Source organism: Ptychodera flava, chromosome 7, assembly GCF_041260155.1.
Source record: "Ptychodera flava strain L36383 chromosome 7, AS_Pfla_20210202, whole genome shotgun sequence".
Classification (NCBI taxonomy): domain Eukaryota; kingdom Metazoa; phylum Hemichordata; class Enteropneusta; family Ptychoderidae; genus Ptychodera; species Ptychodera flava.
Window position 1 is genome coordinate 15,392,356 of NC_091934.1, and position 144,179 is coordinate 15,536,534.

At 37.7% G+C, this 144,179-nt stretch overlaps 5 protein-coding genes across 5 annotated transcripts; all 5 read right to left on the minus strand.

Moving 5' to 3' along the window:
* Window positions 1-5,293: 5,293 nt before the first annotated feature.
* LOC139136855 (nonsense-mediated mRNA decay factor SMG8-like) lies at window positions 5,294-98,195 on the minus strand. Its single transcript, XM_070704692.1, has 21 exons — window positions 98,092-98,195; window positions 95,349-95,463; window positions 94,671-94,724; window positions 92,200-92,406; window positions 91,190-91,369; window positions 90,528-90,593; window positions 89,960-90,048; window positions 89,001-89,134; window positions 88,202-88,422; window positions 87,463-87,602; window positions 86,793-86,880; window positions 85,760-85,915; window positions 84,643-84,801; window positions 83,739-83,931; window positions 83,141-83,296; window positions 81,712-81,858; window positions 78,575-78,733; window positions 78,080-78,260; window positions 75,585-75,770; window positions 71,801-71,943; window positions 5,294-6,876 (listed from the first exon to the last, which is right to left on the minus strand). Exons 1-20 carry the CDS (start codon window positions 98,148-98,150, stop codon window positions 71,814-71,816), a joined length of 2,820 nt encoding a protein of 939 aa, XP_070560793.1. The 5' UTR covers window positions 98,151-98,195; the 3' UTR covers window positions 5,294-6,876; window positions 71,801-71,813.
* Window positions 98,196-111,964: 13,769 nt separating this feature from the next.
* On the minus strand, window positions 111,965-113,539 carry LOC139136295 (tripartite motif-containing protein 2-like). The gene has a single exon (XM_070704022.1). It carries the CDS (start codon window positions 113,537-113,539, stop codon window positions 111,965-111,967), a length of 1,575 nt encoding a protein of 524 aa, XP_070560123.1.
* A 50-nt stretch (window positions 113,540-113,589) lies between these two features.
* LOC139136296 (E3 ubiquitin-protein ligase TRIM56-like) lies at window positions 113,590-114,177 on the minus strand. Its single transcript, XM_070704023.1, has one exon. It carries the CDS (start codon window positions 114,175-114,177, stop codon window positions 113,590-113,592), a length of 588 nt encoding a protein of 195 aa, XP_070560124.1.
* A 9,101-nt stretch (window positions 114,178-123,278) lies between these two features.
* LOC139136297 (tripartite motif-containing protein 2-like) lies at window positions 123,279-125,495 on the minus strand. Its single transcript, XM_070704024.1, has one exon. It carries the CDS (start codon window positions 125,493-125,495, stop codon window positions 123,279-123,281), a length of 2,217 nt encoding a protein of 738 aa, XP_070560125.1.
* Window positions 125,496-137,826: 12,331 nt separating this feature from the next.
* Window positions 137,827-138,564, minus strand: LOC139136299 (tripartite motif-containing protein 2-like). The gene has a single exon (XM_070704025.1). It carries the CDS (start codon window positions 138,562-138,564, stop codon window positions 137,827-137,829), a length of 738 nt encoding a protein of 245 aa, XP_070560126.1.
* Window positions 138,565-144,179: the final 5,615 nt, after the last annotated feature.

Consider the following 144,179-nt stretch of genomic DNA (forward strand, 5'->3'; position numbering starts at 1 on the left):
CCGTGGGGACTAAAAATGATAGAGAAAACAGTGTGAAAATCTCAGTAATACTTTATGGGTTGCCTGTGCCAGTGTGAAAATCTCAGTAATACTTTATGGGTTGCCTGTGCTTATACATGGGAGTCTATGGACTGCCTTATACATGGGGGTCTATGGAGGTGAAAACTAAAAAGTTCTCTAACACGGCCAAATTTGATCGCATTGTAAAACAAATCAAAGTGCATCTGTATGAGGTAGGGTACTATCCTTGAACCAAGTTTGAAAAAAAATCGCTCCAGGCGTCTCTGAGATATCTGGGTGAACGGACGGACGGACGGACGACGCACGCACGCACACACGGACGGACGCACGGACATGACCAAACCTATAAGTCCCCCCGGACGGTGTCCGTGGGGAAGAAAAATACCATCAATGACACTGGGCTCACATTTATTTTGATGTAGCTGGCAAGAGTGAGCACACTAACTAAGTTTATCCCTGAGAACATGAATACAAAGTTTCAAAGCAATTGGACGAGTGATTTCAGAGAAAATTATTTTTTGACAAAAAATGGGAAAAATTGCCCTAAAAATACAAATATCAAAATTTCACTACAATTTGAACAAGTCTGACAGAAGCCAACCCTAGGATCATGCACACCAAATTTCAAGGCAATGGGATGAGCGTTTTCAGAGAACACGATTTTTTGACAGAAAACGGGAAAAATTGCCCCAAAAATACAACTTTCAGAATTTCACCACAAATATAACTAAAGTCACCATAAAGAACCTGCATACCAAGTTTCAACCAAATCTTGCAAGTGGTTACAGAGTTTTAGCGATTTGCAGGATTTTTTCTTTTTTTACCTCATTTGCATATTTTTGACACTGACATTATCAAATTTGAACAAATTCACATCTCCACCCATGGGTGCACCTGTACACCAAATACTAATATAGTAGGTGTTACAGTTGTGGAGTTTTGATGTGGATGGACATACATCTGCACATACTAACATACAGTTTACTAATTAAAGCATAAATGTTACATAACCGCACACACAAACACACATTTACATAAAAACTATCATATCAGTGTTTCAGTTACACCACTAGAGGGACCATGTTACACCAACTGGTAATTCCAATTGGACAAAAGCTAATGCTGGCCGTGGTAAAAATACTATTTTACCGATGAAAAATAGACTCCTCAAGCAGCATAGAAGCTTAATACAGAGGCAGTATGTACATGTTGCTGTAAACACTATTGCTACATTTAATACTGTATGTACCACAGACAGTGGAGTGTCTTCCCTCCATTATCTCTATGTACCGTATATACATAATATAGCACAAGAAAATGGGAACTAAAAATCAATTACAGTAGACATATCTTAAGGCAGTGCAGAGAAGCATGTACATATTTGGAATTCATTACAATTTCGAATCATGCAAGAAATGGCACTTGGAAGCCCCGTACCAGGTACACTGAAAGCCGGCAGACATTAAAGTTTGTACTTTGACGATCAATATCACGTTGATTGATGACATGAAACTCATATAAGAGGCCACAGAGAAAAATCTGCAGCTTGGTGACTGATGTATGAGGGATCTGGGGGCAATTGCCAAGGACTCAAATCTTTTAAGCCCCATTGAGTTCATTGGCATTTGCACGACATCATTCGGCAGTACTTATCACAGCAAAATCTGTTCCAATTGTATGAAAGTATTTGGTGCAATATTGTATGCATGTCATACAAAAACTGGGTATTTATAAATTTGAAATTTTTGAAAAATTTGGAAATATGTATATCACTGCATCTTACTTGACAGGACTTTGCATGCAAGACCATGCATACGTTGCTGAGCTGATTGTAAATCTTTGATGAAGAAAGCAGATAGAGAAAGACTGCATCACTTGTCAGTCTTGGAGGAATTCTCTTGAGTAACTTTATTACTGCGGATTGATAGAACTCTAATTCATAGTCAAAAGCTTGCTTGCTATAGCGCTGATTGTGATAGTAGGTTTGTTACTAAATATGGCAACGTGCACAACATTTGCTGCTGCTGATGGCAATTTGGCCAAATTTTGTCTCATTCCACCTGTCCTTATTACCACTGCATGAAGTCGTATCTTTCTGTATGCTACTATTATTATAGGTGGTATCAAAATACCATCGTTCACTGTTCTTGTAAATTAGTTTCATAAAGTCTCGTCAAAGTTTTCGAACAAATACTTATTTTTACGTTATTTTATAAAGGAACTCTGACGTCATCAAGCATGAGCCATATTGTGTACACGCAATTCGGAAAACCAACACCTGATAAGATCACCGTTTCTCAATGTCCACTGTAAGTATGGTATACATATCCTTATCACAATTTTGGTCACAAATACCCTTATCCACCCCAAAAAAAGTTGAAAATAGATATTACAATTCAAGACAGAGCAATTTAAAGTGTAAATTAACTGCTTAAAAATCATCATGCATGAATATTGCAAACTATAGAACTGCATAACTCAACATCATTTACATTATAAGGTCGTACATGCCTACAAATTGAAAGTCTAACTTTGCTCACACTTCTGAAGGAAACTTATATAAATCATTCCTTTTTAGAATCAAGATTAAAAATTGGGGTCACCATGCAAATTTTGGTACTAGAGAAATAAAATACCCAATATTTACACTCTCTTGAAATTCAAAATGGCTGCCATCCCTGTGGTTAATTCTATGGGGAAAATTACAATCGTGTCAATTTTCATAAAACTAAGCTGGTGAAAATTTTATCACTGCATAAGCTTCAACATGAGCCTACATAAGTGGTGGGCCACAACAGTGTTGTAAAAGTATGAAAGTTCTAATGCTGATATACATCTACTCTTTCAAGTAATAATACATTATGAACAGATTGCCAGACACATCAATGAGATTTACTTTTGCCTCTGTCACTGTCAAGCTGTTTGCTTTTACTCAGACTGTTCATTGCATTTTTTTCTTTGAAGTTAAAGGCTGTCACTTCACAGGCTTTTCCACTTTTCTTAATCACATTAGACTTGTACTTTGGTTACTCAATGATATAATTACATCCATTATTATACATCCATTATTATACCACTGCTTCTGAAACCTACGGAGCCCCATAAGTAAGGTTAAGTATCAGTGGGACACGGAATCTTTTGGTGTTATTGGATGCTCTGACCTTTGACCTCACACCTGCCATATACAGACACCAGGAAAACCTGACTCCTCGTTACTCCGACATCTCATGATCACACACAATGTCACAATAAATTTGAATAATGTGCAAAATAATTCAGCAGATATTGATTTTTTTTAACTGTACATCACACTCTCCAATATCGTCCTCAACGCCTATGCTTCTTGGAAACCATACTTCCACTGTACGATCCACTCAGACATGAACCCCTGTGAAACCATACATTATGCATGTTGGCTGTTATCTCTTTCATCAAGGGCAGTTGCCATGGGAAAAGATAGCAGCCACTTAATTTGTCAACTAAAGTTTCTAATTTCCTATATCAGTCACTCCCTGACACAATGAGTCACCGTTCTCAGTTTCCAAAATTTTATGTGCACTATCAGAATGCTAAGTTTGATTTGTTGATAAGTAGAGTCGGAGGAGGGTGACCCTCCTGTGGACTTCAAGGAGTCTGCATCCCTCCTTTCTGAACTGTAGTGGGTCGGGGAGAGTGGAGGTACTGGGTTGGTTTACTAAGAAAGGAGGTAATACACATCGGTACTGTAAAATGGCTGACCAGGTTGAAGTCAATCTGATACTCAAAAGCAATCACACTTTAGAATTATACTTGGTAAATGCACGCCTGTACACACTTTTGGTTAGAACTGAGCTGTAAGTACCTGCCTGTGGATTTTTTTTACGTGGATAATAACTTTCACGACTGAAGCAATTTCATCGCCTTAATGGCCCAGTCAGTCATCAATATTGCAACACCATAAGAGTGTCAACACTCGGAAGGGATTATCCCCTGGTGGTGTAAAGCCTACACTGACAGCTTATCTGTTCTGCAGAGAATTTTTCTTTTATCAGCAACATCCATTATCGATAGGAACTCAATACAAACACATCCATTTACACAAACAGATATCACACATACTGGTGTGCGGCGTACACTGAGGAAATTTCCTGGAGAGGCTGTTATTCTAAGATTTGATAAATGATATACGGTTTATGGTTTTTCATCGATGCAATGTCATTTAGAAACAATTGTTTCTATTTCAAACAGTATAAAAGTCACTCTGTATAACAACATAGGGCAGGGGAATCTTTCCCTTACACACAAAGCATGTCTGAACACATACCAGTACTGTATGCACATACCCAGTTCTGATTCTGGACTCATAAATTAATTGCCATCAAATGAGAAAAACTGCCACACAGATGACACATACACATATCAATTTACTCAGATCACAGCAAAAGTATGAAAATCTCAACTAGCGATGCACACACCCTGTACTTCTTATAGTACTATAGATTTCCAAAAATAAAATATTAAAGTTGCCTTACCTAGTCTTCAAAGTTTCAGCGACAACACCAGCATTTCTTCACATCCACATGCACGCACCGCTGACTCTATTTATCCAACTTGCGCATCAGGAGAAGAAAGAAAATTTCCCAGTTTACACAACAGTCGATTTATATCTCTGGTGTCAATGTTCAGTCTCCACTGAATCCGGGAAAACTAATTTTTGTTATTCCCTAGCTTGCTCACCTAAAAAATATTGATGGATGATGACACAGCAATTGTGTCAGAGCTAGCTGCCGATACACAGAGAACCAAGTGCCGTGGTACACAACTACTGCGATGGAATGTCTCCCTTGGTGATAGCCACAGTTGAGGAGCAGCGTGACTGCTTAATAATGTATCAGCTTCCAGGTATGCCTGGACAACAAATGAGCATATAATCTTTTCCAGTCTTTCCAAGTTGAGGGAGTGCGTCCTCGGTGGGTACGGATTGACAGGACTCTGCAAGGGTATTTCACAGTGGCGCTGATGATGATAATGGATTGTTCTTGCTTCACTTAGTTATTTGGAGTCCGCTGGGCACATAAGTGGCAAATTCTGGCAGTTTTTTTTTCCTGTTACGTTTTCTTGAATCCCCCTTAAGCCATCCTTCAGCGCGCCATCAAAATGTTACCATAGAGACCAGCTATTTGCCAATGAGCGCAGGAAATTTCCGGGATATGAGTGGCTTGGTGTTGTGGACTGGGTTTAGTTAGTACATGTGACACCTCTATCAGTAACACATTACTCCCCACAAAAACTCGGCAAAGAAATATCATCCATATATTCTGAATTTATTTAAAGATCAGACTTGCCTTGTAAGATTGTCTATACATTCAATTTTCCACAATGCGTTCCAGCAAATCTCACTGAAGTAGTGCTTACAAACAATTGCTTCTCGATCAGTTTTGCGACTTGACGAATACAGTATTGCCTTAAAATTCTGAGCATCAATTTTCTAAGTCGGGAAATCATGAATGATTGCAACTAATTAATATTTCACAGTACTTCAATTAGTTCCCACAGTTGAAGATTATGATCAAATTAAAATTTCAGATGATCTGAAGATACTTGCTTCTTGAACAAGACCAATGACTCTCCTAATCTTGTTTTCTTATTCTCAATTTGTCAGTCTGTCTTTTCAATCTTGAAGATTTGACTCACAATTCTTTCACTTTACTGCCGTTTTTTTTCTTCAAAACAACTGGTCACTTGTATAAATAATTGATCACATCATAACTCATCCACTTTGTGTTAAATATGGCAGATAATGTGGTATCGTTTTTTCATAAAATGTACACACATACTTCTACATCTCACTAAAATTTCCCAGCAGGAAAAAAACCCTGATGCTTTGTGCAGATTTTCCAAACCCAGACACAGTCTATTTCACAAGACTTTGCCAAGAATTATGTTAAAACCAGCGTCAAGGGGTGTATACCATTGGGGGACTAGAATTCATGTAGTTTACATGACTGCACCAACCTGTATAAGAATTTTATTTTTTTCGCCGTGAAAACTCGGATTTTTCAGACGAAAAAAAGCGACTCACATGGATCTGATCTTTGAGATCAATATCCAAGATAACTACTCCGGCTCCCACAAGAGACTTAAAAGAAGTCACCGGGGACGCAGCATAATTTCAAAACAGGTGAAGCTGACAGTCCAATAATACGATGTATGTGCATACATGCCTTATCGGAATTCTAGTATTGTTTTTTTTTTCTTTCTTTTCGCACGGCTATCTTCAAATCAACTCACATTGAGGAATCCATGATTGGACAATGAAGTCCTGAACTAACATGTGTCGTGCATTCACGACGAAGAAAGCGACACAAATTTCTTTTCAAGGACTGGGTGACTAGTGCATGAGAACATCAATTTCCGACCCTACCGTGTATGTTGGAGAGCCTAAAATGCTGTTTGTCCCGAAAGATTACGACACCGAGTGATCATCAGTGCGCAAAGGAGTTATTCAGCTCTGATTAACACACAGATTTCTCATTCTATCCAAGGTGTCAATGGTTGGTGTGATTTACATGCCACGATAACAGGTTTCCTTGCCTCCTGAAGAATTCCCAACCTTGATTAAGTCTGCTTGCTGATATTCCTGAACAACAAATCCAATGAATATTTGCTTGGTGTATGCCACAGCTCACTTGAAAATCTCCACATCATACAGCGGGCACTGCCAATTAGTGTAGCTCGATGGACAGCAGCATCATCACGGAAGACTGAAGCAAAAGATCATCAGATGCTGAAAATTTTTTTAGGAGTTACTGAAGCAGATCTGATGCCACAATCTGGATATACAGTGGACTTGCCTGGACACTGAAAAACTGGAATCTACGGAAAGAAAGAAAAAGACAGTAAACATTACATTCAAATGGCTTCATTTGATGTGACTACACGGATCATGCTGATGGAAGCTGTGGTAAAAACGTTATCAAAAATAAATATTTGTCGGAAAATTTTAGCAAGATTACAGAAAGTATTGCACACAGCAATTGAAAAATTAATATTAAACTACCCATTATATGATTGAGAGCATACGAATCAAATGTCATAGGACTCCACTGCAAGCTGTAATGATAAAGACTGACACAAAAATAGATTAAAAAGTTTGATCGAATTTCTGTCAGCAGAGTTCAATGAGACACAAATCTACAGTACAATCACTGTCAGTGCCGGTACGGAACTGAAAGGTTGGAGCAGTATAACTTGGAATCATTTTCTATTTTCATTTAAATCACACATCTGAGGGACAGCATTCAAAAAGTCAATCAGTTCCATACAGGAAACCATGCAATGACAATTTCCGTTATTGCAGATGCAGATTTTATTTTTCAACCTTCTGGGATTTCCATGATATTAGCATAATTCTAATAATTCATTGCACTAGATACATACATGTTGTACATGCATCATGACACTGGGAATCAAAATTGGGAAATTCCCAATATAAATATTGTCAGGAAATTTTTCTGCAAGTTTTCAGTGTTGATTTCCTTTACTCAATCAAAAAATATCAGATTGCCCTTTTTGAATGTGAAAATAATATGGCATACTGGAAACTATTGCAAAGTCTTGTGACGTATTTGACCTGACAAGATTTGGGGCAATTCTTGATTTTAGTTTTTCATTTTAGGTCAAAGTGCAAAGTTCAAGAAAGAAATGTATTACAGGGGCCCTTCTCGAAAAAGACACGTTTCACTAAAAATTCTCTTAAATGGCAAGTATGGCCGTTTACCACATTATGTCGTGTCAGTAATTAAAGTACAAATCAGAAAAATGAAATGCTAGTCACTGCAAGGACTCCCCCTTAAGGGGCAATACATGTAGATGCAACATATCATAATATTTTCACTATAATTTTATAATTCTACTATAAAGCGCAGTATAGTCTCAATTGTTTTGGTAAAATATTCTAAAATTCATGGTATGACCGTCGCAAACTAAATGCAGTTTTTACAATACATGTATGTACAATATTACTGATGGAAAATAAAACCAAGTCTGTACTAAAATTCAGCTTTCAACAACAATATACATAAAAAGGAACTGTGTGACAGGGACACAAGGAGTTTTGACATGTTTTGGGAGTAGAACAAGGATGTTACTAACATATCAGATACAGAATGCATATACATCATAATTTCTGCGTAGAATTTAACACACAGAACAGATATAGTAAAAATACTCCAAAACTTAAAATCTTACAGAGTTATAACAACCTGTCGTCGCATGAGACTTTGTTCCCTGGCAATTATGATGCATAAAACACTGACAAAACAATCCAAAGCTCCAATGATTTCTGTTGCGACAGTTTCCCTGACAGATGGCGATCAGGCTGAAATTTCATGCGGCTGTGAAACAGACATCAGCTGCCTGACTGCCACTGGGAGCCAATTCACATGTTCTTACAACTGTACGTGTTGCAGCATGGACTCTGTACAAGAGTGACGAAATCTAACGCAGGTGGAGTCTTTTAACATGAGGCCAGCTGTCATAACCACAGTGGGAAGATACACAAGAGATTTATAACCATCTGATCCCACTGTACCTGGTATTGATACCCTATACCCTCACAGTGACAGAATTGAACCTAAAGCTGAGCACATTATGTGTCCGTAACTTCCCCTGTTACAACTGTCACTTTTAGTTTTGACTTAAAAGCCTGGGTTGACAGGATACATTGGTTAATGTACGGTACAGTGTAGAAGTATGAAACAAGGATCAGCACTGGTTTCTGGTAACTTTTTACAGTATGATAAAACATCTGTAGACATTCATGACAATGCCATTACAGATGGTGGAAAGATTCTCCAGGTGAATCTTTAGTTGTAATGGTAAGCATGGATATTTGGACACTGATATTCCGGATAAGGTATACATGGATTGGGATAAATAGCGTACTTGGTGGAACATAAACTTTCAGTAAGACAAAGTGAGTACATACACTAATGTGTTAATTTTCATGTATATGAGGTTTTCAAACTTTAAGACCTACCATATACATGTACCTCAGTGCACTCATTAACCTCATTACATCATGAAAGGATACGATAACAGTTACAGTTGTTATTTCAAAGGAGAGTATGGGATACTTCATGCAGGTTTAAGGGCCTTTCAAAGTGGAGTATAGGATAATTCATGCACATTTAGGGTCCACTCTTTGAGAATTATGCCTGCAAGTGCCCGTGAAAATGGAATACCATCTGACTTTGGCAATTCAACATACTCCGTCTAATACATCAAGCCCTGACCAAATTAGCTTCACTTTTCGTAGACAAACATGGCTGGACAATGTCGTACATGATCTAATTTCCAAATTTAATAGTCGGGCATCTGTCTCTTGATGAGATCAGGATAGTTAGAGATTGCCTTGATTGTTGCTGAGCATGTAAGAAAATAAAAAATAATGATTTTGCGCTGGATGGGCAGTAAATGAAGCTTTTCAACTGTACAAGTACCGTATGCCATCTGCATTTCAGTTGATCATCAGCAGATAATTTAAATTTTTCATCAACTGCACAGGCTTTGGAGGAGAGAAAATTAGCAGGAACTGAATGAAACATTTGCAATCTTGAACATCATTTAAGGTAATATGCACCTCGAAAGTGAAAGACTTAAACTTTTGCTCTAACTTTCCTCAAGGAATCTTTCAATCATTCTCTTTCAAAATCAAGAATAAAAATAGGGGGTCACCGTGCAAATTTTGGTTCTAGAGAAACAAATAACCCAAGATTTACTGATATTAGAAATTCAAAATGGCCGCCATCCCTGTGTTAACTCTATGGCGAAAAATAAAAAATTTCGAATTTCAAAAAACTAAGCCGGTGAAAAGTTTTCTTTCACAAAGAGCTTTAAAATGAACCCCCACATGTGGTATATCAGAAGAGAACTGTAAAAGTTTGAGAGTCCGAATGTCTGTCCCCGAGGTGCGTTCTACCTTAAATACTGAATCAGGCAGTTGCAAGAAAGAACAAATATACAAGGCGCTTTAAGACTACTTTTGTGCAGAATGGAATTTTCACATACTTGCACATTTACTATGGAAACCAATACCTTCAAGAAACATATACTATACTGTTTGGTGTCAGAAGTGCATGTAGGGAAACCAACCTCCCTCGAAAAACGAACTCTGTTTGCATATCACCCGAAGGGATTTGTGAAAAATAGTATTACAAGATTGATATGAGCCCATTTATCATGAAACTGTACACACAGACAGTATCAACTTACAGACAAGATAACAAATTTCATTTCCGAACAAGTGGTAAGCTGCTCAATTTTCACTGCATTTGTATCTTTTAAGACAGATCTGTTGTTTTTTTCAGTTTGTAGATAAACTCTGGCAAGGCTAGAAATATTCTGTACTCGAGGGCGCGGCACATTTCAGATTTCTTTGTGCTACACGTACACAGCTCTACCGATACAAACTAGCATACACTGCACCATTGCAAGTCAAGTTATTAAAGAGCTCACTTGAAAGTCTTGTCACTTCCAATACCCCATAATTTACAACAATGGAGCTCAAGCTTCAGGTTTGATTGTCTATCTTAATAGAGCCTGACAGTTGCATGCCATAATCATAAGTATGTAAGATTTACACTTTATTGATATACAGTTTACAGATACAAGTAGTCACCATTCTATCCATTGTCACAATAACAATCTAGGAGTTTTGCACTTAAACATACATGTATGTATGTATCATTTAATGATATACTGTAACTTTACACTCAGAGTATTGTATCTGTCCACCACAATATGTCTCTCTTACAGGAACTCGCAACATTTTGCTTTTATTTGTAAAACTCACACGGGCTGAGCCATACATATGTTCCTGGGCGTTCAGAGCATTGCTACTATAGCCAACATCTCCAGGTAATTTCTATGTATGACAAGGTTTGAAAACAGTATTCTGGCACTGTCTCCTGCCAACTGACACACTATTGTCCTTCAAAGTGGTACTGAGCCACTAGGAAAGTGCCGCAGAACTCCGACTGATATCTGCCAAGATACTTAGAGTCCTCTCACAAAGACGCTTGTAAAAACGATTCTAAGAACATCTTTAAAATCTAGAAAATGGGATATATATACAGCCTTCTGTAATAGTCATGTGGATATGTGACTGTCAATGTGTACTCAGCATTTGAGGATACGCAGGTGCCATTACATCGGTAGGAATCTCTCTAAGTAGGGATATACATGTACAACGTGGCTAATGAAGCAAGGATATGCATGCCTCTGTGTTAACTTAATACCTAATACCTGGCACTCATGGAGATGTGTCTGTTACTCAGTCTGACATATGTTGTGATGACACGAAACCCTCCCTGTACATTTTGGAACACATTTACACATACATGTGAAAATATCCCTGATCCTGCAAAGTTCATATTTCACAATTAGGTCAAGTTGGTTAAACATAGTGAAGCACATCATGGCGGATTTTAACAGAATATTGAACATTTGAACGCCACCGACAACATAAATACTATAAACACAATTTTCACAAAAGCTTCTGTAAGAAATCAAGTCAAATGAGTGATAATACGCATGGTTTTGGCTCAATACTGTTTTTTGCTCGGCAGATGGGGAAATTATCCTGCCTGACAAGAAAAGAGAGAATCTTCTAAACATCTTGTAGGGTTATCAGTGCATTCTGTTAATATATGTTTTTGCACTTGGTGGAACCGTCATATGTGGAAAAATTTTGCAATTAAGGTCAGCTGGGTTTCAAATGAGGGATTTAATGGGGTTTCGATGAGCAGCCTATTGATGAAAATATCATGCTTTACACAGTAAAGATAAATTGTTTTAGTCACTGGCTGATTAATGACCCCTTAACCGTTTGAGTGCTGTAATTTTTTTCCACAAAATTTTAGGGCAACATTTTACCAATTTTTGTGAATTTTTCTGTATTTGTTTTGATAATTTTGGAGCAAATGGACATCATATTTAATTAGCTACAGTTTTTTATCAAATTGGCGCAAAAATCTGAAAAAAATTGACTGGAGAATATTTTCTGAAGGCGACAAAAATTGACTTTGGCACTCAAAGGGTTAAAAAGCTGAAAACTGGGAAGAATACAGATTTATCAGTCATTTTAAAATACTAAAATTCAAAAAAAAACCTATAAAGTTTGTGACTGGAACCCTATTATATGGTACAAGGTATTGATGTGTATACAGCAGAAGTGCACAGTGGCTGTATACTCAGCTGACTACCACAGACAGTATTGACAACCAAAGTTAAACAGCTTTCTGCCGCTCAGGCTGAGGATTCCAAGCCTAAGAAAAGCATTCAGTTTTGTTTCCCAAACCTTGTCAAGGTGGATCAAACCAACTGCAAACATTGCAGCCATGCGTAAAGACACAATCAGTTACTTAATGGACAGAAATTTACTTGATTTTCTGAATTTCCCAAATCCCTGGGCAATTAAACAAATATCTTAGTATAATTCTTTTTAGTTTAAGTCCTGATACTATCTGTGTACATCCACGGCGTCTTTCTTGTTCAAAGAAACAAACAAAATACCTGAGCTAATTAAGTTTACACAACTTACAATGCAACCGAAAATACCCGGCAGTGTAGTCCTATAAACAATTCTACTTTCCTCCATACAAAACACATCACAAATGCCCAAAGGAGGATCTTCGCACAATTCCCAGACAGCGCACTCAGGTAAACATGCATGTATCGAGTGGAGTTGTGGTAACTCCATCCCACATGGGTTTCATGTTCAAATGTTTTCTCTTGAGACTGGTGCTCAACTTGCTTGAGGATACCGTCAAGTATCATTGACAGGAAGACGTTGTAGGATGTTCAGTAACTTTACAGTTCAGTCATTGTTACACTGCAAAGCATGCAGGTTGTTAATAATTTGAAAATTGTGGATTTGTGTGTGTGTGTGTGTGTGTGTGTGTGTGTGTGTGAGAGAGAGAGAGAGAGAGAGAGAGAGAGAGAGAGAGAGAGAGAGAGAGAGAGAGAGAGAGAGGGGAGAGAGATACACACAGACAGACGGATACACAGATGGAGAGAGCGTTAGAGGGAGAGTGTACATACCTGGACACAGGCAGACTTATGCACTCTGAGTTATCCCATGTCATAATTACCGTATATTATTATTACAATATATTATCATATAAGTTCAAAAAACAGACGTTTACTCATTCTATAAAGTGAGGAGAGAGCTTTCTTTTCAATTCTGATTCTTGCGAGGCATATTACTGTCATTCAGTTCTATAAAACTTGACTTTGTACTTCGATACAATCAAAAGGAAGGTCAAAATAATCCAGATATTGAAGCTTTACATATCATCTTGCCAAAAGCAAACTGTATTTTCAACAATACACCTCTAAATTTATATTTGATAAATTTAATGTTGAAAGTTTCGGGCACAAAAGTCACAAAGAATGAATTAAAATCAAGGAGAAGATTCCAGCGGCAAGGCCATGGTTTCCATAGTAACAGGATTCTCAGGAAGCGGGCCCCAAAGACCCAAGAATGTTATAAGAACTCTCCAAAGGGATATCTTGTCACAAACCATTCTGATTGATCGGTGAGAATGAAAGTGTCTGGTCTTGGGGGCAGTACAGAAACTTCTAATGCTTAGATAAGAGTGGTTTGATTTCCATGCTGTCAACACCTAATACTCCATGTCCTTTCCCTGTTTTCATGGCAACATTTGTGGATGGGAGTACAGGTACATTAAAAAACGTAAAATTAGCTTTCTGAAATGGTAGCTGGAGGCCATCAATAAAGTGTGAGCCAAGCCTTCAAAACGAGATGGCTTCGTGCCAACCAGGTGTGAACAGTTTCTTGAGCTAGCAACTGTACAGTACAGTTACATCTGAGTTGCTTTCCTGTTGTTTTGAAACTTTCTGTAATATTACTTGGTTGTGTATTACGTAGTTATCGGCCCACTATGATTCAGATGTTTGCAACGGGCTAGTCCCAATCTGAAGAACATAATTATTCTAATTATCTCCTGATTTGCAGACACAAACAATACTCATAATACAATTGGCATAAATAAATAAGTACTGATATGTTGAGCTTGGAGATCAAGTTAGGCTGGGCTAGCTGAGGGTTCTCAACATGGCGATTTTTAGGGATGGGCAGCCCTCTGGCTTTTGGAGCAATCTATTCATATGGTAATAACTGTAGAAGAGAATATGCAAATGATGCATTGATATGTAAATTGCACCCCTGTTTTTTCCAAGCTGAGGCAAAAACTGATGAGGTACCTGTAATGTCTGCTAGTTTTACCAAACTGAAACCTTGCAGTACAGTAGGGTACTTGACACATATCATATCATTCATCAAAATATTGGATTTTGATTTGTTTTACTAAGTCACCGTTTTTTTTTCCTTTAAGAAAACAAGGCTATGACATGGTTTGGCTCCAACACCACTTAATTCAATCTTTTTTCCTCCCCAGGAATATTGCAGATCAGGGTTAAAAGATTGATTTTAGTTTGAAGTATGATCAATTTTCTATGTCCTTGCATTCGCTGTTTGATTGGATAAGTGATTTTTCAGTGCCAATTGATAGTCCAAATACACTTTCTCAATTGTCAAAATTAATCTCAATAACTTTGTTGGCTGTTTTTCAACTTGTTTTTTCATGTATATATTTAAAGAGATGTCTTTGGCAAAAAAAGAAAGATGATTAACAAAATGCAACTTGGTTAAAAGAAGTATAAACATATTCATCCCAATTCCCTATGAAGAGGTCTACAATCTCCATTGATAAGATTTGGGCTTGGGCTGAACCATGGTGAGAAATTGATCACATACTATCTACGGTATATGTTGAAACGGTTCTGAAAGATGGTTGAGAACTGACCTAATCCTAAAAACACATGAACGTATACTCACTACTGTCAATGCCACTTTTAACATCATATGTCATCACAGACAGAATCAGATAGTGATGACACATTGCACTCAGAGCGGAGATATGGACAGTGTATCAAGCAGTATACGCTGTCTGCATGTACTTCAACCAGTTCATTTGACAAGCTCTATGCAACCACCAATCTGACAGAGTTTGATTGATGGTTCTTGCATGACAGCGGCTAATGTAATGGTACAACTCTGTTTGGAAGTACTTACAGAGTGAGTATTAGAATGTGTCCTGTCACAACTCTATTATTACGAGATGTTCAAACAACTCTCACGTCAGGGAATTTTCATATCAGAAAATTCTTTTCAATTTTTCCATACTGACCACATTGTTTGCTATTGCCAAAAAGTCTGGAATGATGGTTTAATTGATTTATATTAAACTTGAATATATTTTTCACTGACATAGTTTTGCATTATCAAGTGGGAAAGAGAAAAAGACCCTTGTTCACAAACTTACACCTGTACTTTTCAACAGATCAAAAATTTACTACTAAATTACAAGGTAGGGGGTCCCTAGAATACCCTCAAGCTGGCATATCCTTTCTAGAATATATCAATAATTGTTAATAAAAAAGTTACAATTTTTTGTAGAGCTATGATTTCTCAGATGCAATGCAAAGTGTTTGCAATTTTATTTTTACTGAACCATGTGAATGAGAATGTGTAACGAAATTGGAAAATTTACTGTCAGATACAAAGAAAACAGTCAAATTTGTATCATAAATCCACACCAAACATGCCTTCATTACTCACAGTAAATGAATCAAAGTATATCAGTACATATAATTAATAATTACTGGAAGGATCATAATTTTTTTTATTATTTGTCTTCTAACATTATCAGTGTGAGATATATGCTAATTGTATTCACAGGTTTCTTGCTAAATATAGCTGCTTGTGTGTGTCATCAGACACTGCTGCCTGCAATGACAGCTGTTGCTGCATCTTGCCGTCTTTCAGTGTTCTTTTTATCTTTGGTAGTTGCCTATTTTGTTGTTCTTGCATGTGCAATTTCCAGAAAGGTAATTTCAATTTGTGGACAAATATTTATTTTTGCACTTTGAAGGAAAATCACCGATGTCAGTGGCAACCAACCCTATTTGATAATGGATACTTGTAGTTTTGTTTCAATTTCTGTATGACAAAGTTATACTTGTCTTATAAAGTTTTGTAATAAAAAGCTCTTTTCTTCAACTTCAATTACTAACTGAGAATGTATTTTGGCTAGCCAATGTAATTATTTTGAAGGTTCGGGGAAAGCCAGGTTCAAGTCATGACAGCTATTAATTTCATCATTTCAAATATAATTTCCTAGAGCACATATTAATAAATAACAAATGCATTTATAACCCCATCGCATGCATCAAATAATTATAGAGTACCTTTTTGATAAGACTTATCGAAAAGTTTGACAGACGACAGGACTTATAATTGAGTTGTGTGAAATCTGTGCGCACATGAAGGAGACTGGCATGAAACAAATAATGATAGTGCTTCATAAAATTGACAAACCTACATTAGAGAGAAAGATTTTTCATGTTGCGTGATATAACAGAATGGTTACTGATTTCCCCAGTGTATGGTATTGTCTCTTGATACACGATTACGTATTTTGTCGCCGCATCACACTTTATCATGATGACCCTTTCTTGTTTCTGCCTCAGTGGCCAATACCGTCATCACACCATAGACTAGACGATGACGCGTGTAAAGGCGATAAATCCATGCCTTCAAAAGCCATCTTCCACTGGCATATTCATCATACTTTGAAACATGTACACCACGATTGCAGATAAAACTTCAAATGATTTGAATATCCAATTTCACTGTTTTGACAGCATCATTTCTATTTTAACAACACTCCATAGAGACTAATCGGACAGACGGCAACTGATACCCCTGAACCGTTCTGCAAAACATTTTCAAAGTTCCAAGACACGTGGACAGACAGAGGACAAATTTCTTTCGTGACTCCAGAGCAACATGCCCTGTATACTTCAAAGGCACATAAAATTCCATCCATGTTCTCACAAATTCATGCAAGTGTCTTGGCATTTTCTTGTACGGAAAGATATTCCATGCCTGTAATAATGGAACACTTCAATTGAAAGATCTGAGCATTATTTTCTTGGCTCACTGACTTGAGATTCTGTTCATTGTCCTCAAGCTAACCTCCAATGTTGATCCTTCTAATTTTACAATCAGCATTTTTATGTTATGACCCTTGCATGACCTTTCACTTAAAAACATATTGTTTTTGGAGCAATCTGTTTATATGTTAACAGTGTTTTCCACAGCGTGCAAAAACAGAGGGGTGGCCAATTTTTATATCAGTGCATAATTAATATTATATCACATATTATTTTGTTGTGAAAATATATTCTTTTGTACAGTTATTAACATATGAATAGATTGCTTCAAAAAAATAGAGGGGTGGCTTTCCGCACCTAAAATTTGTCTTGTGGCACACCCTGATTAATTACAATACAAAAGAATATATTTTCATGACACAATATTATGCCAAAATAAAAATATGTGCTGTTCCGATTACCCGACCTACCCCAATTTTATCCCCCCGACCCTAGACTTTTTAGAGCTTCGTAAACCCGGAAGTAAAAATAATGATATGAAAAAACTTGAAACGCATGAAATTACGGCTAGTTTTCAATCGGGTTCGAACTCACAACATGCAGCATCCGTCGCCTAGCATGAAACTAATTTTAGTTCGATTTTGATACTTTTTGATCTACTTCAATAAAATGTTGTTGAAACAATACCACGCGTAAATTTCCGTTCGCTGATTTTGCATATGAAAGCCTATCAGCAAGTTGAGAGTTACGTTCACAAAAGTTCGTTGCCCTAGCCCGATAAGGTTTCTGTGTCACATCATCTCTGCACGATCGAGAAAAGGAGACAAACTGAAGGTTTTATGCATATGAATGTCCTTAACATTGAAATAATTCTGATAGCAAAATTGACACGAAACATTGGACTTAACATTGGACTTTACTGGTACAGAACGTGCTCAGTGCAGCTGAACAAGCATTGAAGCAAGCTGTGGTGTCAATGGGCACATGGGTCCGTTTTGAATTCAGTGAACAGACACTGACACTGCATGAAAACGCAATAATACAGATAAATTCACATTAATGAGTTGCCTGTATTATAGAAAAATACCGTCAATGACGCTGTACCTTCTCTACTGTGTGGCCAGGTCAGGTAATTGTTGTTGGCATGGAGTTGTTGGTAAATAGTTGATGATGTAGGGGCATGAGGTGGGATATGGACCCAAAGAACCCAAAGATGATTAAATACATCAATCAAAAAAATTCTAAGCTACAGTATAAACTGCCTAAAGATAGTTCAATGTGGAAAAAAGTTAAACAATTCAGAAATAAGAATAACAGTCCAAAATAGTAATGATGCACTTCCTTACTGACCTGAGTGCATGTGAAATACACACACTGGCATCTGTAAATTAAATGTATACCAAGTGATCATTTCCAGTCACTTTTAACTGTTTTTAATGGATTTTCCAAAGAGTCCTGTGGAAATGATGAAAAACGCTTATCTGGTCTTGTGTTTGTATAACCTCATGGCTGATAATTGTCATAGTATTGAAAAAAAATTGAAAGTGAAGAAATTACTGTTTTTAATAGGTATATTTTCCTTGAAATACATGACCGTGTAAAGAATATATGCTAAAAGTGTTTAAGAGTAAATTTCTTTTCAAAAATAATTTAATTTGTGACCAAAGGATTTTTATTCTTTGAGTTTACAAATTCAAACATTGCAATTTGTTCAATCATCTTGTGCAGTGCAAAATTTATAAAATGACTGAAAAAAACAAACAAAATTGGCAGAATTACAGTCTTTGTGATGTAAAATTATGGGTTGACATCACGATAACTGTTAATCTGTTTGAAGTACTAATATACTATAATTTAAAAAAGAAAAATTCATGCAGAAACGGTAAAATATATTGTCAGCAATGTAGTGTTAATTTTGACTTTACATCAAAATATGCCTTTGCTGGATACCAAATATATAGGGCGAAATATCAGCCATGTTCAGCAAAATCCACACAACAGCATTGATCCTTTTCTAATTTGATTTGATTTGCTTATGTTATCCTTGTATGACAGTCAGTACAATATGGAACTTGAACACAACACAGTGAATAAGTATGCTGTAAATGAAATGGTGTGGCTGCATCCACATGCAGCAATAGGTGTGCCTTTGTCTCTCACCCCTCATTTCCAACCTGTCCCATCCCTGAAAAAATAGTTTGGTCTTATATTTATAATGTTAATAATTTCTGTATTTGTTAAAATGTGCGCATCTCAAAAACTTTTGATCATAAACATTTTCATTGTTTTTTATAGCTGACCAATCAGTTAACCTGTTTATTTTGAATATTTGCGCATTTTTCCTCAGTATTTGACATTTTCTGAATACCTTTTTATTCAGTTTGTCATTTTCTAAAAGTTTAAATGCTCCATTGTGTGGTCAAGCTTTCCACAAGCATCAAATGTGGTACTTCATATAGGAGGGTCTGCCTCTAGAGGGCGGGCATCATGAACACTCCTGTGTTTGTTGGTTAATTCCTCCACGTAAACTTCTGATTGTACTGTAAACATTGAACATGGCCGACGTCCGATTTTCCTGTCTAAAACTTTCACTCATTTTCGTTCATATGACTCTGAAACTCCAGGAAACGATTGGGAAGAAAGGGTTATCTTGAAATATTGAGGTACTCGCCGATATTTTGCAAAATTAAATGAGAAAAAATGCAAGGAAAATGCCGACAGGCTTACACAATGACAGTTTTCAGACTCGGAGGCATATGATCATCTCTGCAGATTATGCAACAGGCCCAGATCACGTGAGGCCATGAGGGGATATCCACGCAACTCAGTACCAAACACTAGCGCTCACAGAGTAAGCAAACACAAAGTGAGTACCCCTAACGTCAGCTCAGTAGTCTGTAATAGATTGTAGTCAACTAAGAAACCTTGGAGAAAGGCTTAACACTGTGCCGCTAAGTCCCTTTTGATTTTGTCATAGCTCAAAATCGTTCTCCCATACCTCAACCTGAGCCATGAACACCCCCACCAGTTTATGATATGAACCATCACAATGGCATGACGTCAACGGATCTTGACAGACAGAGAGCCTTGACAGACGGAAGTTCTTGACAGCAGCATATTGGTTTTCAACTCTAATACCTTCTCTGTCTATAAATAGACACGAGAAGGTAATAATACACGTGAATTTACATTAATCCACATGAATACAGGCTTTCTGAATACAAGCAATGGATTATTAACTGTATTCACCTGTATATGCACTATTCAGCTAAAATACAGGCAATAATTCATGCTAATACAGTAAGTATTATAGCATTTTTATGCAGTGTGACTCATTTTTCAGTGCAAATAAACCCTAAAATTAACTGTCGGTGACAACCAACCTTTCTGTTTGTTATTTTCCCCATTCTAAAATGACTGAAAAAAGCAACTGGAGCAAATCTGACATCGGGAAAACTCAACTCTGCATTCAATTCAAAACAAGGGATCTGACCCTCTAAGTTGTTCGTTTTAGCTCTACTGAGTCTGCGCACAAAACTACAAGACCAGCAAGGTCACTACAAAACACAGCTCACTGGTTTGCAAAGGGCAATGTTGATCCAAACTTACAGTAATGAGGGATGATATACGCACAGTAAAAACGTGACAAACAGGCACATTATTTTTTCAGAAGCTACAAAACATTCTTTTATAGCTACAATAGATTTTTTCTTGGCTTGTGTAGTGCAGACTGCAGTAAAAAATGAAAAATCCTTTGAAGGTACAATGGGAATGGCTGGCTGTTGTTAATTTTGATGTTTGAATGTACATTAAGCCCTAGGAAAGCAAACTTACAGAAAATATGCAAACAGACATACAGAATATTTAAGCATGAGGGAATATGCTACAATTTTTAGGGATATTAAAACTTATGAATATTAATGAGCCGTCCGCCACTCTTGGAAGCCCTATACATTCACAACAGTGACACCAAAATTTGTTGACTTTGAAAAATCTTATAGAGGATGGTGTTTGGAGCCAGCAGCTTGGATTGTGTAAGCAAGTGATTTATGGCTTGTAGCATGTATATCACAAGTGACATCACTGCAACATTAAAACTTACATAAGATGTCCTCAAATGTTTCAGTTAAATCCCCCCAAAATTTTAAAATCCCCCTGAAAAATTCCAGGACAGGGGGACCAATCCCCCCTGGTATAGTATCCTAGATGAAACACTGCATTGATGACCGTAATTATTGTGTTGTGTCAGTTCTTACAAGTCAGACTTACCTGTGGATAAAGAGTTCACTTTCCTGTCAAAGAATTGTAATTTAGCCATATCAATTTCCGTGGCAGTCTAATAAACCACAAATTTCAATTCTACTGATGAATATTTTATTTTAATAAATTGGTATTCAATTTGAGTGCGTTTCATGAGGAAATTGTTCACTGTTAGTTTGTTTGAACGCGTACAAAATGCACATTGAGAAATAAAAAAACATAGGGCCAATGTCCCTGAAGCTACTATAGACATGGATACAAAAATAAGTATTTCCTGACTGTATGAAATTATCTCACTTAGGTCATCCTAGGGACTTGTAAACCAATGTCTGACCAGCAGTTTTGAAAGAACAAGCAACTCAACAGTTGACAGAGCTCTGCTGTGTTATGTAGAGAATAACCTTTTGTTGACACATGTTTTGATGAAGAAGGTGGATATCTTTGATTAACATTGTAAGTGAGTTCTAGTGAATAAGTTGAGACTGTACATACTCAGAGAAAGCACACTGAAGATACAAATGTTTGAAACTTAAGAAGTTCAAGGTCATCAAAAGCATTATAAGGAATCTGTAACTTTCACTGCACTGTTTACATAGATTGCATAATTGCTATAAATAGCACATGAGGAATCTTACAGCCGAGCTTTACCATAAAACCCCTATCACTTTGACCACTCTTTTAATTGACCACTCTATTTTTTTCCTCAAAATGTAATTTTATTTTATCCTTACCAAGTCAACCATAAATGGAAATTAGAACTTTCTCTATCTCTATCTCTATCTCTATTGACTATTTTGAGCAATTTCTTTTAGACAGGGCACAATAAATGACGGTTCAGAATATGTCAAAGTTGGGATTCAAGAAAGTTGCCTTTACATGTTTTAATCCTCCAAGATGGTAAGCATTTCACTATGAACTGTCAAAAAAAGTTGATCTTTCTGATAATTCTACACTAAAATCATTTTGGCTTTGATGATTTCCTAATTAATTCAATTATTTAAAATCATATTAATTATTTTTTTCTGGGTGAATTGATAGGGTTTATACAGTACAAGAATTACATACAATGTAAGTCAAATTTTGATCAAAAATGACAAAAAAAATTCCTTAAAAATACAGATTTGCATATTTCATCACAATTTGAACAAATCCAAGTTTGGTTGTCCCTGGGGACCTGTATATCAAATAACAAAGCTGTCTGACCAGTGGTTATGAAGAAGAAGATTTTTACCAAAAACGCCTTTTTTGGCATTAATTTGCCTATTTTCAACAATATCAAAAAATTAAAAAAAAACAGTTTCTCAAAATCGAATTTTTCATCTACACAACAAATATCAAATCAGTAAGTACTGCGGTTCTCAAGATATTTGAGTGGACGGACGCCTCACAAACGGACATACATACATACATACATACATACATACATACAGACTGACGACGGACGCCGGACGGATACCCATCCCAATAGCTTCTATAGACTACAGTCTATAGTAGCTAAAAATGAAAAAAAAAAAAATTTCCCTACCTACCTACCCTATTTTTGAAAACCATGTAATCGGAACAGCACAATTTTTTTTTTTTGGCCTTACGCAAATTTTATATTGTTATGTAAATCGCCTCCCTTCTGTTTTTCCAAGCTGAGGAGAACAGTGGGGAAGTCTGCATGATGTTTTTTCCCCTTGATGCACTGCTACAGATGACAAGAAAAGGAAACTATTGAATGAAAACACAAAATTACTCAAATTGCTCAAATATCTCTGGGACATTCTTCTGCAGGTAATAAGCATTTTGTCCACGCACATTTAAAGTTGTTTGAGCAAAAACATCCCTCTACCACAAGCTTTTCCGGAGAAAGCTTATATCATGTAACTAAATACAGTACTTGTACATGTATAAGTCTCTTTGACTCTTGAGGACTTTTTGAGAATTTTTCGGTAACTCAAAATCAGATGTTCACTTGATCGATTCTTTTTCGCAAGAATGTACAGGTCGCAAAGGCACCCGCCCTATCTTGAGAAACACTCAGACTTAAAACTAGATTCCTACCCTATGAAGCACTATACTTTTGAAGAGAGTTTAACGTTTACCTTGCTTGGGTCAGCATTATATGATACTCCTTTGGAGATATTTCCTTTGGAGTGGATATAGAGCATCAGCCGATCGATTGACACGCATCGGAAAAATTTGTTTGTTTCTGAAGAAATTACCCTGACAGCTGTTGAGCAACTCACTTAAAAGGTCATTTGTGTTTGCGTGGAGAAATTCGCCGACGAGCCACGCCCACTAGTACGATAAACACAAATTGGGGGCAATTTGCTTTTTGATTACCACAAAACTGTGAGATTTCAATAATTTAAACCATACAACGTGTGCATTTATTGAGCTGTTTTTGCCATTCTGTACACGAGAAGCTTTCGCTTGAACTGATGGGTTACGCATTCAGCTGAAGACATCTTCATGTCAGGTTTACAGGGACATTATCTTGTACTAGCAATACAACATGTGATAGTGGCAGGTGCTTGAATATGAAATGCATATGTACTGATCGAGCGGGCAAGCTGTTCTGTGTAGAGCATGCTTAGCCACTCTAGCAAGTGTTTGGAACTTGTTGAAAAGAATACTTGTAGCTAATACTGCTGTGAAAGCAAACCCTATTTTCATTACCAGTGAAGGTTACTTGATACAAATTTTTGGACATAAAATGAAACGACTTTTCTGGGGAGTTCCAGTTAATATCTGCCACTAACCCTTACCCCAGAGACTCCCTAGGTTACTAATGATTGATACAAAACACTGTTTGTGCCCAGTAATCTTTACCCTGGTACCATCTCCACACTCTCTGACATCGCATGGGAGGATTTTTTTTTAAACGGTTGAGCACAGTCCCTCTATCCACCGGTCTGGAAATGCCTATTGTAAAAGGTGTCAATCACCTAGACCGCACAGCCGAACCGCGATACGAGGGCCAGTCACGTGATAATGCGTAGCTTGGGTTTGTCCTGCATGCCACAGTCCCCGATTGTGTGTACGCTTTTCTCGAATTTTCACTGTTTTTGGCTCTATTAAGTGTTCTCTGCGTCTATCTACAACACGAAGACAGAAATTATCATATCCTGAAACCGGTGTGTGTTTTCGTGATCCTTATCCCATCGTAAATGATGATAGTGTGCGATAATTTCTGGGGTTGACCGCTGCGAGTGTGTTGACGTAGCACAAGCAACGGCTGGAATCACACCGGAAAATTTGTCGTCCCTTTCTCTTGCAATGCTAGTAGTCAGTGTCTCCAAATATGATCTAAATATGTTTTCTGTGTAATATTCTGTGAAATCATGTCTGTTAACTGAACAGAATAGGAAAGACAACTGCAGAAATGCATGTAGATTTTAGTTGTGTGGTCGCACATTTTCCCATGCAGCGTCAATATGGCGAACTCTCGATACGTACGCTCGCTCAGGCATGGCTGGAAACACACCGGAAAATTTGTCGTCCCTTTCTCTTGCAATGCTAGTAGTCAGTGCCTCCAAATATGATCTAAATATGTTTTCTGTGTAATATTCTGTGAAATCATGTCTGTTAACTGAGCAGAATAGGAACGACAACTGCAGAAATGCACATAGATTTTATTCGCATATTTTCCCATGTAGCGTCAATATGGCGAACTCTCGATACGTACGCTCGCGCTCAGGCACAGTAAATACCTTTTACAAAATGCTATCATGTCAACACAATAACAAGTTTGGTAATGAACTACTCAGCTGTCAATGTTAATATTCAGCTGATTTTGCCTGTCTTCTTGATTTCGGGCAATAGTCCATGACACTTGCGAACAGTGCGTGGCCGTTTTGTTTTTCGATCGTCATCATAATGCAACCATAATGTGTGGTCCCTTTCAAGCTTTATCTAGAGGGGCAACGTTACCAATTTAATGAAAAAATATATTGTTTAGTGTTTCTTAAGGGAGCAAGTTGTAATATTTGTGATATTCTGAAAATAACAACCCACAAACGTCACGTTTTTGAACGATCACATTGTGGTTGTCATAGGATCGTGGGGTAGCGACATTGATATAACGGCCAGTTGAACATTGTCAGTGTCCTTTGTTTAAGGTGTGAATCGTGTGTTTGTTCATATCACAGAGTGTCACAAAGAAACCAGCCACGTTTCCAGACCGGTGGATAGAGGGACTGTGGGTTGAGTAATAACCAAAGTTTCCAATACATGCAATAGTAAGGGTTCAGTGTACTGACCAATATACACATGCACATGTAAGTCTAGCTTATCTCTGCAAAGAATAAACCATCAACACGTGTACTGCACCGATAATTCTCCTGTACATGTGCCATGGATGTGCACTCCTGTGCTGTCTACCGTACTTTTCAACAGAGGTATACATTGCTAGTGTATGTTACATCTTTATAAAGCATACTATGTGAAACAACACACAGAACCAACAAAATTTTGATGACAATTTCACTCTGGAGTAGCACATCACCTTTTGATCAAATAATCCACAGTTTTTTTGTGAAATAATCATCATAATCACACTCAAAAACATCATTGCAAAAACTTTATCATTTACCCAGAAAATGCCCTCTCAACCATACCAAGCATTCAGTATTTAATTTCAACCCAAAACAGTCCCTGTCGTCATCCCAGCGTGAGCTTTGCAGACCAAAAGCTGGGTCAAGGTAGGAACAAGGCTACAACATAGCCACAGGATTTGAACACAGCGAATGGCCAAAGAATTGATTGATTAAAAAACAGAATGAGATGTGCTCTAGGGGCTATGCAATGTCTTTGAAGCTGACTGCATTAAGTGCTCTATACATCTTGACGTATAGTAATACATTTCAGTTGATTGCAATACTGCATACATGTATGTACTGAGAAAGTTTGATGTATTTTCCTAAGCTGATCCACAGTTTCTGATCATAGCCATTTCTGAACCTTACATTCTGTTTCCATTCATTTAGACGTTTTTTCCCATCAGGAATTTCCATCCATTATATTACCTGAAAATGTTGGCTACTCAATAATTCTTTAGATGACGATAACATCAGTCCCCACTCAACATTGAAACAAAAGCCTGTTTTTCCGCGAGGCAAATTGGATTAATACCTATTAATTGATCCCAAGTTACGGCACCTAAGAGCTTTCCGAGTTTACCTGCAGACAGGCAGGTGTCCTGTTATCGATGCTGCATCAATAAAATTCTTATCTGTGGGGAGAAGCATTAATCTAAAGCTGAGGTACAAAATTTTGCCCAGTTATCAAACATATTGTAATTTTATACATGATTGGTCTATGTTTGGGAACAGGTGTGGATTTGTATCAGAGTCTGCTCATAGTAATTTAAAGTATAGGAGAGTCTACCTGAGTTGCATCAACACAGATTCAAATTCTGGCCATTTCTTCCACATAACTGAGCTAATTCATATGTCAGCCTTGACCCTTAAACCACCATGGTTTGGCCTAAACCCATTGTTATCAATGGCAATTGTGGACCTGTTTACAGGGAATTAGGGGTGGACAGGTTACATGTAAGTGTTATCATCAGATGCTAACCCAAAATGTGTAATCTGTCAAAATTCTTAACCCTTTGAGCACTGTAAAAATGTCCGTGCAACATTTCACCACAATTTGTGAATTTTTCTGCAAGTTTTCACATGATTTTGGACCAAATAGACAAAAATGTTCATGGGCTACACTTTTCGACCAAAATTTTGAGGAAAATCTGAAAAAATTGTCTAGATTTGAGAGAAATTATGTTGGCATTACATTGTATAAAGGCAACAGAAATTGACTTTGGCACTCAAAGGCTTAATATCATAACAATAATACAATTTACTGTATGCGTCCCTATCATTGCTGATAGTCTGAGTGTACGTGTCATAATCACTGCTAACAACAGAATAATTTCCAGAGTTATGGAGATTTCAAAGTCACCTTTCTGAAAATTCAATTCATCAGAGAGTTGCTTTAACAAAAGATATTTGATGTGCTGTACATCATGTGAGTAACAAATCATTGATAAATATTATGCCATGGATGACTTAATTCACCCCAGGCATCTAAATAGGCTACAATTGATCATAAATGAGTGTCCACAGTTACCATAAGTTTGTAATTTGCCTTGCACAGATACATTTTACCTTTCGTAATTCCCATACTTAATAGCTTGACTATTTTTCACTTTGAACGCACGAAAACCTGACAAGCTGAATTATTTCATTCTTTTGCAAGCTGTACCACATTAAACATCACTTGACTGATAGAAGCTCATTAATAGGTAGTCACATGATGTTTGCATGGCGTGGTATGACAGGTGAGAGTAAACGACATAATGATATAAGTAGATGGTATAAGTACTTGCTGTGGATACACTGGGCTATATAGCAATTGTATGTATGTATGTGTGTGTGTGTGTGTGTGTGTGTGTATATGTATGTATGTATGTATGTATATTATATCAAAGTATATCATATAAATGGAAAAAGTTAATATATTATTGTAATTACATTATATATAATTATATATATGTATATATATATATATATTATATATATATATATATATATATATATATATATATATATATATATATATACAATTGCAGCAATATATTATAATATTTGCAATTGCTATATAGCAATGGATAGTTTACCCAAATTAACGCATATTACAGTTTGCATCATGCAAATTGTGATATTCTTAGCCAAGCAGGAATTTACTAAAATCCCCTGTGATAACAAGCTGATGAGTGATCAGTCCCCCTCTCCCATGCACCTACAATGTCCTTATGTATCATATTTCAGACCTTGTTCACTTTATCACAACGGCAAAAAGCTGACAATTTTCAGAAATGTATCACATAATTTCTCCCAGTGGAAATTCTACTAAGTACATGTACATACAATAAATGCATGCATAATATCAGGCAGGATTCCATTTCACACAATATCTTATCCCTCACCATCTATTAGCAGGAAATCAACATCATTAAGGTATGAAGGTGACAACTCTACATCAACACAAAATTTCACAGAATTGAATCTCTACACACTTTTAAGGTAGAACTGCCTTGGGGACAGAAATTCCACTCTAAAACTTTCACAATTCTTTTCTGATATACCACTTGTGGGGGTTCATTATAAAGCTCTTGGTGTAAGAAATCTTTGACCGGGTTAGCTTTTCGAAATCCAAAAATTTTATTTTTCTTCATAGAGTTAACATAGGGCTGGCAGCCATTTTGAATTTTAAATATTGGTAAATATTGTGTTATTTATTTCCCTACTACCAAATTTTGTATAGTAACCCCCAGTTTTATTCTTGATTTTGAAAGAGAATGGTTGACATATTCCTTGAGGACAGTTTGAGCAAAAGTTTAAGTCTTTCACTTTCGAGGCGCATACTACATGTACCTTAAAATGTCAAAAAAAAATTTCAACTATTAGGATGTACACAAGTACCTTTGAGAACAACATGATGAGATATGAAGTCTTCATTTATTTCAAGCTATATACAACTTGGAATTTTGATAATATTGTGCATTCTCCCTCGATAAGGTTTCGAGAGGGTGTGCAACTTGAGATACGCCTGATTGCCTCACAGCTGGGTCCATTCATGTATATGCTAATTTATTGAGGTACGTCACAACGTACAATGAATGTTGGTGGCAACTGTGCCACCAACGGGCGCTAAACTCGAAACGCGGAAGTAAAATCTACGCTGAGATCGCACATTTCGCCCTGAGTTATCGTTTCAAAAACGAAATGAATGAGACTTAACCTGCATAAAACATGAAATTTCACTGCGAGAGCAGTCGGAGACACTGCGCAATTAGTGCGCAAATAAGCCTTAGTGGGAACACTGTGCATTCTCCCTCCCCTTTCTCCAATATCTCCCCCTCCTCCCTTACTCTTTCTTTCTCAACCTACCTCTCCGGAACACAGGATGTGCTGAACTTGATCTTTTTCAATTCCTAAAATCACGATATCAGTAGAAACCATGACACACAAGACCGAAAGGCACATAAAAATGCACAGCCAAGAATATCAATAACACACTGCACATATTTTGGCTGATTTTTGTTCAATTTTTCTTGTCTCCAGGCATTTCTTTACAATATCGGCAAAAATTACAAGTATTAAGCCAACATGTTACATAACATTTCTAAGATCTGACAGTAGTTCTTCCTTGCATTCGTTGTGGAATTTTCTGACAATTTTCCGGGCTTTGCAAAGAATTTAAAAGTCAAATACTTGATACTATATTCACCAGTTCAAATGTACATTCTCAACACAATGTCAATCTCAGCAAAATTGACGTGCAATGATAAAGACATGAAGTAATGATTGTAGGTGTAACAGATGCCGTTAAGCTGTCCAATATCATCTTCATCAAGATTCAATTGCAGAGAGCACGGAAACATCCACATTGCAACACTCAGTGATCTACTACACTCAATAATTCACAAATGCCATCCTATTTGACAGATTTATTGATTCAAACCAAGATGGGCTACTTCCCGGGGCAAATTGTCAGTCCATTTCCTGAACTTTCATGTACATCGTATGACTCATTCACGGTCATTGTCTGCAAATAGCTCCTCATAAAGTATGAAGGTTTCATCTCATATTTTATGACTTTACAGATGTCTTTGCGATGTTCAAGAACTGATAGGTCTACGTGTTTCTTCTCATAGTAAGAGTGGGAATTCAGACTCTAGACAATGGCAAATGACACCATTAACAGTAATACTGGAATGACAGTTTTCTGTTAGGGTAGTATACAGTCACCTGTAATCTAAATATGCCCATATGTGGTCAAAGGGGCGTTCCTTGGTATTCAAAATTCCCGTGTGAGGGCGCTGTTTTTAAAAAGCGGCCACCCGCTTAAACCTGTGATTGGTTGATTTTCTCTTTCCATAGTAACTGTGGCAAAATTGGAACAGGTGACTGTATACCTTTAAGGTAGTATGCGCCTCGGGACAGATATTCAGACTCTCAAACTTTTACAATTCTCCTCTGATGTACCACATGGGGGGGGGGCTCATTTTAAAGCTCTTAGTACAAGAAAGCTTTTTACTGGCTTAGTTTTTCGAAATTTGACAATTTTACTTTTCTCCATAGAGTTAACACATGGATGGCGGCCATTTTGAATTTTAAATATTGTTAAATCTTGGATTATTTGTTTCTCCATATCAAAATTTGCACCATGACCCTGATTTTTATTCTTGATTTTGAAAGAGAACAGTTGAAAGATTCCTTAAGGAAAGTTTGAGTAAAAGTTTAAGTCTTTCACTTCAGGGGCGCATACTATCTCAACATTCAACAGAATGACTTTTTCCACATCTTTCATACATTTGATGGAATCATATCTTACAACCACTGATCAAATTTCTGAGACAAACATCTGATCCATCAATGATATCCCAACTTATCCTTATGACAAGTGTACGATTAGAGTATGATGTCCATACAGCTGACAAAATCATACTTTTCTGTACGTGTTTGTCTTTCCTGACGGCCAAGTCATTGAATTTCTATGACAGATATCATCACCCTTACTCTTCTGCTCAAGCTATTGCTATACTGAACTCTAAAAGTTGTAAAAAATTTTGCTTATGCCTTGGCTCATGGAAAATTGCCTACACTCTTTCATTAACAAGAATATATGAAGTCGAGGGTCAACTTTTGGGAATCAACAAACAAATTCAACTTTTCCTGATATTACATTGAAATCAAAACAGCTGCCACTCCTGTCTTAACTCTATGGAGAAAAAAATTATAAAAAGAGGGTGTGACAATTTACTTTCTGCATACACTGTAGGCTTCAAAATGACCACACACTAGCAGCAAAGCATTGTTAAAAATTTTCACATTTTTTTCCTTCCCTTGTCAGTATCATCTTCATCATAAAAGATCTCAACCTATTCACCACCCTGGTTTAGCCCAACCTCCACCATTTCCAGTGGTGGGTGTGGAGCTGTATACAAGTAATTGGGGAGGGGAGGGGGTTTAACAAGTTAAATAGTACCAGATAATCCTTTTCAAGTTTCTCTAGAAATGAAACAACAGCATACAGACAATGAATAATGAATGAATCACACATCACTTGCAGATTTACAGGAACAAGATATCATTGGAAGACGCCAGAGGGTAAACAACAGAGCACTCACTTTGACATGTCAAGTATCATGGCTAATGGTAAGCTGCCCTGTGTGGTCCAAGATCGAAGCCATCACATCGACTGTCATCATGAGAAAAAATTAAATCCCCGTGGGTTTCAATCCAAGGCCAAACCTATAGTTCATGCCGATTATTCAAACCGCCCTCTTGATTATGGAGATTTCTTAACGACTGAATCGGAGATGTGAAGATTGCCCCGCTTTGCAAGCATCTCCCCGGAGGAGAACAAAACCTTGATTCCTCTTGCACGCACTTCATTTATTCCAACAAAGTTCGTCTTTCACAAGAATTTCAAACAATCTCTCTTAATACGGTAGCAGGACTTGACTAAACGTCAGTTATTTGCTGTTAAAGGCAGAGCAAGGGTGCCTATTACTGAAGATGTAGCAGACACAAAGACATCAACTGACCATACAGATATAAGGGATATTGTGACATTGTACGGAGAGCTGCTGGCAATTAGTATCAAGCTTTATACTGTAACTTGTTCTGATACACCAATTTTCCCTTTCATTTCAGCGATTTGGAATTCAACCTTCTTCTCCCCAGGGGGGTTAGGATATAAAATTAGCACACTGACTTTGGGTGAAAAGATACTTAATTTCCAATGAACATGAAAATTGAATCAAACAATCTTTTCTTAACTTCTATTTGATTTAATAAGGGTATTTATTTGTTCACAATTGCTCTGTGGATAATCAATATATGCTATGTGCACTGTGGAGATTCTGTATATTACAGAAATATGCTACTGTCCAGTCAAAAGCTACATCAAGTGATCATAAACTGTCCAAAACTCTCCCCTTGCTCCTGCTGGATTCTAATTAAAAACAGGGCAGAATAAATTTTATTTACAAGGTAATAATATCGCAATTCCATGTACAGAGACCTGTTTGTATCATATATTTATTTCAATGTCATAAGCCATGATTATGTTTGTTATATAATCTGTCACGGTCCAACCATCTCGTAATCACAGCTGCTCTATAAATGGAGGTAATACTGTGTGTGAATTACGCTGAAAATTATTCTCCCATAACAATTTGTTAGTTTTATGTATTTACTGGTAAATACGAATTGAAAGCTCGGGTCGATCTGTCAAAGCAAACTGAATGTTTGACCATTACTGTTTTGAGGAAGGGCAGCCTACATAAAACACACGTCGTGACATTTTTCGTAAAATTAACAAGTCATCGTTGATGACACAGTCCCCGCTTGTCCATTTTGTTATAATCTTTGGTGTCTAGGTAGCTGTAGTCTAGGTAGCTGTGGAATGACATTGATGCCACGGGTGCATCAGGCCTGTGACTTGCATAGTAAAGTAATCTGAGGAACGTTCAATAAATGACTCATCTCTGCCGGTAATGACCACTCAAGGAACTTTTGATTACATCACACATAACGATGCCCTTACTGCCTCCAGTGTCGTGATTGGCACATACTATACACATGGTTTGGTGGAATTTTCGAAATGGTATGGGATCGGGTATGTTGTTGTAATCAGCCATTTCGGATCATATAATGAAACAATTTAATGTGCACAAGAATGCAGCCATAGTACTTTATCTTCGTATCACGTTTGAACAAAATCAGTCCATCGAGGGACAGTGACCTATGTTTATGTTTCAAAGACATAAAGAAATCACACCAAAATTTAAATCAAATGGCTGTTTATTGACCATATGGATCATAGCACAAAATTAGTAGACATGCATATGTATGCCATAGCACTTTATCTTTGTACCAAGTCTCAACAACATTGGGTAAAGAATATTTGCATATGATTAAGCCTCAAAGACATGAAAAAATCCAAAAATGACCATCTGACAGCGATATTGGAAAAAAAATGACAATCTGGCAGCCATATTGGAACATGTCACGAAGTAAATTGACATGTGCGATCTTTGTGCCAAGTTTGGACAAAATGGGTGTAATGACCTTTGAATTATGATTCAAAGACATGCAAAATTCCAACAAAATGGCAGTTCTGCAGCCATATTGGATCCTATCCCAAGCTTAATTGATACATGCATATGTATGCCATAGTGCTCTGCCTTTGTGCCAAGTTTGAACCAAATCGGTTCAAGGATGTTTGAGTTATGGTTCAAAGACATGAAAAAATCGCAAAAAAATGGCCGCCTGTTGGCCATATTGGATCATATCACGAAATAAATTGGTGTTCATATGAAGGGCATAATGTTTTGCTTTTGTGCCAAATTTGAACAGAATCGGTTCAAGGATGTCTGAGTTATGGTTCAAAGACATAAAAAATCGCAACAAAATGGCCACCTCACGCCCATATTGGATCGTATCGCAATATAATTCGACATGCATATGTAGGACATAGTGTTATGCCTTTGTGTCAAGTTTGAACAGAATCAGTTCAAGGATCTTTGAGTTATGGTTCAAAGACACGAAAAATCGCACACAAAATGGCCGCCTCGTGGCCATATTGGATTGTATCACAAAATATTTGACATGCATATGTACCGGTAGGCCATAGTGTTATACCTTTGTGGCAAGTTTGAACAGAATCTGTTCAAGGATGTCTGAGTTATGGTCCAAAGACATGAAAAATCGCAACAAAATGGCCGCCACATGCCCATATTGAAACATATCGCGAAATAATTTGACATGGATATGAAAGCCATAGTGTAATACCTTTGTGCCATGTTTGAGCAGAATGTGCTCAAGGATGTCTGAGTTATGGTCCAAAGACATGAAAAATCGCAACAAAATGGCCGCCACGCGCCCATATTGAAACATATCGCGAATTAATTTGACATGGATATGAAAGCCATAATGTTATGCCTTTGTGCCCAGTTTGAGCAGAATATGCTCAAGGATGTCTGAGTTATGGTCCAAAGACATGAAAAATCGCAATAAAATGGCCGCCTCGCGCCCATATTGGATCGTATCACAAAATAAATCGACGTGCATCTGTAGGTCATAGTGCTATGCCTTTGTGCCAAGTTTGAACAAAATCAGTTGAGCAGTGTCTGAGAAACTGTTGATGACGGACGGACGGACGGACGGACGGACGGACACACGGACGGGACCCAATCTATAAGTCCCCGCCGGACTTCGTCCGCGGGGACTAACAACCGTTTACTTCCCCAGGCAATCAGTCAGATAACGTCAGATGCTCTCATAAGATATATGTCTCTGAAACATCAAACACATCCCAAAACATACACTTGATACAGATAGGATTCAATATTAGACACCCACAATTCCCACTTAAACATAATAAGTACATTCAAGTTTATGAACTTACTAAGCATACATCTGGTATCCTACAGTACTGCATGTGTGCAACATGGCAAAAATGGAATGAAAATGTTTTATTTTTCGCCCAAAACATATGAACGGAAAAAATCAATATCTAAGGTGGACACCCCCTACTTCGTATAAAGGATGGAAAATTGACCAAAAAATGTAAAATTGAAATCTGAAATTAAACAGTACTTCATGTAAGAAATTAATTGGCATTGCCATACTAGTCTGTGTGTTACCAATAAATGATAATGACAAATAAACAAACCACTATGCTGTGAATGAAATTGATTTTTGCTGAGACATCATGGCAAAACCCTGCTGGTTAGTTGAAACACAGCTGTGCAACTGAACCAGAGCAAAAGCTGCCGTGGGTGTCCACGCAACCTTAGGGTTTCCACAGAAAAAATCTATTTTCCAATAGCGGGCTTAACTTTTTTAATAAAACTCGCTGACACTAAGGTCAAGTTTTCAATTACACATGGAAAATGTGCAGGTACCTGTGATATGCTAGTTATGTGCAGAGAAATCAGTGAAGGGTTCAGCGCTTGTAGGAAAGAGAGACTGTATGATGCTGTCAAACTCAGCATGACCATATACCATGACACAATATAACAATGGCACCAAACATGATCGGAATCAATATAATATATATATATATATAATATATATATATATATATATATATATATATATATATATATATATATATATATATATATATATATATATATATATATATATATATATATATATATATATATATTATATATATATATATATAATATTTATATATATAACACAATTTACTTCAAGTACAAAGTAATAATATCTGTTACTTAAGTTTCATCATGCATCATGTAATCTTCTTGGGTACGCTGTGGTCTAATGTGGAAATCTGCATGGCAAAATTGTTGACGCAACTTTTGCAACCAAGCTGTTCTGTCTGAAGATTGCAGATGCATGAAACTGAAAGTTACAGATATTTTCACTTTGTACTTGAAATAACTTGTGTTATTATCTTTAACACTCTGCTTTTAGCATCAAGCACTGTAATTTCCCACGAGGTCATCTGTATATGTACTTCGATGTGGGTGTGTGTGTTTGTGTGAAATACTGCTAATAGTGCTAATATGTGTATTATTGCACATAGATTTACAATCACTCTTTTTGTACCATATATTTAATGGTATAAAAATTTATGTAAAAATCTAATCAGTACCACTCATTATTCCGGCAAACATATATAGTTTTGAACAGTTCAGAGTAATTGTTTCTCAAATTCTAGCCTTCATTCAGCTCTACAATTACTGTCCTGACCCTGCGCCATTCTAATCGATATCAAGTGACTAATTTAATTAGGACATGCTCACAGAAAGTGACATTCACACTCGTTGAGGCCTTGAATTCATTGATTGTATTGGCTGAAACTGTAGCACTCTAGAATGGCTAAACATAATATTCAAATTTATTCAATAGAAGGCAAGTGCATCATAAACAAACAGGGAATTATATGTTCAATGTTATATTCAAGGATTTTAATTATTTGAGGTGCAAATTTTCTATGGCGATAGCATTAACATTTGTCTTGACAGACCTTCAATTTCACACTCTTTCATCGCTGCATATATTATTATTTAAAGGTCTACATGTATGCATTGGAAGCTGTTTCCAATGATTCAAACAAAACATATCGCTAACATGGCTAATTCACTGATAAAACTATTGAATAATGTTTTGTGTGATTCTGATATTTCAAAACTCCATTTTGATAAGATTACAGAGAATGATATTAATGGAACATTGAGTTTAAACAGCAGGTATGTTCATTATCAACGTATTGAATATTGGTATTAAATATTGGGAAGGCTACTGTCAAACATCGAAAGAAAATGTGTATAGCAAAATTGTTGACACAATTTTCACAGCCAGGCAAATTTTTGGAAAAAATATCAAGGTAAAGTGACATGAAAAAAAGTTTGTAAATTTGCAGAAATAATAGAGAAAATGATTTGTCAAATTTCGGTACAAAAATAATTTACATCTTCAAATTCTGATACCCTCCCCCGGAGCCAATCAAATGGAATCCCTTGGGAGACAGATTAACATTCGCATCTTTGAAGTCACCGGAAATGAAGACTACAAAACTGATAAACACTGTAAAATGTAATCCGAGCATGATTTAGCCAGCTGAAGAACATTCTCAGCTGGAGTTAAATGTCGCAGCTGGGAGCTGTGCCAGAAAAAAAAACCCGAGATGATGAAAAGGAAAGCATTTGTATACACAACACAGTTAATCCAATTCATGTTAGACGTGGTATGCCGCCAGCATGGGAAATGAATGCCGCCTGCACACAGCATTTATGAAGACTGTAAAGAAATACTGTGTATTACCTGACACTCTGCTTATATTGCTCCCTTGGCACTTTACAAACAAACCATAAAATGCACGGCACTTTGGAAACATGTTTGTGAAGTAATTGTCAAGTCCAGCAGATCGTGCGCATTACCTGTACGTAAGCTCTCTGGGGCTTGCATCCATCTGTAATTCTTTTCGTTTAGCCTCGTAAGTTTTTTTGAAATTTGACTCCTTGAATCAACTCTATTAATATGCGACACTATGGAAGCACTGAAAACACAGGGTTAGGAAATGCAAAGAAAAATAAAAATTGATGTGTCGACATTGTGCAAGCAAGTCCTTCTATTCATCAAATTTGCCTCAATTGCAAAAAAAAAAAGATTCTTAAATAAGTACCTTTCTAGTGTTTCTATATACTGAGAATTCATTTTCACTTATCTCTGACAAACAAACCAGTTCCATGAACATGTTCTTTGACAATTTCACTGCAATGCATTCCATTTTCCCAACCCTATACGTGTCAGTTTCGTGAAATTATGTCCTACTGTATCATATGTACCAATGATTGCATTTTTTAGACAAATTTTTTAACAATCTGGTAGGTGCATATCAACTACCTTGGCAATTAGTAACAAATTTTACATGCTATTCAGAGTAGATATGATGCGCCAAGAGATTTATTGTGATTTTTACAAATGGGTCGATAGCAGCCCAATTTAGCCGACATCTCTTTGAGGCCCAGTAACTGCAACTCTTGACAATTTTTTTCAGTTTTTATTTGTTTCCTGTGTCACCTGCCATTTCTGAGAGTACTTATTACCCACACTGATACACCCCACTGACAAATCCTGGATATTTCAAAATTTTTTTAACCCTTTCACCACCATGGTTTGTCCCAAATCCATTGTTTTCTATGGTAAAGTTGGACCTGTATACAGGGAACTAGGGGTGAAAGGGTTAAGGGGGCAGGTTCTTAATCAGCTTTATCCCTGAGCAAAGGAAGGAGAACAAAGGACTAAATCATTAAACAGTCAATGTCAACAACCACTAACCCTTTTCCTGCAAGACAGTATCACTTCCCCATCAGCCAAGTCAGTAAAAAGTGGTATTGAGCCAAAACATGATGTATTTTCACCCACTTGGCTTGGTATATTATAGCATCTTTAGTAAAAAAAAAATCAAGTTTACAGTATTTATGTTTTCAACAGCCTTCAAATGTACAGTATTATGTTAAAATACACCATATGGAATACGTTGTGTTTCATTAATTTTAACCGTCTTGACCTGGTGGTGAAATATGGACTTGGCAGGAAAAGGGCTAATGCAAGAACCAGGCATTGAGAACTGCCCCTATTAAACAAATAAATTATGGTTGATACCTGGCACAGAAATACTGAAAAAATTGTCCGAATTACAGTTACTGTACCTTTAAAATGCTGTAAAAAAATTACCACAAATATTAAAGCCCCAGTATTGTAACTTTTAACCTTTTTTTATGTTCGAAATTACATATTATTCTCTTACATCCATCGTAAAATGTTGTTCAGTAAAGAAATAAGCCAAATTTGTGCTCCTGTAGTGACATACAACGCTAGATATTGCCCGATCGAGTTGGATTGCCGCGCGGGTTTGTTGACAATTTGTAGGCTGTGCACGTGATCGAGAACGCCGATACTGATGACATCATCGAGCCTGCAACATTCCTGGGGCCTTGCCATGCCACGCTACCCGGGTAATCGCCCATGGTCGCCGGCTGAATGACCTGCGAATGGTTTTATTTTGTTCTTCTCCGTTCAAATACGTACTGCTACTGTGTTTCAGAGGATACAGAACTTTGGCAGAGGAGGCTAACATTCTATTCTGGTACCGTGTGCGTTATATACGGATTATTCAAACTGCAGTCGGCAGTGCACCGATGCGCACCCTGCAGTTGGTCACTTAGAACTCCGGGTACCGATGTAAAATCAAGACGACACTATATACACTTGGCTCACTTCTGTAGGCAAACAGCTATCAAAATTGAGTAACTTGAAGTAATAAATTTTAGCTGATTGTCGCTTTAGCGGCAAGGTGATTGCGAAATCGAAGCAACATAGTTTGGCAATGTATGGTAGGCTGTCGAATGCAGTGAACGCGATGGCCTTTGGCGGCAAGTAAGGGAACCGTCAGTATTTACGACCTGGGGGTCATTCAAAAATTGAAAGTTTTAAGGGGGTGCTCAAAATGTTTTTTCTTCGTCTTACTCTGTCCTCAATGACATAATGATTAGTTGATTATATATATTTTACTCTGATACATATTAAATAAAAGAAAATAAATACTCTAACAGTACAAATAAATATCAACTAGATGAAGCAAGGCAAAAAACTACAAGTAGGTGCTACTACTAGCAATACTTATTATGAAAGAGAAGATAGTGACGATGAGAATGATAGCGTTGTTCATGTACGCAATGGCACCAGCGACATTAAAGATGAGGATCAACAGTGGTGATGATGATGTCACACAGTAGTTTTCTGCAGTCGTTACCAGGGTTGGAAGGAGAGGCTGGGTCATGGAGAAATGTTCTCGAACAGATATCACTATAAGTGCACAGGATCTAGGACAAAACTGAACTGTTGTGAATTCATCGTTTATATTATCATAGAAATGTATATTTTATTTGACTTGAGTTCAACAACCATTTGGACATTTAACCATACCATAATGACTTGCTACCCATCCAAATTTAACAATACTATATGGTCGGAGACTGCTTATTAGGTGAGCTTTTATATCTACATATTATTACATGGGCTCAGGTAAGCCAAACTTTCTGTTGGGGGGGGGGGTTACTCAAAGTCATCATGGTTGGCTGGGGTGCGACTCAAAATTTCGGAGTTTCTAATGTAATTCCTACGCCCCCAGATCGTAAATAATGACGGCTCCCTAAACAGCTGTGAACGCCTGAGTCAGAACGATCGGGACCAGTATACGCACTGCTGTATCTCAGCGAAAATTTAGAAAAAAACAATGGAGCTACTGCTAAGAAATTTACAGACTCTTGGCTCTCGATGCATCAGTTACTGATCTTTTATACTGGTAAATAGGCATTCTGAATACAGCGGTAAATTTCCTCCCAAACGACAAAGGATAACACACGGGCATTCTGCAATAGACGCTGTCAATTTTACCTTGCTGCAGGCCCCACACCAATCTCGGCCGGCCCCGCTGCACTTGTGCAGTCTACTACCTCCATGTAGTACAGCCTTACAGGTCTAGTAGCTGGCCAAACACACAAAAAACAACGTCGCAGTTAAATTCCGTAGGTCAGAACCGTTGATCATAAATTTTCAGAACCAGTGATGTTTAAAAGTTTTGTATTGATCACTTCATTTAGGTTTATGTGAATGACTTTCTCATCGAGCTGCGTCTATAATTGTCCCGGGCATTGTCCATGCAAATTTGGGGCCTGCCTTAGCTCCCTCCGATCGTCTGTAGACTACGTACAGCCTGAGCAAATTGTACAGTTGTGAAAGTCAGATATGTATCATGAATTTTATACAAAAATATAAACAACAGAATCAAACCAAGAGGTTAGTTTGCTGTCGGGCCGGGTGCGCAGGGGACGACTTTGCAGTGAGGCCGGGATCTCTCTTGTGTTTGAACGGGGTTTGAACTTCCATCGCATCGCAGCTAGCCGATACTTGTTGTACTACTGTAGTCCTTGTGAGGATTATATACCCGTTACGTTCGATATTATTTTGAAATACTTTTAAATTTAATAAGTAAGACTTTTGTACTGCATTCAAGATATAATTTTTCCTTTCTGAGCGTTTTCAATTACGCCGTACGGCAACGATATGCGAAGTTGATAGGCTGTGTTGCCTGCAGCGTAGCCGGCCTGGCCGTACACAAAACTTCGTAAATTTGAGTAGACGGAGCAGAATCAGTCCCGCCATTTATTTTCAACGAAATTTTCATTATACTCCATAATGGAAGAAACGACTAGTTCAATGATTACAATGGTGAAGTGCTGAATTTTTATTCATATATGTTTTTCTCTCTCAATTCATTCAGCAAACTTGATCTCCGTACCATCGGTCACAACGTGCAGTGCCTTGCATGAAGCTTACAATCGACTGCCTCCGTCGTTATAGTGTAGCTGTTCAAGACGTTTGTTTGCACGGCTCATTATAGTCGGAACAATCTGTAAACACTTACATATTTATATCTTTCCGGTATTTCACCCAACTTTCGCGCGTTTTTAGCTGAGTCTCCAGTTTCGATGGACCAGACCTTTTCGAAGAGCGTATGGTTTCTACGGACGCCACAGTAAAACTTGCGTGAATGTGGTTGAGCATGCGCGGTGGTGTGATTACGTTTCGTTTCGTGTGTCAACAAAGCTGACTTCTGGTCCGACAAGAAGTCATCTTTCACTGCTTTTACTGTTAATCGTGAGGCGGGCTGGGCATGCAAACCATGCGATTCAGTATTAATTATGGTCTACTTTCACATACTGAGGATGTCATTTAATCAAAAATATGAAAAAAATTGTTAAAAGTTACAAATACTGGGGCTTTAATTTTTGTGCCTTGATTATGAAGGTATGATATATTTACAAATTGGCTTTATCATAGATGTTCAAAAAAGGTAGATAAACCTGTAAGAATGTCAATCTACAGCAAGAGACATTAAAGTCAAACATATTACCACACACACTCACGGATAACTTTGTGAAAGTCCAAGTCTTCATTGAACCAACCACAATGCCTGCTTGCAGTTCGGAACTTACAGAATGAAAAAAGGATTTTTCCGTACGTGGCTAGACTACTCATCAGTGACGGTAATCTGACTCTGAATGCGCGTCTGATTGCGACAACAAACTTCGTTTGTATTCATTCTCACCTGTGGAATGACGTTACGGAATCAGCAAAACAGATCAAGACTCAGCAAGCCCCCTGTACACTTGAAACAGTCGCCAAGCAGTCGCCCGCGATCACAGCTCCGAGACAATACCTCTGCACGCAACCTCAAAGATGTGCAATCAAGGAGAACAGCCCTTACTCTTTTTTTAACAAAGAGGGAGTTACTGCAATTACATGATGGATCAAAACAACGTGTAGCTCTTGTACATTCTTTACATTGTTCCAAAAAACCACAGCACGCACGTCTGAAAGATTTTTTTTTCCCTCATCTGGGGACAATGATTCCCAGATGTTTTGTCTTGACATTCTGCCAGCTATATCTATACCACTGTAGGGGGCAGCGGAGTATAAGAATACATAGCTTGTGTTTCACTGAACCCTCGGCAAACTGAAATCCAACATTTGACATAGTGTAGCAAGTGCAAAAAACACAAAAATGCTCTGTATTTCTTGTTGAAGGGTGCCGCATCGAACTGCCGATCACGAGCGCTGTAAATGAAATACATGTACCTCAATAATTAAAATGTTGTGTCCCAAATTTTGGTGAAATATTTTGGCAATGCCAGTGCTTTCAAGTATTTGGTGGTCAGACAAATTTTGACATTACTTGGTTTATGCTACCATTTTTTAAATAATTGTTTCAGAACCTTTTCCTGCAGATGGAGGAAGACACCAAATACGGTAGTTCTCATCCATTTTATCTGACAGCTACAGCAAGCTAAGGTCTGCAAACAACATGCACATTTCCCAATCTCAGATTTTCCTTTCTCTCGTTGAAGTTCTCTCAAGCTTTACAAAAATTTTCTGTCATTTCCAGTAAAACATTTTATTCTTTATTACTGCTAACAATTAAAACACTTTATAATGTACTTTTTGAACAAAGAAGAAATCAAATTGTGAAACATCCTGCCTTGTCAATTCTGCACAAAGATAATACTTTTTTAATGCATTGAAAAACGGAGAGCAAATATTCAACTCCAGGACACTAAACTAAATCATCAGTGTACAGACTGTGGATTAAAATACTACTGCTACTGAGCATGCTCAGCAAAAGTAGCGGTTCACACCTACACTGCATCAAGCATCCCTGTAAAATTTTTATGAACATAAATTTCCACTTTGCGCTGCCTTACATAACGCGTAGACAGACTCGATTATGCGATTGCCTTGGAAATAACATTGGTGCATGCAATTTTAACGCTTGAAACTAGTGTAGAGGCCAAGCACCAGACACATGGATAATAGCAGCCCGCAGTCATGGACTCGAGTGAGTGCTTTTACCGTCTGAAATGTGTGAAAAAGCACCTCTTTACATAGGCACACTCGCAACACCAGACACTCTCAAGACTTCTACGCAGGCAGCTTTTCACCAGGAAACACTGTGAAATGTTCTCTACATGTATGCAACACAGATTCACAAAGACGTCGCAAACAATGATTTTCACAATGCCATTAAAATAAGCCTGTCCAGCTCAGTGGACCTCCACATAAAAAAAGTACAAAGCCAAAATATTTCTGTTCAGGGAATTACCTTCTCTCCCTCTTACACTCATGGGAATGGCCCTACATGAACAGCAAAGCACCTGGGACTGTACCATTGACTATTGGATAATAGGGCTGGCCGACTCCACTCAAAGGAGACATTTTAGGAAATTGATTTATCATTTCTGCCCAGCAGCAGAGCATACCTCGCCACACTATCCACATATCTGAAATATCTAAACTGTGCACAGTACAATTACCCCCCAAAGCATAACACAGACAATATCCCTGATTATGTTTCACAGTAGAGGAGACAACTTACACTTCATCATTTAATTCCAATTTTATTTGCAATAACTCTTTCATCAAATTGTCCCTCGCAAAATAATTATTAAGTTTCACATTAAAAGCCTGTTGCAATGTCCAAAGTGAATTCCATTAAACCTCTTACACAAATACCATGTATTAACATGATTTTATTAAAAAGAGAAAAGCCTTTTTTTCTTAATCAGGTTTTTGTACGGAACGATTTTTGTCGAAATATTTACTAAGCAGTCTGAATGCACTTCAGGTCATGGATATTAAAACCGCTGTATGTACAATATGTAAAAATCCCTAAACTTTTTGTCAGCTGGTATTAATTTAAGGCAAGTGGCATGGACTGCTTGGCTTTTGGAAAACCCAATTTTAAATTGCACTGCGATGAAAATATGTGCCAGTGTAAGTTATGTCAGTGCCTTTAAAAACATCACAGCATTTTATTGTGGGTTAAATGCGGATTTTCCTATCATACTTAGTTACGATAGACACCCATATCAAGTAGCAACACTATATTTTGCTCAATATCGTCACAAGATGGAAAGTGCTATCAGTCACGGCACCATCCAGTATCTATAGCTTCCATAAAAACTCAAACAAGTATTACATAGTTTTTCAATTTGAATCAGAAATGACATCCAGACTAGTCACGTATATGACATCAACATTTACTGACTGGTGGACTTGTAGCATACATTCACAGTATACAATGGAACAATTACTGTGTGACTGAAGATAAAACATGGGAAAAACATCTCAATTAGCCATACATTTTCAAAACTAACTGCCAAAAACCAAATGCTGCCACACTCAAATGCAAAGCCTCACCTTCCAATGAGGAGGAATTGTCGTACGTGGCTTCATGTTTGTTAATACCATGGATGTTACATCCATGCTAATACCAAAGCTGGCTTAACATTTTCACCCGTTTGCGCCGACATAAAAACCCCTAATTGCCGTAATCAACACACCCTTGGCTTAATTAACTTGTCGCCACTAATTGCACACAGTAAGAGATGTCTATATCAACACAGCCCGTAAAGACTCTCTCATCTGCATGCATAATCAGGCAGTCGCTTTGCCGTCTCATTAGCAAGTCAATCTGTAAGCACACACTTTCCATGCCTAAAGATGAAATCACATCGTCACTTGACCTCATTCTTTGGGACAGTTTGAAAATGAACAGGTTTGTTTCAACCATGGTCAATACAAGTATTTGCTCGATCTTGTGATTTTCTTTTTCAGCCAAAAATGTACAATGTAAATACATCTATTTTTCAAGTTATCATGAATTTGTATTGCAAACACTACACAAGTACAGGCATACTATCGGCTACACATCAATGCTGAGATCTAGAGGCTGGAAATCTTTTACCAATAATGATTAACCAGCATGACAAACTTGTAGCATTCTGAGTGCATCTTATACAGCATTCAGATGATTTACACCACTCTAAGTGTTAAAGGGTAGCCCTCTGATGAAAGTTAATCAAACAAAACTCATGTTAATAGCGTAATAAAACCTGTAACAGCACAAAGGTAAATATTACAAAGGTTCTCTGCTGTGAATAAGCTCATTAAACCCTTCCTGTGATTGCTGTAGCTAAATTGAACTTTTATAGGCGACCATTCAGACATGGCTTGTCATTTTCCATGTGAAATAAATCTTTCTTGCCGATTCAGTTACTGCAAGGAATTGACTGAAATACCTTGTTTTTTTACGGAATATTGATATTTGCGGAGGCCAGTGTGAAAGTTACCACATGGTAGCAATGCGACCTTATAATTGACCACCCCATGACAAACATCTTTCATGTCAACAAACTTTAGATTCAACTGGGCTTTATCCCCGAGCAACCTTGAGTCTGGGGTCACAAATTGTCTCATCATTGTCTCCTGCGAACTCTGCAGTCAACTGCCACTCAAATAAACAAACACAGTTCTCAGACACACCGCCAAGCTTTCAAATACTTGACCACTATATCCTTATACTCCCCCACGTGACACATGTAATTTCAGAACCTTCCATTATTCACCGCCCTAATTATTTTAACAGCCCACTTTTGGCCATGGGAGAAAGTTGTTTTTCAGACACTGTTGGCCATGTAATGATACCTCCATCTCCATAATAAATGTATCACATGTAACTTATTATGCACTCATCAAGATTTAAGTCTATTTGCAATCAATATTCATAAGTCTTACATCAATATTTGAACCTGTAAAAGCATTAAATATTCACTGGCTGAGAGAGAGAGAGAGAGAGAGAGAGAGAGAGAGAGAGAGAGAGAGAGAGAGAGAGAGAGAGAGAGAGAGAGAGAGAGAGAGAGAGAGACGGGGGGAGAAGAGCGAGAGAGGGGGGAAGGAAGAGAGAGAGAGAGAGAGAGAGGAGAGAGAGAGAGAGAGAGAGAGAGAGACGGGGGGGGAGGAAGAGCGAGAGAGGGGGGGAGAGAGAGAGAGAGAGAGAGAGAGAGAGAGAGAGAAAGATTCGTTCAAAGTTGCCACTGACAGATCGCAGACACCTTCACGCACCGCACAGTTTGTAAATATAGTTCTATTTTTAGCGGAGCACCCTATTTGAAACCTGATACCTTTTTTTGTAGTTTAGCGGCACAAAAGCCTTGGGGGTTATACTGGGCAAGTGTCATTGGACAACTAATCTCTCTCAGTAATTCATTACCGTTGCACAAGCAGAAAGGATTTATGCCTAGTATGGTCAGCGCGAGGTCAAAGCCAGAAAAATTTTCCAGCTTTTAGCTCTTGCCAGTTCAAAGTAGCCGCCAAGAGTAGGCCACTCTCTTTTACATGTCTCTTGACGATGACAGTTTAGCCATTGATTCTTTAGAAGGGACAGAATTACTGTTACAATTCTTTTGAAGGACATAGCTGTGGCCCATAAATCAGCCCCCCCCCCTTCTAGTCTATATTGCACATCTTCCAAGGCCCTGGCTCACAAATGGGTAAAGTGTCACTAGCCCTCTACAACTACAATGGCCAGGCAGATCAAAGCAAAATATCACAGTAGCTTCTCTTGTCCGAGATCCACGGCATATTGTGGTTGACCACTGTAGCGATCAGAAATCACCATAACAATTTCGACCAGTGTGAATGAGCGGTAACACAGAGATACATGATTCTTATCAATGACAAGTCCTGCTGACAGCAGCATGGCCAGTGATTTTCACAATATTCGAATATAGAGGGCTAGATTTTTGGAACACTGATTAAAATGAGAAGTAGACACTGGACCTAACGGCAGGGGAGTCACATCAGAGTTGTGTAGCAGCACGGACTGTACAAAAATTTGCCACTGTACCTCAATACTGTACATAAACAGCCGGTTGACAAACCTGGTTAAAAGTACCTCAAACATCTACACTTAAAAAAAGTTTCTCACCTGTTTCTCAGATGACACTACATCCAGAAAAAAAAGAAATCGAGTCACTTTAGGCAGTGTGCCTGTGTGTGGCGAAACAGCACATATGAATGGTGTCAGTGACAAGGTACGACTTCCCTGCAAACGGCTCTACACAATTTCTTATGCGTGCTAGGGTAATTGTCAATTCAAAGAGATCAATAGCAGCAGGAATCCTCCACACGCTAATGTATTCACTGCACTCTCAGCGAGAGCTTCAGCTGTGAATGGGAGCTCTCACACTCAGCCTCCACTCAAGCATAGGCTGGCAGTCTCTCTTATTTGCATAACCATAGGCCCAAGTTGGCTGGCATTGACCAATCACGAGGGGGCCAAGACAAGGGGGTAGATTTGCATCACAATAGCAGACACTCTTTTTTTATTGTGGGAAAAGTGAAGGCGACAGTTGTGTTGACTTTTTTTAGCACATGCTTCACTAATGGCTTGACAAGAAACAGCACACAATGGTGAATGTGAGTAACCACACTACCAAGACAATGAAACCGCTCAATATCTCACAATTCTGAAAAGTCAGAATTATGTAAAGACAGATCACAACAACTCAAACACAGACACATACTTATTAACAAATGTTTTCACTGCCCTTGTAACTGGTTTAGATCTTCAAGAATTCACTCAATGAATTTGTGCATTCCTTTATTTCACTGGATCAGTATGATTCACATGTGCGGGTATTTCAAGGACAATAGCTCAATTTCCCAAAACACTGCATATTGCTCACTGAAAGAATTTGGCCACCATGTCTTCTTTTTGTCTTCAGTTCATGAAGTGTTTGACCGAACAAAGAAACCATGCTGTGAGATTTGAAACCATTGCAATTTAGAAATCAGGACACCAGATTAAGAAGCAATATCTAGTTCTGGCAATCTATTGTACTACAGTTCAGTTGAAGATGTCACCACCTCATGACGATACTAGGTGACTGGGTGCTGTATGCACAGTAAGTGAGGCTACCCACAATTCCCCTTGATTTGTTCACTCAGACATTTTTTGCTAAAGGCTTTTTCAATTGTATCAGTTTCTTAACAATTTTTAATTTAAAAATTAAATTCAGGATTATTTGTTAACACTATGTTCCAAAATTATTGATTATGTTTAAATTTCAAGAGTAAATTGAATGAGAAGTCGATGTTTGGAGGTGCTAAAAATTGCACACTTGTCAAGATAAAGTTATCAGCAACTAAGATGGTCTCATCATACCACCTGTCAGACATGCAAATTTCCTTTGTTACGAACATTAAAAAAAATCAATACCCTTTCTTTTGCCAACACAGATGCAACTTATTCCCTTAGTTTCCTTGAAAATATTGTGTATGGCTGTCAAAAATCTATGTCGACAAAATTCCAAAATTGCTATCTCCTCCGCGGAAAAGGGGTTGATCTTCTCATTATTCACAGTGAGAAATCAGAAAATTATGATTACCAGAACTATGTTGCCAGAATTTTGAAATATGGACCGAGTTGTTCTGTGTACAGAAGAAATTTGCTTCAGTTCAGTGAGTGATCTCCGTGTGTACAGATCATGGAGAATTGTGGGTAGCCTCACTTACTGTGGTACGTTGTGTTTGAATCTGATCGAGAATTCACTGACTTTACAACTTGAACTATCAGTAATATTTGTTCTTGTGCCGTGCTAAAACACACAAATTTCAAATTTATCTGAAGAAGGGAAAACTTGTCTGTCATATACAGTAAAGATCAAGGAGGAAAGGCGACACTATACAGCAAGCACACAAGAATCTGACAGTTCACAAGCTAGGTGCATGCATATGGACTGTTAACCATTGCTAATTGAAATTCAAGAGAACTTGTTCATTGCGTGTTACTGACATGAAAAAAGGTATATTTATCATGGGATTTCCTTGTACGTAACACACTCAGAGGCAACTGTCTCATGTGATTTAAAATATTTGAGTGAGTAAATTGGAAATTATCACAGGAAGGACAGCTACTGAACGCAATTACAGCTTTAGAAAAAGAATTGTGGAAACACCACAGACAGGCCTTTGATTTAATTTCTAAAAGCCGTCTGATACGCGTTCTGCTGGCACAGATACCTTTCATTTAGAATTGCCTGTAGGAGGGCTATCACTGATTAAAACAGCCAGCACAGTGGAGTTCGCCACACAATATTTCTTGTTGAAGTCAAATGGCAGAATCTTACCGCCCTTTCTACATGGTAAATAGTAACATGGACATGTTCATCTTTTTACCCTTTCACTACAGTGGTTGAGTCCAAACCCATTTATTATTAATGTGAAAGCAGACCTGTTTACAGGTAATTCAGGATGAACAGGCTAAGTGTATTATGGAAGACCTACTGTGATTAATCAGAAGAGAACACTCAGTCTTTATGGCAATAAAATGTTCTCTTCTTTTTAAGAAAGATATATTTTTGTCAACCTTCAATTCATCAGATGATAACCTGTCATATGGAAAACAGGCCTGAGCAAAGATATTGGTGGGATGACTATCACATAATGTAACAGCCACACTTGAAGTAATCGCATCCTGCAAATGAAAGGTTTAGAAATGACAATGACAGATTTGTCAAGCTGTGATTTCTAATTTGATATTTCGTCTATAATTTACCAGAGCAAATCATTGTCTCTCAAGAGGTAATGGTGACGGCTCCACTGCTGTAACTTTTTATGACTCTTCCATTTTTTTCGTTGGATCAGTAAAATGCAGATTCTTGTTTCTGCTCCCATAAATTCATGTTGAAATGTTCAATGTTCACTTTGCCAACATACTCTGTATGTGTGTGTTATATTAGGCCAAGAAAAATAAAAAGTTTGTTTCTTATCCTAGACATATTGCAAAGATGATGTGGGTTTTTTCTTCTCAATTTTTTTATTCTTCAGCCAACACGAACATGCAAAAGAGATGAAAACAACATAGGAATGCACGCAGAGATAAATGCACAGCAGTATTGCTTCAGTATTTTTGTATAGCAACAGTTCTGTGGTTGACTTTTAGTGCAGCAATGTACAGTTTTGACAGCTTAATATAACAGTGACATGTGTACAGTTCTAAATGGAATGTTAGTGTAGTTATATTGTTTACATTTGTGTTTTATACAGCACTGTGTTATGTACTATCGTCACATATTTTTCTGTTTACTTTTTTTCATTTTATTTCCTCATGAGCAGTAAAAAAAGATTGATGCAGCAGGTCTGAATTGACGCCCACCAGGATGAGAAACAAGCTTTTTATTTTTCTTGGCCTTTATCGTTAAACAACTGGATTCCAGGCCACACCGGAATCATTTGTTGACAGTTACATTTATATTGCAATCAAAGCAAATGTTTGCACAGTGAAAATATTGCAACTTTTGAAAGATGAAGAATTTTTATTTGTTTTTAACAAATATAATAAAAATATCATCGAATGTGAAAACTATTCTCTTTTCAAGCATACAATCTCTGGTTGATATGACAGTTATAGCTCAGCAATTCTTCAAAAGTATTATGTGGAGATGCAGCTACTTCTCTCAGATCTTGTCTTAGTTCAACATTCTTACAGGGCAAGTAGCTGTAATTTGTGATGATTTTTTTCAACTATTTATGTTAAACATGTCAAGTGAAAGTTCATGTTGAAACACCACCCGCCATCCAGCTGGCAACACAATCTCTATTACATGTAGAATGCACTGCAGGGCTCGAAATTAATTTTTTTCCCTGGTGGTCCACTTGGGCTACCACTTTCTGAAGTTGGTAGCCCAGTGACAATGGCTGGTAGTCCATGAATATTTTAGTTTAGGGATACTCTACTCGCCCGAGTATAAGGCCCGGTTCAGCAACACAAAATGGCAGTAAAACTAGAAACCCAATGTTATGTGTCACGAACGCTTAATTTATGCTAATTTGTACATTTTAACACTTTCTATCACTTTCAAAATCGGCTTACACATCCAAAGAAATTGTAACTTGAGTAAAGAAAAACAGAAAAAAAATATTCTCATGATCTTTATGAACTTGCATGCCTTGTAACACCCGAGTCTCTCAATACAGAACGTAATACATTGATACTGATCGACACCCATAGATAAAAGACAGCGAAAATTAACTGACACAGTGTTTTATATTACTGTTTCAAATCAAACTGATTACACAATCGCTTAAGACAGAAGTGATAGTTTTGTGAAATTTCAGCTTCAGAACCCCAAAACTTGACAGAAGTACGTCTTGTATGCTGCCTATCTACAGCATAGTGTGAACTGGCATGCAAAGACTGCACACTGAAAAGCAACGCAACATTCTAGTATCAAACGCCCTGCATCTTGTGAAAACAACAACATAGCAGTGAAAATTGTAATAGTCATCAGAAAAAAATCTTCACAGATGAAAGGATAATTGCTTCAAACAAATGAAACTGCATGTTGACTGCATTTAGCTCGTCCGAAAGTGACGGACATCGCACGCCAAGTATTTCATGTCCCAGGCTTTGGTAGTCCGTGTGGGCTACCATTTCATAGACTTTGGTAGCCCCAGGGAAAAGTTGGTAGTCTGTGGACGCGGGACTACCGCTAATTTCGAGCCCTGACTGTTATTGTTTATATTTGAATTCTAGTCCGGACCAGAATTCACTTGTCAACAATAACAATGCAGTCTTCACACGTACAGGGTGAGTTGACAAGCTGAATACTGTGTATCTTAACATGTTTTGGGTATTAGAACAAGAAATTATTGTCAACATTTAAAACAAAAAACGTGAAAAAAATCATCAAAAGTTAAAGCCACTACCACCTACCATGAATCTCCACAGTGCGATACATTATAGAGGGTCAGTAATTTGCATAACAACGGATGTTTTGCATATAGATATTGCAAAGGAGTAAAATGTCTTCAAGCCTGTTGACCTTAAAGCAGTATGTTTTTAGCATGGTATAGCTAGTTCTGTGGGTGAGCATGTCTACTTTATATTTATAAAGTTCAGTTTTCATGGGAATTTTAAAATCCTTTGAAAAAAAGTGACTCTCTGTGTACTCTGTCAAAGTATGTATCTTTGGGTATTCTAATCACTTAAAATTTCTCTGATATGGTAAGAAATTTGCAAACTCAAAATGTTTTCAAGGGTTCTTTGACCTAAAAACAGAGTTAAGTTTTCATTTTGTTCTTCTAGAATTCATATTGTCACAACACACTGTAAGGTATTCTTTCATTTTTGGCATTATTCATGAATGACTAATTGTGAAATTATTCAGCTACAGGAAGATTCCTTGACACCTGCAAAGTCATCCTCTTCATGAATGAAACACTTTATTCCTATTACAGTTTCCGGCAGACATGTTACTAAAACCTCATATTTTCTTGTTTTCACCATTTTTGTTGCTGTCTACGATACCTGTGGAATGATTCAGCTATGGGTTGGTTCACGCCTGCATATTCTCCCTGTACATTTACAAAACACTTTATTCCCATGGCTCTCTTTGCGTCATCCATGCCCATGTCCGAAGCTGACATGCATCGCAGCGATCTACAAGCCAGGATAACACGATATGGCTTGCCGCAAGAGTTATGAACATGGCAGCTTTGCCGCATGCATCTGGGACGAGACTAATGGTCTTTGGGCTTTATACAGCATGTGAAATTACCCACATTTCAGGTTATTTGTGTGTCTAAAAATTCATCGCATAAAAATATTGAACCAATTTCTGTCTAGTTTCAAGCTTAAATTGACATTCCACAAGTATGGGTCACAGGAATGTTGAATTTTGGCAGGAAAGTGATTAGATTCCCTAATTTCCAGCAAAATGTTTCATAAGTTGCACAATTTTCTACTTAAAATTCTGCAAAATTTGTTCGTTAATCATGCAGAGATTACTAATTTTAGCAAGTTACTAAAATGCCTTATTTCTCTGAGTTAGTGCCCACGTTCTGGAGCATGTAATTTTCTTCAGACATTGGGTGAGTACAGATAACTGACTGATATTATGCAAATAATGTGTATTCTTGGCTTGTCAACACTCATACATGACAAATTTCCTTTTTGCAACTGTCATCCTATATATTTTTTTTATCTCAATGTGAAGTATGGAAAATAAAAGGCATTACAGCTACAATCTTCATATACATTAACCCTTTGAGTGCTGTAATTTTTCCTAACAAAATATTACTGCCACATTTTGCCAATTTTTATGAATTTTTCTGAAATTTTTTGATAATGTTGGACCAAACGGACATCATATTTCATAGGCTACATTTTTTAGCAAAAATCTGGCAAAAATCTGAGAAAAATTTACTAGGGTATATTTTGTAAAGGGGAGAAAAATTGACGTTGGCGCTCAAAAGGTTATAAAGCTTTTCATTTCCAATCCCTTAAAAACATATGGAAAATCTGTGTGGGTAAGTACTAAAAATATTACCTAGATTTGAAACTTTTTTTCAAAGTTTTGAGCAGTACTTGCTCAAGCATGGGTGCTGACATGGAGAAATGCGGTTTGCCATGCACGGTGATATGAGTCAAAACAATATCTTGGCCAATAAATAAATAATATCTCCATGATGACATCCTGTGTACCTCTATACTGAAGAGGACACATCAAAGTTTGGTCTTTGTGTGTACTGATCAGACTGAATCGTGGGATATCTGGGAATGTCTCTCACAGATTTCGAAGACAAGGAATGAATGACGTTGAAGTGCCATCATAGCTGTTTTTTTCATTGCATTTTTTCAGAAAAGATAGTTTGAAATCAAAAGCAACTAATATGTAAAATGCTTATAGCGCTGTTCACAGTTACAGGTTTGTTACTAAATATAGCTGTACGCGCGCGACATTGGACACGCAGCTTGAAATGCGGACAAATTTTATCAATGTTGCATGCGTGGCTGTTTTTGCAGCTTGTACTCTGAGTCGTTAATATGTTTTTTAGTATTCATTGTTACACTAGCAGTCACCCACTGAGATGTATTTTCGACGTTCTTGTATGCGTAATTTTCGAAAGCGTAATCTAAAAATGCGGACAAATATTTATTTTTGCATATTAATGAGAGAACAGTGACGTAAACTGTGAACAGTCCTATTTCAGTGTGAACACAGAATATTTTTCAAACATTGGCAACAAATTTACACCTTTACTGCAGATTCCAAACTGAATTATCTTTCAATTTCAATTTTCCTAAAAAACTGTACAATTGACCAAATCCATTGCCAAGGATTGAAATAGTGATATTCTCAACGACAAAGTCTTACGAACAGGAAACAAAAAAACATTCCTCCAATGATTGGACAGTATTTTTTCATCAGCAAAATGCAAAACAATACAGCTAACAGGGCTTAATTTAAGACTCACACATGCCTTATAGGGCACAGTTGCCAAAATGCAACTGGAGAAATCTGAGACACACATGTCACGAATACTATCTAACACTATCGATGAGATGTTGTTGTTTTAGGCACTATCTTTTATCTAATGAAATTCAACAGACAAGGGCATGATGAGGACATGTACGGGAAAGTCCCTTCAGAAAAAAGATTAAAATATGACAACAAAATATACAAAAATATCTTGAATTTCACTGCCACGGGGATACAATTAAGGTAATGCATGTTATGGCACTGATTTTAATGCTAACATCCATAAAAAGAAGTTTTTTCTCAATATAGTTTCCAGATAAAGATAAATAATTGAAAACACATGACCATCACTTTATAGAACAACTGTGATTCCCTAAATGACTGGATTGTAACAGCACCATTGGAACAGCACCTGGCATAGACAAATTAAGCCATGAAATTTGACTTCTAAGTTAACTTGATATAAAAATGCAGACATATAACTTAACATTTACCCCTTCATAACTGTTTTTTTGCATATTCCTAGGCCATGGTGGACAGTCTCTATGTTTGGCCAATTCAAATTTCAATAGGATATAATGCTGTAATTTTTCCCACCAAATCTTTAGTACAACATTTTACCAATTTTTATGAATTTTTTGCAAATTTTTTCATAAATTTTGACCAAATGGACATCACATTTCATTGACTACATTTTCTTACCAAAATTTTGGTTAAAAAATCTGAAGAAAATTGACTGGTAAATTTTGTAAAGGCAGCAAAAATTGACTTTGGTGCTCACAGGGTTCACTTGGTATGTGCCTATCACTGGTATTATAAGACCAAAGTCATTCATATAGGAACATTTGTTGACCATGAGTGAGTTTACAATAACAGCTAAATCTTTCAATATTATTCAGATTTTAACTGTAAATTACATTAACTTCTTCATTCATGTGCCATCAACAACATAAGACATTGTGTGTGCTAAAGACAAAGCACACAAGGCCTGTTCCAAATCTTGGACTGTAGCATCAAGCAAGAAATGAGGTAACCCTTGGAAAGATAGGGAAATTATTGTCAAAAGTTCCAGCTACTTATATTGTTTAATTATTTCCAAGAGTTGATGAAATGAAAACCTTTCCACTCTGAATTGCAAAAACCAAACTTTCACAAGCATTCTGCTGGAACTGCCATTCGTTGTGTTGATTCTGTGAATAATTGTAAAAAAATTATCTTTCAGCTAAGCTAGGAGTTTAGTTAAAGTTCTGGTCCATGAAACTTTCTATCTATGATAAATTCTCTTTATTACTATTATATATAGCAATTTTTTTCATCTTACACACAGCAGAAAGTTACAGTTGCGGTATCTGTTTGTTCTGCTGCCTTCAGGACAATGGATTTATAATACAGCTAACATCTACTTGTACAGTGATGGTGAGATAATAAACTGTAAATTTCTCATTATAGGGCTACCAATGTGTATAGAGTTTTCACTAACTCTTTTCACCAACAGCACAACACTGTACATATCTCTCAATTAGTCCGTACCAGATACACAATCAAAAACTACACTGCATATTGCAAACAATGTGGGGTTTTTTTTGGTTTTTTGTTTGTTTTGTTTTGTTTTTGGCTTTGTGTTTCCTTACACTATAGAATGGAGGCTGGCAGTTATACAGTGAAGACATAACTACATGTAGGTGACAGTGCAGCATTTGTGATTAAACCTTTCAGCTGACACAACAAACATACATCTTCTTCCTCAATATCAATCCATGGGTTACTTATTTTCCAAAATCTAATCATTTCAGCAGGATCCATTCTGTTCCAATACATTCTATACACACTATGATTTCATCCAGTTCATTAAATATCATGGAATGCACATGATTGCACAGAGCAGCGGCACATTCGAATACTACTAACATCCATAAAGCTGTCAATTATCCATGTTTATCCAAGTAACTCGCATTCAGAAGAAACATATGCAAGAGCCGCATCAATCTGATTGGGATCCAATAAAATCTGAGTGGACGGTATAAATCATTTAATCAAACTTACGAAAAATGATTTGTGGAGCCTCCAAAGACGCACAATTCACCGCTGCAATATCCTTTCTAGCTGCTCACAATCAATATATAATGATTTGGAATGAATCCCATCTTAACAAGACAATTTGTTTTCATGTCCGGACATTTCCAAATGAAAGCATTTTCTTCATTACCCAAGATAGCATTGATTCATCGAAGCCATCCATTATATAAATCACTAATATGACAAATTTATACAATGATGGATGCATTCATCATTTGTTCATGTGTAGCGTTTTCCATGATGTACGTCCTTCACACGGTGAACAACTTTGCATCACGAAGTCTTGAGGAAGTTAGTGCATAAGGTCTTGCTTTTCAATATTTTAAATATAAATTCATGGAAAGTTTATCTGCTTTAAATTTTCTCAAAGCACTGTTTGTATATTGCATGAGACAATATCATCTTTCCTAACCTAGTTATTCGGCCTGGCTCTGTACCATGTGCACGTAGATATATTTATGACATCAGTCAATAAACATCATTTAACCCTGTAATTTTTCCCACCAAAATTTTAGTGCAACATTTTACCAATTTCTATGAATTTTTCTGCAATTTTTTTGATATTTTGAACCAAATGGTCATCGCATTTTATCGGCTACAGTTTCTTATCAAAATTTTGGCAAAATCTTTAAAAATTTGACTGGGATATATTTTTTAAAGGTGACAAAAATTGACGTTGGCGCTCAAAGGGTTACAATTAATTAAAACCATGATGATGCATGCCACTAACATATACCCGTAGATGCCAGGTTGACTGGTTAAATACTGGGTATTTTGGCAAAATATATAAAGTAGACTCACAGAGAGTTGATGGTACACAGGATAGCTGTCAAAAGAAACAGCTACTATCTTGAAAGCAAGATGAGAATATCTCAGAGTTTCAAGAAACTTTCCAGTTTAGCTATACCTGAAGATTTCCAGCACTGTCATCCGTGCCACACTCCCTAAAAGTACTACATTATGCTACCTTTGATTTGATAGAAATATGGATTGTTTGCGTTGTCATTGTGAAATGTCCAAAGCATAGTGAAACACTGAATTTTTCTTTTTCAATTTTAGGTATATTGAAAGAAATACGATTAGACTCAGCATTAGAGGGCCAGTAGCTGTAACTTTGGGTAATTTTTCCAGCATTTTTGGAATTTTTTATGCCAACGCCAGTTTCTTGTTCTACTCACCAAAGCATGTTGAGATACACAGTATTCAGCTTGTAAACTCAGCCTGTACATGTGTAGACTGCATCAGTATTGTTGACAAGTGAATTCTGGTCCGGAAAAGAATTCAAATGTAAACAATACCAGTGTTTTTGGGTAGTAGCGCAGGAACTTCCAGTTGGTATACAAGACACAAATTGGACTAAAATCATCACAGTTAGTTACAACTACTGTCCCTTCAACAGACATCAAACACCAAGGAACGAGGCTATCACACAAATATCATGAAAGCTACAGCATATAACACTGTATGAAGAATTGAAAAAGTAGGTCTATCAGACTCTTATAGGTAACTGTCCTCAAGACAGATGACGTTATGAATAATGAACTTTAATAATTGTCATAGTTTTATGGAGATTATTGAAGTCATAATGTATCATCAATGACTTTGAAATTGATTATGTGTATAGTAGATCACTTTATCCCGGAGCCTAATTGTCTGTTACTTTAATAGCCAAAAACAGGCAAATCTATTTATCATTACTAGTATATGTAATTACGGCAATACTTAAGTACAATCTTTCCCATTACAACAGATTAGGTAAAACAGATTTTATCCTTGATAGGCTATTAAATCTAAGCTTCCATGGCCAGGAACAATTGTCATACTAATTCAGCCAAAAATATGGTTTATCCCTAAGGCCATCTGCAAGAAAATGATGAGATGTGAATTAAATTTCAGTTTGGCAAAGATGACTTATTATGCCCAGATGATGGCTGCTTCTGGTGCTTGACAAAGATTTAACAAAGATGATATACACACATGCACTTTTATTTTCAGATGATTGGTGTTTAAATCTTCCTGTGAGGTGTACGTGATGTAACAGTATGAAAGACAGTGTCAGCGACTGCTCACGCTCACAAAGTCTGGAAAGTGGGGTGATACACTTGAAGCTGCTTAAAATTCAAGGACTTTTTTCAGCAATTTTTAAAGACTTTTTGAGGTCCAAAATACCATTTTCCAGGTTTCAGTTTTATGATATAAGGACCATCTTTACACATCACTTTTCATGTCATTTTTCATTATCATGGCTGACCATTTCATTATTTTTTTAACAATTTTGGATAGGTTATGTATTTCCAGGATTTTCCTAGACTCAATTTCATTTCCATGACTTTTCAAGGACTTTCCCTGACTTTTCCAAGAGCATTGAAAGCAACCATTTTGTATGGCAGATTTGCCAAATGTGTTGCATATACCCAACAGCATTTGAACATGAACTTTCATTGGTTATAACTGGTTTTTTTCTGTGGTCTATTGCTTGTTTAGTGACAAATGTGATACTGAGTACAGAACTCAGTTATCATACACATGCAAACTATTGTGCTGCAGACAAGAATCAGATTGAAAGTGTAGTATTGAGTTTCCTCTATTGTAATACAAGATATATGACTAGCCATGAAACTTACAATTTTGATTACCACTCGGACGATCATTTGCCTTGCACAATTTCTCTTTAATTTTTCAATGTGATGAACACACAGTTCTTGTTCAAAAAAATCCCACTTTTCTTAAACCGAGATCTTTTACAGTGATAATCTAAATATTTTCTTTTCAAATTTCTCTCCTTTTCAAAGCAGCAAGCGGACTTCCGTACCGTGTTATCAATTGAGCTGTCACGCAACAGATCACCTGCACACTAACTGCCTCAGGAAATGTTGCACAAATTGACTAAACAACATTTCTTCCTGACAATATCACCGCTGAAAATAGCCAGCGTGAATCTTGAACATCCCATTGTGGCAAACGTTGAGTCTGAAGAAAAAAAACAACACGGATAAACAGCCTTGCACATAAGATTCAGTTGTGCCGACTTAGGCTGTGAGAAATTATAGTAAGTGACACGTGTTTATGTAAAACGACAGCACTATATGAGAATTTATACACAGAGCATCACTGTGGCGCATGGTCAACACAGATCACAATTTCCATTTGCCATCCTATTACATCACGGCTATAAAACTCCATCTTCCGCAAAGCCCAATGAGAGGGATCGAAAGCTAACGACTTCCAATATAAATGCACTCTACTGCTAATTGAAATTAAGAACCCCTGCGCTCTTAAACAATGAGAAATCTCTGGGCGTAAAAGGCCATGATGCAGGATAAACCCTCGCATTCAAATAACAAACTTTCACTATATTACATTAAGGCCCTATGCATGATGCATTTCTTGTGAATTCCTGAGGCTAGTTTTCAGGGAAATCAATGCCTTCACTTTTTAAACAAGACGCGTTTCAGTCTGTTATTGATCACAAGAAACGCTAACACACCGCAACGCTGGTGGAGATAAACTGTAAACAACTCACATTTCTTGAAAATGTGTTGGAAAAAATGATATTTGCGGCAAAAAATTGGCTGATTTTCTACCTCTGGCTTTTAAAAAAACTTATAACGCCTTGTTTTTTATAAAGCATACATTTTTATCAACTTGATAATCAACATCAAAAGTTCAATAGCACTGAAAATGAGCTGTGAAAACCAAAGTTGCAGAAAAGTTGTAAATATTCATCAACACTGCTGATTAATACACTAGTGGTATGCCTGTGACACAACAAAGTTTAAAGCTTAGCCCTAATCATGTCTTGAATACACAATAGTGTCAGCATACTGTGGCTGTGTGCCGTAGGAGAAAAATCCTTTACCTGGTCAAACAGGAAATTAAAGTGCAGACATGTTTATTTCCCTCACTAAAATCCTAATTAAGTCAACGTAAACGTTATATGTCTCTCTGATTACCCAAGACTTGTTTGGAAAGTCACTTTATGTGAGAGTGCGCCGATTAAGAGTTTTAAGGAGAAACTGAAAAAGTACTCTCCATATTCAAGTTATGCTTTTTTTCTAGTGCTGGTAGGTGCCGCGCACGATTTATGAATGTGCAAGACTTGCCGGTAGGAGTGGATAAACACATCTTCACAGATGGAAATGACTTGAGCATGAAGAGGTAATGATGGATTTCACCTCAGAGCCGAGCCGGAAGGCTGAAAATTTGGCACATCTATACAAACAGCAGAATCATTTGATGTCGAGAACTGTCGGCTGAATCAAACATGAATTCCCTTTAGCATCCTGGACGTGACAGGAATTCATAATGCTTGATCCAATGTGGCCTGTTCAACTCTTAAAAGTAGCATACACCTTAAAACTTTAAAGTCTTAAAAGTCTGCTCTGATTTTCCATTTTCTTTCAAAATCAAGTATGAAAATTGAGGGTCAGTGTGCAACTTTTGACATTAGAGAAACACATTACCAAATATTTACCGAATCCTTTAAATTCAAAATGGCTGCTAACTCAATCTATAGGAAAAAAGAAAATTTTAGATTTTGACAAAAGTAAGTCAGTGAAAGCTTATTCACTTCAAGATCTTCAGAATGATTCAACACAAGTGGCAGACCAAAATGACATTGCAAAAGTTTGAGAGTCCAAATATCTGTGTCTGTCTGCATTCTACCTTAAGTTAGTATGCACCTCGAAAGTGAAAGACTTAAACTTTTGCTCAAACTTTCCTCAGTGAATCTTTTAACCATTCTCTTACCAAAGCAAGAATAAAAATCAGGGGTCACCATGCAAACTTTGGTACTGGAGAGACAAATAACTTGCGATTTCTCGATATTTGAAATTCAAAATGGCCGCCATTCCTGTGTTAACTCTATGGGAAAAAAGTAAATTTTCGATTTTCGAAAACTAAGACGGTGAAAACTTTTCTTTCGCCAAGAGCTTCAAAATGAGCCCCCACAAGTGGTAGGTCAGATAAAATTGATAAAATTTGAAGGCCCGAATTTCTGTCCCCGAGGTGCGTTCTACCTTAATTAAAGTCATGTCAAGCGGGAGCTTTCCAAACGCTTTGATGGGAAATTGATTATGATATGTCCAAGATTTTATTTGGAATTGTCCGTTGTACAATACAGAAAGCTTACCATATATGGCTGTTCTTTATTGGTGGATGATTTCAAGAATATTTCTACATGGTGTACAAATAGCAGAAAACAATGGAGTATGGGTGGGATGGTGCACTGCAGTGGCTGTAAAGTGTCAGATGGGGGCAGAATTGTAGTACATTGCTTCAAAAATCCCTAGGGGGCTGGACTTCAAAAATTTTCATCTCATGACAGCTTCAGAGGCAAGGTAACTTTAAACAGATCAATGAGTCGATATCAAGGACTACTTGTAAATTACCTGCTTGCATATCTTCATTTCTTCTGACTAGAGTTAAACAACATAACAATCACTGTACAAGGCAAGTTACATGTATAAATCACAACACTAAGGTTTGACATAGTGAAATCAAGCTTTGTACCGGTATGTGGGATTGCTCTCTCAGTAGCTGCTCCTAATGGATGGACTTGATGACTATTCATTGATGGCGCCTGTGGACTTGACATTGGTTTACAATTGAATCATTTCCTCTAACAATCAATAGAGAGTGTGCACTCTCTGACTTCCATACATAATTTGTCATTAATTCTGCTTTTATGAACGGGTGAAGGGTGATGACAAAATCAATATCATTTGAATTCCATACAAACCGCCACAGTGGTGGAATGACACTGCTTGCAATTGCAGACACCACACAATACTTTAACTACATGCACTGTCTGGTGTTTTTACAAGCAACAAACACAGTTACACGAAGTTATCAATTCCACCCCAGGATATTCCTGTGGACTACGTGATTGAAGGTATCTCAAGCCGTGTGCCACAATACTCAATTCAAATGTAATTCTTTCTTCTTTCGTAAATCCATTTATTCCTTGATTGATTGATTAATCAGTCTGCCTGATCTGAATAGGTGGGCTGGATTGCCAGAGTCTGAAACCGATCCCTCATTACCTTGTTATACACTTTCACAGGTTATCAGGTACAGCAACCATCCAAGCTTGTACATCTACGGTACATGTTCACAGATATATCTCCATCAACTAGCTTTTGATACACACTTGTAAAACGAAAAATATTTGGTCATAATCTTGCTTCAATACACACTTTTCATACAAGTTCAGCAACGCGATGGGACTTCAGCTTGCAAAATTTTCAATTTTGAACTACCTTCAAATAAACCTTGAATTTTTTTGTTGCTTGTAACAGGTACTCTCAGCTGTACAGCCATATAAATTTGGCTGTTAAAGTACTGTCTGTCTGGTGGGACCACTACTCAAAAGCTGAAATTACACACATCACCTGTGACATTGAACTCTACATGGAATGATAGCCTGGCCTTACGTATGCCTTTTAAACTTTGACAGGAAGGACGTGATGACTGGCAGACTTATATGGTCGCATCCTGGCTGGATATTGTCATCACTTATCCTTAATTTTATCAATGCCTTGCTGTGGAATGCTCCAGATGACAATGAGCTGTCATGTCAATGCGGCATGACAATCCTGAGAACGGAATGAAATGACACTGACAAGCACTGAGTAGCTTCAGAATCGCGAAAACTTTACAGTAACCTGTTCAACCCTATTTTCCTGTGAATAGGTTGGTATTCAGCATTGACAACCATTGGTTTGGGCAAAACCATGGAAGTGAAATGGTTTTAATTAAATGATGCTAATAAAAACAAGCAGTCAGTGTTCCACAAGTATCAAAAACAGTCAGATGCATAACAACTGTAATAGTGTTACAGATGACAAAATGGAGGAGAATTGATGATCCTAATATCCCAGGTCAACATCAAGTTTGACATTATTCCTGCTAATGGCATGGCTATAAGTACGTGATTGAGAGTTTTTCATTAACTTTCTCGGACAGTTGCATTTCCAAGGTGAGAGGGTGAGTGTCATCCTTGACCCCTACACAGCTATGGGTTAGCATATCACACTCATCATGGGTGGACCCACCGGCACTTTTCTCTCATGGTCATTTTTTTCAACAAAAAAGTCATGAATACTAAACTTGACATCACCTCCACTGGGACTTCTGAAGAAAGTTGTTCTCAACATGTTACAGCACACTGAGAGCTAAACATCAATATACGTGTAGTAATAATGTTATCATGATTTTACCCTAACTCCCCAAACACAATTACTGACCAGGTTTACAAACTGAAAAACCGATTCAAACACTGCCGTGTATATTCACACCTGCACCTCATAGTCACACTGCTACCGGTATGTGATTGAGGTGTGTTTTTAGTTACTTTATATACTGGAAAGCTTAGCTTCCTGAGAAACCGACGAGATGCACTCAGTTTGCGAAGTGTACAAGATCTCACCCCTGATTCCTACTCTGCACTATGATATATCAGCTACCCATGTAACCCATACAACAGCAATTCACATATAGAGACAGATACAGAGATACAGATATAGATATAGATATAAAAAATATATACTATGTATGTGTGTGTGTGTACCGGTATATACACATTCTCGTAAGAAGATTGCAAGATGAATGAACTTCAGGAACATATTTATTACTTTGTACTTGAAGTAATTTGTGTTATTATATATAATATATATATATATATATTATATATATATATATAGAGAGAGAGAGAGAGAGAGAGAGAGAGAGAGAGAGAGAGAGAGAGAGAGAGAGACACACACATGCACAAGTGGCAGAGTATGGTACAGGTTAAACACTGTGAATGAGATACATCTGAAAGATTCTTCTAATCTGCGATTGAAAAAGTCTCTGTATCAGAAAGCAAACAAACAGTCACTCGTACAGAGCAAAAGCACTTACTATTTAAGACTGGTGCATTCAATATTTCACACTGCAGTTTGCTCACTCTAATGGCTGTACAAACTGACAAGTGAACGGGATTAGAATCACATTAAAGTCATCTTGACCTGTTTGGTACTGTCTAATAAACTCATCCATAATGTCATTCCCGACAGCACACATTCTGATTCAGAAAATTCCCCTCAAGCTGTCTCCATTCAATTTGAACACAGGACTTTGAAAGCCGGAGAGAATCAGATACAACTCTCTGAGATGACAGCAAAGTCTTTCATTACAATTCCGGAGACCATCTTGAGGTAGTTTGCACCTAGAAATTGACAAACTTTATACTTTTTGAAATCGTGAATAAAATCCAGGGTCCCCATGCAAAATGTGGTACTTGAGATATCTGAAGTATATTACCAAATATTTACAGACACTTGAAATTCAAAATGGCCGCCATCCCTGTGTACCGTATACCGGTACTCTATGAGGAAAAACAAAAGTTTTGAAAAATTAAGAAAATCTGTCTTACTCCAAGAGTGCCAAAATGAGCCCCCACAAGTGGTAGACCAAAAAATTATTGTAAAATTTTGAGAGTTGGAATATGTCTCAGAGGTGATTCTACCTATAGGTGACAAGCACCTCAGACAAAAATTTTAAACATTTGCTCAAATTCTCTTCAAAAACATTCTGTAATGAACAATCATCACTAAAAAATCTGAAGTGACCATGTAAATTTAGCATGAGAGACAAAAACAACCTAAGTACACAATATAACTTGAAATTTAAAATAGAACTGCCATACGCCACATGTATGTGAACTCTATACAGAAAAGTTAAATTTTCCATTTTTGCAAAAACAAGATAATGAATTTGAAACTTTGTTTACTCCTAAGGCTTAAAAAATTGGTAAACACAAGCAGCAGATCAGAAAAGCATTTTCAAAATTTGAGAGTCCGGATACCTGGCCCTAACAAGATATTATTTTCCGACCAAACACACACCAGCTGCTATTACAATGAAGTGCAGGAACAGGATCAATTCATATTGGGAATAAGTATGTATGAATTTTCTTTATGTCTTCAGGTAGTGAAAGAAATATCTCGGGTTGAACATCTGTGGTTGTCATGGTAACAATTCTGCGCGGTCCTTTCACAGCAACAATTATACTTCAAGCATGAACGCAACTACTCCAAAGTAATTTCCTTGTCGCAGGAGGAAAAGGCGTATAAATAATTTTCCTTCACAAAAGAGCTAAATTACGACAGCCTCAAAGATGTATGAATTACTGTTATTTGTTGGGGGAATACACACTCTGAAATGTCTTAATTTTGGATTTCGTACGCAGTGAATTAATGGTTCGGAATTGCACAATATATGTCGCAAAGAATCAGCGCGTCCTGTGCACAGCAGTAACACCGCACACAGGGTTGAGTTATTTCACAACTATCAATAAGTGCCGATATGTCAGAGAGAGTGTGCAATTTTCACCTCACAAGGTAAATGCTCCGGAGATTTCAGAGCAAAATTGTTCATTTTACGGATGGCGTCCCATCATAAATGATCCAGGACTTGGAAAACATCCGCCGGTCCCCATGGATACAACACAACTTGCATTTCTTTCATGGTATCTTCCATAAATATTGAAAGATGGATTGACACAGTGTTGAATGTGTGGAAACAATCACGATGGAAAACTTGGCTGTTCAAAGTTTACGACTCGAGAGTTACTCAATAACTCTTTTGTATTATCTTATAGAGATGCTGTTTTCATTGGTCAATATTTACTTACAATTATCCACAGACCATACAAAATTAAAAGTTGATGGCATTTTTGGAGAAGTGAATTTTTTCAGTTTCAATGCTCAATGTTCATCACTGGCACTTTTGTAGACTGAGCTAGGGAGTACAGATGCTTTGGAAAACTTAGTAAGAATACAATATAGTGTGGCGACACACCTGGCATCTTGTGGACTCCCCAGACTAGTGTAAATTTATACAAAATCAAACTTTGGAGAGTGTTCACTCAAAATCAGACACAGTGAAACATCAGATTCTGATACTTGCACACACAAATTATTGTTTTTTTTCTTGATTCTGTCCTTTTTACGTGCGATTGGATAAGTGAACATCAACTGTTAGCTTTTAGAGAAAAAGATCTTTAGAATATGTGATAAAATGAAAAATTTGGTATGCATGTGCGTGGACATACTTCAAAACAGGTCTGTAGTTATTCCTTTGTAAGAAATCATTTTTTACACGAAAATATCTGCAGTAGATGATTACATAATGAAATTTTGCCTGACAGGAATAAAATCAAGATAATGAACAGTGACTGGTAAACTTTCAGATTTACTAAAATGGTGCATGATTACCATATATACAGATGTGACATTGTTTTGAACCTTAATTGACAAGTTAATCTGCCGTGCGACAATCTTGTTTTTTTCACGTCAGCTTCTTAGTTCCTTCTTCTGTGTGTATGAGCCAGTGTATACGACAAAATGGCAATGAAAAGGCAAGACATGACAGCATATGATAACATATACAGTGGTGCCTGTGGTAATACGAGTGTGGACACTAAATTTCCTCTGAGCAAAATAATCATATTAAAATGTAAACTAGAACGTGATCTACGAGAGTTAAATAAATGTACCATATAGCTTAGTCAGAATATTGCTTCGCTGTATAAATGGGCAGATATTAAATCCTCGTCAAGAAAACCCCTGGCAAAATATTAATCCCAGTAGGTACAAATAAATGTGTCCAACAGGTTTAGCTGAAAATGTAATTAATCAGACAGAAGCCTAGCATTTTACAAGAGCCTGCTCCATAGGCGGGTGTTACAATCAAACTTCCATACTGCAGGATGCCAGTGGCTGTTTGAATGATTGCTTGGATGTTTGGCAACAATAATAGGCACAATATAAAAATTCAATGATACAGATTCAATAAATGTTACCAAAGTCTTTGCAATGGACATAAAAGATAAATCGTACTCTAGAAATCTGAGATAACTTTTCAAGCACACGCTTGAAATGTCGATAACCTCAATCTTTTGGATTGCTTTAACCATCACAGCAACGAAATGTAGCACCATTATACGAATATAACAGGAGAAAAAAAATTTGTGAAAACCTTTTTCTGTTTGCGCTGCCAGTATTCAATGACTATGAAGGATAAATGCAGATATATGCAATTGTCTGGTGGAAAATATTATTGCAATAACCGGTAGACAACACAGTGAAATGTATCGGTATGTTTACAAGGAAGTCTTTATACACACTGAAAGACAAGGTAAATGCCAAAATCTGAGGAAAATCTTTGAGACTATTTTGAAGAAGAGATAGTCTCCATGGCAATGACATCCGACTGTAGCATGAATCAAACATCAGAAAAAATATTCGAAAACGTGTTCAGCAGTTGAGAGCTGAAGCCGGATAGATGTAGTGGTTATACCGGTAGAGCAAAGTCAAATGGTGTTGCATTATGGTGTTTATATTACTATGCTATCCGTAAATGCTAAGAATCTGTACGGTGCTGCTGAAATCCTGGCTGTCGTAAATCTCTGTGCCTCGACTCAGAGATGTGATTAATGATTCATAATAGCCAGGAGAAATTTCCAAAATCAAATAAGTAAAGATCTCACAAAAAAATTGAAAAAAAAATATCTTTAAAGGAAATTCTAGGTGCCTTGAAGAGTAAATTACATGGCTGCTGTGACGGTTTTGCCGCTGATCGCTGATCATTAACTGAGAGCTCAGAAACGAATCAAGTGTTCGGAGATATCCCCTCGCTGAGACGGGATGACAAGATTGATGGTATGTGATTAAGCAATAGAGTCATGAAAAGCAAATTCTACTGCTCGACACAGAGAAGGCAATCCGAGCCATGAACACGTAATTTCAGTGTTATACAAGGCAAATCGCAGTCCAATTATTTCTGACTCGGAATATTTTTGGATTTTTATTCGCTAGGGTAATAAATTGCTTATGACCTTTTGCTCAATCCATCATGTACGACTTGCTGTCAAACTATTTGTATTGCGTTACCATCCCTCCTTGACACATTGCCCTTTTCTAGAAAAATTTTGTATCTCAACATCTCCAGGTTCTGTAAACATGGCTTTCTATTTATGCTATCTCCTACCTCTCACATCTTTAACCTTTACACATTTAAGGTAGAACGAGCCTCGGGAACAGAAATTCTGCCTTTCCAATTTTATCAGTTCTCTTCTGATCTACCACTTGTGGGGGCTCATTTTAAAGCTCTTGGTGAAAGAAAAGTTTTCACAATCTTAGTTTTTCAAAAATCAAATTTTATTTTTCCCCATAGAGTTAACATAGGGATGGCGGCCATTTTGAATTTCAAATATCAGGAAATCTCAGGTAATTTGTCTCTCTAGAACCAAAGTTTGCATGGTGACCCTAGATTTTTATTCTTGCTGTGGCAAGAGAATGGTCGAAAGTTTCATTGAGGAAAGTTTGAGCAAAAGTTTACGTCTTTCACTTTCGAAATGTATACTACTTTAAACGACGCACCAGACATCAAGTCTGCATTTTTCTTCACACACAGTCATCACACATTCAATATATTGAATATGGAACATGTTTTCCCAAACCTTGAAAATGTTTTCAGTAACGTGTATTATTCACAGAAGTATTGTGTTTCCTGAAAAAATTTTTTTTAAATGACAAGATAAAATTACACAGCCACTCAACAGAAATATTCACTTTGGTGTGGTTACAGGCGTTGCAATGATCACCACCAAAAGTTGATAAAATCCAAACAATCTCAGGGCTGAGAAGTTCAGACACTTTTTGAAATATTGCTTTTCCGTCTGTAATTTAAGATTTGTTGTCGTGACTTCCTGTTTGACATATAAGACATACCAGAAAAGATATGTTACTAATTCTAAGGAAATACCATAAAAACCCTATCAATTTCACCACTGTTGTCATTTGACCACCCTGTTTTTTCCTCAAAACGTAATTTTACTTTACTCCTTATCAATTCTACCACAGATGGAAATTGGGACTTTCTCAATCTGTATTAATTCGACCAACCTATCATGACAAACTATTTTGGACAATTTATTTTTGATAATATTCACAGAACAATACAATGTACAATACAGAATATGTCTAAGCTGGGACTTCAGGAAAGTCACCTTTATATGTTTTAATCATCCAAGATGGTAAGCATATCACTTATGAACTGTCAAAAAAGTGAAAACTTGTAATAATCCGACACTAAAATTATTTCAGCTTTGTTGATTTCCTAATAATTAAATTATTTAAAATCATTACTATTTTTTTCTGGTCGAACTGATAGGGTTTTTACAGTATCTATTGTGAATTTTAATACTGATATGTATGTTAGAGTACACCACTTCAGATCATATTTCAGCATATCAAACCAGACTAGAAGATTTCCCATGCTAATTTTGTACGCTTGTTACTATTGATCTCCTGGTCTCATATTTCTCCATATTCAACCCTGGGTGTCACCAATCATGTGGTTAAACTTTTACAGCCACTCAATGATGACACTGCAATAACATCTGGGTGTACTCAAGTGTTTTTATAACATTGAAGGCTTTTTGCACCGGCCATTAACTGTCGCAATTATTACATCTTTCATGTGTTAAGTTAGATGTCACTCTCCGACTGAGATGAATGAGTATTTATAGCTAGCATTTGGTACATGGCAAAATCTGAGTTGGACCTTGCAACAAGACGACAAAGTGATCTGTCAAAAGTAACAACAAAATGAACTGGGGTACGGATGAATAGTTTACACAATAAGCTGCAAACTTGAAATATGAAATGGAAGGTGGCCGAACTATATTTGTATCACAACATACTCTTCTTCTTGTGGTAATTTTGAAGGTCGTCAACTTGAGATTTATGAACCTGATGTTTTAATATCATACATACATTATTTAAGCATCATTTTGCAAGTTTAGGTTCTTATCTAGTATGTGGTATCTTCTGTTGCTGGACAATAACCTTTTCATTAGCTTTGAAATATCCCCACTGGTTTCAATATGGCTAGCAAAACTAGTTATAGGAAATGGGGATTAAATGGCTAAAGTTTGAAACACATAATGATTTTATATAATTCATGCTGTTTCAGTTGTTTTTGTTAACCTGATCATCCCCAATGTCTAGTGAACAGGTCCACAATCACCACTGATAACAAAAGGTCTGGGCCAAACCATAATGGTAAAAGGGTTATATATCAGACAAAAAGTGATGAGTTGAGCAATTTAAGCTCAATACGACTGCAGCATTCAGTTCCTGTAAATTTTATGTGTTGTTGAATATCTTGAAAAAAGTGATTTACATGTTTCGTGGCCTGATTTTACCTATTGTCCTAATGTTTTCCGTTACCTTGGCGACGTGAAAACAAGGAAGATCAATCCAATTACATGAAGTGAATCATCAACACTATGACTAAATTCTGAAATTTTTACTGACGAAAACAAACCACAGAAGACAGTGTCAAGTTCTAAATCTACTGATTATATTCATGGTATCAGGATAGACACCCCCTGCACAATTCCCACCGGTACAGTTTCCACCGACCAGTCGGGACAAGCGTTAGGTTGAATGTCTGGGGGCTTGACATCCTGAGGGTACCTGTCCTAGAACGCAATCAGCTAACTCCAATCCCTCATATAATATGATGACGGTTTATACCACCCAGAAATTAGCCATCTCGACATAACTGGGGTTGGAGTTAGAAATAGGGTTAAGGTACTGGTACTGTCTGGTGGGTTAATGTCCATAGAGTGATTGTTCTAAAAACCCTATACTCAATGAAGTCAATATCCTATTTACCTCCAGACATCACCATGCGAATTTTACACTCACTGGATATACATGTTTCTGACTTAATCATTTGCGACTTGGATAATTCGACTGTTGACAGTCCCTTGTGCTGTTCGTCTGTCAGTGTCGTATCCAATGTCACTGCCACTGATCTAAGCTGAGAAAGTGCCTTAAGTGCGGTACAGATATGTCTGTGGTGGACTTTTCCCAAAAATGAGTGCCAAGCTTGCATTCTCTGTGAATTTTACTGCCTAGATCAGCAAAATTAAAGGCCTGAATCCTTCGATATTGCCTTAAAGGCCTGAATAGCTATAGCCAAAGGGGACATCAGCAGGGAGTGGTTTAATGCATGTATCTATCAACAAGTTTGGCATACACCAGTATCACTGAAACAAATCACGAAAAATTTATCTGCAAGATTATGATTACCTACCTTCAAATAAGAGCTACTTTTTCTGCGTTCCTGCTGTACTGGCAGACTTGATGGTGAAGAGCCCCTTCAGCAGTTTAGCAGAGAACGGAACCTGCGGGTCCGCGGGCGGCAAGATCGGGCCATTGTCACCGACGTAAACGTAGCTGCAGTTTGCACAGTTAAGGTGGTTTTTCAGTGGCAAGATACAACACAGCCCTGGGAAACTCATGAAACGATGATGGAGAGGCTATTGGAAATTCTCTTTTTCAAAAAAGGTTCATGAATTTAGCATGAAGCTGTCAAGACTTGAGATATCATTGAGAGAAAGTCTATCTATTGTACTGCATGCATAATTAACTTAGCAGTCTTTCTTATTTATTTATTCATTTATTTATTTATTATCTACAATATGTACCTTGTACGATTGCACTAAATAAATTCTGAGTAAGGGTTTTTATTTCCATGGGAAATAATCGGGATAATCCTGTTGTTGATCCACAGCACGGATTAATACAATCTGATCTATGGATTTTAGGTATGCATGACTGTGCTGTAAATGAGGACATGAGGGTCATACAGTTCACTATGACATCCATGATGAAAGCAGTGAATAGGTACATGTGAGAAATTAGTCTGTGGTACTTGTTAGTAGTGGGGTACACATAGCGGTAAACAAGCTGAATAAAGATGGTATAGTGTGTGCATTGAGAGAGAGAGAGAGAGAGAGAGAGAGAGAGAGAGAGAGAGAGAGAGAGAGAGAGAGAGAGAGAGAGAGAGAGGCGGACAGAGAGCGAGACAAGACAGACAGACAGACAGACAGACAGACAGACAGAGGTGGACACAGAGCGAGACAAGACAGACAGGCAGAGCGAGACAGACAGACAGAGATAGAGACAGACAGAGACAGACAGACAGACAGACAGACAGACAAGAGAAAGAGAAGGAAAGAGAGGGGACCTACACATAATATGTAAAGTAAAAAGGCATATTAACACACTGATATCTAGGGCGGTGTTTAGTATTGGGCCATGCGCCAAAAGTTTGAGAGATAAAATGATGGACAAAAAAAGTCTGGCAGAGGTGTGTGCGTGTCTAAATACACTAAAAACTATGTGCACAGGCAAACACCCAGATTTGGTTGTCCCCCCTTTTGACAGATACTTGACAGATGGGCCAAAAATGGTTGAGGGTGGTCACATACACTGGCAGGTATAAAGAAAAACACCTATAGAACAAAGAGGACAATTGACATGGATGGACAGAGAGCACAAATGTGGACAGATGGGGGAGGTGCGTACAGGTGTGTCGCTCAGAAGAATTTTACGTGGCTTGTTGTAAAACTGACAGCCAAGGAAACAGAAACGGACACTTTCCTGAAATGCTGAGAAGCCTACACACAGACACACAGAGAGGGCATAAAAAAATTCACCTCAGATGTTCAGGAAGTCTGAGAGACAGACAGACAGACAGACTAGGGAATGCTGTAAACAGTGAGTAATACCCCAACTGACCACAATCTCACCACAGCTTAATTGATAGCTTATGGCTGAACTACACATTGCATCCGAGGTGTAAACTGATGAAATTGATGAGCTGCTACTAAACACAACTTGGCAAAACATCTCAGTCATCTCACACCATAAAAAACAATGAAATATTGCCTTGGTATAGACCCAATGCCATTAGAGATGACATGACATGAATGTGAAACTTCACACATTTCATGGGAGATTTGTCGGGTCAGGATACCTGAATTTTTTATCATGGTTATCACAAACAACCTTTCATGAAGTCTACCTGCCACTGTGACCTATTGCAACATGAAAGCTAACATCAAAGTAAAAATTTTATTTTTACCACACTCAAAGACATCTAGCATGAATCCTATCGGCATAAAAACAACTTTCTGTAATAGGGAGGGGTCAAATGTATCCGACTTCAGAAACATCATTTCTCAAATACAGTGACTGTAGTTAAACACGGGACAAATCAATGTTGCAGTTCTTTACTCATTTTGGCGTGCTATTTTCACCACTGCCACCAAAGTGAATATATCAGTGTGGAACTCCCCACCTGGATGTCTGTCAGCCTCAATATACAGTCTCTTTGAATAAAATAAAATAAACTCTCTGTACATTTGGTCACTTACAACGTTTTAAAAACCTCCTTAAGTATTGGGCAGTCACCTTTATCCACTTTTGTTGTCACAGTGGCAACTTCCTGGTAATTTTTGATGGATATATGAAATCTGTGCAGGGAATGTGGAAGACTCCAGCTGATTTTAAAACCATTGAAAGCTTTCCACCATTTCTATTAGAAGTTTTCAAAATGTGAGTGTGACCACTCAGGTGAATGCTATGATTGTTGTTGGAATGGTTTGAAAGGGAAAAATGTAACATGAAATCCAAATGTCCAAAATTTAGGTAGTTTTTGAACATGTTCTTGCCTCATTTATTAACAAAGCTGAGAGTGAAATTGCTAATATATGATATTTGTTTAATCATCATGCCTTGGGGTTCATTTACTAAACTGCCATTCTTGTTCAGTAAGTTCTGGAAAACACCACTGTCTGACACCTTTAAACTCAGTGGTGAAACGCTTGAGACTTTCCGTCAAGACTTCAGTCGATATGATTATTGCTGATAAAGATGGATAAAAAACTGATCCAGATCCTTTGATTCTGGTCGCCCATTGATACAAAAAAAATCCTGATAACTCATCACTGGGCAGGAAATGAGGGCTGCACCTCATTGGCTGGGTTTGACTTTTCCTGTCTCAGCTGGCATTGTAGGCATCCCATGTGATAAAGGAATTCTGACAAGTCTCAGAGGAGTATTGACTCTAGAGGGCAGTGCTCATGTCCTGCTGATTAAACACACATTTCTTTGGGGAAATAGTCCAATCATCTAGGGGATGAATGGCAGCCTTTTCCTGAATGCAGCAGTTCATCAATTTCAAATGCTTTAGAGAATTCACTTCACGGTCAGTGACACTGGAATGGTCTAGAACTGCGTCTACCCAACTGGGAAGTTGTTCAACACTTCAAATATTTAACTCAACAATTGTCCTCATATAAAGTGATGCATGTATCAGAAATTCAATTTAAACAGAGTTTAATAACTGTACTGGTAATGCCATTTCTTTTGAACTGCGGTAAGTGAAGGATGTTTAACTTAAGTGTATCTATTCTAGATTGAGGCAGCAGGGTATTATATTGGAAAACTTCTGAAGTCTTCCCAAAGTTATTAAATTCACAAGTTTATGGATATATGCTCACAATAATATCATTGGGAAGATTGCCTGTTGCATTTTTCCTTTGCAGACAGTTGGTGAAATGGCTTGTTGCTATTAATGCACATACCTTGATGGGGTATGTGCCATTAAAAATGGCTGATATGGCAATGTGGGTATGCAAATGAGCATTCAGCTCACTGAGCGCCTTGAGGCATTTTACCGACAATGACACATGGAAGGAATGACAGAATAAAATGGCCACAATTTTTGCTTAAAAGCCAACGGGTCAAAACTCACAATGTGAGCAATAACTTAGAGCATACATAAGATGAAATGATTTAGCAATAAACTTCATTTCATTTGATTTGATCCAGTACAGCTGGGAATTTTGTCACCTCCCTCTCACTATATACGAACATCTTGAAATAGAAATACAAAATGTTGCCCACACTCAACTGATAAATGCAAATTACTTTGACCAAACACATGTGGTCCTCATGTTATAGGGTAATATTATTACCAACAACCTGGTATAAACGATGACCATTGAAAAAATTGTATCAAAGGATACGGTAACCTCAACACCCACATTCCGTTGGTCGGTAGCAGTATCCCATCATCCCCTACACCAGTATTGAATACAGGGGTGTTGCTCCCAGGACCAGGTTGCACCCTGGGATTTAAGCGGATGTGGACAGCGCTTTCTGGGGTAACAACGTACACCCTTGTCAGCTGGGCTCTGTGGCTCTTCACTGATCTGAAATTAAAAATTCAAATGAGGGTAGAATGTACCTCAGGGACATATATTGGACTTTTTAAGTTTTTTTCTGTTATGGTTCTTGTATGTTCTTATTTTGAAGCCTGTGGATTCAGTGAATGTTGATGGAAACATACAATTTTTTGATATGTAATTAACAAAGGGATGGCATCCAGTTTGAATGTTGGTAACAGCAATAATTAAACGTAGACAGAATTTTGTATATTTTGCCATGAAATCTACATTTTAAGAGGAAAAAGGAACACACATTCACTCCACTTTTATGAAAATATTACCGTATGTGTTCAGCCATTTTAAATTTTATGCTTGACTCAAATTTTCTTTCACCCGTAAGTTTCTTCAGAAAATGGAATTTTATTGATCAAGCACATCTTTTTGCTGCAATTCAAACCAAAGGGGCGATTTCCATCCACAAGATGATAGATGAAATGAAACTCTGAAATATTTAGCAAGATTTCATCCCAGTGAGAGAAGGTATGTTATGGATCATACTCTGGGAAGATATACATGTCACCATTCCCGCATTTTGTTAAATCATAATTTAGGTATCCATTAAGCAGGGATAATTAATCTCTCTTATATTACAAGAGTTTCTAAATCATTGTCATGAGTAATTGAGTTTTCTCCTTACTGTCATGACTGCAACGCTGTACATGTCAGTTATCATTAATGTCATTGATAATGGCAGATGGGACAAGCTGATATTTAATTTATTTGCTTTTTTCTTTTTCAGCTGGTTTATTTACTTTATAAGATATTTATGAAGGACAAATTTGCAGACTTATTCTGAGAGGCCACGTTCACTAAACTGGGTCGCCAGGTTGTCAGTGTAACTTGTGGCAACTTACAGCGCTTGTCATTTGAGTTTGGAGTTTCATTGTTTGGCACACGCCGATTTCTTGACTGTGACGTACAATTTGTTTTACTATGACACACAACATCACAGGGTGTGACGACTGCCACACGTTCTCTTATCATGCTGAATGTTTCAAAAATAAAAACACTGTGGCAGAATTTTTACCTCTTGAAATAGTGACAGTTACAGTAATTTTTTTTCCTGATTCAGGCGACTGATTGGCTAAAAACTTAGCAGTCCTGGTCAACCAACACAGATAGTTCACAGAGAGTGCTACCTCCATGGTCAACCACACCGCAAGGTTTGACCACTTTAATATCATGGGGCATTATTTGTAAAGGATAAGTTATTTTTTACTGTGAATACTGAAATAATTGCAAAATTGAAGCGAGTCTTTCTGGAAATTACAAAAAGTACATGTGTGTAGAACCCAGAAGTGTAGCTTAAACAGTGCTTCTAATTCGTAAGTTGTGACCAACGTCTCGTCAGTTTCGATGGCTTCCTATGAACTCAATGCCAACATGCAATAATATCGGCACTCACAGTCAACCACTGCAATGCAGCTGTAGTTTCTCAGGATGAGTTATTAAACTGGTCTTGCAAAAAAAAAATACCGAAATTTTCTTTTCTGTTGATGCTGCCAATTAAAATTTCTCTTCGCCGTTTGAACGTATGATCTATTAGAATAGAACCAGTGGCCTTATCATCACAATGTCTTACTACCAGTACTTTGCAAATTAACAATTGCCGGAGATCACTGCTAGTTGCATTTCAACGGATGTACGTTCTTCCCTATGTATTCTGTGTTCTTTCAATGGATTACCCCAAGGCAATAACTATAAGAAGGTATGGTGATAGACCATTGCTCTATTCTTTTCTGTTCAGACAGACAGTTATGACCATTATCTGGTTATTGCACATCTAAAATGTGTATGCAACAGTACTATGCAGCATTTTCTGAGCAAGACAAAAATGAAAGCATGTCGTGTGTCTTTGGATAGATTGTTATATTTGTGTGGGGTGTTTCTTCATGTTGAACACTAAACCTTAGGGTGTACCAAACAAAAAATCTATGTGTATCGAACAATGAAACTCAAAAGTCAAATGACAAGCGCTATTTATACATACTGTAACTTATGTAAAGTATATATTGACTACACACCTGAGCTGAGATAGTTCAGACTCTGACTTTATGCAACATGGGAGATCGTTTGTAATCGGCCAATAAAATTGCAGCTCTCAAAAGAACCTTGACTGGAAACTATGGCTGTAAACTATGATTTTTTTTTCAATCAGTTCAAACATTTTCTATCCATTATTACATCAGCGGCCGATTCCACAGGATACCAACAGGCAAAGTCGACTGAATTAGTTTCCACATAGTTCTTGAAAATTATTGGGAATGAAATTTACAGCAGCATCAAAAAAGTACCTGCAAGCACACGGGAAGTACAGCGGCATATCCATGGTAACCAGTTTGTTGGCGGTCTCTTTGATGTTTCCACTGCTCGTCATTTTCACCATTTTATCCGGACCAGAACAGATGAAGCGCCCTCCTCTGGGACACTCGTACTCGTCCCCGATGTACGCCCTCACATGTGAATCACCAATATCTGGCAAACGAGGTAAAATATTAAATCATTAAACATGACTCATCACACTTTTGCAGACATACTTTGTTTTCATTTTTATCATCTCTAAATACAAAAAAGATTCTCGTCTTGGGACCCGACATATATAATATGTTAAATAAATTTACCATAGCTTATTCCTGTCTTGGGCCCCTTATAATATAATATAAATTTGAAGAATATTGCACTATTTCTTCCGATATAATTTTACACTTTCTATGAGGCAAACTCCTTGACTCATCAATAACATTTCATGTTTTTCATAAGATTTTACAGCCAACAGTCTCTTGTTTCACCTTTTTGAGATCTTTTATCCATCTTTTTGCTACTACGTCTACCTCCGCCAGATTCACTGGGTTGTGGCCAGTGCTGTTCACTCTTGGCCTCACTTGGTATCGGAATATCCCATGGCAACAGGTGATTACTTCCATGGAAAAATCCTGGGAAATCAAGCCCTGTGAATATAACAGTACTATATTACTTTTTCGGCCATCTCTTGGAAATTGTAGGAGAATTCTAAATCTTCAAGTTTCCTGATGTCTCCTGGGTTGAGAAGATTACATCATTTTTAACTGAACACATTTGCTTAACACTTTCACTGCGTAATTAATTTTATACGTGCATTCCTGTGCGTAGTTTTCTATGGAAATACGGCCTTATAATATTGATTTACATGCATAAGCTGTATCTTGTAATTATAATAGTATTCGGGACAATTTTTTCAGTGAGTATTGCAATATGACAGAGCATCATAAAAATGAACAAAATGTCATGTGACACACCTAGAAGGTCACGTGATCACGGCGGCCATATTGGATTTTACACAAAAAAATCAAAAATTGTTGCATTTTTTGTTATTTCAATATATAAATGTATTTTTTCAGTGCAACACTTTAAACATAGGGCCAAAGTCCCTGAAGCTACTATAGACATGGATACAAAATTAAGTATTTCCTGACTGTATGAAATTATCTCACTAAGGTCATCCTAGGGACATGTAAACCAAATATTAAAGCTGTCTGACCAGCGGTTTTGAAAAAAACAAGCGACTCAACAGTTGACAGAGCTCTGCTGTGTTATGTAGAGAATAACCTTTTGTGACACATGTATTGATGAAGAAGGTGGATATCTTTGATAGCTCATTTCAGGATGGCCTGACCAAAAATGGAAAAAAAAATTCCGTAAAAATACAGATTTGCATATTTCATCAGACTATATTAGTCTATGATAGCAAATAAACGAGAGTTAATTACATTCTAATTAAAGTAAACAAGACTTGCTTAAATCAAGATTTACGTCATAATAAAACAGCATATCTGTCAGGTTATAAAGAATCTTGAGCTGGTTATCTTTTAATATCAGTATTTTCATCCTATTAACCAAGCACATTTTAACTTTCAAGTTAACATTGTATGTAAGTTCTGTTGAATAAGTTGAGACTGTACGTACTCAGAGAAAGCACACTGAAGAGACAAATGTTTGAAACTTAAGAAGTTCAAGGTCATTAAAAGCATTATAAGGAATCATGTTACACTTTCATTGCACTGTTTACACAGATTGCATAATTGCTATAAATAGCACATGAGGAATCTTACAGCCCAGCTTCACCATAAAAACCCTATCACTTTCAACCACTCTTTTATTGACCACTCTATTTTTTTCCTCAAAAAGTAATCTTATTTTATCCTTACCAAGTCAACCATAAATGGAAATTAGAACTTTCTCTATCTCTATTTATTTGACCACCCTATCATGACAAACTATTATGAGCAATTTCTTTTAGATAACATAAATGGTGGTTCAGAATATATCAAAGTTGGGATTCAGGAAAGTTGCCTTTACATGTTTTAATCCTCAATTCACTATGAACTGTCAAAAAAAAAGTTGAACTTTCTGATAATTCCACACTAAAATTATTTTGGCTTTGATGATTTCCTTATTAATTCAATTATTTAAAATCATATTAATTATTTTTTTCTGGGTGAATTGATAGGGTTATACAGTACAAGAATTACATACAATGGAAGTCAAACTTTGACCAAAAATGACAAAAAAATCCTTAAAAATACACATTTGCATATTTCATCACAATTTGAACAAATCTAAATTGGGTTATCCCTAGGGACCTGTATACCAAATATCAAGGCTGTCTGACCAGCGGTTATGAAGAAGAAGATTTTTTACCAAAAACACCTTTTTTGGCATTAATTTGCCTATTTCTCAACAAAATCAAAAAATTAAAAAAAATAGTTTCTCAAAATCATACTTTTATCTAAATATCAAATCAGTAAGTACTGCGGTTCTCAAGATATTTGAGTGGACGGACGCCTCACAAACGGACATACATACATACATACATACAGACTGACGCCGGACGCCGGACGGATACCCATCCCAATAGCTTCTATAGACTATAGTCTATAGTAGTTAAAATTACTACTTACATTTTATTTACTCAAATTCAGTAGGGGGAACACATACTCTAAAAGATTTCCCACATAAATGAGGTTAATATGCATATTTATTACAAGTTCATCTTCGAACAACAAGTATTATCTGACATTCAAAAGAGAGCTATATTATATATAAGCTTATATACTGGTAGATAGTCCGATGTGTAATTGTCATTGATGGATTGATATCGTACAACATCCACAGGATACACCATCAACGTTTGTGACGTCGTTCACAGACCTTTTGTCGCACTTTTCTCTCAGCATGCTCAGCGGCCTACCTTCCTGTCTTGCTTGCAATGTCTGTCTTTGCTCAACTGGTTTGGGAACATATTCAAGTTCGGTAATAAAGTTGTAATTTGAAATTTGACTTCCGCTATCTCCGTCGAGTTCAGTTTCACGATCACTGACAATTCCACTATCACTGTCTAGAAAAACATGCTAAAGGGCTTAGTCGGTGTTAAACTGTGCCCGCGTCGCCATTTTTAAATATCTCCTGACAGAAAAACAACAACTGATCACACGATCCTTACAAATTACGGCGGAGAAATGAGCGAGTATGGCGGCATTTGTTTACAAATTTGGCGCGCATGCTCATTTAGGTTTGACCTCTACCTCGTACGCTTAGCTAGGCTTGAGGAAATAGTCAACAAACATGATTTAGATCAGACAAAGCCAACGTATATCGAACGCATATAAACGCGTACGTTCTTGGCGCGTTTACGCGCCTCCCGCAGTCTGGCTGTTGCCGCAGAATGCGCCCTCCCGCGGTGAAAGTGTTAAAAGGTCAAACAAAATAGCATCATTGCAGAGTGAGTTATTAACTTGTAACAGGACACTACAAAGTTCAAAGAAATTTCAAAGAGATATCGTATCTGAGAACATTTTAAGATAGCATCTATCGAGGAACAAATTCCTCAGGGTATGACATCATGAAACGCTCACATACTCGGCAATAAACATTCCCATGGCTTACTTACCTATGGCTGCCTTGTAAGAGTCTGCATTACCCAGGCAAACCAAGGACCAGGAAGGAAACTTGGGAAGCAATCCCGGAGGACTGTTGGAATGCAGCATGCCCGCTAAGTACTCTGTGGTGGAGGCTTGTCTGCGTGGTTGAAGTTTCTCTACAGTGGAAGAAAATGCACACAGACTTTAACCTGATCACCCCTAATTCCATGTAAACAGATCCATGCTCAGCAACTGATAACCATGGGCCGGAGCTACACCATTGTGGTGAGAGGGTCAATATGGCTCTTTTTTTCTGACAATGAATGCAAGCAATAACTCAGTGATATCTGTTCCTGTTGTATTTTTGTGAAACATTTGATTATACAAATGTATATACTTTTACGTTACAAGTTTTTGGATGGAAGTATTCCTGCACTTTTCAAAAGGTGTAAACGAATTTTTTAAAATCATTTTTTTTGTTTTTACCTTCCTTTTATCATCCTTGTACCTCTGCCATTATGTTCATGAGAATGACATTCCAGATAACCAACAGGATGAGTTAAAGGGTAACAGTGGTCACTTTTGAATTGCTGTAAAACATGTCATTTTAACTAAGCATTCTTTTCAAACAAATTCAGCTTTAGTCTTGTCACATTCATTCATTTAAGTTGACGCTGATTTAATCTTTTACCTATGTTCAGAGGGTTAGAATGTTTAGTCATTAAATTAAAAACCTGCCATGCCGCAGATTCAAAGTGTTTTACAATAATTTCATTACTCTGTCTTAGAAAATGGCTACATTTTCAACTACTTGGTGTACATTACAATAGCACTGAAAATACATTTTGTACAGTATGCAAATTGTATTGTTAAAAATAAAGTTCACACTAGATTTCCTTGTTATGCCTGCTAAATACTGATACTTATTAATCCAAAAGATTTATAAATACATTGTGCAAAATGTTCTCTACCTGCAGTACACTCTATATTGGTCCAAACACATTAAAGAAGTGATGGCGTCATACCAAATTATCGTTATGAAAGGGTACATAATACCTCTGTGCATAATACGTATTTAGTATTAATATATTTGCTGCTGATTTGTGGGAGCACTGCCATAGTAACAAGTCTCTGAACTAAAATGTTGTGTCAAGTAATCTGATGTTGACACATATGTGTGACCATTTCACTTTTCTGTTTTACGTTCCCTTTGTGCTCTGCTGATTTCTGTTGTAGTTTTGTGAAGTCTCAAAACTCAATGAGATTTTGATATATACGTGATCCTTTTACCCAATTTAGACCACACTTTGAACAATTGATCATCCCTGTCTCTTGCATGGTGCTATATTGGCCCTGCCTGCTGAACATCCTTATATTGGCCTAGTGTGCTGGACACTACTCTATTGGCCCTGCATTCTGGATACAAAGAATAGAATTAGGAAACTATCTGCAACCTACCTTTGTGAGGGTGCCCTGTAACATGAATATCAGGGACACTGAGTATATCCAGCATACCCCCTGCAGAGCTGTTGTGGCTGTTATGGGTACCAAATATGTCACTGCCACCAGACTGTCCAAGGCTCAAAGCAATACTCAGTGGGCCTGGTTGTGTTTCTGAAAATATTTGTTTTTAAATGTCACTCACACATCTGACAATTTCATAATTATATTAATTACAAAACAGAAACTTTCAGCTCTAGGAGTGAACTACGATATCATTGTCTTATTGTTGTGAAAATCACAAATTTTACATTCCCCACAGGTTTAATGTGGGGATGGCGGCCATTTTGAATTTCAACTTGTACCAGGTATGTCTATTTTATTAAAAGTTAAAAGTAATTAATTTTGAAAGACAGTGGTTGGGAGTATGATGTACAATGATGTAATCATTGGCAGTTAGAATTAAAGGTGTATCTGAGAAAATTGCAAGATATTTTGAGTAAAAAATTTACCACATGACGGCGCTCAATGGCCTTCATTCTTTGTGAAAGATATCAAAACAAAAGTAGCTATTCCACAATGGATGAAAAGCAAATGGATGAAATCCTGGCACAACCTGCTCTTCCTTGATCCGTGCTGCTGGAATCAGTCTTGGCAAGAGCTGCATGTGCCAGATGCAGATCACCGGCCGATATCTCCTTGGGCTCTAGACTTTCATCTTCACTGGGTTGAAATACAGGAAACTTGTAGGGATCTAAACTGTTACAGCATTTGCTTTCCATAGTTTGATAGAAGTCATAGTTTGCAGCCTGCAGTAAGCGGAAACACTGATATATTAGATTAACCCTTTCCCACCAAAACTTTAGTATAACATTACACCAATTTTATTAAGTTTTTGGTAACTTTGTTGACAATTTTTGACAATTGGATATCACATTTCAATGGCTACTCTTTTTTATCAAAGTTTTGGGATAAATTTAAAAAAAAAGACTAGAGTATATTTTATAAAGGCGACAAGATTTGACTTTGGTGCTCAAAGGGATAAAAGAAAATTACATGTTTTGATCCTCAGTCTTTTATCAAAATAATGCGCTGATTCATCCCTGGATTTTTTATAAGCTTTCTGCCTAAAATCAAACTACTAACGCTGCAATAACATCAAAAGAAATTTTGCTTGTAGCAGTAATTTGAATCAAACCAAGATAATGGGGATGGTTCACATCTGTATGTTCAGACATGTGATCCTCCAGATGGTAAAGTTTTCTGTGTGATGTGTACTGTTTTCTTTGTTTTTGCTTTGTTTTATTTTGTTTTTGAGTGGATATGAACAGAACAATGTCATGACTTACCTAGACTGACATGCAAGAGGATGGGAGACAATTTTTTCCATCTCTTGGCATTATAGAAATTCCATGTGAAGAAGTGACATGAACAAATAATTTATCTATTATCCTTTCATAAATTCTGCAAGCTAACTTATGGTGATATAGAAAATTTTCAGGAGCTGAACCAGGCCGTACCTTGATATCAAATGGGTCCTCTCTCTGTCCTTGCTTTCTGCCACAGTTGCATGCAGATGTTGTCTTGCAGTGGCTGGAGTGTGGCATGATTGGTCTTGACGTCTCGTCCTTGTTGGTCTTGGCTGAGATCTCCTCCTTGGTTCCCGGCACAATGTGCAACTTTGGAGAGAGCACGGAGAAAGTCATAAGCATGATGAATTCAGCAAAGTAACAAAGGAAGGAACACACTCTTATATATTCTATGTCCTGCCATTTTGAAATGTTAAAGTTTGACCACACATAACCATTGAAATCAAGGTATACGTACCTTCCTATACAGCTAGGAATTACAAAATACTGCAAAATGGCTGTCCCATTTAACATATATTGAGCAATTTTAACTGTGGTAGTTTTAATACCACTTTTAAATCATCACGATGACATATTGGTTACTGATTGTCATGACTGGCTCAACTTGTACAGGCCTGAAAACAGCAAGAAAGCTGTTTGCATTCTCTTAACCCTTTTCCTGCCAAGTCCACCATCAGGTTAAGATGCTTAAAATTAATGAAACACAACATATTCCATATGGTGTATTTTAACATAATACTATACATTTGAAAGCGGTTGAAAACGTAAATACTGTAAACTTGATTTTTTTTCACTAAAGATGCTATAACATACCAAGCCAAGTGGGTGAAAATACATCATGTTTTGGCTCAATACCGCTTTTTACTGACTTGGCTGATGGGGAAGTGATACTGTCTGGCAGGAAAGGGTTAAAAGATCATTGAGTATATAACTTGATTACCAATGGTTTTCCTCTCAAAAGTTGAAATCGTTGAGATGTTACTAGGATGAAGCAATATACTTGAAATTTTCTGGTCAACTTTGAAGGATATTTTTAAGAGAACAATGTCAGTCCCTTAAATATGTTTAAAAATAGTGTCTAACCTTTAAATAATCATAGTTTGGCCCAATCTATCATTTTCCAAGGTGAAACAGAACCTAACACTATGTGTCCCTTTCTTTCAGCATGCTTTGGTACAGTCTTACTGTATTTACAGGACAGGCTGGACCACTACATGAGGTAGCAGGGGGGACAGGTTAAAATAGAAAGACTGATGCTGGGACTTACTGGATGGATGCAGTGTTGGCCTGTCAGACTGACTACTTCACACAGTCGTCTGTTGTTGTGCCAAAACTTCTCACACTCATCCCGGAGCTGCTCTGCCAACTGTTCATAGGCTGGACCACGTGCATGCTGGGAGAAAACCCTCATGGCCTGTGACAGCTAAGAGTGACAGAAATAGGATCAAGAAAGGTCATTTTTGAGAGTCTTTCTGAGCTTCTGCTTTCTAGCTAACAACCGAACATAAATTTTTACACATGAACAATAAAGACTTGTACACAACTGACTAGAGCAATAAACCTTTTTAAGGCAGAATGCAACTCACGAACAGACATTTGATCTCTCAATTTTTCTCAATATTGTTCTTGCCTACCACTTGCGCAGCTCATTTCAGAGTTCTTGCCTTGGAAAAATTTTCACCATATGTTTGTTCTTAGTTTTTCAAAAATTGAAAATTTCATTTTTCCTATAAGGTTAACATAGGGATGGCGGCCATTTTGAATTTCAAATATTTGTAAATGTCAGGTAATTTGTTTTTCTAGAAAACAAACTTCATCTGGAGATCCCTGATTTTTATATTTGATTTGGTAAGAGAATGGCTAAAAGTGTCAAGGGGAAAGTGAATAAAAGTTAAACTCTTTCACTTTCAAGGAGCAAACTGCTTTAAAGACAGTGGCTGTATTCTTCTGATTGCAACTCTGATTATGGAACACAGCATTTTGCCTCAAGCTAGAAAGGTCAAGACTGAAGGATACTGGGCCTACACTGAACAATATTATAACAACCTAGGGGGTCAAGTTTCGTCATAAGAAAACCTGAGTTTTTTCACGATGAAGATTGGACCAAGTTTCTCAGGTACACTGCTGGGGGATCAAAATTTGGAATGAAGTGATGCATTCTGGGTATGAAATTAACTCTGCAGTATACAAAGACCACATTGTATTGTTCTTTGAACTTGTACATCAGCTTAAAAATCCAGTTGACACTATGTGGCCTATGTTACTAGGATTTTACCCCCCCCCCCCTCCCAAATTTCTCACTTGTTGAGATGCACAGCACTTGTGTAATGATCTGGAAGCTTGTCTTGGTACGTCCTGCTTGCTAGAGGTAGAACTTTACCACAACGACTAGAGGCAAGTACATAGAGGGAAAAAGTTTATAAACTGTTAAATCCCATTTTGAATCGTTCCTGTCTTTTTTGAATAAGTCAGATTATCCTACACTTGAGAACACACATGTAAGACAATATTGAAAAAATTTGCTATTGCAGTACTTTTGCTAGGGTTTAGGTACACAGAAAAATATCTTGGGCACCTCCCAATTTATGTTCCTGAATATGTGTGTTATACCTTGGGCTTCCCTAAACTAAAACACTACATCCAAGATTGCTGACTAAATGATACAAGGACAACTACCCACCATAATCCCGTCTATGGATAATGAAGAGCGCCCTCTAGTGACAAATCTTGCTGCTACAGTCACTTGTGAGAAAATCTTTCTACTGTTTTCCTGACCCCTTTTCACTGATGATAGTTGTCATATAATTATGAAAACCATCCACCATTTACCCTGTCCTGGTATTTGATGACATTTTAGTTTTCACAAATACGGCATGTAAATCTCTTAATTACACAGGGAGTGGCAGGTCAGAGTGACCTACAAAGAAGAAATGTCACATAACGCAAAGGAAAGAACACAGTTGGCTGTACCTCTCTGAAAATCTCATGTCTAAATCAAGCATGGATCTCAGTGTCGTCCAGTGTCCCTGCACTTTTTTATCTGTTGTCTCGTTGAAGAAGAAATCATACAGCTTTGATGACACACGGAACCAGGACTGACAGCTTGGTACCTGCCAGACAAACAGCAATAATAAAACAAGTTATCAGTTAACAAGATCCTGTTTAGTGAGATTCATATACTGGTTGTTGTTCAATTTTGGTCACTACAATTATATGAATAGTGTATCAAAAAGCGCAGTGATAAAATCAAGAACAAGTTGTGTCTGACAGTGAGAGTACATTTCTCAGTATGCAAAAAACATAACGGTATTTCATAACCTAGATATGCATATCAATTTGGCAGAAATCAGCTGTCTACATTCTATTGTCACAGCTTTTCATTTTGGAAGATAAACAGATATGCATAAAAAGGGTTCTCTAAGTGATACATTTATGGTATAATACATTTTGAATTAATAAACAATAAATGTTCCGCTCAACATTGTTTATAAATGAGTTTTTCTAAAAAAATTCAAGTACCTTTGCTTGTTAACGTCTGACATGTCCTATACTTTAAATCACCCAAGGGGTTCTACAGCATATGATGGACATTTTTTATATGTATTTAAATGGATAGAGGAAAAGGGCAGTTGCCTTGCTAGAAATTGAATGGAATAATTTACACCAATACGATTACGGATAGAGACAATGCTGTCTGTGGTTATCTCACCTGGAAAGAGGTGGATGTCACACTTCTCCCTATACTATCATCAAAACCTTTCCCACTCAGTACTAAATTTGCATGTTGCCATAGAAACTCATGCAGGGTTTCTTCGTCTTTGTTGGCCTGAGCTTTTGACCGGTTGCCATGGGAATTGCTTCCACTGCTCCCACTCGTTGCTTTGCCAGCTCTCGTGCGAGACGCTTGATAACTTCTAGTTCTGACTTTGCCTTGATGTATATAGAAGGGAAAAAATACATCGTTTTATTTTTCAATGTAAATTATAATGCTGAATAAGTGTTGTGTTACACCAACATCACTGTAATGACAGGTGACTTCAGGAATCTTGTCAGACACACAAAACGTAAGCTCTCCTGTTGTCCAGTAGAGACACTTCGCATATATCAACACAAGCGCACAGTCATCTATTGACAAACTTGGATGCTTTTGCTCAAAATCACAAATAAATGTGCAATCTTTCACCATCAAACACTTCACAGATAGTAAAACTTGGCTCTATTTTGAACATAGATTTGGCTTAACATGCAAAGATTTTCCCTAAAGTAACTTACTAATATATTAGTACAATAAATAATTTAAATTCACCAGGTTTTAAGAGAAGTTTCATGTTCATAGTACAGACTTGAAGATACAAATAAAATCACTGTAGCTGAACAAAAGCTGAGGACAAAGAGTGAAACTGAAATACAAATACACAGCAGATCAAGGAAAAGTCGAAAGATATGTCGTATTTGACAAATCACAAAAGAGGCACTGACTACCATCTGAAGACCTATATGTTACTTACCTGTTTCCTTACTGGCAAAAGTATGATTATTCAGTTGGGTGATTAGCATACTGACAGGGTCAGAGGTCAATGCTTCATCTGTTTCTATGTGAACAAATGTCTGATTGGCTGGTACTGAAAACAGTGAGTGAGCACTGCAAAATGCAAAGGAATTGCATATTAAAATATAAATAACCAAGGTTAATATAAATATTTTGAGTGCTGTAATTTTCATCATTTTTTTGGATGATTTTTTGACCAAATGGCCGTAAATTTTTATTGACTTTTGATAATATTTTCTTCATTACTTTTTGTCAATAAAATAAACATATTTTTTTCTTATTTTTCACCCTTCACTACTTTGAAATGCAAAAAAATTAGTTTTGTTAACACAGAATGTTTTTGATATGGAATACAATTGGTGACACATGAATTGTAGGGAAGACTAAAAATTCAGTTGTCAACAATGGTATTGAACATTACACATAGAAAACCAGTGCCGACAAGCAAAACACATTCCACATGATTTTGGCAGGACAAGTAAATGTTTTTCACAGACAGAATGGGGTCCATACAATTAAAGTCACTTAAAATTCAATTTTTCAGTAATTACTAAGGACTATTTTGGGTCCAAAATATCACTTTCCAGATATCACTTTTACAATATGTCGTCTCATTTTACATAATTATGCTTATGATATCAAGACTAACCATCTTGTTATTTCGCAAATTTGTAGCTACATTATCAATTTTTCCAGGACTTCTGCAATACTCATTTTATTTTTCAAAGGCTTTTCCAAGACTTTCCAAGAGGCTTTGAAATTCAAGCACTTTCAAGGCCTGGACTTTCCAAAAACATATGGCCCCTGAAAATGCTGGAAAATGCATCAAAATGCATTCAACCAACCTTTCCAATATAAGTGAAGCCTAACATAAAAGCAACACAATACTGCCCTCTACAGGCGGGGCACGATTCTTACCTCTGATTGGTCAGCACCCTGCTCTTTCGCAATATTCTATAAATCTGGTCTTCAAGGGAATGCAGTAGCCTCTTTAATGGTGGTTTTTTCTACAAATACAAAGTAAGAAATCAGTTTATAGCTGTTAAGAAGCTTTATACAGTTACTGTTAAATCTGTTCAAGATTACATGCACATATGGTTTGATAAAACTTTAATAAAAAGTGACCATAGCCAAAATCCTTGTTTTACCACAGATTAAGGAAATGAACTGATTTGGAACAGAGACAAAATCTGTGTTTGTTTTTTTTTTCACCGAGATGCATTGTTTCACACTTTTAACACTGTACATTGCATTTTAATGCCGGACAGAATTTAAGCAATGCAAAAAGGCTACACAAAGTAGCACACAAGTGAAAAAATATCCAAACTTGACCTTTGACCTTTGCCTTTCATCAGTTTATTTACCTAACAGTGAGTTTGCTCTGGTATGTGATTGGTAATTTTGAATTATAAGAGCAAACCATGCAAACAGGTGCAAAACAAGTGAACTGGCAGATGATAATTGCTTGGAGAGTAATATTTTTTACCTGGTAGATGGGTTTGCCTTTTGTTTGTTCATGGTCGTCTTCTCTTTCCCCAGCAGTTAAATGACTCTGAAATGAATATACACAGAAATACTAGCCCCTCAGGACCATGCAGTTTTCACATCGACAAAGATTGAAAGTCTGCATTTGGACACAAGCACTGGTAGTTGGGAGATGAATGGTAGCATTATCCTTCACTTCAATGATATCGCATAAAGTGAAAATGTGAGCATTTTTCAGAATGACCTTTCAAAATTAAAAATTTGCTGAACTATCAGTTTCAAGAATGCACTGTTCACAAGCTAATTGGTATTGGCAAAACAGTCCTTAAGGAAAGGGGGAGTTGATTGCAACCTTTACACATATTTACATTCAAAGTGTAAAAAGCACCAAGAGCCACATGATAGTATCCTTGTTAGACTTGGTTCACTCCCACCAAAGTCTGCACAACCTCTGTTGTATCACCGAAAACACAGGAAATTTCTTAATGGAATGGCTTTGGTCAAAAATATTGCCCAGACTTTGCTCTGATAAGTATCAGACATTAGCACTGACCAATGTTGCATGAGGAATGCTTCAGGATGACAGAAAAGGTAATTTAACTGGTCTTCAACTACGCTAGCTGTCTCTGATAGAGGGCAGTATGCATTACTACACATAAGTACCTGCTGGCAAACAAACAGAAGCCGAGGAGTACACATCCTTCCATTGGATTGCCATTCCTTGGGAATTGGTAAATCTTTCAACTGTTCACTGATGGAATTCTGCACTTTCTGCCTGATGTTCTCCAGTGCTTTGAACAGCCTTACTAAGTGAAGGTCAAAACGACTGGTTGGGTGTATCACCTTATACAGAAAAAAAGAAATTCCCAAGAAATTGTCAAATGATGCCATGGTATGCCGGAACAATATTTTAAAGTTCCATCAGGAGTAATTTTTGATGTGTTTCCTGGTATTTTTGTTCTGTTTGAAGAATACACTGCTTCATTTGAAATGATTTAAACTTGTCAACATTGCCTTACGTGTGTGCTGTCTACAGTAACTGTTCAAAAACCAACTTCATTTATCAACAGTGACACTACGTATGTAACAATACACTGTCTTTGTATGGCTAACACTTTGTGTTTATATATTCTAAATAGGATGGAAAACAAAATGTACTTGAATTCTAGGAAAAAATAAGAAAACATCAAAAGTTACACTTCTGGTTCCCTTTAACATTGGGCAAAGGAAAAGTCAAAACACCAGTATTTTCTGACATAATACATAACTCACATCTGAGGAACAAAAAATATCTGACAAAAGTGTCACTGAAACATTCTTTAAGAAAACTTTCCAACCATTCTCTTTCATAAACTGGGATAAAAAATTCACGGGTCAGCTCTTTTGGATGAGAGAAACAAATTGCTTAAAATTTACCAGTATTCGAAATTCAAAAAGGCTGCCATAAATGTGTGTTCACTTTACAGGCAAAATTACATTTTTGATTTTCAAAAAACAGTGAAAAAGTTATTTATTCCACTGGCTTAAAAATAAGTCCATAAATGCAGCAGACTAGGAATTTACTCTAAAATTTTGCAAGTCAAAATATCTGTACTGGAGGTTCATCATACGATAAAAAATAACTTGACAAATTGTACTGAGTACACACTCACATCGCATGATTTCCTACTTACCATCACAAAATGGCAGACAGTGAACAAGTACAACAATGCTTTGGCATGCCTGAGTTCAAAATCCTTCCACTTTTTATGACTCTCTGCATTGCTGAGTTTATCCTGTAAATGCTGTGCGATCTGACACAGCACGGCAGTGTCGTACACAGACACTAGATGCAGGTATAGAATCTTCTGGCGCTGGTCGTAGTACGCCTCTATCTTGCTCTGTAACAGGAATAAACAGTGACATATTGGTTTACAAAATATCTGGATTTTCTGTTTTCAGTTATACTATCGGTATTTGTCTTTGGTTGACACCACTGCGCAGTCTTTGCATGGATGATGGAGTTCACTATTTTGCTTTACCAGACAACAGTTTACAATGTAGTATAGTCCCATCAACTTTCATCTAAAAGAAATGCAGATTTGATAATAGCTAGAATGCTCGACAGTGTATCAATTGGACTACAGTTGGGCAAATATCCTAAGCCAACACTTTTCTTCGCATGGGCTTTTATAGGGCAATGGTTGCATGACTGTGTCCTGTATTGGGAAAATAATGCTTGGTGGAGTAAATTTCTTGGTATACTATTTCCCATAGGGAATTTAATGAAAGTTTTGATAAACCACAATATTATATCAGTGTTTTTTTTACATTCTCCCACCAAAGAAATAAAATTTGCTGACATTGTCCTTTCCAATACGTGATCTATCATTATCATACATGCTGTGCCTGTATTTGCCATTCTTCTATTGTTCAGACGGTACTGATATGAGCCCATATTTAACTAGTGAAAATACCAATTATATTTTCACTGTAACCAAACTACTTACAGCGACGCGTACGCGTGACCTTTGCTGTATGCATGACCTCCGTTGGTATATGTACATATAAAACAGCTGAGCGAATAAGACAAATGACAATCCGAAATGTCATTATGATTATGGTCAAAATTCTGTTGTTTGCAGTCACTTCATGGGCATTGCACTTAGGCACAAGTACAGTTGTACCAAAAACATACAAACAAACGTATTGAAAATTTGTATGTCGACACCTGTCGATTCACGGCCGGTGCACGGTGCACGGTGTAGTGTTTTCGTGTCGTCTACGCTGCTGAAGATTACACCATGGATGTATGATTACACGTAATGATATCGGTTGACAGAGCATCATGATAGAATCGCTTTACGACAAGTTTCCTGTTGATGAGCTTAAAGTATCTGGGCGGTGAATTACATCGTTTACAGTCGTAAATGAGCCACGAAAATCCAACCGCACTGAAAATACTCGCGACAGACAAGGTTGAAGGTGCACATGATATTTCCGATTTGTACCTGTCAGTGCACAGGTCATGATCGTGTCTAGTGGCACCGATGCGGTGCGGGTTTCAGATACAATGTACCATCTCGGGAAAGTCGAACTTCCGCTTAGGTTGTTAAAGGAAGTTTAGTTCTTTTTAGGCAAACCAGGAACGAAAATATACGAGCAGACGACGGAAATACCTTTCAAATGTTTTATTCGTACAGCAAATCACGAACGAGTTACGACACTACAGCTTACAGTGTACTCACTTCATGTTTTCACTAATCTGCTTACTGAGATGGTAAATTCGGCATATTTGACGTCTGGGAACATGTACAATTCTTCGAGATAAACTGACTGGTACGGGTATTATATCCACTGTATGTGCATTCATAGATGTCGCAGAGGTGCTTGCGCTCTGTGCTCTCAGCTGTTCATACTCGATAGAGTTTGAGCGTGGCGCGAGTATTTTGACCCGATTTTGGCGGCCTCATAACTTTCATGCAGGGATGAGATTATGTATCAAACACGAAAACACACTCATTTTACAAAACTCCCGCCTATGTTTTACATCCACCGTCATATTAAACTAAAACTAAATCTTCTTCAAATTGTGAAAACCTGTGTCGACATCGTAATATCTAAATTGTTTGCATTAAAAGTGCTCCATAAACTCTCCGTTGAAGTGGAATGGCCCAGTAGCGGAATAATATCAAGAAGTGATACGGTTGTCATCACTCCTTAGCAACCAACTTTTTATAAGTACAGCCTGGAGGAAGCAAGGTCGATTTCAAGTTGATTTCGTCGCTAATTTCGGAGCGTCTGTAGGAAAACAGTCATAACCAAAGCATGCATGTATGATAAAGGGGTTATTACACGAAGTTAGGGCGATACCGCATCGTATTCTCGTGATGTGTCCGTATTTTGACTCGTTGCTGCGCAACTCGTCAAAATACGGACACATCACTCGAATACGACGCGGTATCGCCCAAACTTCGTGTAATAACCCCTAAGTATTTCACAATAAAGATATAAAATACAGTGGTACATAGACATATGGCACCATATCAAACACTAGCAACTCCAGAGGTTTTATGATATGGGACCTTCATTTGTGTAGCTATGGCCAGGGGAATTACCATTGGTGATTTACTACCTCCAATGATATGTAAATTAGACGACTTACACAGCTTTCCTGTGGATTGGTGTGTTCCTCATTCTCATCATCTGGGAAGTGAATCTGTGACATAGAAACAACTCACTGTTACCATGTGACATTACTGGTTCCCACCCATAATCCCAGGTACACATGAACCCTGCGTATGATGCTGTGTGTTCCCGACTTTACTCACCTCATCCCTGACTGTAAGAACCAGTCCTATCACAATACACGGGCTGAATGCAGGCATACTATGAAAACGAGAAAGCTGTACTATCCGTTCAGGCAAATACAAATTTTCTGAACATAACATTGTTTTTTTGCGTAATTACCTCCGAAGAGGAAGAATCGCCTTTGGACTTGACCAACCCTCTTTCCGACTACATCGTTGTTTTAGATTGTGCACTGTTAATTTTGGGGCTGGCTGATTCTGGAGTTTTCAGATCCCAACAATTATGTGGAATTGTGGGATTCCGGCATCTTTAGGAAACTAGGAAATGGAGGGTGAAAGGGCAACAAGGCAGAAGCAATGAAAACTGAAATATGTAAGTACGCTACATGAAATGAAATGCCAAAGAGGAGTTAAAAACTACATTCAAATAAATTCAACACTCAATATTCTGTATGCGTGTTATCTAAAACTAAAAGCAAAATTTTCCATTATGGAAGAACCTACATAATGTTGCATAACACTTCACAACTTACCGGGAAAACATTCCTGTTGAGTAGTTTGTTGACAACAGACGTCTTTGAGCTGTGGCCAGGTCGTCCTTTACCAAAAATTCCCACAACACACAGCTTATCTGAGTTGTTGAGCTCACTGGAATATCAAACGAGAACGCAAATATTTACAAGATGAATGAAACAGAGAGATTCGACACCATGTTTACAGTATCTCTGTCTTCAGGGACCTTCAAATCTTCAAGTCTTTGTTAAAATGCGCCATATGGGACATGTTTTGCTTCACAAGTTTTAATCAACTTGGCCTGATGGTGAAATATGAACTTGGTAGGCAAAGGGATAAACCTTCATTTCAATTTAATGGTAGGGAGGGGACGGACTGTGGGCGACATATTACTTCAGCCCAGCTGAGCCACTGCTGTTCGGAAGGTTTAATTAATACCACTGGGTTTACGAACCCGTCTGACAAAAGTCAAAGACTTGTCAAATTATGACCACAGTCACTCTTGTGACAGGCTGTGGGCAACCGTCTGCAGCAACACAACAACATCTACACATACCAGGTTTAAAGTGCAGTGGTCGTCGCGCTGCGCGTGCGCGATTTTTTTGTTGATAAACATAAATTTTTGTAAACATAAGTCTTCTCAACTTCAATCTGAGTGAGATGGGAGCGGTCCCTCACTTTGTTAACGCCTTTGTAAGACTCAACATCATGCAATAGTAAAATATTAAGATCGGAAACGAATTTCAGTGGTGTATTTCTATCTATAAACTTATGTAAGGCTACGAACATTGAGACACTACACTCGGCACATTATGTCGCTGAGTTTACTGCACGCAGTCACAGTGAACAAATGGGTTTGATCGCGCGCGGTCACGCTGGTTGTACACAATGCTATGTACAGTACAGTAAAAATACATCACTAAAATGATCAACATTGTATATATATGTAGACTAGCAACAAGCACAATGCCTAACACAAAATTACACTCAAGAGCATGATCGGCAAGCCAGAGCAGGGCACGGGAGATGTTGCTTCGATAGGGAGACGGTCACCGCGTTGACGTACATGGATATAAGAGAATGATTCTGGTCCCACAACCTACCGCCCCGCGACGACTTGGCCCACGACCCACTGTTGATCACCATTTCTAACTTCTTCTAGTAATACGTGGCAAGAAATAGTCAAATGACAGGACACAATAGACAAAACGAGCAGGTTTTTGCGGCATTTGGCAGGCAAAATTGCACGGCTACACATAGGGACGTATCGAGAGGCTGTGCACAGTCATGGCAGTGATCCAACGGCTGGCTGTGTTGGCCTACCGGTGCTACAGAGACTTCGTTGTTGTACCTCCTGATTGCCGGGTAGGTCTGAATCCCCTTTCAAATGAGATAACCCCCACATAACAAGAAGACCTATGAAAGGTCCTTCGCTTGACTTGATACCTGTGCTCGGAATTCTCGTTTGCATCCCCCAACGGGGTAAACTTTGTAGCGGAGTTAGATTCTCCACAGCCGAGTGTAGCACGCCATACACCTGGTTCTCTTAACACAGACATTCATGCACACCACGGAACAGATGCTTCTTGCTGCAGCGGGCATTGCTCTGCGAGCTGTAGATTTCTGTAGCTTGCGTTATTGTCAATTGTACTCCTGTTGGGCCTCTTGAAATGAAAGCTCTCGTTCTTGCTAGCGATGTCGTAGACTACAGCCCGGTCATTGATAGTCTGTTTGCATATACACGCGTACAGGTAAGTGTTTAGCTCCATGGCTCGAGCGATAACAGTAGCCGAGCCCCATTCAACTGATTCAAGAAAATCATGATCAAATGTGATCTCAATCCAGCGTGTAATTACTAGATTTGGTAAGTTGGTATGCTTGTGACAGATCAGCCGCCATTTTAACAAGCGGCAATATCGCAAACATTATAATCAACCTGTAACGTATAGTGCGGCATTCTTGGATATGTTGACAACAGGGGGACCCCCTCAGGAGCATGCGCAGGGCGACGACCACTTCGCTTTAATATCTTCACATACTGTTCCCAGAAATGGAGCGGGCACTCGATAGCTGATATATCACATTAGGTAGAACAGAAAATGCGTTTATGTTATAGGCACACATAATACAGTAAACCTCCAAAGTTTGATCAACGGTTATTCTACCCCACGTGGGGTAGAATAACCGTGACCAACATGGCAACTAGCCCTGCGTACAGGTCTGTGTATTCTGCAACGGTCTATGCAGACAACTGGGGACTCTGCGGTCCGGATCCGGACCGCAACGAAAACACTGTCTTTTTGGCCGAAATTCTGCTCTATCGGGGCAAAATCCCTTCCCTGCCTACCTTTACCTCCTAACCGACCCCAGAAAAGATGCGATTAACTTCTCCTAACGTCCAAAAACCGCTCGTTTTCTGAAACATATCGTACTCGACAAGTTGTTTACCCATGGAGATCGCCATTTTGAATCTCGATGCAAAGTCCCCAGTTATCTCCAGACTGTTGCAGGGCTGTGGTGGAGGCCGTATAACACCGGGAACACACAGACCTGTACGCTGGGCTACATGGCAACAAACATTGATTCCCAAGGAAAAGATGCAACATTGATTTGATTGAATCACATGTGCCATTCGTTTCAAGTGTCGGAGCGCGCAGACACATTTGCATTGCATCATATGATTCAAAATGCAGCATATGGCATATGCAGCCTTTCAAAAACTGTTTGTAACGCAGAAATCCGTCTCTAAACGAGCTTACTTACTCGAAATTACCCTCGAACGGAAGGGAAAACATGGCATCCATTTCCACGGGTGCCGCCATGTTTTGGTTCAGACTGCTGACAAGCACAGACAGGAAGTGTTGGTCTCTTTCATTATCGTACAGGGGGTAAGCTTCTCTAAAAGAACCGACCTAGACATGACGTCACTTGCCGACTCAGTCAAAGGCAAAATACACTTGTAGACTATGCACATCATTGGTCCATGGCCTGGGAATAACTGGTCATGTTAAAACCAAAGCCATCTTACCTATAGAAACAATTTTTTTTTCTGTAAAGACGGTGTTATTTCAGGACAAATAAATTGGACGTTAGAGTCCCATTATGAGAATGGATTTGTCAGACATGCTATATATTTTATCGATCTAATAATACGGGATAAATTGACCAAGCGGTTATTTTCAACGGCTGGGCGGAAAAACGAAGTTGGGAGAGAGTTGGACGCAGGGTTCATTTTGATTTCAGGATTAAGAGGGTGCAAATAATAAAGATTGTCGTTATGTGAAAGAATGTAGTTTCTCGGCAGTAATTTAGCAGTGTGTGACCAGGTTTCGGCATTGCTGATGCGGCGCTTACCATGGTCTGGTCTACCATGACCAAGAAAACACAAAAGAAGAGTACATACACAACAACGCACAATATAGATATATATATATATATATATATATATATATATATATATATATATATATATATATATATATATATATATATATATATACAGCTCTAAGAGTTGAAACTCATATTATACTGAGGAACATATTCCATGCTTATCATGCTAGAACAGTCCATGTGTTATCACTTATATGATCAGTAGGCACAACACGTGATAGCCAAGTGGTCTATATAAATTGATAACTTTTTCAACATTTTCAGAACAAAGTTAACGACTCACTCCTTTGACGGGAATCCGTGGCAAAACGCGTCCAACGCTTTTCATTTGGCCTCGCATTTAAATGTAAAAAGGGATAAAGACACCTTTTCTGTTTTACGTTAAAACGTGATAAAACGCTAACTTGTCTTTAAGCCCGTTTTCGTTACGTTGCTACGCATTCCAAAAAATTTATAACAAAATAAGGGCACCCCTCTCGCCAAACGGGGGGTCTAATTGCGTCCATTCGTTTCATCGTGACTGCCAATAAAAGTACTAGACACTCGAAGCAAAGATTTTCAAGTGGCTATGCCTGGGGGAAAAACAAAAAAGCGACACTTTTTTATTTTTCCTTTCAATGCTTTTCAAAACCATTCAGTTTGCAACAATGTAGCAAACTAATTAACAAGTACAGAGTAAGTTGCCAGACTAAGGGATGGACCATTAGACCTTGGGAGGGGGGGTGGTCACAATGAAATTGTGAAAAAATTTTTTTTACTATTGTAAATTTCTGAAATTTTTTTTTTCCAATTGAGATTAGCTGTGCAAATTTTTTTTCAGAGTAAATTTTCAGATTTATAATTTTTTTTTTTGTTCATCGCTGTCTGAAGATAAAGAGGGCAAACATGTGGTGCCAAGCACCACAAGCGGCCACGCAAGCGGTCACTGGGAAGAGGTCAGGAGAGGGGTGTCCCCATGCTGCTGTTGGAGCTTTTGAAAAATAGAGATTAAATGGTGTTATTTGGTGGCACTTGGGGAGTATTTTTGCGGGGGGAGGTCAGGAGGGGGTGTCCCCCTCCTGCCGTTGGAGCTTTTGAAAAATAGAGATTAAAATGGTGTTATTTGGTGGCACTTTGGGAGTATTTTTGCCGGGGGAGGTCAGGAGGGGGGTGTCCCCCTCCTGCTGTTGGAGCTTTTGAAAAATAGAGATAAAAATGGTGTTATTTGGTGGCACTTTGGGAGCATTTTTTTCGGATTACACATCTTCCTCTGAAACATGGTCTTCTTGCTCCTCAGTAGCTTCGTATAGTTTTGAAAATTGACTATTTTGGTTTCCTGGCTTCCCTTTCTACTGCGTGGTGAAATGCCTACATTCACCCCACCAAACATCATGCATATCTCATGATTTACAATTGATTTTGACAAGCTGAGAAGCTAAAATAAGCTAAATAATATAGTGAAATTTGCATATTTGTGTTTTTAGAGCAATTGTTGCCCTTTTTTGATCAAAACATCTATTTCTCTGTAGCAGCATGTCCAAATTGATTGGATGTGTATAGATGTGTTGAAATTTCAATATTTGTCTTTTTGGGCAATTTATGCCATTCATGGTCAAAAAATCTGTATTCTCTGAAAGGGCTTGTCCAATTTCTTTGAATTTGCTACACAAAAGCGATTAACCATGCAGATTTATTCAGTATTTGCTATCGAGAAACTTTCAAAGTTCAACCCTTTTATGTGTTTTTGTGTTGGGATTTGTTGGATAGATGGCATTCTACGTAGTGTATTGTTGAATGTTAAAACATGTGTTGCTGTTGTTATTTGAGGCTGTTTTTTGAGAAAAAAGAATTGAAAATGCCTTTTTAAAAGCAAAATAATACATAATGACTTGATATGTTGTTTTATCATTATTGACGTGTTTCTACTTGTTCACCCATTCTTGCATTCATCATTGTAATAAAATGCTGTGAAAAAAATGAAACTGATGTGGCCTGCATCTGTTTACCTTGATCTTAAAAGGCAAATACAACTTTCTGTCTTGACAACCATACCATAGTTTCAATGTTTTACCTAGTGTACCTGCTTGGTTTGTACGCAGGAAACAAGTAGAAAACAGGCTCTATAATTTCATAATTTTCAAGTGATCAGAATACAAAAGTCCTGAAAAGATAAGATAATCACAACTTCCAGTATAAGGGATACAGTCACTCTAAATGTATAAATTAAAATTAAAAATGTGCCGGGAGGATGTATTAAAAATACAGAAAGTTGCTTACTGTCGGTAAAATCTAAAAAAATTCAAATTTTAAAGACTTTTGCAGATTTTTTTTTTACGCCTTTGTCTTCTTATTTATTTTTTTTTTTTTTTTTGCAAACTAGTTGAAGATTTTTTTTTTTCCTAACTTTCGGCTCTGAAATTTTTTTTTTTCTGTTTTTGACCACCCCCCTCCCAAGATCTAATGGTCCGTCCCTAAACATGCTATTAAAGGTGTCTATCGTTCACTGCAGAGTGCGACATTTCGCAAACAGCTTAGATCAGATCAGTGCGAAAAACAACGATTAGCGGGTTAAATTGGTTGGAGGCGTGTTACCACATCATAATAACGTCGATGTTCTATTATGTTGGGCGGTTTTTCCGTAAAAACACAAACGCATGTGCGCCGTTTTTGCAGGCATTGCAATTTAAAAAGAAAAAAACAAGAGATTGCAGCCCGCAAAATAGCGCATCCGATATGTGAATGGAGAATCCATTGCGGCAAGCCTGCGTCTTGAGTTGAAATGTGCTGAAGTGCGGATTTCAGAATTGTCACGACCGACACGTGTGTGTGTGTGTGTGGTGTGTGTGTGTGTGTGTGTGTGTGTGTGTGTGTGTGTAATATGACATGTTGAATAGTTCGGGTATAAGTGAAAAACCTGAAGAATGTGTTTACTAGTAAAACATTTGTTTTGCGTCCGCTCTTCAAAGGTACGTGTACGTTGTAAGTGGTAAACACATCCAAAACATTTACAGGTTCAACAGCAATTTTCTACTGTCTAGTATGTTTTAAAGGCACAGTAGCTGTAACTTTTGAAAATATTTCCAGTATTTTTGTTCTGTGTGTTACCTACAGTGTCTCATACTCCCCACATGATGTTATTATGCCAAGGATTCAGCTTGTCACCACAGTCAATTATGCATTACAAGCAATATTATTGTTGACAACTGACTTTTAGTCCGGACTAAAAGTCAAATATCAACAATAACATGGCACTGTACAAGCATACATACTTTGTTGAGAACCTCTATACTTGGCACTTGGGCATGTTTTAGTGAATAGAACAAGAAATAGAAGTTGTTGAACAGGACAAAAAATAGTGAAATAATCATCAAAAGTTATAGCTTCTGTGCCTTTAACCTCGTAAAAGCTAAGCAATAATGTCTTGTTCAAATGAAAACTTCACACCTTCCTCGAAAACCTTAAACAATCCTTGCGAATGGATGCGTGATAAATAATTTATTCCTGTTGCCTTTCAAGTTCACCTGACTTAAAGGTAATGACCTTGGAGTCCCCCCCCCCCCATAATTTTAGCTCGCGCCAACTGACACTTTCGAGGTATCTTTTAAAAATGTTCTCGAACTAATCTGGGGTGCAAACGTAGAGTGTTCCTTAAAGTGGTAACTTCCAGGGGTATTTTTAGACATTTCGGCAAACAACTAATTTACTCAACGCGGCAAAAAAATACGGTACGGTTGGATAGGAAGTGGCTGGCTGTCTGACGCTGGTGGCTCGGTGTGTTATGTCTGCGTAAACAAAAGTGGCGCGATTTATATGGACAAATATAACAAGTTCGGCAATTAATTGTTACATTGTAGCAAACCTAAGTAATTAAATGTGCATACAGGTTATGTACTTTGGATAGAACACGCATACTTTACACTGAAAGAGAAAAAGATTATTTGAAAATGAAAACACAAAAACACCACATTTTCATGTTTTCTTTTCCCTAGGCATAGACACTCGAACATTTTTGTTTGGAGTGTCTAGTGCTTTAAGTACTTAACAGGCAATCACGATGAAACGAATGGACGCAATTAGACCCCCATTCGGTGAGAGGGGTTCCCTAAATTATATTATAAATTTTTCGGAATGAGTAACAACCAATGAAAACGGGCTTAAGACCAATTATCTTTTGATGACCTTTTAATGAAAAACATTAAAAAGTGTCTCTATTCCTTTTTACATTTGAAAAAGAGAGCAAAGGAAAACCGTTGGACGCATTTTGCCACGGATTGACAGGGCTCATCTGTAACACTTTTGCTAATCACCGGGGAACATCTTCCGATGGTTACTACGCGCTCTGCTTGCCTAATTGTTTTATCCTATCTCACTCTGTCATTAAAAGTTTCAAACTTTGGCTCCAAAGTTTGTAATTTGCGGTTCACAATTCAGGGGCTTCGAAGATGATTTATCCTTTTACTACGGGAAACTTTTAAAAAACGACTTTGGACCAAACATGAAAATAGAATAGAGAATTTCAGATACATTGGGAAATCGGAAACAAGCATGTTGCGGGCCGGGGAGGGGTGGTATAGATATACAAGAACAAACTCAGAAAGTGTGAATAAGTACCTGTAAAATAAGATTATCAAACAAAACAAAACAAAGTAAAAAATAGTCGGATAGAAACAGTGACAGTGATATTTACGATGTGCTCGTAAAGAATGATCAATGACGTGGCTAATATGTTGACAGTCGCTGAAGGAAACGAATAATAGACGTTGCTTTGGTTGCATAAAAGAATAGACATATGAATATTTCGTCTACAATACTGGATAAATCTTCTACTCGTATTCTTTGCCTCAATGCATCATCTGCGCAATCTCCCCTGTATTTATTTTCAGCAGATTAGGTCCAATCACTTCTGAGATATTGATCACGTGACTAACATGGATCTAAATGTGCAAATACCTGCGAATAACTTTCTCAGAAATAACCATATCAGAAACTTGATATATTATTGAAGGCTTCCTCATGAAATAATAACTTTCTTGGACAGTAGACAATATAGACTGGAATCTGGCCTTTGGGTGTTTGCTGTATTGATCGAGTGGATGGAAGCCAGTATGTCATAAGCAATCACAGACCCTTACTTATACATCTCGTATGCACACTTCACGGTCACTTTATATCACTTGTCTACAAAGTACAACATCGCTCCTCTTAATGTCCGTTCAGAACTGTTTTATTATCGCACCGTAAGATATTTAAAGTAAAAATTTTGTTGACTCCCAGAAATGCGTGCCATGACACTACATATCCTTCGGGGTCACAATCATCCTCAAGATCAGAGTTCTAATACGAAAACACACTCGTTGTGACGGTCAAGTTTATATAACTTTATATGACTCGGCAATATACCGACTTACATATTTCTATTTATGTATGTATTTATTTATTTATTAATTTATTTATTTATTTATTTATTTATTTATTTATTTATTTATTTGTTTGCTTGTTTAACTATTTATTTATTTATTTATTTATTTATTTATTTATTTATTCGGATGACCTGCCGCCAGTGTTGCAGCCAGGATTTTTAAACAAGGGGACACTGTGTCCCGCCACTGTCTATTTTTGGGGACATTTTTTGTATTTTGGGGACAACATAAACATTAGCAATCACTGTTCCGATGGTATCCTGCATCTCTTGGGCAGTTTGTCGGGAGGTGTAATTTGCATTCTGTCCGATCCCCAACTTATCCACCGTTTGAACGCCTTGCAATTTCAGGATTTTCAAGAAGTGATTCATATTTTCGTGTGGCAATGTCCTCCTTTGCCAACCAATAAACCGACTGCACTGCCGATATAATACCTTTATCATTTTCTGACAGAGCTCCATTGATGGCGATGTCGAAACTTCGACGCAAGGCGACTTCTTCAATTGATTGCAAGTGATCACCACCGCGCATATGGCGGTCTATGTTAATGTACAGAAATGTTCACATCCAGACTGTTCAGTAAAAGTATTTTGCTTGCCAGTTTCACGACAAATCTTTCAATGTATCTGTTTCTTTCACTCTTGTATTCCAACCAGTTAGAATACTTTTCCTCCAACTCTGTTAAAACTTACGTTCAGTGGTTTCTTTTTCTTCGACTCCGGTGGATCGCACTGTGTCATGTGTTACAATCAGATCGCGTCGAGTGTGAGCCATCAGCCTAGGCAACAGACGGTGTTTGATCGTCATTGCGATCGCGATCGGTTGACAAACTCCGAGTTAGACTCGTGAAAAATGATGTAAATCACTTTTGATGTTCTGCCATATTGAACTTGCCTACTGAAATGCCGTTCAATTGTCGATGCATGGCAACAGAATGGAATTTTCCGCGAACGAAAAGAAAATGCATCAGTCGTCAATCAAATTTGAATCATTTTGCGACTTATTTGTTTCACAAAACAAACGTCAAGCGGCCGTACTACGACTTAATTTTACGGAAGTAATTGTAGCAGTATGCCGTATCTGCCGCCAATCAGAGCTCTGTCGGACTACAAATCAAAGCAAATTGTAATATCAAGTATACGGTTTTAATTAGCTCTGAAATTACGTAAATAAAAGCCTCAAAGGAAACATGCAAAACAAAGGTCGCCGTCAGTGTCAGATATTATAATATGCTTAGCTGGAATCCGGCAATCTGATTGGCTGGAGCCGGGGTTTATATTCTCAACAAGAAGACCTGCGCGCCGCGTAACATGTTTGAGCTCGCGCAAATTTCGAACGCCAACTTGAGAGCTCAACGCGCCATAATGTCGAACAAGTCTATGGCTTCAGATTGATTTTGTTTGTTAAATTTTAGTCTAGTGCAGCTTGACGAAACCAACAATCATGTGAAGAGTTTTTGTAAGGAGCGGAGGCTATGGAACAACAACATGATTTTTTAAAGTTTTTTGAGCGTTTTTTTTAAGTAAAATTCTTCAAGTTCGATGTCTAATCGCGATATCGATGCGTTGCGTAACCGTATTTTATGAATTCAACTGTGCACGCGCGCGCGTTCTGAAACGTTCTTTTTAAGGCCGAGTTACACGAGGCAACTCGCCGAGCAACACGACGAGCAACGCGGTAGGCAACGCATCAAGCGACGCGACTGGAACAGTTACACGAGGCAACTCGTTAGGCAACTTGTCGCCAGTTTCCTTACAAAAGATTACGGTGCGCATGCTTGAAGAGCGGACGCGACTGTGTTTCGTGGCGGCCCATTATCAAAACGGTCCTCTAGATCGTGACAAACGGCAATATGGCTCGACCACAAAAATAGTAATATTTCGTCGAATTAAAGGAAACTCATACTAAATAATCTACGAATCGGATTAATGAAGGATATTTTCGAAAAATCTTACTAGATGTGATAATCAAACATATAAAAACTCCAACTAAATAATTGTACAGCTAGAATTATTTCGAATATTCTTATAGAGACATGATTGTCATGTCGAGATGGCTTCACGGGTATGCTTGATTGGTAACATAGGCAGATAGGGTAAGGACAGAATTAACAGAAGCAGGGTGGTGCGATTGAAATATTAACTGGTTGCCTTGAAAATGGTGACTCTCCTCCAAACTTGCATACGAAATTGTGGCCTTCCTCTTAAGTCATGAACCTCCCGTCTTGATTTTAATGCCAGAACATATATAAAAGTGATAATTATTATTTTCTAAGAATTATTAATAATTCGATATTAACGGAAAATGGTATTCCCCCTCCTGAGCCATAATGGAGGAAAGAAAACTTTGTACAAAATAATGTACGATACAAAGCCGAGTACACTATGGAGTGAAAAGTTTACTTGAGTCCATGATTGTCCTGCAGGGGTACACTATTTTTGGTTAATAGTTTTGGCATTACCAGGGAATTTATAAAACATCTGAGACCACAATACAAGACATTTGGATATTTTATCAGTAATTATCTGGGGAATACAGTAACAAATTCTCTGTATTGACAATGATGTGATTTAATTTTATCTTAAGATTAAAATTTGACGGCACAGTGAAACAGCAATAAGCTCAAATCAGAATGAGAAATTTCAAAATCAACTTTTCCGCGACACTGTAAAAAGGCTAGCTTGTGGTCATGAGGAGGGTGGTCACGCCGACCGCGGCCTTCCATTGTAGAAACTTGAAAATTTGGCTATTGAAATGGTGTCATTTTGTGGCATTTTCGGTGCATTTCAAACATGTAAAAACCATGAGTATTAGCTGTTCTGCAACACAAAAACGATGAATACTTTGTAACAGATCATGGTGCAATGCAACGGTGCAGTGTTTAGGGACGGGTGTCGTCAAATGCGTTCAATGACAGAAATATCGGTCACGTATCGATTAAAGCCCGTCCTGGAATATGCGTATCAGTCATCATTAATGCACCAAATAAGGACATAGTTTTTAAATAAATAAAAAAAATAGCTTAGATATTTTTAGGTTTGCCAAAAGTTCTTATAACACGTAACCCGAAGTGACAATCGTGTGAATGATGGCATATTTTATTCTGGGGAACTTTGAAAAACGCTCCGAATAAAATTTGAATTAATAAACTGCATATATATTAAGTTATTAAAATGCAAATTATCAGCTCATGGTTAAGGTTAACGGGTACAAAATATTGTCGTACAATAGGTCATATGTTCATTATTCTAGCAATTTCAGCTTACCAGTGAGCGATCGTTGAATCGCACAGTCTACGAATCCATGAAGCATAGAATGCATCATGGAGGGCAAAGATGTCGGGCATCTTGAACCTTTCACGTTCGTAAGTTACAATTAATGTGAGTCTTTTTATTCTGTCAGGCCCATTATTCCATAAAAAACTTGAAAATTGCTTGATTGATCGGCTTCAAAAGTTCATCAAAAACACCAAGAATTAACAATACGTAAAACAGTTTTAGAAGAGCTACTAATTGGATGATAGTGATTTTACCATACAGACTTAGCTTACGCTTTGACCAAAGTTTCAAAACGGTCTTAAGCCTTTCGATTTTTTTCTCCCAGTTAAGTAGAAGTCTTAAACGGTCATAACCAAAGTAAATCCCTAATATTTTTTATGAAGATTCCAAATTCAAACCACTCGAGGTGTCACGTCTATTTTTCCATAAACCGAGCCATAGTGCTTCAGATTTACTAACATTTAGTTGAAGGACAGACACTTGTCCAAAAATCTGAACCGTGTGAAATTCTGTGAAATTGGAAAAACGTTTCGCAATTTTGTTTATGGTTACCGCCATTGCTACCGCCTCCACTTATCTGCCTTGAAAAAAGGCAATTTTTGTTCTCTTTAGTAGTTATCCCTCCTCATGGTGAGAATGACCTGGTGTAGGCGCAAGCAAAATGACACTTGATACATTCGTCGTTTCGCAAAACATCTCGCAAATTGTCCGTTTTGGTGTACAATCTATTGGAGCCTGGCATGTCTATATGTGCTCGTCGGTAAATTAGGGATGAAATAATTTCGATTAATTGATTAATTCTTTGGTTTAAGAAAATATATTGACATTTTTCTTTGATGTATAGGCCTAAGAGGAAAATACTTATATCACGATGACGTCACGGTGACGACGCTCGAGCATATTAGTCAGAAAGTTTTATTTCCACATTGTCTTTCGTTGTGCTGATTGTATTCTCTGTGTCGTCCCGACCTGATCGATGCTTTCGATACGTGTAAATATCAGTCCATATATAAGGACAACGGAGAATATTGATGGCTCCTCAGGAGAAATTATCATTCAGCAGTTTATCTTATATTGAAGCGGTTATTCACCAGTTTACCGAAGATTGAAGTAGAGTTGATAGAGAGGGTGGATATTTTTTGGATTTGTCTATAGATTTATTGCAGCTGCGCTCGGTGATTATTTCCCGCCAAATATGCTAATTTTCACCCCAGAGGTCTTAATATATCCCCAACCAAATACCCTCGCTTGCCGTTTATAACCTCTAATTACTTGCAGACGACACCGCCACACAGTGGCTCAAAAGCGCGCCCGATGTGACCCGCGAGACGCAAGAATGCGGGACAACGGGTCTCGTTTGGGGGACATTGTCGCAAGGGCGCGTCCTGGCGGCAACACTGAGGACCTGCACGAGTACAATCCAAATGGCAAGCTCCGCAGAACATACAATGTACATACCATTCCATACAAATATACAATTGAAGAAAAATGCCAATTACACAGTGAACAAACAAATTATTAATAAAAATAATTCATAATACTGGTTTTAAAAAGACTAAATCTGTCGAAAATATCAATGCTCGAAATAAATTTTGCTACATAGTCATAAGTACCTAAAGCACGTTGTATAAAGGTGTGTTAACGAGCATATTTTGGACAAAGGTACCCGAAATGGAAGGTTTACCCGTAGACTATAAGCGAGACATTCAGTTGGACTTGAGTCAAATAAGTACAATTTACAAGGGAATGAACACATTTGTATAAAAAATAAGATCGGAAACCTTCCTACGATTGTGTAAAGGTGACAATTTGAAAAATTTGTATAATTCTGTGTATCCTGGTAAAAACAAGAGAGAACATTAAATGTAAAACACAGATATTTAAAACACAAATTACATTTTTAACGAATTACCAATTGTGGCCAGGAAAGTGTGAATGTTTAAAATCCTTAAAACAGATTTTCGGGCACTTTGGTCGAAATTTCGCCATGAAACGAAAATAAAGCACAAATTCATTGCTTCAGTCCAGACTACATTGCGAAATGGAATACTATCAAAGGTCATTGAGAAAATCATTTTCAATCGACAAGACCATCGTGGTTGAAATGGCGAGCGTTAGTCCAGGTTTTTGAAAGTGGTATTTTACAGCCTTCAAAGAAAATTTACTGATGTTAAAATGAATATATGTGGTGATTAAACATCTTCAATAACTTTTCAAGGCATTTAAATTTGTGGAATACAGTATATCAGATAGTACATAAAGGTGACATATTATCGCCGTTCATGTCAGTACTAATTATAGAAATAGAATGGATCATGGCTATCTTGGTAAACTTCATTCAGTAAACCGCCTACAAAACGAAGTGAAACAGGGCATTTTAAATCATGAAGACTCTCTCTCTCTCTCTCTCTCTCTCTCTCTCTCTCTCTCTCTCTCTCTCTCTCTCTCTCTCTCTCTCTCTCTCTCTCTCTCTCTCTCTCAGAAATTACCACAGCAAACGCAGTTGTATATTCATATACTTTCTGAACAATGTTCTGTGGAAAGGACGAAAGCTGTTCAAAACTGACCTCCCGCTAATACTTGAAAAATTCCCCTCGGCCACCCATCACAGTCCCCTCTTCCCACTCGCTCTCTGCCGCCAAATTTAGCTTCCGGTTGACCCTCTCCCTATAACAAACTCCCCACAGCCTCTGCATGCCTTCTACAAAAGATACCACATGCTCTGTCTCCGTCACAAGAGTTTACCCTCTACGTCGTCAAATCCCAAAAAACACTCAAACCCATGTCCCTGTCCACTTGCTGGGCTTTATTCAAAGACATCCGCTGAACAAAAGTTAACTATTCACTTACTGATTATTGAAAAAATTGTCCATCCGTTCTTATTTGCCTGCTGATACGATAAAAATTGCGATATTGCCCACCCGTCTGCCAATACAGGGCATGCGCACACAAATCTCGGACAGTCTTGTTTATTTCCCCTAATACATCCTTCGATTCTGTCGGCAATGCTCTTATGTATATGCATTTACACGGTGCTATGTTACACCTTACGTCTTTGTATATCCATATGCCTGCACATATCACTAATCTTCCTAAACAGAAAGTCACACGATTTGATAACATTTAATGTTACACTCGTCAACTTTGGTGTGTAGAAGCCGAGCAAATAAGTGTTGTAGGTACTGAACTTGCTAATAGATGAAACCATTGACAAAAGGTCTATAATGAAACACGAAAATGTCCAGAGTAGTTTCTTCACCTCTTTATTGCCAGAGACTTTGTCTAAATCACGAGGAAAAATTTGACACACAAGTATGACTTACAATACTTCAATCTCATATATCTACAATGAGATATTTAACTTTACATTTCAAGAACTCAGAGAAATAAACTTAAGTCAAATTCAGTAGCATAAAAGGTTAAACTTTACAGAATCTTATTGAATTTTAGAGTTGAAAATAAAAACTTCGTTATATCGTTCTTCTACCTCATTGTGCTCGGATACTTTTTTAAAGCTCTTCGGCAATGAGGCTATTCGCAGCCACCGCTTGGGGTACTTACGTACAGTAGTGGACACGTCATACCAATGGTGAAGCGCACAGTAGATTGTCTCACCAAAGCGGAAGGGAAGTTTGTTCACGTGCTTTATAAATTAGGAGCAAGTCAGATAAAATGGCACTATCACAATTCACTAATTTATTTTACAACTACAATCACAGAAATCTAACTGAGCAATGTCTGTATTTGTACTTGTTCGTTACACTTGTTATCATGATCACATGATACCACCGAAAGTGCAGGCTTGTAATTTGCGCCGTAACTCAATCTTTAAAATAAACATGGTCGCCAAAAATGAATGACTATTATCAAGTTCAAGGTCAACCGTATATTCGTCCCCTGGTTTCCTGTGTTAAATGCAAAATAGGTCATCTTCTTCAACGGAGTGAACGGCAAGCCTTGGAACGTTTTGAGTAGAACATGAAAATGCAGTTGACATTTAAAACGATTATTGAAAATATAACATCAAAAGTTACAGATGCTGGCTCTATGAACCGATACACTAGTAAATTTCAGAAAAACATTGCCACAATCCGACATTTAGTTGTACTGACAATATATTGTGTCACTCAACAAATTAGAAACTTGAAAAACACGATTGGAACTAATTTGGGATAATTGGATTTTCATATTTTTTAAATTTCTCAAAAGTGTTGGGGCCGTACAGCTGAATGTTGCAATATTGCAAATTACTCATAGAAACAAGATTGAAAAGAAAAGCAGATGAGATTGCATTTGTAGATTAAATCGACATTACTTCACCATCCAATTATCCCAAATTAGTTCCAATCGTGTTCAAAGTAATTTTAATCCCTGTGCATGGTACTATATTAGTCGTTCTACAAATCGCTTTGTATTATGTTACTTTGCTTGCTGTTTGATGGCTGTTCAAGTTTTATTCTCTTTTTGTATTCTTTACCGAACCTTGAAATATTTTATGAAATATAGGAACCGTTTACACTCATCAAGAGAACATGCTATAACAAGCCATACAACCTCTTACTAGCAGAATTATTGCGTGAAAACTTTAATGCAACTGTTACCGTTATCAGCCACTATAACTCTGTCATCGTCAGTGACACAGACACCGATAGGACGGTTAAGACCGTCACTTACATCATCGATACGGCAAACAAATTTACCATTCGATTCGTATTTCACAATTCTGTTATTGTTGTAATCTGCGACATACACATAGCCGTGTTTGTCCACAGCAACTCCCCGGGGATAGTTCATCTGACCATCACCACTTCCATGGGAGCCAAATGTATAGAGGAACTGACCATCACCATTGAACACTTGGATTCTATGGTTACCAGTATCTGATACATAGACATTGCCGACGGTGCCAATACAGACAAACCAGGGATAGCTAAACTGAACCTCCTGACTTCCATTACTACCGAATGATTTGATATGATTGCCGTCTTGATCGTAAATGTGAATACAGTGAGCCCAGTTGTCTACAACATAAACCCTTCCATTGACAGGATTGATAGCGATACCAACAGGGCCCCGAATCTTACCCTTTCCAAAACACCTGATTAGTTCACCATTCTCATCACAGACAATTACCTGATTATTTCCATTGTCTGTAGTAAAGACATTACCATTCACTGATACAGCTGCATCATAGGGATAGAAATTACTGACATTTGCAAACTTGAACATCTTCCGATGTCTTCCATTTACAGTAAAACTTTGTAATCTTTGATTGCCATACTCAGCAACCAACACGTCACCGTTTCTCATCATTGTTATCCCCTGTAAACCACTGAACTGACCGATCCCTGAACCTTTCTCCCCAAATTTACACACCAACCCTTTCTTAGCGATAACCTTAATGTTAACCGGTGATCCTTCTACTGGTTTCTTACATACTGTAACTGACAATTCATGTTCCCCCTCTACCTCTACACGTGTTTTCAAAGTCATTGTTCCATTCTCATTGTCCTTGACTTCCACTTTCTCTGTGTTACCGTCAGGTGTCTTCATCACAGCTTCAACTTTGACACGATGTGATACCTCTTCCTTGTTTAGGCTTGATTCATTCGCGCTTCGAATGGTGCATGTGATGTCTTCGCCAACTCGAACTGTTGGAGTGACTGAGTCCACTTTGTACACCGTCGGAATGAATTTCATTATCCCAAGACTCTTCCCCCTACAGAAGTCGTCACGTGGTTGAAACTCCATGTAGTCGTCTTCCACTGGTTCTACCTGTGTCTGTACTTTCAGCAATTCTTCTGTTTGATGATCAACTCTCCTCTTTGCTGACATTAGCTGTGAAGCGTTCCCATAATACATCAGTTTCTCAACATATTCACGAGTACTTGTCAGGTCATTCTCAGCGATGTCAAGTTCTTTCAATTGTGCAGTCAAGTTAACTTTTCGTTTTTCGTGTTCACCTTTCAACTCTGTCAGTAGTTTGTTGCCGTTTTCTTGTATCAGACGCGTTATTTCATCAATGATTTGACGGATGTGTTTTCTCAAGCTTTCCTCTTCTCTTTTGAAGCACTTTTCTAGAGACTCAAATATTTGCTGCACTTTGAGTTTGCTATTGTTGGCTTCAGTTTCTTTCACTTTCATTTTGTCAATGACTACGTGTATGTTTTTGGTGAATTCCTTTGCTGAGTCTTTCACACATCTGTAAGGTGTTCAGGTTTCGAATGGTCCAATGCAGTACACTTCAGACAGATCGTCCTGTTGCAGGTATCACAGTAGAATTCGACCTGGTAATCTTGATGAGTGTTACAATAGACGGGAGGCTGAACCGAGGCTGGGTCACTTGACTTTACCGCCATATATTCATCAAAGCGGAGCAGACGATGCGATTTCGTTGCGGGAAGCTTACCGTGTGTTGTGGCGCAGATACTGCAAAAATCAAACGAACAGTCGGTACAGTGCTTTGTCACATCGCCTTGTTCACACCCGTCGCATTTCTTTGAAGTGTTTACGCTCTTCTGTTCTTCAAATAGTGCGATTAAATCATTCAGGAACATGTTGACCTGGATTCCTGCCACGCCATTGTCGGTGAGTTCATGAACTCTACGGCACACTGGGCACGTAATGGCGCCCATCTCATCTGCCAACTTACCCAGACAAGGCTCACAGAAGCTGTGCAGACACGGCAGAATTTTGGGATTCTTATATCGTTCACAACAGATCCCGCAGAGTAGGAAATTCTCGTCGATTTGTTCGGGTAGTTGAGATCCACCTGATGCCATTTTGTTCACGATATTTCAAATGATCTACGCAACTTGTTACTCAAACCAGTCAAGCGACTTCGGTGTTATAGTAGTTCCGGGAAGCAAGGCTTCATGGGATTGATAAAATGGGGTCAAAATTTTCATTGAGTTCAAAGCAGCCCTTGCTCGGTACGGTTCAAAGTACACTTTTCAATGATGGTTAAGAACAAAGTTCTCCGTAATATTTGTTCTGTAAAACATACATGTAATTCTCTACGATACCTAAAAAAATACATGTAAAGTTATTGAAGACGAAAAATTGTGCTTATACAGTACAGGGTTCGAAATTACTTTTTTCCCAGGTAGTCCACTTGGGCTACCATTTTCTGAAGTTGGTAGCCCAGTGACAATGGCTGGTAGGCCCATGCATATTTTAGTTTAGGGGGTTTTTTTTCATTAACAAGAGAAAAAAAGCTATTTTTCAAGATTCTGCCCATGAAGTGAATTTGTCGGTCATTGATGTGAATATTTGCACATCTTTATTACCCAAATGAAACTGGTACATCAGTACATCAGTTGAGATATTGAAACTTTGTTGCAAAGTTCCATTGCAAGGTTGTCTTTGTAATTTGCAAAACAAAGTCATAGTCTGGCATTACTGGGTTTGACTGCATTTAGCTCGTCCAAAAGTGAAAGACTGGACATGGCACGCCAAATACTGACTGAATTTCATGTCCCAGGCTTTTGTAGTCCATGTGGGCTACCATTTCATGGATTTTCGTAGCCCCAGGGAAAAGTTGGTAGTCTGTGAACGCGGCACTGCCGCTAATTTCGAGCCCTGCAGTAACATTTCCTATCAACTTTTTTTCAGGCGTGTGAGCGATTCATGATGGACCCGTGATCTACGGATCATGTTAAGAACGTCTGTGAAATATGGCCCAGAAAGGATACAGAAAGTATAAACGGATTTACTAACACTGTGGAAAATATTGCAAAGGAAAAAATAACAAAACAAAACCAAGCAATTGACGAACAAAACCAAGTGGATTACGAAGCAAAAAATATATTTGAATAAGAAGATTGTTTTCTTGAGATTTGTTGATTTTATAATTCATATTTTTTCGACAATCTACAATTATGAGAAGCGTGACAAATGTCAAAAGAGATGTCAATCAATTACGTCGTCAGTCCCCTTTTCAGTTTACAGAAAGAATATGAGAAAGAAAAGTATGATACAATAGTACCAGTATCTGCCAAAATTATGCAAATGAATTTACGGCTCCTGTCACAAACTGTAAACCTCTTGGGAACCTCAAGGGAGGTCGTATGTGTATGATCAACTTTATTTCATTGTATGCATCATTGATTCTGAGATCATGTGAAGTTACTATGCTTGTAAAGTCCCCGAGTATGTATTTTCAGTCGTACATGGCCATATCTGTTTGTGCAAGTTGTGGTGGGGTAATTTGAACAACAATTGCATCTTCTTATTTTTCTGTAACTTTGTCACTTTCCGTTTACAGAAACACGTTAAAGTTCACAAGTTCGTCCTTGAATTTTTATTAGAGTCTTCGTTCTCACAATGACGTCGTGGTATCTTTGAGTAGGGGTAACAACACAGTACTGCCACGCCAAGGAAAACATAAGCTTATGCGACGTCACTTCGCCTTATTTTCAAACCTTTTTTGCACAAAAAGCGAAGAATTGTGGTAAAGGGGAGGTTTTTCCAAACTCGAACCTCTCTATCGATCATGAATCCCCCATGGTAAATAAAATGTTGTGATTATTACATCACTGTCTGCTATGAACTTGACGGTACAGCGAAAACTGAAGAGTAGTATGTGGAAGATATTGATTCATCTATCAGTCAGTGAGGCACCGAATAAGAGCGGATTTTATAAGAAAGACTACGAACGATAGCTTTGAGAATTACCTGAACTCGTCAAATACAAAGGTAAAAGTTCCTCAAATGCATAAGCGAAAGAAAGACCCGAGATGTACTGATCCCGGGGTACTAATTCAACTGGTGTTAGGGATCGTGGATTCATTGGGGTCATCCTGTTTGTTTGTTTGTTTTTTAATTTGGTGATAGAGGGTCACCATGTTTTCGAAATGCGGGGGTAAGTGTGTTTTTGAATAACGTACCAGCCACGAATTGCATCATTCAGTTGCATTCTTTTTGGCGCGACCTTCGGATGCGTAACAATAACATATCAGTCTCAGATATATATATAAAGTCTGTTTTGCAAAGCATCATACAAGCTATACATTTTTGGGGGGCCTTTCGGGAGTGGAACTTTCATACATTAGATATTAGAACCTCTGCATACTATGAATTACGTCGTAAGTCACATTTTCGGGGGCCTTTCGGGAGCGGAACTTAAATAGATATTTGAACCTCTGGATTTTAGGAAATCGAACGATATAGACTCTAGCCCTCCCCATTGTTAATTCTATGCTCCGCCCTTATTTTGTTTATTTTTTCCCAACTTTAGGTATTAAATACTAAAATAGCAGCTGATATTTCATCAGAAACGTCCATGTGACAACAAATGCGTCCATTATGCGGTCGGTGTCGTCAGACTTGAGTTTGACCCCCTATCTTACCGGACATTTAGGATGGAGACCACTTTGAAGTCGGGGACCACTTTGAGGTCTTAACACACGTCTGTTTGGCGTGTAATCACTATGAAATCTGCAGTTCGTATAAAAAGCATGATAAACACTAATCCTTTCCTAATTTTTCCAAGAGAACCTAGTATGAGGGCGCAACATACACTAAAAAGCCTAATATCACACAATACATTGATACCGTGACATATTTCAGAAAAAAAGACAAATGAGAAGATAGTTTTCATTCTCATTGATGCAACTTACATTTCCTTCCTGTCACAGGTTTCTGAATAAAAGGTTTTTTTCTGAGGAAAATGATAGTGAAAGGCACATGGGCGTCAGCTGAGTACTAGTACTCCTAGTAACGATTTCAAACAGCCTCCATGGTTTGATGTGTCATGTCAACAAGTCAAACGTACTGTGTATGACAACGTGTAAAGCTAGTAATTTAAAATTATCAAAATTCCATTAGAAACCGTCTGCTAGAGGCGTCACACAACTCGGGAGAATTCTGGAAAGTTTTGAATGCTGTTATTGGTAGAAGGGGAAACCCTAGCAATGACATTAGTATCCAGACTTGGTATGATTATTTTAGTACTTTGTACAAAGATTTCTACGATGTCAATTCAGGTGATGTTGAATTTTTACGTTCAATAGAAGATGAAATTAACCAATTTTCCTCGAGTGATGACTCGGAGGATGGTATCAGCAACATCGATCAGATGAAAAGTTATGCTCTGATGATGTTGCGATCATTATATATCATCATCATGAAGATAATGATGGTGATGATGATTTCTAGTGCAGGATATATGCTGCAACAGTGGCGAAGGTGAACAAGTTGCAATCGCACTGCAGATACACAACATTTGGACGACGGTGATCGATATTGCATGCTCTCATTAAATGATGACCATAAAATCGACAACGTCATCGAGTTTATGTACTTGTAGAACATAGAAATGATTAATAATATTATAAAACTCGGCAGCATAGGTGATACGACTTTTTATCGTTGTAAAGTGATATCTTCAACATAAAGTGGAACAACATACTATACTTTATGAGAAAGTTAAGTCTTAGTTATTTTTGTAAATTGTACAACATCATGGTTATTTAATAGTTTTCTGTTGGGAGTTCATTTATGTTATCATATTCTGTCAAAGGGGTTATCATTTTTCAAGTTTTTTGTTTGAGGATGAAGGGGATATTTGTTTCGTAAAACAAACGACACGACAAAAATTTACAATCCCGTCCGTTAAAGCGAAAGTGTTCCTACTAGACCTATTAGAAGGAAGAGATAGTGGCAGATCAGGCGCAGTCATGTGGTTATAGGCCTAATTGCATTTTTTCCGTATAAGCTTATCAATTTTACATTGTAATGTAAATGGTAATGTGAGCCGATAAAATAATGAAATTTGCCCATATTTCGACTGTCATTCTTTGACTTCAGAGTGAAAAATGCAGACATCGCATTTTGTAGCGATTCAAGTTTTCGGAAAAGGTTGAGTTTTCTCATGTAACAATGCAAAACAATGATTAATAATATAACGAGGTATTTCTTAGAATGTGTATAAATATGAAAGTATAGCCTACGACTCGTTCATTACATAACGATTCTTGCTTTGAATTAATAAAATTTGAATTGGATGTGTGCTTAAACTGTTATTAGGTGTGCTTTATTAGGAAGAATCGTTGGTTTTTGTTCAGAACACGATTGGAACTAATTTGGGATAATTGGATTTTCATATTGGTGAAGTAATGTCTATTGATCTGCAAATGTAAGTTCGTCTGCTTTTCTTTTAAGTTACACGCTTGTTTTTGTGAGTAATTTTTGATATCGCAATATTCAGCTAAAGGGCACCTAACATTTTTGAGAAATTTGAAAAATATGAAAATCCAATTATCCCAAATTAGTTCCAATCGTGTTCTAGTGTCTGTTGGCGCTAATTATTGACAGCATTCATTCGATAGCTGACATAGCACATTAGGTCGAACTGAAAATGCGTTTATGTTATAGGCACACATAATACAGTAAACCTCCAAAGTTTGATCAACACAGATGCCCGAGGAAAAGATGCATCATTGCATGATCACATGTGCGATTCGTTTCATTCCAGTGTCGGAGGGAGCAGACAAATTTGCACTGCATCATATAATCCAAAAATGCAGCGTATAACATATGCAACCTTTCAGAAACTGTTTGTAACGCAGAAATCCGTCTCTAAACTGGGTTACTTACACGAAATTACCCTCGAACGGGAGGGAAAACATGGCATCCATTTGCACGGGTGCTGCCATGTTTTGGTTCAGACTGCTGACAAGCACACTCTCTTTCATTATCGCACAGGGGTGGGATTCTCTAAACGACCTAGACATAACATCACTTGCCGACTCAGTCAAAGGCGAAATACACTCCTAGACTGCACATCATTGGTCCATGGTCTGGGAATTCCTGGTCATGTTAAAACCAAAGCCATCTTACCCATAGAAACAAATAAAGCGCACTTATAGTGCAATGACATGTTTCAAATATTTTTTTTTCTGTAAAGACGGTGTTATTTCAGAACAAAATTATTGGACGTTAGAGTCCCATTACGAGAATGGGGTTGTCAGACATGCTATTTTATCGATCTAGTACGGGATAAATCGACCAAGCGGTTATTTTTACTTAAAAGTTTCAAGCTTTGGTGCCAATTAAAGTTTGTAATTTGCGGTTCACAATTCAGGGGCTTCGAAGATGACTTATCGTTTTACTACGGGAAACTTTTAAAAAACGACTTTGGACCAAACATGAAAATAGAATAGAGAATTTCAGATACATTGGGAACTCGGAAACAAGCGTGTTGCGGGCCGGGGAGGGGGGGGTATAGATACACAAGAACAAACTCAGAAAGTGTGAATAAGTACCTGTAAAATAAGATTATCAAACAAAACAAAACAAAATAAAGTAAAAATAGTCGGATAGAAACAGTGACAGTGATATTTACGATGTGCTCGTAAAGAATGATCAATGACGTGGCTAATATGTTGACAATGATTGAAGGAAAAGCGAGATAGACGTTGGTCTGGTTGCATAAAAGAATAGACGTATGAATATTTCGTCTACAATACTGGATAAATCTTCTACTCGTATTCTTTGCCTCAATCAATGCATCATCTGTGCAATCTCCCCTGTATTTATTTTCAGCAGATTAAGTCCAATCACTTCTGAGATATTGATAACGTGACTAACATGGATCTAAATATGCAAATACCTGCGAATAACTTTCTCAGAAATAACCATATCAGAAACTTGATATATTATTGAAGGCTTCCTCATGAAATAATAACTTTCTTGGACAGTAGACAATACAAACTGGAACCTGGCCTTTGGTGTTTGTTATATTGATCGAGTGGATGGAAGCCAGTATGACATAAGCAATCACGGACCCTTACTTATACATCTCGTATGCACACTTCACGGTCACTTTATATCACTTGTCTACAAAGTACAACATCTCTCCACTTAATATCCGTTCAGAACTGTTTTCTTATCGCACCGTAAGATATTTAAAGTAAAAAGTTTGTTGACTCCCAGAAATGCGTGCCATGACACTACATATCCTTCGGGGTCACAATCATCCTCAAGATCAGAGTTCTAATACAAAAACTTCTGGTAAGGCTGGCCGTAAACACATACCATTCCATTGAAGAAAAATGCCAATTACACAGTGAAACAAACAAATTATTCATAAAAATAATTCATAATACTTGTTTTAAAAAGACTAAATCTGTCGAAAATATCAATGCTCGAAATAAATTTTGCTACATAGTCATAAGTACCTAAAGCACGTTGTATAAAGGTGTGTTAACGAGCATATTTTGGACAAAGGTACCCGAAATGGAAGGTTTACCAGTAGACTAAAGCGGGACATTCAGTTGGACTTGAGTCAAATAAGTACAATTTACAAGAGAATGAACACATTTGTATAAAAAAATAAGATTGGAAACCTTCCGACGATTGTGTAAAGAGAATTTGAAAAGTTTGCATAATTCTGTGAATCCTGATCATTAAATGTAAAACACAGATATTTAAAACACAAATATAAGTTACGTTTTTAACGAATTACCAATTGTAGCCAGGAATTAAGTGTGAATGTTAAAAAATCCTTAAAACAGATTTCCGGGAACTTTGGTCTAAACTTCGCCATGGAACAAAAACAAAGCACAAATTCATTGCTTCAGTCCAGACTACATTGCGAAATGGAAAACTATCAAAGGTCATTGAGAAAATCATTTTCAATCGACAAGACCCTCGTGGTTCAAATGGCAAGGGTTAGTCCAGGTTTTTGAAAGTGGTATTCTACAGTCTTCGAAGGAAATGTACTGATGTTAAAATGAATATATGTGGTGATTAAACATCTTCAATAACTTTTCAAGACATTTAAATTTGTGGAATACAGTATATCAGATAGAACATAAAGGTGACATATTATTGCCGCCGTTCATGTCAGTACTAATTTTCTCTCTCTCTCTCTCTCTCTCTCTCTCTCTCTCTCTCTCTCTCTCTCTCTCTCTCTCTCTCTCTCTCTCTCTCTCTCTCTCTCAGAAACTGCATAAGCTACCAACCACGGACAGTCCGAAACTCGTATTTTACTCGAGGAATTAATTAAAAAATTATTTGGTATACATTACAGTTCACGACAATAATATATTACATTTGGGACAGAAAACCAGTCAAACCACTGGAAACGCAGTTGTATATTCATATACTTTCTGAACAATGTTCTGTGGAAAGGACGAAAGCTGTTCAAAACTGACCTCCCGCTAATACTTGAAAAATTCCCCTCGGCCACCCATCACAGTCCCCTCTTCCCACTCGCTCTCTGCCGCCAAATTTAGCTTCCGGTTGACCCTCTCCCTATAACAAACTCCCTACAGCCTCTGCATGCCTTCTACAAAAGATACCACACGCTCTGTCTCCGTCACAAGAGTTTACCCTCTACGTCGTCAAATCTCCGAAAACACTCAATTCCCTCTCCTTGCATGTTAATTTGTTGGGCTTTATTCAAAGACATCCGCTGAGCAAAAGTTAACTCTCAAATTACTGATTATCGAAAAATTGTCCATCCGCTTTTATTTGCCTGCTGATACGATTAAAGTTGCGATATTACCCACCTGTCTGCCAAAACAGGGCTTGCGCACACCATTCTCTCGGACAGTCTTGTTTACTTCCCCTAATACATCCTTCGATTCTGTCGGCAATGCTCTTATGTATATGCATTTACACGGTGCGATGCTACACCTTACGTCTTTGTATATCCATGGCCTGCACATGTCAGAAAGTCACACGATTTGATGATATTTAATGTTACACTCGTCAACTCGAGCAAATCAGTGTTGTAGGTACTGAACTTACTAATAGATGAAACTATTGACAAAAGATCTTGAATGAAACACGAAAATGTCCAGAGTAGTTTCTTCGCCTCTTTATTGCCTCAGACTTATTGGTCGAAATCATAAGAAAAATTTGACATGCAGGTTGGGTTACAATACTTCAAATCTTATATATCTATAATGACATAGATTTAACTTTACAACATTTCAAAAACTCAGAGAATAACCTTAATAAGCCAAATTCAGTAGCATAAAAGGTTAAACGTCACTGAATCTTATTGAATTTTAAAATTTGAAAATAAAAACTTCGTGATATAGTTCTTCTATCTCATTGTGCTCGGATACTCTTTTAAAGCTCTTCGGCAATAAGGCTATTCGCAGCCACCGCTTGGGGTACTTACGTACAGTAGTGGACACGTCATACCAATGGTGAAGGGCACAGTAGATTGTCTCACCAAAGCGGAAGGGAAGTTTGTTCACGTGATTTATAAATTAGGAGCAAGTCAGATAAAATGGCACTATCACAATAACTGAGCAATATCTGTATTTGTATACGTGTTCGTCACACATGATACCAAGATCACATGGTACCACCGAAAGTGCAGGCTTGTAATTTGCGCCGTAACTCAATCTTTAAAATAAACATGGTCGCCAAAAATGAATGACTATTATCAAGTTCAAGTTCAACCGTATATTCGTCCCCTGGTTTCCTGTGTTAAATGCAAAATACGTCATCTTCTTCAACGGAGTGAACGGCAAGCCTTGGAACGTTTTGAGTAGAACATGAAAATGTAGTTGACATTTAAAACGATTATTGAAAAAATAACATCAAAAGTTACAGATACTGGCTCTTTGAACCGATACACTAGTAAATTTCAGAAAAACATTGCCACAATCAGACATTTAGTTGTACTGACAATATATTGTGTCACTCAACAAATTAGAAACTTGAAAGTAATTTTAATCCCTGTGGTACTGTATTAATCGTTCTACAAATCGCTTTGTATTATGTTACTTTGCTTGCCGTTTGATGGATGTTCAATTTTTATTCTCCACCGAACCTTGAAATATTTTATGAAATATAGGAACCGTTTACACTCATCAAGAGAACATGCTATAACAAGCCATACAACCTCCTACTAGCAGAATTATTGCGTGAAAACTTTAATGCAACATTTACTGTTACCGTCATCACCCACTATAACTCTGTCATCGTCAGTGACACAGACACCGGTAGGATATATAAGACCGTCACTTACATCATCGATACGGCAAACAAATTTACCATTCGATTCGTATTTCACAATTCTGTTATTGTTGTAATCTGCGACATACACATAGCCGTGTTTGTCCACAGCAACTCCCCGGGGAGAGTTCATCTGACCATCACCACTTCCATGGGAGCCAAATGTATAGAGGAAGTGACCATCACCATTGAACACTTGGATTCTATGGTTACCACTATCTGATACATAGACATTGCCGGTGGTGTCGATACAGACAAAGCAGGGATAGTTAAACTGACCCTCCTGACTTCCATTGCTACCGAATGATTTGATGTGATTGCCGTCTTGATCGTAAATGTGAATACAGTGAGCACTGTGGTCTACAATATAAACCCTTCCATTGACAGGATTGATAGCGATACCTATAGGGCCCTGAATCTTACCCTTTCCAAAACACCTGATTAGTTCACCATTCTCATCACAGACAATTACCTGCTTATTTCTATAGTCTGTAGTAAAGACATTACCATTCACTGATACAGCTGCATCACAGGGATAGAAATTACTGACATTTGCAAACTTGAACATCTTCCGATGTCTTCCATTTACAGTAAAACTTTGTAATCTTTGATTGTTATACTCAGCAACCAACACGTCACCGTTTCTCATCATTGTCACACCCCATATGTTATTAAACTGACCTATCCCTGAACCTTTCTCCCCAAACTTACACACCAACCCTTTCTTAGCGATAACCTTAATGTTAACCGGTGATCCTTCTACTGGTTTCTTACATACTGTCACTGACAATTCATGTTCCCCCTCTACCTCTACACGTGTTTTCAAAGTCATTGTTCCATTCTCATTGTCCTTGACTTCCACTTTCTCCGCGTTACCGTTCGGTGTCTTCATCACAGCTTCAACTTGGACATGATGTGATACATCTTCATTGTTTAGGCTTGATTCATTCGCGCTTCGAATAGTACATGTGATGTCTTCGCCAACTCGAACTGTTGGAGTGACTGAGTCCACTTTGTACACCGTCGGAATGAATTTTATTATCCCAAGACTCCTCCCCCTACAGAAGTCGTCATGTGGTTGAAACTCCATGTAGTCGTCTTCAACTGGTTCTACCTGCGTCTGTACTTTCAGCAATTCTTCTGTTTGATGATCAACTCTCCTCTTTGCAGACACTAGCTGTGAAGCGTTCCCATAATGCATCAGTTTCTCAACATATTCACGAGTACTTGTCAGGTCATTCTCACCAATGTCTAGTTCTTTCAATTGTGCAGTCAAGTTAACTTTTCGTTTTTCGTATTCACCTTTCAACTCTGTCAGTAGTTTGTTGCCATTTTCCTGTATCAGACGCGTTATTTCATCAATAGTTTGACGGATGTGTTTTCTCAAGCTTTCCTCTTCTCTTTGGAAGCACTTTTCCAGAGACTCAAACATTTGCTGCACTTTGAGTTTGCTATTGTTGGCTTCAGTTTCTTTCACTTTCACTTTGTCAATGACTATGTGTAAGTTTTTGGTGAATTCCTTTGCCGCGTCTTTCACACATCTGTAAAGATGTTCAGGTTTCGAATGGTCCAATGCAGTACACTTCAGACAGATCGTACTGTTGCAGGTATCGCAATAGAATTCGACCTGGTAATCTTGATGTGTGTTACAATAGACAGGAGGCTGAACCGAGGCTGGGTCGGCGGACTTTGCCGCTATATATTCATCAAAGCGGAGCAGGCGATGAGATTTCGTTGTAGGAAGCTTACCGTGTGTTGTGGCGCAGATACTACAAAAATCAAACGAACAGACGGTACAGTGCTTTGTCACATCGCCTTGTTCACACCCGTCGCATTTCTTTGAAGTGTTTACGCTCTTCTGTTCTTCAAATAGTGCGATTAAATCATTCAGGAAGATGTTGACCTGGATTCCTGCCACGCCATTGTCGGTGAGTTCATGAACTCTACGGCATACTGGACAGGTAATGGCGCCCTTCCCTGCCAACTTACCCAGACAAGGCTCACAGAAGCTGTGCAGACACGGCAGAATTTTGGGATTCTTATATCGTTCACAACAGATCCCGCAGAGTAGGAAATTCTCGTCGATTTGTTCGGGTAGTTGAGATCCACTTGATGCCATTTTGTTCACGATATTTCAAATGATCTACGCAACTTGTTACTCAAACCAGTCAAACGACTTCAGTGTTTCAGTAGTTCCGGGAAGCAAGGCTTCATGGGATTGATAAAATGGGGTCAAAATTTTCATTGAGTTCAAAGCAGCCCTTGCTTGGTACGGTTCAAAGTACACTTTTCAATGATGTTAAGAACAAAGTTCTCCGTGATATTTGTTCTGTAAAACATAATTCTCTACGATACCTAAAAAAATACATGTAAAGTTATTGAAGGCGAAAAATTGTGCTTATACAGTAATATTTCCTATCAACTTTTTTCAGGCGTGTGAGCGATGCATGATGGACCAGTGATCTATGGATCATGTTCAGAACGTCTGTGCAATATGGCCCAGAAAGGATACAGAAAGTATAAACGGATTTACTAACACTGTGGAAAATATTGCAAAGGAAAAAATAACAAAACAAAACCAACCAATTGACGAACAAAACCAAGTGGATTACGAAGCAAAAAAGATATTTGAGTAAGAAGATTGTTTTCTTGAGATTTGTTGATTTTATATTAATTCATATTTTTTCGACAATTTACAACTATGACAAGCGTGACAAATGTCAAACAGAGATGTCAGTCAAATACCTTTTCAGTCTCCTTTTCAGTTTACAGAAAGAATATGTGAAAGAAAAGTATGATACAATAGTACCAGTATCTGCCAAAATTATGCAAATGAATTTACGGCTCCTCTCACAAACTGTAAACCTGGGGAGGGGGTACCTCAAGGGAGGTCGTATGTGTATGATCAACTTTATTTCATTGTATGCTTCATTGATTCTGAGATCATGTGAACTTACTATGCTTGTAAAGTCCCGGGGCATTTATTTTCAGTTACATGGCCACTTGTTTGTGTAAGTTGTGGTTAGGTAATTTGAACAACCATTGCGTCGTCTTATGTTTCTGTAACTTTGTCACTTTCCTTTTACAGAAACACGTTAAAGTTCACAAATTCGTCCTTGAATTTTTATTAGAGTCTTCGTTCTCATGATGACGTCGTGGTATCTTGGTATACTGCCACGCCAAGGAAAACATAAGCTTATGCGACGTCACTTCGCCTTATTTTCAAACCTTTTTTGCACAAAAAGCGAAGAATTGTGGTAAAGGGGAGGTTTTGCCAAACTCGAACTTCTCCATCGATCTTGAATCCCCCATGGTAAATAAAATGTTGTGATTATTACATCACTGTCTGCTATGAACTTGACGGTACAGCGAAAACTGAAGAGTAGTATGTGGAAGATATTGATTGATCTATCAGTCAGTGAGGCACCGAATAAGAGCGGATTTTATAAGAAAGACTAAACGATAGCTTTGAGAATTACCTGAACTCGTCAAATACAAAGGTAAAAGTTCCTCAAATGCATAAGCGAAAGAAAGACCCGAGATGTACTGATCCCGGGTTACTAATTCAACTGGTGTTAGGGATCGTGGATTCATTGGGGTCATCCTGTTTGTTTGTTTGTTTGTTTTATTTGGTGATAGAGGGTCACCATGTTTTCGAAATGCGGGGGTAAGTGTGTTTTTGAATAACATACCAGCCACGAATTACATCATTCAGTTGCATTCTTTTTGGCGCGACCTTCGGACGCGTAACCCTAACATATCAGTCTCAGATATATGTTTAAAGTCTGTTTTGCAAAGCATCATACAAGCTATACATTTTCTTGGGGGGGGGGGGCTTTCGGGAGCGGAACTTTCATACATTAGATATTAGAACCTCTGGATTTTAGGAAATCGAACGTCTGTTTGGCTAAGTGTACTAATCACTATGAAATCTGCAGTTCGTATAAAAAGCATGATAAAATCCTAATCCTTTCCTAATTTTTCCAAGAGAACCCAGTATGAGGGCGCAACATACACTAATATCACACAATACATTGATACCGTGACATATTTCAGAAAAAAAGACAAATGAGAAGATATTTTTCATTCTCATTGATGCAACTTAAATTTCCTTCCTGTCACAGGTTTCTGAATAAAATTTTTTTTCTGAGGAAAATGATAGTGAAAGGCACATGGGCGTCAGCTGAGTACTAGTACTCCTCGTAACGATTTCAAACAGCCTCCATGGTTTGATGTGTCATGTCAACAAGTCAAACGTACTGTGTATCACAACTTGAAATTATTCAGACAGTTTGGCACAATGGATCTACTTGAAAATTATAAAGCGGCAAAGAAATCTTTCAAACAGAACTGTAAAGCTAGTCATTTAAAATTATCAAAATTCCATTAGAAACCGTCTGCTAGTGGCGTCACACAACTCGGGAGAATTCTTCAAAGTTTTGAATGCTGTTATTGGGTAGAAGGGGAAACCCTAGCAATGACATTAGTATCCAGACTTGGTATGATTATTTTAGTACTTTGTACAAAGATTTCTACGATGTCAATTCAGGTGATGTTGAATTTTTACGTTCAATAGAAGATGAAATTAACCAATTTTCCTCGAGTGATGACTCGGAGGATGGTATCAGCAACATCGATATCAGATGAAAAGTTATGCTCTGATGATGTTGCGATCATTATATATCATCATCATGAAGATAATGATGGTGATGATGATTTATAGTGCAGGATATATGCTGCAACAGTGGCGAAGGTGAACAAGTTGCAATCGCACTGCAGATACACAACATTTGGACGACGGTGATCGATATTGCATGCTCTCATTAAATGATGACCATAAAATCGACAACGTCATCGAGTTTATGTACTTGTAGAACATAGAAATGATTAATAATATTATAAAACTCGGCAGCATAGGTGATACGACTTTTCATCGTTGTAAAGTGATATCTTCAACATAAAGTGGAACAACATATTATACTTTATGAGAAAGTTAAGTCTTAGTTATTTTTGTAAATTGTACAACATCATGGTTATTTAATAGTTTTCTGTTGGGAGTTCATTTATGTTATCATATTCTGTCAAAGGGGTTATCATTTTTCAAGGTTTTTTTGTTTGAGGATGAAGGGGATATTTGTTTCGTAAAACAAACGACACGACAAAAATTTACAATCCCGTCCGTTAAAGCGAAAGTGTTCCTACTAGGCCTATTAGAAGGAAGAGATAGTTGTAGGTCAGGCGAAGTCATGTGGTTATAGGCCTAATTGCATTTTTTCCGTATAAGCTTATCAATTTTACATTGTAATGTAAACGGTAATGTGAGCCGATAAAATAATGAGATTTGCCCATATTTCGACTCGTTCATTACATAACGATTCTTGCTTTGAATTAATAAAATTTGAATTGGATGTGTGTTTAAACTGTTATTAGGTGTGCTTTATTAGGAAGAATCGTTGGTTTTTGTTCAGAACACGATTGGAACTAATTTGGGATAATTGGATTTTCATATTTTTCAAATTTCTCAAAAATGTTAGGTGCCCTTTAGCTGAATGTTGCGATATCAAAAATTACTCATAAAAACAAGTGTGTAACTTAAAAAAGAAAAGCAGATGAGCTTACATTTGCAGATCAAATAGACATTACTTCACCATCCAATTATCCTAAATTAGTTCCAATCGTGTTTGAGAAAGTTATTTTTCACAGTTGATGTGTTTGACAGATTAATCAATAAAAACAATTTATCTTCCATAAGTGTTACAGTGATCACGGTATCTGTCAGTAATTTGTTTTTTTATTTGCATGCCGCCCCCTGCTTGTTCAGGATTGCTTATGCAAAGCTTTGCTAGTAAAAAGTTTATCACATTATAATCCCGTGGCAAGTAAGCTTACGGTTTTTATTGGAAACGGAGTTTTATTCATACATTCGTACCAGCATTTATTATATTTCTCAAAAAGAATTGACAATTGCCCGTTAAATTAGTATTATTAACCATTTTGAACCTGCAAGTGGGCAGCATTGTTGGTATATTTCCATCCGGGATTTCCATCCAAGTTTCTGGTCTATGTTCGTCGACGCGCGCACTTTGTTCATTTGGTCGAAATAGGGAAATCCCCAAGACGTGTTGAATGTACGCATGCGTCCAGAACCATATTTCTCAGAATTTGAGCAGTTTGCAGTACTCAGAACAACAGCAGTTCGTCGCGCCGCGAGGTAACATAGGGTCATCGGCTGACAAGAAGACTGCCGTATGGAAGAAAATACTGCAGAAATTTCTCAAATTTGGAACCAGAACACGAGGATAAGAGTATACTCTGTTTGTCGTAGAAGGAGCACACGGTATGGTGCCCTCTGTTTTGACTGAATGGAGTGAAATCGGCTGCCTGTCAGAATGCTTCAAGTGAGATCAGTCCGGTCACGACATGCGACATGCGACCTGCGACTTCAAAACTGCGACCTGCGTCCTGCGTGTTTGTCAAACTGCAACCTGCGACTTCCGGGTGCTCTGGCCTAGCTGCCACCTGCGAGTTTGAAACTGCGACCTGCGAGATCACGACCTGATCCATGATTTTAGGTATTTGGTGTTTATTGAGAGTATGAAAAGCAGTCACAAGTAATATCAGTGATAGGTGGTGTCATTTAGGAAAGAGATGAGCTTCGATGACACAGCTGTGTTGGCCTACGTGTTGTTCGGTTGCTTTCAAAGTCCGGTTTCAAAGGGACAATGCTCAACTGATCACCGATTTTCATGAATAAAATTTGTTTTGATAGGCCTACTTCAACAAGCATGTTGTTATATATGTTTTTTCCTAAAGTGGTAACTGATCGAAATGACCTAGTTTAGGCCTAAAGACGTAGGCCTATTCTGTGGTTGTTGTACTTCGATTCGGTGACCATGCACCCCACCCAGCCCTAGACATTATTTATCTCGCAGTTTGTAAGTCGCAGATCGACTGTTGGTTAGACTCTTGGTTTCAATCGAATGTTTTTACTCTGACGGAATGTACGGCCAATGCACACACATCTCTGAGGAAGATTCCACTTCTTATGCTCAATCGAATAATTTGTCAAATCGATGTGAAACTCTGAGTTCCGCGTCGCTGGCAACGACGAAGCTGAGTCCCGATACTGATGGATGCGTACTTTATTTACACGTAGGGAAACTTTAGAACAGTCTGTAGAAGGAAGGACTGTGTTCAGATAGAATTCAAAGTAATTACAGTCATTCGCCCCCCTCCACGTGATGAAGAGACTGCTTTCCCTTGCCAATGTAAACTTGGCTTGGAACAACCATTATTTATTCAAATTCCCTAAATAATGCTCTCTGGTTTAGGTATTTTAATTGTTGCTTCTTGAACATGCAACGAACAAGAAAAACTGTACAGATGAACGATCCAAGGTGAATTTAGTACTGATTTTCGCAAGTCTCAACCCCAAATACGCTCGCACTTCGATTGTGAGAGCCCTCACTTGAGCCCTCACATTTGCTCGCACTTCAATTGTGAGAGCCCTCACTTCAAGCCCTCACATTCGCTCGCACTTCGATTGTGAGAGCCCTCACTTCAAGCCCTCACATTCGCTCGCACTTCGATTGTGAGAGCCCTCACTTCAAGCCCTAACATTCGCTCGCACTTTGATTGTGCTGGCCCTCACTTTGGCCCCGCACTTGTCGATTTCCGGCACCGTTACATACCTGAACACGCAGGTCGCAGTTTTGAAGTCGCAGGTTACACCTAGGTCTAAATGCCGAAGTCGCAGGTCGCATGTTTCAAACTCGCAGGACGCAGGTCGCAGTTTTGAAGTCGCAGGTCGCATGTCGCATGTCGTGACCGGATTTCCATAGGTCAGTGTGTGCAGACGGTGTTATTTCAGAACAAAATTATTGGACGTTAGAGTCCCATTACGAGAATGGGGTTGTCAGACATGCTATTTTATCGATCTAATACGGGATAAATCGACCAAGTGGTTGTTTTTACAACTGGGCGGCAAAACGGAGTTGGGAGAGAGTTGGACGGAGGGTTTCATTTTGATTTCAGGATTTACTCCACATCTAAGAGGGTGCAAATAATAAAGATTGTCGTTATGTGAAAGAATGTAGTTTTTCGGCCGTAATTTTGCTGTGTGTGGACCAGGTTTCGGCATTGCTGATGCGGCGCTTACTGGTCTACCATGACCAAGAGAACAATTGTTCACTGCAACAATCAATTTGGAACCTTAAGGTCTGTCCAGCACACAGATTTACTTTTATATCCAGTCGAATATGATATAAGACGAGATGAACAAATAAAAGTTTAATTGTAGTGCACAACACAAAAGAAGAGTACATACACAACACTGCACAACAGTCCCTCCACTATATATATATATATATATATATATATATATATATATATATATATATATATATATATATATATATATATATATATATATATATATATATAAGAATTTTTTATTTCTGAAATGTCATGAGGAAATATCCCATGCTTATCATGCTAGAACAGTCCATACATGATAGCCAAGTGGTCTATATAAATTGATAACTTTTTCAACATTTTCAAAACAAAGTTAACGACTCAATCCTTTGACAGGGCTCATCTGTAACACTTTTGCTAATCACCGGGGAACATCTTCCGATGGTTACTACGCGCTTTGCTGGCCTAATTGTTTTATCCTATCTCACCTTGTCATTAACTTAAAAGTTTCAAGCTTTGGTGCCAAAGTTTGTAATTTGCGGTTCACAATTCAGGGGCTTCGAAGATGATTTATCCTTTTACTACGGGAAACATTCAAAAACGACTTTGGACCAAACATGAAAATAGAATAGAGAATTCCAGATACATTGGGAACTCGGAAACAAGAGTGTTGCGGGCCGGGGGCGGGAAAAGATACACAAAAACGAACTCAGAAAGTGTGAATAAGTACCTGTAAAGTAAGATTATCAAACAAAACAAAACAAAGTAAAACTTAGTCGGATAGTAACAGTGACAGTGAATTTACGATGTGCTCGTACAGAATGATCAATGACTTGGCTAATATGTTGACAGACGGTGAAGGAAACGAATAATAGACGATGCTTTGGTCGCTGAAAGAGTAGACATATGAATATTTCGTCTACAATACTGGATAAATCCTCTACTCGTATTCTTTGCCTCAATTAATGCATCATCTGCGCAATCTCCCCTGTATTTATTTTCAGCAGATTTGGTCCAATCACTTCTGAGATATTGATCACGTGACTACCATGGATCTAAATATGCAAATACCTGCGAATAACTTTCTCAGAAATACCATATCGGAAGCTTGATGAATTATTGAAGGCTTTCTCATGAAATAATTACTTTCTTAGACGGTAGATAATATAGGCTGGATTCTGGCCTTTGGGTGTTTGTTATGTTGATCGAGTGGATGGAAGCCAGTATGTCATAAGCAATCACAGACCCTTACACACTCGTATGCACACTTCACGGTCACTTTATATCACTTGTCTACAAAATACAACATCTCTCCACTTAATGTTCGTTCAGGACTGTTTTCTTATCGCACCGTAAGATATTTAAAGTAAAAAGTTTGTTGACTCCCAGAAATGCGTGCCATGACACTACATATCCTTCGGGGTCACAATCACCCTCAAGATCAGAGTTCTAATACAAAAACTTCTGGTAAGGCTGGCCGTAAACACTCGTTGTGATGGTCAAGTTTATATAACTAAAATGACTCAGCAACACCGATTTATATATTTCTATGTATTTATTTATTTATTTATTTATTTATTTATTTATTTATTTATTTATTTATTTATTTATTTATTTATTCGGATGACCTGCACGAGTACAATCCCAATGGCAAGCTCCGCAGAACATACAATGTACATACCATTCCATACAAATATACAATTGAAGAAAAATGCCAATTACACAGTGAACAAACAAATAATTCATAATACTGATTTTAAAAAGACTAAATCTGTCGAAAATATCAATGCACGTTGTATAAAGTGTGTGTAACGAGCATATTTTGGACAAAGGTACCCGAAATGGAAGGTTTACCCGTAGACTAAGCGGGACATTCAGTTGGACGTGAGTCAAATAAGTACAATTTACAAGAGAATGAACACATTTGTATAAAAAAATAAGATCGGAAACCTTCCTACGATTGTGTAAAGGTGACAATTTGAAAAGTTTGCATAATTCTGTGTATCCTGGTAAGAACAACAGAGAACATTAAATGTAAAACACAGATATTTAAAACACAAATATAAGTTACTTTTTTAACGAATTACCAATTGTGGCCAGGAAAGTGTGAATGTTTAAAATCCTTAAAACAGATTTTCGGGCACTTTGGTCTAAATTTCGCCATGAAACGAAAATAAAGCACAAATTCATTGCTTCAGTCCAGACTACATTGCGAAATGGAATACTATCAAAGGTCATTGAGAAAATCATTTTCAATCGACAAGACGTACCTCGTGGTTCAAATGGCGAGCGTTAGTCCAGGTTTTTGAAAGTGGTATTTTACAGCCTTCGAAGGAAATTTACTGATATTAAAATGAATATATGTGGTGATTAAACATCTTCAATAACTTTTCAAGGCATTTATATTTGTGAAATACAGTATATCAGATAGTACGTAAAGGTGACACATTACCGCCGTTCATGTCAAAACTTGACAATAGAATGGTTCATGGCTATATTGGTAAACTTCATTCAGTAAACCGCCGACAAACTAATACTCTCTCTCTCTCTCTCTCTCTCTCTCTCTCTCTCTCTCTCTCTCTCTCAGAAATTGCATAAGCTACCAACCACGGACAGTCCGAAACTCGTATTTTACTCGAGGAATTCGTTAAAAAATTCTTTGGTATACATTACTGTTCACGACAAGAATATAGTATATTTGGGACAGAAAACCAGTCAAATTTGAGAAATTACCACTGGAAACGCAGTTGTATATTCATATACTTTCTGAACAATGTTCTGTGGAAAGGACGAAAGCTGTTCAAAACTGACCTCCCGCTAATACTTGAAAAATTCCCCTCGGCCACCCATCACAGTCCCCTCTTCCCACTCGCTCTCTGCCGCCAAATTTAGCTTCCGGTTGACCCTCTCCCTATAACAAACTTCCCTACAGCCTCTGCATGCCTTCTACAAAAGATACCACATGCTCTGTCTCCGTCACAAGAGTTTACCCTCTCCATCGTCAAATCTCCGAAAACACTCAAATCCCTCTCCCTGTCCACTTGCTGGGCTTTATTCAAAGACATCCGCTGAGTAAAAGTTAACTCTCCACTTACTGATTATTGAAAAATTGTCCATCCGTTTTTATTTGCCTGCTGATACGATAAAAATTGCGATATTGCCCACCCGTCTGCCAATACAGGGCTTGCGCACACCATTTTCTCGGACAGTCTTGTTTACTTCCCCTAATACATCCTTCGATTCTGTCGGCGATGCTCTTATGTATATGCATTTACACGGTGCTATGCTACACCTTACGTCTTTGTATATCCATGTGCCTGCACATGTCAGAAAGTCACACGATTTGATAACATTTAATGTTACACTCGTCAACTCGAGCAAATCAGTGTTGTAGGTACTGAACTTGCTAATAGATGAAACCATTGACAAAAGATCTTTAATGAAACACGAAAATGTCCAGAGTAGTTTCTTCACCTCTTTATTGCCTCAGACTTGGTCGAAATCATAAGAAAAATTTGACATACAGGTTGAGTTACAATACTTCAAATCTCATATATCTATAATGACATAGATTTAACTTTACAACATTTCAAGAACTAAGAGAAATAAACTTAAGTCAAATTCAGTAGCATAAAAGGTTAAACGTCACAGAATCTTATTGAATTTTAAGATTTGAAAATAAAAACTTCGTGATATCGTTCTTCTACCTCATTGTGCTCGGATACTTTTTTAAAGCTCTTCGGCAATGAGGCTATTCGCAGCCACCGCTTGGGGTACTTACGTACAGTAGTGGACACGTCATACCAATGGTGAAGCGCACAGTAGATTGTCTCACCAAAGCGGAAGGGAAGTTTGTTCACGTGATTTATAAATTAGGAGCAAGTCAGATAAAATGGCAATATCACAATTCACTAATTTATTTTACAACTACAATCACAGAAATCTAACTGAGGAATACCTGTATTTGTATCCGTGTTCGTCACACATGATATCAAGATCACATGGTACCACCGAAAGTGCAGGCTTGTAATTTGCGCCGTAACTCAATCTTTAAAATAAACATGGTCGCCAAAAATGAATGACTATTATCAAGTTCAAGGTCAACCGTATATTCGTCCCCTGGTTTCCTGTGTTAAATGCAATATATGTCATTTTCTTCAACAGAGTAACGGTAAGCCTTGGAACGTTTTGAGTATAAAATGAAAATGTAGTTGACATTAAAAACGATTATTGAAAAAATAACATCACTGTTACAGATACTAACTCTTTGAACCGATACACTAGTAAATTTCAGAAAAACATTGCCACGATCAGACATTTAGTTGTACTGACAATATAATGTGTCACTCAACAAATTAGAAACTTGAAAAACACGATTGGAACTAATTTGGGATAATTGGATTTTCATATTTTGTAAATTTCTCAAAAGTGTTGGGGCCGTACAGCTGAATGTTGCAATATTGCAAATTACTCATAAAAACAAGTGTGTAATGTGAAAAGAAAAGCAGATGAGATTGCATTTGTAGATTAAATCGACATTACTTCACCATCCAATTATCCCAAATTAGTTCCAATCGTGTTCAAAGTAATTTTAATCCCTGTGGTACTGTATTAATCGTTCTACAAATCGCTTTGTATTATGTTACTTTGCTTGCCGTTTGATGGATGTACGTTCAATTTTTATTCTCCACCGAACCTTGAAATATTTTATGAAATATGGGAACCGTTTACACTCATCAAGAGAACATGCAATAACAAACCATGTAACTTCTTACTAGCAGAATTATTGCGTGAACACTTTAATGCAACTGTTAATGTGCTCCACCCACTATAACTCTGTCATCGTCAGTGACACAGACACCGATAGGATAGTTAAGACCGTCACTTACATCATCGATACGGCAAACAAATTTACCATTCGATTCGTATTTCACAATTCTGTTATTGTTGTGAATCTGCGACATACACATAGCCGTGTTTATCCACAGCAACTCCCCGGGGATAGTTCATCTGACCATCACCACTTCCATAGGAGCCAAATGTATAGAGGAAGTGACCATCGCCATTAAAACTTGGATTCTATGGTTACTACAATTTGATACATAGACATTACCAACAGCGTCAATACAGACAAAGTAGGGAGCGCCTAACTGACCCGCCTGACTTCCATAACTTCCGAATGATTTGATGTGATTGCCGTCTTGATCGTAAATGTGAATACAGTGAGCCCAGTTATCTACAACATAAACCCTTCCATTGACAGGATTGATAGCGATACCAATTGGGTACTGAATCTTACCCTTTCCAAAACACCTGATTAGTTCACCATTCTCATCACAGACAATTACTTGCTTATTTTAGTATCTGTAGTGAAGACATTACCAATCCCTGATACAGCTGCATCATAGGGATAGAAATTACTGACATTTGCAAACTTGAACATCTTCCGATGTCTTCCATTTACAGTAAAACTTTGTAATCTTTGATTGCTATACTCAGCAACCAACACTTCACCGTTCCTCATCATTGTCATCCCCCGTATTTTATTAAACTGACCGATCCCTGAACCTTTCTCTCCAACTTACACACCAACCCTTTCTTAGCGATAACCTTAATGTTAACCGGTGATCCTTCTACTGGTTTCTTACATACTGTCACTGACAATCTATGTTCCCCCTCTACCTCTACACGTGTTTTCAAAGTCATTGTTCCATTCTCATTGTCCTTGACTTCCACTTTCTGTATGTTACCGTCAGGTGTCTTCATCACAGCTTCAATTCGGACACGATGTGATACCTCTTCCTTGTTTAGGCTTGATTCTTTCGCGCTTCGAATGGTGCATGTGATGTCTTCGCCAACTCGAACTGTTGGAGTGACTGACTCCACTTTGTACACCGTCGGAATGAATTTCATTGTGCCAAGACTCTCCCCCCTGCAGAAGTCATCACGTGGTTGAAACTTCCATGTAGTCGTCTTCCACTGGCTCTACCTGTGTCTGTACTTTCAGCAATTCTTCTGTTTGATGATCGACTCTCCTCTTTTCAGACATAAGCTGTGAAGCATTCCCATAATGCATCAGTTTCTCAACATATTCACGAGTACTTGTCAGGTCATTTCACCAATATCTAGTTCTTTCAATTGTGCAGTCAAGTTAACTTTTCGTTTTTCGTATTCACCTTTCAACTCTGTCAGTAGTTTGTTGCCGTTTTCTTGTATCAGACGCGTTATTTCATCAATGGTTTGACGGATGTGTTTTCTCAAGCTTCCCTCTTCTCTTGGAAGCACTTTTCCAGAGACTCAACTATTCGCTGCACTTTGAGTTTGCTATTGTTGGCTTCAGTTTCTTTCACTTTCACTTTGTCAATGACTACGTGTAAGTTTTTGGTGAATTCCTTTGCTGCGTCTTTCACACATCTGTAAAGATGTTCAGGTTTCGAATGATCCAATGCAGTACACTTCAGACAGATCGTCCTGTTGCAGGTATCACAGTAGAATTCGACCTGGTAATCTTGATGTGTGTTACAATAGACAGGAGGCTGAACCGAGGCTGGGTCGGCGGACTTTGCCGCCATATATTCATCAAAGCGGAGCAGGCGATGAGATTTCGTTGTAGGAAGCTTACCGTGTGTTGTGGCGCAGTTACTGCAAAAATCAAACGAACAGACGGTACAGTGCTTTGTCACATCGCCTTGTTCACACCCGTCGCATTTCTTTGAAGTGTTTACGCTCTTCTGTTCTTCAAATAGTGCGATTAAATCATTCAGGAAGATGTTGACCTGGATTCCTGCCACGCCATCGTCGGTGAGTTCATGAACTCTACGGCATACTGGACAGGTAATGGCGCCCATCTCATCTGCCAACTTACCCAGACAAGGCTCACAGAAGCTGTGCAGACACGGCAGAATTTTGGGATTCTTGTATCGTTCACAACAGATCCCGCAGAGTAGGAAATTCTCGTCGATTTGTTCGGGTAGTTGAGATCCACTTGATGCCATTTTGTTCACGATATTTCAAATGATCTACGCAACTTGTTACTCAAACAAGTCAAACGACTTCGGTGTTATAGTAGTTCCGGGAAGCAAGGCTTCATGGGATTGATAAAATGGGGTCAAAATTTTCATTGAGTTCAAAGCAGCCCTTGCTTGGTACGGTTCAAAGTACACTTTTCAATGATGTTAAGAACAAAGTTCTCCGTGATATTTGTTCTGTAAAACATAATTCTCTACGATACCTAAAAAAATACATGTAAAGTTATTGAAGGCGAAAAATTGTGCTTATACATTAATATTTCCTATCAACTTTTTTCAGGCGTGTGAGCGATGCATGATGGATCAGTGATCTATGGATCATGTTCAGAACGTCTGTGCAATATGGCCCAGAAAGGATACAGAAAGTATAAACGGATTTACTAACACTGTGGAAAATATTGCAAAGGAAAAAATAACAAAACAAAACCAAGCAATTGACGAACAAAACCAAGTGGATTACGAAGCAAAAAAGATATTTGAGTAAGAAGATTGTTTTCTTGAGATTTGTTGATTTTATATTAATTCATATTTTTTCGACAATCTACAATTATGAGAAGCGTGACAAATGTCAAACAGAGATGTCAATCAATTGCCTTTTCAGTCCCCTTTTCAGTTTACAGAAAGAATATGTGAAAGAAAAGTATGATACAATAGTACCAGTATCTGCCAAAATTATGCAAATGAATTTACGGACTCCTCTCACAAACTACAAACCTGAGGGGGGTACCTCAAGGGAGGTCGTATGTGTATGATCAACTTTATTTCATTGTATGCTTCATTGATTCTGAGATCATATGAACTCACTATGCTTGTAAAGTCCCGGAGTATGTATTTTCAGTTATACATGGCCATCTGTTTGTGCAAGTTGTGGTGAGGTAATTTGAACAACCATTGCGTCGTCTTGTGTTTCTGTAACTTTGTCACTTTCCTTTTACAGAAACACGTTAAAGTTCACAAGTTCGTCCTTGAATTTTTATTAGAGTCTTCGTTCTCACAATGACGTCGTGGTATCTTTGAGAAGGGGTAACAACACACTACTGCCACGCCAAGGAAAACATAAGCTTATGCGACGTCACTTCGCCTTATTTTCAAACCTTCTTTGCACAAAAAGCGAAGAATTGTGTTAAAGGGGAGGTTTTGCCAAACCCGAACTTCTCCATCGATCTTGAATCCCCAATGGTAAATAAAATGTTGTGATTGTTACATCACTGTCTGCTATGAACTTGACGGTGCAGCGAAAACTGAAGAGTAGTATGTGGAAGATATTGATTCATCTATCAGTCAGTGAGGCACCGAATAAGAGCGGATTTTATAAGAAAGACTGTACGACAGCTTTGAGAATTACCTGAACTCGTCAAATACAAAGGTAAAAGTTCCTCAAATGCAAAAGCGAAAGAAAGACCCGAGATGTACTGATCCCGGGTTACTAATTCAACTGGTGTTAGGGATCGTGGATTCATTGGGTCATTCTGTTTGTTTGTTTGTTTGTTTGTTTGTTTGTTTGTTTGTTTTAATTTGGTGATAGAGGGTCACCATGTTTTCGAAATGCGGGGGTAAGTGTGTTTTTGAATTACATACCAGCCACGAATTACATCATTCAGTTGCATTTTTTGGCGCGACCTTCGGACGCGTAACCCTAAAATATCAGTCTCAGATATATATATATATATATATATATATATAATATATATATATATATATATATATATATTATATATATATATATATATATATATATATATATATTATATATATTATATATAAAGTCTGTTTTGCAAAGCATCATACAAGCTATACATTTTTGGGGGCCTTTCGGGAGCGGAACTTTCATACATTAGATATTAGAACCTCTGCATTTTAGGAAATCGAACGTCTGTTTGGCTAAGTGTACTAATCACTATGAAATCTACAGTTCGTATAAAAAGCATGACAAATCCAAATTCTTTCCTAATTTTTCCAAGAGAACCCAGTATGAGGGCGCAACATACACTTATATAACACAATACATTGATACCGTGACATATTTCAGAAAAAAAGACAAATGAGAAGATATTTTTCATTCTCATTGATGCAACTTAAATTTCCTTCCTGTCACAGGTTTCTGAATAAAAGTTTTTTTTTCTGAGGAAAATGATAGTGAAAGGCACATGGGCGTCAGCTGAGTACTAGTACTCCTCGTAACGATTTCAAACAGCCTCCATGGTTTGATGTGTCATGTCAACAAGTCAAACGTACTGTGTATGACAACTTGAAATTATTCAGACAGTTTGGCACAATGGATCTACTTGAAAATTATAAAGCAGCAAAGAAATCTTTCAAACAGAACTGTAAAGCTAGTAATTTAAAATTATCAAAATTCCATTAGAAACCGTCTGCTAGAGGCGTCACACAACTCGGGAGAATTCTGGAAAGTTTTGAATGCTGTTATTGGTAGAAGGGGAAACCCTAGCAATGACATTAGTATCCAGACTTGGTATGATTATTTTAGTACTTTGTACAAAGATTTCTACGATGTCAATTCAGGTGATGTTGAATTTTTACGTTCAATAGAAGATTAAATTAACCAATTTTCCTCGAGTGATGACTCGGAGGATGGTATCAGCAACATCGATCAGATGAAAAGTTATGCTCTGATGATGTTACGATCATTATATATCATCATCATGAAGATAATGATGGTGATGATGATTTATAGTGCAGGATATATGCTGCAACAGTGGCGAAGGTGAACAAGTTGCAATCGCACTGCAGATACACAACATTTGGACGACGGTGATCGATATTGCATGCTCTCATTAAATGATGACCATAAAATCGACAACGTCATCGAGTTTATGTACTTGTAGAACATAGAAATGATTAATAATATTATAAAACTCGGCAGCATAGGTGATACGACTTTTTATCGTTGTAAAGTGATATCTTCAACATAAAGTGGAACAACATACTATACTTTATGAGAAAGTTAAGTCTTAGTTATTTTTGTAAATTGTACAACATCATGGTTATTTAATAGTTTTCTGTTGGGAGTTCATTTATGTTATCATATTCTGTCAAAGGGGTTATCATTTTTCAAGTTTTTTTGTTTGAGGATGAAGGGGGATATTTGTTTCGTAAAACAAACGACACGACAAAAATTTACAATCCCGTCCGTTAAAGCGAAAGTGTTCCTACTAGACCTATTAGAAGGAAGAGATAGTGGCAGATCAGGCACAGTCATGTGGTTATAGGCCTAATTGCATTTTTTCCGTATAAGCTTATCAATTTTACATTGTAAATGGTAATGTGAGCCGATAAAATAATGAAATTTGCCCATATTTCGACTGTCATTCTTTGACTTCAGAGTGAAAAATGCAGACATCACATTTTGTAGCGATGCAAGTTTTCGGTAAAGGTTGAGTTTTCTCATGTAACAATGCAAAACAATGATTAATAATATAACGAGGTATTTCTTAGAATGTGTATAAATATGAAAGTACAGCCTACGATTCGTTCAATACATAACGATTCTTGCTTTGAATTATTAAAATTTAAATTGGGTGTGTGCTTAAACTATTATTAGGTGTGCTTTATTAGGAAGAATCGTTGGTTTTTGTTCAGAACACGATTGGAACTAATTTGTGATAATTGGATAGTGAAGTAATGTCTATTTGATCTGCAAATGTAAGTTCGTCTGCTTTTCTTTTTTAAGTTACACGCTTGTTTTTGTGAGTAATTTTTGATATCGCAATATTCAGCTAAAGGGCACCTAACATTTTTGAGAAATTTGAAAAATATGAAAATCCAATTATCCCAAATTAGTTCCAATCGTGTTCTAGTGTCTGTTGGCGCTAATTATTGACAGCATTCATTCGATAGCTGATATAGCACATTAGGTCGAACTGAAAATGCGTTTATGTTATAGGCACACATAATACAGTAAACCTCCAAAGTTTGATCAACACAGATGCCCGAGGAAAAGATGCATCATTGCATGATCACATGTGCGATTCGTTTCATTCCAGTGTCGGAGGGAGCAGACAAATTTGCACTGCATCATATAATCCAAAAATGCAGCGTATAACATATGCAACCTTTAAGAAACTGTTTGTATCGCAGAAATCCGTCTCTAAACTGGGTTACTTACACGAAATTACCCTCGAACGGGAGGGAAAACATGGCATCCATTTGCACGGGTGCTGCCATGTTTTGGTTCAGACTGCTGACAAGCACACTCTCTTTCATTATCGCACAGGGGTGGGATTCTCTAAACGACCTAGACATGACGTCACTTGCCGACTCAGTCAAAGGCGAAATACACTCCTAGACTGCACATCATTGGTCCATGGCCTGGGAATTCCTGGTCATGTTAAAACCAAAGCCATCTTACCCATAGAAACAAATAAAGCGCACTTATAGTGCAATGACATGTTTCAAATATTTTTTTTCTGTGCAGACGGTGTTATTTCAGAACAAAATTATTGGACGTTAGAGTCCCATTACGAGAATGGGATTGTCAGACATGCTATTTTATCGATCTAATACGGGATAAATCGAACAAGCGGTTTTTTACTTAAAAGTTTCAAGCTTTGGTGCCAATTAAAGTTTGTAATTTGGGGTTCACAATTCAGGGGCTTCGAAGATGACTTATCGTTTTACTACGGGGAAACTTTTAAAAAACGACTTCGGACCAAACATGAAAATAGAATAGAGAATTTCAGATACATTTGGGAACTCGGAAACAAGCGTGTTGCGGGCCGGGGGGCCGTTAGGCCTATAGATACACATGAACAAACTCAGAAAGTGTGAATAAGTACCTAAAATAAGATTATCAAACAAAACAAAACAAAACAAAGTAAAAAATAGTCGGATAGAAACAGTGACAGTGATATTTACGATGTGCTCGTAAAGAATGATCAATGACGTGGCTAATATGTTGACAATGATTGAAGGAAAAGCGAGATAGACGTTGGTCTGGTTGCATAAAAGAATAGACGTATGAATATTTCGTCTACAATACTGGATAAATCTTCTACTCGTATTCTTTGCCTCAATCAATGCATCATCTGTGCAATCTCCCCTGTATTTATTTTCAGCAGATTAAGTCCAATCACTTCTGAGATAACGTGACTAACATGGATCTAAATATGCAAATACCTGCGAATAACTTTCTCAGAAATAACCATATCAGAAACTTGATATATTATTGAAGGCTTCCTCATGAAATAATAACTTTCTTGGACAGTAGACAATACAAACTGGAACCTGGCCTTTGGGTGTTTGTTATATTGATCGAGTGGATGGAAGCCAGTATGACATAAGCAATCACGGACCCTTACTTATACATCTCGTATGCACACTTCACGGTCACTTTATATCACTTGTCTACAAAGTACAACATCTCTCCACTTAATATCCGTTCAGAACTGTTTTCTTATCGCACCGTACGATATTTAAAGTAAAAAGTTTGTTGACTCCAAAAATGCGTGCCATGACACTACATATCCTTCGGGGTCACAATCATCTTCAAGATCAGAGTTCTAATACAAAAACTTCTGGTAAGGCTGGCCGTAAACACGTACCATTCAATTGAAGAAAAATGC

Bases quoted from the DNA above. Each gene is read 5' to 3' on its own strand.
- LOC139136296 (XM_070704023.1), bottom strand. From the start codon at position 114,177: ATGGCATCAGGTGGATCTCAACTACCCGAACAAATCGACGAGAATTTC.
- LOC139136299 (XM_070704025.1), bottom strand. From the start codon at position 138,564: ATGGCATCAAGTGGATCTCAACTACCCGAACAAATCGACGAGAATTTC.
- LOC139136855 (XM_070704692.1), bottom strand. From the start codon at position 98,150: ATGGCGGCACCCGTGGAAATGGATGCCATGTTTTCCCTTCCGTTCGAG. The intron at 90,594-91,189 runs GTACTTATGTGT...TATTCATTTCAG, and splicing joins TTCTGTTTGTTTGCCAGCAG to AGTCATTTAACTGCTGGGGA. The intron at 89,135-89,959 runs GTAAGAATCGTG...TGCATTTTGCAG, and splicing joins AGGGTGCTGACCAATCAGAG to TGCTCACTCACTGTTTTCAG.
- LOC139136297 (XM_070704024.1), bottom strand. From the start codon at position 125,495: ATGGCATCAAGTGGATCTCAACTACCCGAACAAATCGACGAGAATTTC.
- LOC139136295 (XM_070704022.1), bottom strand. From the start codon at position 113,539: ATGAAAGTGAAAGAAACTGAAGCCAACAATAGCAAACTCAAAGTGCAG.